Below are 121,896 nucleotides of genomic sequence, written 5' to 3'. Positions count from 1 at the left end.
CTGGAGGAGATTACAGCGATAGGGAGGGGCGAGGCCATGGAGGGATTTGAAAACAAGGATGAGAATTTTGAAATCGAGGCGTTGCTTAACTGGGAGCCAGTGTAGGTCAGTGAGCACAGGGTGAACGGGACTTGGCATGAGTTAGGACACAGGCAGCCGAGTTTTGGATGACCTCACGTTTACGTAGGGTAGAACGTGGGAGGCCAGCCAAGAGTGTGTTGAAATAGTCAAGTCTAGAGGTAACAAAGGCATGGATAAGGGTTTCAGCAGCAGATGAGCTGAGGCAAAGGCAAAGGCAGAGACGGGTGATGTTACGGAGGCGGAAGTAGGTGGTCTTAGTTATGCTGCGGATATGTGGTTGGAAGCTCATTTTGGGGTCAAATATGACACCAAGGTTGTGAACAGTGTGGTTCAGCCTCAGACAGATGTTAGGGAGAGGGACGGAGTCAGTGGCTAGGGAACGGAGTTTGTGGCAGGGACCGAAAACAATGGCTTTGGTCTTCCCAACATTTAATTGGAGAAAAGTTTTGCTCATCCAGAACTGGATGTCGGACAAGCAGTCTGACAATTTAGAGACCGCGGAGGGGTCGAGAGAAGTGGTGGTGAGGTAGAGCTGGGTGTCTCAGTGTACATGTGGAAACTGACACTGTTTTCGGATGATGTCACCAAGGGGCAGCATGTAGATGAGAAATAGGAGGGATTATAATCAGAATTAGAGAATCGCAGATCTGTGCGGCGGTTGTGGGGCTGGAGACATTTCCAGCATTTCCTGTTTTTATTTGTGAATTCTTCCACTGCTTTAAACTGTTCTCCAACAGAACAGCGTGAAGACACGAAAATAACTGATGTGCCTCAATAATTCCGAGACTCGATGTTAGCGAAACAAAACAAGGCTTTTATTAACTTAGAAAGTAACACGTAAGAGAGAGAGGTATCTTTCTTCTGGAGACTGAGGCCAGACTGAGCTAGCTTACAAAAGGGGCCAGGTATGGGTGGAGCCCTACACACACAGCACATTCCAGCACATTCCAATAAACAATACAATGAGGACTGGGGGAAGGGAAATGACACTGAAACCGACCACAGTCACAGGCAGTGATGAATGGAATATTTCATCACATTCACCCCTTCTATAGATTTAGTCTGTTCGGGGGTTTGATAGTCCTCTGCGACCGACGTGGCTGTTGTGGTGCCGCGGGTGTCGGCTGGGTGTCCCCGGTAGTCTCCTGGGTCTCTGCCGGGGGTGCCGCCAGGGTTGTTGAAGGGGTAGTTGGTGGGGGTGCCATTGGTCGATGTTCTTCCGGGGGTGATGAAAGAGTAGTGGGTGGGTAAGAGTTGCTGTGATCGTTGTTGCTGCTATTGCCGTGGTTGTTGTCGATGCCGGCTGGGGCGACGTCTTTTATGGACACGGTGTCCTCCCTTCCGTCGGCGTGCCGGACATATGCGTATTGGGGGTTGGCGTGGAGTAGGTGTACTGGCTCCACGAGAGGGTCCGTCTTGTGGCCCCTCACATGCCTTCGCACGAGTACCAGACCTGGGGTGGAGAGCCATGACGGCATAGATACGCCTGAGGTGGATTTCCGGGGAAAGACAAACATTCGTTCATGAGGCGTGGCATTAGTGGCCGTACACAATAGCGACCGTATCGAATGGAGCACATCCGAGAGGACTTCCTGCCAGCGGGAGATAGGGAGGCCCTTGGTCCTTAGAGCTAGAGTGACTGCTTTCCATACTGTCCCGTTCTCTCGCTCCACTTGGCCGTTACCCCGGGGGTTGTAGCTGGTGGTACGGCTCGTGGCGATCCCCTTGGACAGCATGTACTGGCGTAGCTCTTCACTCATGAAGGACGCCCCCCTATCCGTATGGATGTAGCTCGGCATACCGAACAGGCAGAACAGGCTGTTGAGGCATTTAATGACCGTGGCGCTGGTCATGTCTGGGCAGGGGAAGGCGAATGGGAACCGGGAGTATTCGTCCACAATGTTCAGGAAGTAAACATTGCGGTCGACGGACGGGAGGGGGCCCTTGAAATCTAAGCTGAGCCGCTCAAAGGGCCGTGTAGCTTTGATTAAGTGGGCTCTATCTGGGCGGTAGAACCGAGGCTTGCACTCAGCGCAAGTGTGGCAGTTCCTGGTCAGAGACCGAACTTCCTCAATCGAGTAGGGTAAGTTACGGGACTTTATGAAGTGGAACAGCCGCGTGACCCCTGGGTGGCAGAGGTCGTTGTGGAGGGTCTGTAGCCGATCCCCGGTGGCGCTGGCACACATCCCTCATGAGAGGGCGTCAGGGGATTCGTTAAGGGCCCCTGGCCGGTAAATGATGTCGTACTCGAAGGTGGAGAGCTCGATCCGCCACCTAAGAATCTTATCATTTTTAATCTTCCCCCTCTGTTTATTATTGAACATAAACGCTACCGACCGCTGGTCAGTAAGTAGGGTGAAGCGTTTGCCGGCTAGGTAGTGGCGCCAGTGGCGCACTGCCTCCACGATGGCTTGGGCCTCCTTTTCCACGGAGGAGTGTCTGATCTCGGGCCCTTGGAGGGTCCTCGAGAATAAAGCTACGGGCCGCCCCGCCTGGTTGAGGGTGGCCGCCAAGGCGAAGTCAGACGCATCACTTTCCACTTGAAATGGAGTGTTCTCGTCCACTGCCTGTAGCGTGGCCCGCTCAATATCCTGCTTAATGCTTTTGAAGGCGGCGTGGGCCTCAGCAGAGAGCGGAAAAGAGGATGCTTTCAAGAGGGGGCGGGCTTTGTCGGAGTAGTTGGGGACCCATTGGGAATAATAAGAAAATAACCCCAGGCACCTTTTCAGGGCTTTGGGAGTGTTGGGCAGGGGCAGCTCCCGTAGGGGGCGCAATCGGTCGGGGTCTGGTCGGATTTCCCCATTCTCCACCACGCTGCCTAGTATGCAGAGGCGCGTGGTGTTGAAAACGCACTTGTCCTCGTTGTAGGTGAGGTTGAGTTTTTGTGCGGTTTCCAGGAACCTCTCGAGGTTCGAGTCATGATCCTGCTGATTGTGGCCGCAGATGGTGACGTTGTCGAGGTAGGGGAAGGTTGCCTGCAAGTGGTGGTCATCGACCATGCGGTCCATCTCCCTCTGAAAAACCGAGACCCCATTCGTCACCCCAAAGGGGACTCTGAGGAATTGGTAGAGGCGTCCGTTCGCCTCGAAGGCGGTGTACGGGCGGTCCTCTGGTCTGATAGGGAGCTGGTGGTACGCTGACTTGAGGTCGATGGTGGAGAACACCAGGTATTGGGTGATTTGGTTCACCATTTCTGATATGCGGGGTAGCGGGTAGGCGTCTAGTTGGGTGTACCTGTTGATCGTTTGACTATAGTCGATCACCATCCGTTTCTTCTCGCTACCCCTTACCACTACCACTTGGGCGCGCCACGGGCTGTTGCTGCGTTCAATAATGCGCTCTTTCAGGAGCCTGTCTACCTCGGTCGCGATAAACCGCCTGTCCTCCCAGCTGTACCTCCTGCTTTTGGTCGCTATTGGCCGGCAGTTAGGGGTAAGGTTCGCGAATAGCGGAGGCGGCTTTACCTTCAGGGTAGCCAGACCGCACACTGTGAGGGGCGGCTGGGACCCACCGTACTTGAGCGTGATGCTTTGGTGGTTGCACTGGAAATCCAGGCCCAAGATCACGCTCGCACATAGGTTCTTCATGATTAATACTTTAAAATTATCGTATACAGTTCCGTTAACGCCCAATTGTACCGTGCAGTAACCCAGGATGGTCGATGTCTGGGTTTTATCAGCCATAGAGATGGTACGCTCAGCAGGGACCACCTTTAGGGAGAGTTGCTGTGCCAGTTCAGGGTGGATAAAACTCTCCGTGCTTCCACTGTCAATTAAACATTTAACCCGGCACCCGTTTACCTCAATGTCCACCATTGATTTGGATAGCGGGTGCGGCCTGGTCTGGTCCACTGTGACCGATGCCACTGTAGGGCCCTGATCGATACAAGATGGCGTCCACGCTGTCTGCTCATAAGATGGCGGACCCCACGAGGTCGGGCAAGATGGCGTCCAAGATGGCCGCTCCCACGGCGCACACGCGGCGGTGGCGGGTTTTCCGGCGGTTGGTTTTCCGGCGGGGTTCCCTCTGCACACCTTCCCGAAGTGCCCCTTCTTACCGCACTTAAAGCAGGTGGTGCCTTTCGCCGGGCACAGGTTCCTGGTGTGTTTTGGCTGCCCGCAGAAGTAGCAGTTGGGTCCCTGATGCGTCGCGGCTGTCGTAGGGCTTCTGCGGGGAGAGCGGGGCCCCGCCGGTGTCGGGCTGCCGGGCGGGGAAGATGCCTTCCAAGATGGCGGCGCCCTCGGTGCACACGTGGCGGCGTGGATGGCGCGGGCTGAAGAGTAGGCGTCCGAGTTTCTCTGGGCCACATCCAGGGATCGCGCGGTGTCCGCGGCCTGTTTCAGGTCCAACCCCATTTTTTCTAGCAGTCTTTGCCGGATGTAAGTGGAGCTGAGGCCTGTGATAAAGGCATCGCGAACAAGCTCGTCAGTGTACACTGCGGCTTTTACATCTCGGCACTTGCAGCCTTTGCCAAGCATTTTCAGGGTGCTTAGGAACTCCTCCACCGATTCCCCAGGTCGCTGTGCGCGAGTAGCGAGCAGATGCCTAGCATACACCTCATTCGTAGGCTGCTGGTAATGCGCCTTTAAGATGTCGCAGGCGGCCAGGTACGTATCGGCGTCTTGGATGAGGGGGTAAACCCGGTGGCTTACCCAATTCCGCAGAATTCCGAGTCTCATCCTCGCAGCGTCCGTAGCGTCTTTGACGGCTGCGGAATTGTCCAGGAAGAATTCCATACACTCAAACCAGTGTCCGAAGCGTGCTGATGCGTCCGGAGCATGTTGATCCAAATCCAAACGTTCGGGTTTCAGGAGTTGATCCATAGTGTTGAAAAATAAGTTAATAAAATTGATGTGCCTCAATAATTCCGAGACTCGATGTTAGCGAAACAAAACAAGGCTTTTATTAACTTAGAAAGTAACACGTAAGAGAGAGAGGTATCTTCCTTCTGGAGACTGAGGCCAGACTGAGCTAGCTTACAAAAGGGGCCAGGTATGGGCGGAGCCCTACACACACAGCACATTCCAGCACATTCCAATAAACAATACAATGAGGACTGGGGGAAGGGAAATGACACTGAAACCGACCACAGTCACAGGCAGTGATGAATGGAATATTTCATCACAATAACAACGCCAGAAAAGTCTAACACACGCAAAAATGGATGGAAATCTGCCATAACCGACCCCTGATGCTTTTTCTGCCATTGCCCACCGCTAGAAAACCAAAGCGGAAAAAAATTGTCTCTCATATCTTTCTAACACGGAAATGATTTCCGTCAGCCCTTGCCCTACAGCGACTCGCTGGGTAGCACAGTATTACCAATAGCAAAGCTGAGCAGACTTCCGATACGGACTTCATCCCGTCACCAAAAATAAACGGAATGAACCAGTCCTGCCGCTTTATTACCGGGCACTCTAGAATTAATGAAATAATTTGAAAGCAAGACAGGTATCGGAGAAATAAAATATCATACATAACCCGCTCTTGGCAATTGGCTAAATCTTGCTGTTTATTTTCATTAACAATGGGAAGAAAACACATTCGAAAATATCTCAATTGAAACAGAAGCAGTGCTTAAAATAATTCATAAATGTGCGAGGAATTCAGAATGTTTTTTTTCAGTACCAATGAAAATAAACCGGTAAATGAAATTACCGAACGTAATGCTAACAATTAGCCTGAAGTAACAGTTGTGCAATTAAAATACCGTTCCACAGCAACCTACATTGCTGCATCCACCTAACGTGCCGTGCAGTGCGCATCACGGCCTCTCAGAGCCTTGGAATGCAATGTTGTGCCAATTCGAGGCAACTTTTAAAAAAAATCTCCCAATGATCTTCCTCCTCGGCTTTCTCTCACCTGTGTACAGATCGCTCCCATCCTTCCCACCACATTATTCCGACCGAAAATTAAACACCATACATTGCAACCAAAAATAAATAAAACACAGCTCCCCCAGCCTGTCTGACGTCAGGGAACTGAACCAAGCCACTTCCTATTTCTCTTCTGGTAAGTACAGTAATCTGCTTTTTTCTCCCACACCCCTATATTTTTTTCCGTACATTTACGCAAAAATATTTTTCCTCCTCTCTTTTGTTACTTAGTGAGACATAACACTTTAAAATGTTCCCCGTTCTCCGCCAATTCGGTAAAATACAATAGCGTTCAATTACAAGGAAATAGAATGGAGGTATATTGTTAGAGATGTGCTTATGTAACAGGATATGGACAGCGGTGAAGTCAGATACCTACGGGAGTCGTACAAAGCAGACTTTTACCATATTAGCATAATAACATGCCTAGTGACTTTTTCATTGTTATCAAGAGGGTTTTATCTTTTTTAAAGTTTTGTGCAATTCTTTTTAAATGACTTATAATTAAAAATCTTTTGCCTCTTAAGCGTAGGTCTGGAATGTGAAAGGTGTCACACCTGAAAGTGTCACAACTCAAAAACATTACTCTTCAAAAGTGGATAACAACACTACAGCAAAAAAATAGAATTGATCAAGGAAAACCCAAAGATGTTTTATAAATGCATTAAGAGCAAGAGGATAACTAAAGAAAGAGTAGGGCCTATTGGAGACCATAAAGGTAATCTGTGTGTGGAGGTGGAAGATGTGGGTATGGTTCCTAATGAATACTTTGCGTCTGTTTTCACAAAAGAGAGGGGCAATGCAAACATTGTAATCAGGGAGGAGAGTGTGAAATATTAGTTGAAATAAACATAGTGGGAGAGGAAGTATTAAAGGGCTTAGCAGTTTTGAAAGTGGATAAATCCCCAGACCTGGATGAAATGTATCCCAGGCTGTTAAGAGAAGCAAAAGAGGAAATAGCAGAGGCCCTGACCATCATTTTCCAATCCTCTCATGGAACTGAACACTGTGCAATCACAGTGAACATCCTCGCTTCTGACATTATGATGGAGGGAAGGTCATTGATGAAGCAGCTGAAGATGGTTGGGTCTAGGACACTGCCCTGAGGAACTCCTGCAGCGATGTCCTGGGGCTGAGATGAATGACCTCCAACAACCACAACCATCTTCCTTTGTGTTAGATATGACTCCAGCCAGTAGAGAGTCTTCCCCCTGATTCCCATCGACTTCAATTTTACTAGAGCTCCTTGATGCCACACTCAGTCAATTGCTGCCTTGATGTCAAGGGCAGTCACGCTCACCTCACCTCTGGAATTCAGTTCCTTTGTCCATGTTTAGATCAAGGCTGTAATGAGGTCTGGAGCTGAGTGGTCCTGGTGGAACCCAAAATGAGTTTTGGTGAGCAGGTTATTGATGAGTAAGTGCCGCTTGATAGTACTGTCGATGTCACCTTCCAAACAATCAAATTGCTTAAATGTTTTATACCATTCATAAACTAACAATACCACAAAATAATCAGCATAGAAACCACCAAGCAAATGGGCAAGGGAGAGCTGTTGGCTTTTTGCCACCCCTTTTGATAAGGGTTTAATTTCATCTTTTTGCAACCACCTAACACTCGGTCAGTGAACAGGTAGCCACATATTACCCTCTGCTGCAAGGTTATTCTTCCTTTGCTATTGTGTAAATACATGTTCCTTTTTCTTTGTGTAGGGATCACCCAAGATGAGTAAACTGGCACCAGGGAGGAAGAGTCACATCTCATGAACACCCATCCAGCATTCCAGGCTCCACAAGCACCAATCCAGAAACATCCACTTTGGGGGAATTAGAAAGAGGGAATCAGGAGAGAGCACTGGATGAAGCACCAAGCAGCAGCGAGGAGCAGCTAGTGGAGGTGGCAGCAGGCAACCAGCAACAGAAGGAAGGGAAAACTCAAGCCAGGCACTAGTGACAGGGCCATCTCATGACCTGGCAGAAACAGGGTATTCGCCACAAGTGAGCCAAGGGGTTCCCAATGAGGAACAGCAGTATGCTGCCACACTTTTACCTCCCACTAAGGTGGCATTTAGCAGCAGCATGATATTAGGAAGTAGGTGATACACATCCTATGCTATCACCAAGGGCAAGCATCAGGGCAGCAAACACTGATGCAGAGGCCCATGTAGAGCAGAACAATAAAGTGTTTGCATCATCTTTGGAGTGTTTGGTGATGCTTTGTTGGCCAGAAGGAACATACAATTGTTGTTGATGGGGGGCAAACATGTGAAGGCAGGGGTTTTGATCCAGTATGTTAATGAGGGGAGTACAAAGAGACCCATAGAACTGTTCTTGTTGGGGTTCCAGGGCTGCTTTTAACTAAAAGTCTGGTTAATCAGTCTTTGCCTCACCAGCCTTCCTAAACACGCATCAGCTGGATCCACTTCTCCTTCTTCCTGTTCCATGTCCCCCTCTTCTTCCTTGTCCATGCAAATAAGAGTGCAGGCTCGCTGCCTGAGTTACTCTCTTCTAATGGCAAAGTTATGTGGAACACAGCAAATGCAAATTACCTGGGTTCCTTTCTCAGAACAGTAAAGTTGGATCTCCATTGATATGTCCAGAGATTGGAAGCATTGTCTCAACATTTCAATTGTATGTTCCATCAGAATTCATGTGGAAGCATGAGGCTCGTTTTATTTTCTTTTGGCCTCAGTGCGGGGATTCGAGACTGGTACTATTAGCCAGGCCCAGTAAGAAGCCCCTTATAACCCAGCAGTTCCGCATAGTGCGAATTTCCAGTGTCAGCCATGCTATCATGTGGAGGAGGCATCATGGGAGCACCATGACCGCAACAGTTCAAGCAGAAGGCTCACCACCACCTTCTCAGGGCAACTAGGAGTGGACAATAAATGCGGCCTTGCCCGCACCACCCACATCCTGAGGACAAATAAATAAAAGCATAGATTTCAGGATTTCTTTTACCATTTTCCACAGTAAAGATTTGGTTAAAAAAAAGGGTTACCTTTAAATGTTGGGTTTTTACAGTGAAGTTTATTTACACAAGTTTTAAAAAGGCACTGAGACAACAGGTGGTTAAATTACTAATGAGCTAAGCCTTGGTGTTAGTTCCTGACATCAGTAGTAGGCAAAATGCTAGAATCTATTATTAGGGACGTGATAACAGGCACTTAGAAAACCGTAATATGATTAGGCAGAGTCAACATGGTTTTATGAAAGGGAAATCGTGTTTGACAAATCTGTTAGAGTTTTTTGAAGATGTAATGAGTAGGATGGATAAGCGGAAACCAGTGGATGTTGTATATTTTGATTTTCAAAAAGCATTCAATAAGGTGCCACACGAGGTTATTGCACAAAATTAGGACTCATGGGATTGTGGGTAATATATTAGCATGGATTGAGGATTGGTTAATGGACAGAAAATGGAGTAGGAATAAATGGGACTTTTTCGGGTTGGCAGGCTGTAACTAGTGGGGTACCGCAAGGATCAGTGCTTGGGCCTCAGCTATTTACAATCTATATTAATGACTTAAATGAAGGGACTGAGTGTAACGTATCCAAGTTTGCTGATGATACAAAGTTAGGTGGGAAAGTAATCTGTGAGGAGGATGCAAAGCGGCTGCAGAGAGATATAACAGGTTGACTGAGTGGGCAAGAACATGGCAAATGGAATACAATGTGGGGAAGTGTGAAGTTATGCACTTTGGTAGGAAAAACAAAAAAGCAGATTATTTTTTGAATGGTGAGAGACTGGGAAATGTTTGCATTCAGAGGGACCTGAGTGTCCTTGTACATGAATCACAGAAAGTTAACATGCAGGTACAACAAGCAATTAGGAAAGCAAATGGTATGTTAGCTTTTATTACAAAGGATTAGAGTATAAGAGTAAAGAAGTCTTACTGCAGTTATACAGGGCATTGGTGAGGCCACACCTGGAGTATTGTGTACAGTTCTGGTCTCCTTACCTAAGGAAAGACATACTTGCCTTAGAGGGAGTGCAACGAAGGTTCACTAGACTGGTTCCTGGGATGAGGGGATTGCGCTATGAGGAGAGATTGAGTAGACTAGGCCTATATTCCCTAGAGTTTAGAAGAATGAGGTGATCTAATTGAAACATATAAAATTCTTAAGTGGCTTGACAGGGTTAATGTTGAGAAAATGTTTCCCCTGGCTGGAGAATCTAGAGCACGGGGTCACAGACTCAGAATAAGGGGTTGGCCATTTAGGACTGAGAGGAGGAGAAATTTCTTCACTCAAAGGTTTGTGAATCTTTAGAATTCTCTACCCCAGAGAGCTGTGAAGGCTCAGTCGTTGAGTATATTCATTACAGAGGTCGATAAATTTTTGGGAACTAAGGGAATTAAGGGATATGGGGATAGTGCGGGAAGGTAGAAGATCAGCCATGATCTTATTGAATGGCGGAGCAGGCTCGAAGGGCCAAATGGCCTACTCCTGCTCCTATTTCTTATGTTCTTATGTTCCCATGGGCTGTAGATAAGAAATTCATTAGCCGGACTTGGCAATCAATAAACATTTCAATCCATTGTATTGGAAAGTCTCTGATCTCAGGTATTCTGGCAGGCCTTCTTTTCTGGCTGCGAATAGAGAAGATTAAAGTAGAGACAAAGATACAGGCAGTCAGGTTTTTAAAAGCAGAAAACTTCAAGAGCAAGCTTTGGTCAGTCTCAGAAAGAGAATGTAGGAGAATAGTTAAAGTTGCTTTGTTTAACTGAAGTAAGACGGACCACTAATATATGGGGAAGCGTAGCATATTCATTATTTTGTAACTTAATGTGAAGGCAAGCTATTTTGATTGAACTGAGTGGAGTTGATCATAACTGTTGCTCTGTATGTTCAGTCACTGTGAAGTAAAGCAGCTTAATGATTCATACCTGGTCTCATCTTACCAAGTGTTTTCTTGGTACAACTTCAAAGTGTGTAATCCAGGGGTATAATAATAATAGCCCCTTGTGATCTGAACCAAATACTTGTGTAACATTTGCATACTGAATTATCATTGGCCCGCAGGCAATAGGTAAGGAATACCTATTATATTCACATGTGATCACATGCTGAGTTGTCATTGGCCTGCAGGCATCTGTAAGGGGTCTTAACTCCATCTTGTCCCCACTGTGCTGCTACAAGTAAGATCAGACCTGATGCTTCATAAAAGAGTTTAAACTGTAATACTCTGTTGTCCTGCAATTTATTATTTTTGTACAAAGTGTGCAAAACAAGACAACTTGTGTCTTGGAAAAGACACTAATACTTGGTTGAGATCACAATGGGATACTATTGTTACACCCCTAGATTACACTATTGTAGTTAGATATTGGGCAATATGTTAACACCGTTCAGACCACTTACGCAAGTGACTAGCATCACTGTACCCAGAGAATATCAAAGGCAAATCCTAAAATTGAAACAATTTGTGGAAGATACATGGGGTTCTGAATTACACTGGTGACGAAGGTGATTCAAAACATGGAACATTTAAAAGTGAATGGAACAGAAACAGTAATACCTAAAAATGTTCAAATCAATAAGAAGTCAAACTTGAGTTAGCAAGGCTAGCGGCAGAGGGAAAGTGAAGGAGGGGGGTTTCTTTTGAAAGAACATGTTTCAAGTAGAGCTTGAGCAATATAGAAAGGAAAAAGAGCAATGCATTAAGGAGAGAGGGAACAACTCAAATTTGAGGCCAACAAGAGGGAGAAACAGGGCCGACGACCATGCCATTAAATTGGTAGAGAAAACAAACAGCGAGAGTGGCAAGTGGGGCCACGGAACTCGGGCCATCACTTTATCAAATCTTATTCTAAATTTTAAAGCGTGGGATGATATTGATGGTTTTATTTGGGCACTTGAATTATTCGCTGGTCACAAATAGGGCAAAAATAAGTGAGCCAGCCGACGGCAATGTCACTAAGCAGAAAAGCATGCAGTGTTTTATTGTTTCAATCCGTCATTATCACTATTTTGAACAATTTTTGGATGACTGTACAATGAATGCACTTCAGACTGGTACAATTCAGATTCCCACCTGCGACTGAAAGTTCCTGATCATGGCTCGTTCATTGGGGCTGGGTAGGGCAGTTGCAGGGCTCTTAAAGCAGGTAAAGTGCTTGTCACGGGGAGGGAGAGTAAACCTTAGGTCATGCTCATCTACCTATTAGAAGGCACTTACAGAGCATTTCTGCCAGAGCTCTGGGTAGCTGGGGAGTGTTACCTGAGATATGAGGAATTTAAAGAGGGGGAGAAAAATAACTACAAAATGAGAGCAAAGTTCTGTATTTTCTTTAAAAGTGTTTTTGTTTTAGTAATTTTGTTCCCAAACAACACTTACTAAGCCAGAATTTTGCAATCCCAGCAAAATCTGTGTGAGGAATGGCTGTCTCCTTTGCCCAAACTGGCTCACATCACAGCATGCTGAGATGATCATGCCCAATTTATAGCAACAACAACTTGCATTTATATAGCACCTTTAACGTAGCAAAATGTCCCAAGGCGCTTCACAGGAATGTTATCAAACAAAATCTGACACCAAGTCACATAAGGAGATATTAGGACAGAGGTACGTTTTAAGGAGTGTCTTAAAGGAGGAAAGAGAGATGGAGAGGCGGAGAGGTTTGGGGAGGGAATTCCAGAGTTTACGGCCTACGCAGCAGAAGGCATGGCCGTCAATAATGGAGCGATTAAAATCGGGGATGCGCAAGAGGCCGGAATTGGAGGAGCGCAGAGATCTCGGAGGGTTGTCGGGCTGGAGGAGGTTACAGAGATAAGGAAGGGGCGAGGCCATGGAGGGATTTGAAAACAAAGTTGAGAATTTTAAAATTGAGTGGTTGCCAGACTGCGAGCCAGTGTAGGTCAGTGAGCACAGGGGTGATGGGAGAACGGGACTTGGTGCGAGTTAGGATACGGGCAGCAGAGTTTTGGATGAGCTCAGGTTTATGGAGGGTGGAAGATGGGCCAGGAGAGCATTGGAATAATCAAGTTTAGAAATAACAAAGGCATGGATGAGGGTTTCAGCATCAGATGAGTTGAGGCAGGAGTGGAGTCGAGCGATGTTGCGGAGGTGGAAGTAAGCAGTCTTGGTGATGGGAGAGGATATATGTTCGGTAGCTCATCTTGGGGTCAAATATGACACCAAGGTTGCAAACAGTCTGGTTCAGCCTCAGACAGTTGCCAGGGAGAGGGCTGGAGTTGGTGGCTAGGGAACGGAGTTTGTGGGGGGGCGGGGTGGAGAACCAAAGACAATGGCTTCGGTCTTCCCAATATTTAATCTATTTAATCTAATGGGACAAGTGCAAAATATGGTTAATAGCTCATATTTAAAGGCCTGTGTCATTTAAATGCAAATGGAGTAGAAATTCATGCTGTGCCGGCAGTGCGCGCCTAGTCACGTAGGTGCAATTAGCAGATGAAATTGGTCAGGGGCCCTCATTACCATCAAATAGATGGGCTGCCAGCACTAGCCCCGCTGTTGATTGGTAGCTCACCTAATCGAGGGCTTGAATCAAGGCGTCCTGATTATATTTAAAGGCAGCTTGCACCTCTTAAAGGGGAGGTGTACTTTGGCTGCCGGCAACAGGAAGACAATTCAGGAGATGGCAGGCCAAGGCAATTCAAGGGCCCCTTGTTTCTCGGATGCAGCACTGGAGGTCCTTGTGGAAGAAGTTGCCAAAAGGTAGGGTTGCCAACCCTCCTGGATTTCCAGGGAGTCTTTCAGAATGGGGAATAGATTTCCCAGGTGCTGCCTCTGGCCACTAGGGAAATCTTCACACTTTAAATTTCCTGCCACAGCAGGAGTCGGTAAGTGCAGGGGGCTCGGGAATAGAGGGGGAGAGAGAGGGACTGGGGAATAGGGGATGGGATGAGGGGGAGACTGGTGAATGGATGTTGGGGCGATAGGGGATGGGGAGAGAAGGGGAATGGGGGTTGGGAAGAGAGGCTGGGGAATGGGGTTGGGGAGAGAAGGAGACTGGGGAACAGGGGATGCAGAGAGAGTGGAAATGGATGTTGGGGGTAGAGAGGGAGTCTGGGGAATGGGGGTCAGGGAGTCTAGGGAATGGAGGTTGGGGGAGAGGGTCCAGGGAATGGGGATTGGGAGCGAGGGAGACTGGAGAATAGGGGATAGTAGAGAGAGGGAGACTGGGGAATGGGGTTCAGAGAGAGAAGGAGACTGTGACTCCTTGCCTATAAGGAGCTGGCAGCTAGGCTCAGTGGTCTGTACAGTACAGTATATGAATGGAATCCATTATGTCCCTTCAGTAACTGCAGGAAATGTTCTGTGACAGTTTATTTGATGCCTTCTTTTCACAGGGAAAGTGGTAACACGTTCCCCTTGAAAACAAGGACTCTTTCACTTACTTGATGCATCTGTGGGCAACTGACTAATTTGATGTATGTCACTGGTAGGGGACTGGAAGAATCTGATGGCATGACTGCTGACGTAAGAAAACCACTAGGCACTTGGTCTAAGCATTAAACAAAGCTTTAATCAACTGTTTTACAACATGGAGGTCGAGTTGTGTCCTTCACTAGTTCCTGTTAAGAATGTCCTGCGCAAGCTGGGCCCATGCCCGAGTATTTATACTCTCCCTGGACAGCGCCACCCGTTGGCCACTCAGTATTATTTCATAAGTCTTTCTTTCATGAATGACTGATTCATGTCAACAACTTAATGCATGTCCATGGGAAGAGCCATCCCTGTGGTACAAGTTGTCTGCATGTCGACCTCCAAGAGATTACATAACTATTGTGGCGGCCACCTTTGGGAAACGGAGGCACTGAAGACAGGCGTAGTCTAACAAGCCACGGAAGGACTGTCCTGGCCATAAGTGAGGTCCTGGGGTAAGGACAGGTGTGTCCATAATTTGCGACGCACAGGCAACTTGCTTTTCTCATTTTCTCTAAATCTAGGAGTGCCATTAGAACACCTAAAGGAATTTCCATCCCAGCCACTTTGGTTGCTTCAGCTGAAGCAAGATAGCTGTAAGAAATGGATTTGGAAGTAACAGCCTTGCAATGGAGAAATCAGATTTAAACACAGTAGCAATAGAAATGCAGATAAAGCAATATGCTAAGCTAAACCCTAATTTGCCAACCAAATAATTAAACACACGTAAGAAGCCTACTCCCACAGCTGAGACCATCCACAAAGTGGTGTACTTATTTCAAGTGGGTTTGCAATGCAGCCAGAGAGGAGAAAGCCACAGGATCCAGCAAAGTTCCTATTTAAAAAATTTTTTTAGAGCCTTAATTAACTTGCACAGGCCATCAATGCGACCACCAAAATGCTCGGATTTTTTTTCTGCCTCTACGAATCAGGAGCTTGATTCTGCGACTTGCATTTTCTAGGGAAGATGGCTACGGCCAGGATACTGCACTCATTTAAGAGCAGCTAGATCTATATTATGGAAAGGAAGTCGGGTTGGAATTCTGGAAGGGTGACAGCTAATGGACTGAAGGGCCTTCTTAATCAGAACCTTGTGATTTTGTGAACAAAATATAGGATTTAAAAAAAAAATCAACTTTAGGAATTAACATATGTTCAATGTTAATAGGCTATCACAGAAAACATAATTTAATTCTGTACTGTGTGAGGTTGGATGATGAAATGGTTAAGTCTGGTTCATTTGCTCTGTTTCTGCACTGAAGCAGAACATTAGCTATTACCAACGTTTGTCAATGTCAGCATGTACTTCCTGTCTGTACTTCTGAAACAAGCAAATCATAGAAGATAAGTAGCTCCGAGCTGAAAATAACAGCTCTTTGGAAAGGTTCAATCAATTTAGCACAGGAAAAGAAGGCCGTGGAGTATGTGAAGACACATGAATATGTGTGTATGGTTACCTATAGGTTGAACTAAATGCATCATCAAACATGACAACTCACACCCTAATTTAAAGTGGCAGAAACATTTTCTGTTTTTCGTGGATGTGTTGGTCAGGCCCTGAGAGTCTCAAAATATTTAGGCCCTGAGAGAAAAACGTAACTCTAAGTCGGGGCACTGTGGTACTGCTGCAGTATCCTATTTCAGCCACTTGATGCTGCTCTTCACCTGTGTAGGCAATCTAGCGGCTTCTAGTGGCAAAAGTGGGCCACTGCAGTATTTTGATACAATATCTGGGTTGTAAAAATAAATTGGTGGCATCAGTGATTAACCATCGGATCACAATTGTCCTTCGCTTTTAATGCTTATTTTAACAAACCGAAACATACTAGACAAATGAGGCTGGAATCTCATTCAGTGAGAGAAACATAAGCTGAATGTGGAGAGTCAGCATGGTTTTGTGAAAGGTTGGTCATGTTTAACTAATCTAATAGTTTCTTTGACAGAGTCACTGAGGTAATGAATAGAGGAGAATCAACAGATGTCACATCCACGGACTTTCACAAGGCATTTAATAAGATTCAGCACAAGACTCTAATGGCTAAAATTGAGGTACATGGAATTGGAGACAAATTGATCAATAAGCAGAGAATTGGGATAAAAGAGACATTTGTGAATTGGCAGGCAGTGACAGAGTGTCCCCCAGGGGTGGGTGCTGAGGTCCTAGCTTTTTGCTCTATATATAAATTACTAGGATTTGGTAAAAGAGGGGAGTATGTCCAAATTTGTATGTGATCGCAAGCTCGGAGGTATAGTGAAATTGTAAAAGGAGGCCCGGAATTTGCGGTCAGGCTGACGGCGAACTGGCAGCGTTCACCATCATTCCGCCTTTGAAACTGACCGCAACTTCGGGATTTGGCGCATATGTAGAAATCCTGAAGTTGCGGTCTGTTATTGACAGCTCCGACACAGGCTGCGTTGTTCCCCCCGCCCCCACCGCCCCCACTCCCCACTGCACAGAGCCGGCAATCTGTGTAATCAGCCAAATCAGGGAAACTGACAAAAACTTTGGCTCTTCCGCAGTAATTACGCTGTTAAATTCCCCATTAAAAGTTAGACCCAAAGGGATTAGATGTAACAGAGGTTTTGACAGCATTATTACTGCTAAACAAATATTAAGGGCCTGGAAAACTAATTTTAATTTTGTGCGGAGTGAAATTTGTCCATTTTAATAAAAATTTTAATTTTTAAGAAAGATTTTTTAATTTTTTTAAAGTTTGTGCATCTTTATTTCAGGTTTGTCTTTTCTGTATGTGAGAACCCCAACCTTTGTTTTGCTCTAACATTTAAAAAAAAGTTGTAGAATTTTAAGAGCTTACTCGCTTCCTTGTTCGCTGTCTGTGAGAATTTTGCGTTTTGATTGGCTGCTTAGACAGCTTGTTGACATCACAGCAGCTCGCACAAGGGGATCCCCACTATACTCCGTTGATTTGAATTGAATGTTGGAAAACCCGAAGGTCTTGACACAGGGACCGTGAGATACTTGTGCGAAGCGTACTTCGGGGCCAGCAACAAACACCTTCGCTGCTGACTGCAAATTCCGGTCCATGTAGATTGAATTGAGTGGGTGGAACAATGACAGATGGAGCTTACAGTAATAAGTGTCAGGCAGTACACTTTGGATGTAAAAATATAGATGGGACTGCAGTCTAAAGGGGGCTATAAGGAGGGCAGGGGTAGTTGAACAAAGGGATTTAGGGGCTCTGTTACATACACATGACTGCTGTAGATCCCTTCTCGGGTTCAGTGGCGTCATTTACTCCCATAGCAGTCTGATCATCTAACCATTTGTATGAGTTGACTCAGATGGCCCAAATCTACTTGCATGATATAATAGCTTGCAGGTGTAACAATAATACCCCCTGTGATCTGTGTAATGATCAATAACATGTCATTCTATAGTGGACACTAGGTGGAGCTGTGTAGAGCTGTATATAGCTGTATGTATAAGACTACACTACCCAGCTGTATGATATTAAGACTACATTACCCATGAGGCACTAAGCTACCCACAAGGCAGCAGTCAAGATGGCAGCCTGCACACAGGAGCACAATGCTGCATCTCTACAGATACTGTACCAAGTCCACATGGCTCAATAAAGTAACTAGCAAAAGCTAGCAGTGTTCATAATAAGAATGTCTAGTTATTAATGAACATAACAATCTGAAGCGAATATTTGTGTATTTCACATACATAGTGCTTCAATCACTCCGAAGGCAGATTGAGCAAACATTTGGTGAGCTAAGGCCTGATAAAAATCGATAAGCTGCTATATTTCATAGTAAGGTGAACATGCAGAAGGGCAGTTAGGAATGGCTCACTTAATCCAAACAGTACTTCTTGTAATGATACAAAATAATGAAGATGCCATGCTTCCCTGCATCAATGGGTTGCCTTACTTGATTTAAACAAGATGTCTTCTAACTGTTCCTCCAACATTTCTAACATCAGTCTCAGGAAAGCCCTTGCAGTTTTCTCTTTAAAAACCTGACTGCCTGCACAAAATCCTGTTTCAAAAAGCCCCTCTGTCTGCCTGTGTTCTAGTCTCTATCTTGTAAGAACTTTGGGGGAAAAATTCGTTTGCTTTGCGCCCCCTGTTAGCGCCCTAAGAGGGCGCTAACGAGGTGCAAAGCAACTAGCACCCGGGCGCGGTGCCACCAATGCCTCCCATGAAATTCAGCGGGAGGTTAGCAACAGCGGTAACCAGTAGCGCCCCATGGTGCTGCGCTGCCACGGATGACGTCATCACTGTGCGCAGTGCCCCGGCCGCGATCTTCGGGAGCGCCCCCTGTCTTACCGCCAGACGCTATGTCCGACGGGGTCAGGGGGGCCTAACTGCAGCCAGGGAGGCGCAATTTAAAGGCAAGGTGTGGGGTGGCCATTTTTGTTGCTGGCCACCTGCCTCCGCTTCCGTCCCCGGCCTCCTTACCCGCCCCCCCCCCCCGCGGAGTACTGGCTGCGCTCCATGAGCCCGGCACTTCCCTTGAGTGCCGGGCTCTTTTGCCAGCACTCCCGATCCCGGGGGTCCAGCTGGGCCCCGGGTCGCGCTGCGCAAGGCCCCTCTCTTTTAAGAAGGGGAGGAAGGCCTGCAACACCACGGCGTGACATGCCGCAGCGCCGTAAGGCCGCGATATTCCCTCGCAGCGCCCCAAGAGGGAGGCGGGGCGCTTCCAGTAGCGCCCCACTGCCCTCTTTGGGCGCTACCATTCAATTTCTGTCGCGGGGCGCTAATTTTTAGTTAGCGCCCCAAAGAGGGCGCTACTCAATTTTTAGCCCCTTGTGTTTCAGTATCCTGGCAAATATATGCCTTGCTTAACTCCTCAATAAGGAACTGTCTGATGTTTAACGTACAGTTTTAGGTTTAAGAGCGAACAGTGCTTAAGTGGCTCACCGAACCATCTCATATTGACTAGTTTTGGTCGAATTTGAATTGATTTTGCCAACCCTTGATTAGGTTACCCACAAGCTACCGAGTGAATGAAGTAACCCTTTCTTGCTGAATTAAGGAAGAAGTCAGACAAGAAGTTATGCACCAACAACTATTTATTGGCTACAAAACCACAACTTAAAGTTAAACACCGAGTATTATGACCAATAAATAGATATAAATAGATGTAGTCTGCTAGAGTTACCTAGCAGTTTGAATAGCAACAAGTAATGGACAGAGTTACTTAACAAAATAAGTAGCAGAGGTTGTAAAGGTAAGTCAGTAGTTTCATCATAGTTCATCATTAATGGAACCAATTACTATTAAGTTATAGCTGAGACCAGTGCCTGAAACTTTTGCAAATTTGTGAGATTACTTTAAGAGTAACTCCTTAGATAGTTGACAAGTTAACAGCCTTGGAGAATCAGTCTACTGGATGGATTAACATCTCAATGCTGGTAGTTAGCAATGTTACAGAGCTTATATGACCACATTTCAGGCAGTTTGCAGGGCATTTCCCCACAAATCTGGCAATGGATGGGGTACTTTTCCAACAATCTTTTGTGTCTCTGATCACAGCCAAAAAAGGGATAAAAGACTTTCCAATACAGCGGGTGTGAGGTTTTATTTAATTGCCAAGACAAGTTAAAGAATTGTTTATTTACAGTCTATGGAGAAACATCAAAGCTAGCTCATTAGCATCTTAACTAAACATTGTCCCACCCTTTTTCTTTACTTTGTCTGAATATACTCTGCTTTTTTCCCCAACATCCTTTCTGTGGAAAATGGTCAAAAAATTCCAGAAACATGACAGGCCCTTAAATTATTAAAAGCTATCTCACAGGCGCAAAAAGTCATGAAATAGATTAACAGGATGCTGGGCTTCATCATAAGAGGTACAGAATACAAAAGCTAGGAAGAACCATTACAGTTATACAACGTTCTGATCAGAGTTATACTCTCCTGGCTGACCTCACATCTTTCACCTTCCATAAACTTGAGCTCATTGAAAACTCTGCCGCCTGTATCCTAACTCGCACCAAGTCCCGTTCACCTATCACCCCGTGTGCTTGCTGACCTACATTGGCTCCCGATGCAGCAACACCGCCAATGAAAAATTCCCATCCTTTTGTTCAAATCCCTCCACTGCCTTGCCCCTCCCAATCTCTGTAACCTCCTCCAGCCCTATAACTCTGTGTTCCTCCACTCTGGCCCCTTGTGCATCCCCGATTTCCTTCGCTCCACCATTGGCAGCCGTGCCTTCAGATGTCTAGGTCCTAAGCTCTGGAATTCCCTCCCTAAACCTTTCCACCTCTCCTGCTTTAAGATGCTCCTTGAAACCTACCTCTTTGACTAAGCTTTCGGTTACCTGTCCTAATATCTCCTTATGTGGCTCAGTGTCAAATTTTGTCTGATAATGCTCTTACTACGTTAAAGGCACTATATAAATGCAAGTTGTTGTTGTTATTGTTGACTTCATTTGGGTAATTTCAGAAGCCCACCCTAGGCAGAATATATTGGCCTTGGATAAAATCCAAAAATGATTCACTAGAATGGTACCTGGGATGAAGGGACTGATGAGATGAGTGAACTTGGGTTATATTCGCAATGAATGACATAGCTATGGAACTGAATAAAGACTTTGAAGAAACTAATTCTGAAAAATGGTCAACCTTGGAAAAAAAAGACAACTTCATGTCAGACAACATAACAGCTACACATCAATAACTACTGTTAAGAACCTGGAGCTGTTGTGCAGTCTACTCCCCCTAAGTTGTATACTCCTGTTAAATACATTGGGCGGCAGTTTCCACTAGGTTGTGTGGTTGTTTCAGCACAGTTCACCCAAAATCAGCCAAACCAGTGCAAAAGATCGAGGAATTTCAAGCGCAAATTACTTCCAGCGCAAATCGAGTTTCCGCGATCTTTTGCGCTGGTTTAAAGAACATCGTGCTAGAAGCCGGCCCCACCCACCAAACTGGCCAGGCCCCCAAATCGAATTAATCACCATTGCGAGTTTCCACTAATTGCGCCCGTTTCCGGGCCTCCGAGCAGGTTTTTAAAATTAAGCAGGGTTTTTTTAGGTGCAAGGACACTTAGGGCCTAGGCAGCTGAAGGCACTGTCACCAATTGGTGGAGCAACAGAAATCGGGGGGATGGACAAGAGGCCAGAATTGGAGAAATACAGAGACCTCGGCGGTTTGTAGGTCTGGAAGCGGTCACAGAGATAGGGAGGGGCAAGGGAGGGATTTGAAAACAAGGATTAGAATTTTAAAATTGAGGTGTTATTATTATCTTGTCAGCTCTTTTCAGTCATTAAAACTGACACAAACAATGGGAAGGCAGTGGACATATGTTTAAATGTACCATGCCTAGAGCCCTGTAGTTTTAATATAGGCTTTCACTAGACTTTAGATGGTGGGATGGACATGCCTCCATAGTGCTCTTTTACTTTTTCTTATTGGAGAGTGAGAGAAATGCCAGGAATTTACAGGAGTAAAGATGTCTTACTGCAATTATATAGGGCCCTGGTGAGACCACACCTGGAGTATTGTGTACAGTTTTGGTCTCCTTACCTAAGGAAGGATAGACTTGCCATAGAGGGAGTGCAATGAAGGTTCACAAGATTTATTCCTGTGATGGGGGGATTGTCCTATGAGGAAAAATTGAGTAGACTAGGCCTGTATTCTCTAGAGTTTAGAAGAATGAGTGGTGATCTCATTGAAACATACAAAATTCTTATAGGGCTTGACAGGGTAGAAGCAGGGAGGGTGTTTCCTCTGGCTGGGGAGTCCAGAACCAGGGATCACAGTCTCAGAATAAGTGGTCGACCATTTAGGACTTAGATGAGGAGAAATTCCTTCACTCAGAGGGTGGTGAATCTTTGGAATTCTCTACCCCAGAGGGCTGTGGAGGCTCACTTGTTGAGTATATTCAAGACAGAGAGCGATAGATTTTTGAATATTAAGGGAATTAAGGGATATGGGGATCCTGCAGGAAAGTGGAGATGAGGTAGAAGATCAGCCATGATCTTATTGAATGGCGGAGCAGGCTCGAAGGGCCAAATGGCCGACTCCTGCTCCTATTTCTTATGTGCTCGCACAGTCCATCGTATGAGTTTATAAAAGAAGGCAGGATGGGGGAAGACTGTGATCTCACATGTTAGACTGTACTATCTCTGCTCAGATATGAGTAGGCTCTCCTTTCCTCAAAAGCCGCTTTTGTATTGGTTGTGTTATAACGTATAAGCTACATCGCAGGAGTCTGGCATCAAGAACTGACTCTTGGGGGTTGATTTTCAGTGTGCCGTGAGGCGAGCTTTTAGGCGTGCAGGGGGCTAAAATCCCGAATTCGGGGGTCCCGACACCATCCCGCTCAAAACCCGCCTCCATGTAAGTTTCAAAGGAGGCGGGTACCCGCCCCGCACTGGGACCCGCCGACCCGAGGCGGGAAGGGATTAGTGCCAATTAACTGCCTGTTAACAGGTAGTTAACAGGCAGTTTTTAGCCTAATCCCTATTTTGAAGGGTGTCGTGTGGGATTCCCGATGGCTCCAAACCACGCCAGGTTAGAGTCGTCGGGCCGTCGGGTTGAAGGACTTGGAGGGGTCGAGATGTCGGTGTTCAGGTGAGTGATGGGTGCGTGAGTGCAAAGGTAAGTGTGTTTGGTGTGTCTAAAGTGTGTAAAGAAGTTTAAATTACCTGTACTTACCTTTACAGCCTTCCTTCCTCTAGGCTTCGGGAGTCCATCATTCAGCCGGCACAGAAAGCAGAATGGCCGCGAGCTGTCAAAAGTGACAGCCTGCAGCTTTCAGTGCCGGTGAGATTTCTAACTGAGTCTGCGTAGAAGGACTCAGGTTAGAAGTAAGACTGCCAGTGTCTGACAGCTTCAAACAGCTGTGAAACACCGATATTTCATCTGTCAACACATCTTGACAGATGAAATTTCAGTCTGTGACGTCACCTGTTGCCGGGTGGCCCTTAATTGGCCTGCTGAGCCCGCTGGGCGGGCTCAACAAGGTCAATCAAGGGAAAATCGCGTGGATTGGCCGCATCTCGATGGAGGCGGGACTACAACCCGAAAGTTGTAATCCCGCCTCCTTCCCGACTTCTGAATGAAAATCCAGCCCTTGGAGTTTATGATATTAAATCTGGTTTCCATAGACCGTGGTAGACTTGTAGACCCTACCAAACGCACATTTTAGCAGATGCACCATATTGATTTAGGGTGACTCTTGCTTTGATTTCCACTTTGTGGCTCCCCTTGGCAACATGGGAACTTGTGGTATGGGGAATTACAGGTATTACTCCACCTGTCATACAGCCACAAAAGGGAAATATCAGGTGGATTTTTTTCCTGATTTTAACCACTTTTCCACAGAAAACATACTGTACCTGTACATACTTCGGCCACAATAAATAGAACTTGATGAGGCAACAAAGTTCATTAAAAAATTAGAACAAATCTGATTTTTAATGCGTGAAAGTAGTAAAACTGGACATACAAAGTCACAGGAAATGAGGTAGCAGTAATATCGGTTAGTCAGAACTTTACTTTTCCATTGTTTCACTGGTTGGTGCTGTCAGGCTGGACAGGTCTGTGAAATACTGTCTCAAGATGCACATTACCCCTATTTATTTATTATACTATTACCCCTTTCACATTCATTTCTTTGTTGCCTCTTGATCTCATGGAAGCTCAGCAAAGTCTGGGAGTTAGAATATTCCATGCCTTCCTTCATAAAAGCTAAGCAGAGACATGCATTCCGAGGCAAGGTATGGAACTCTCCTTGATAATCTCTCCTCGTTATAAGATGAACTGTCCCACCATCATGAGGCACCTCATCTGAAAGTGATGCAGCGCAACGAAGGTTCACTAGATTGATTCCTGGGATGAGAGAGCTGTCCTATGATGATTGTGTAGAATGGGCCTTTACTCTCTGGAGTTTAGAAGAATGAGAGGTGATCTCATTGAAACATACAAGATTCTGAGGGGGATTGACAGGGTAGATGCTGAGAGGTTGTTTCCCCTGGCTGGAGTGTCTAGAACTAGGGGGCATAGTCTCAGGATAAGGGGTCGGCCATTTAAGACTGAGATGAGGAAGAATTTCTTCACTCAGAGGGTTGTGAATCTTTGGAATTCTCTGCCCCAGAGGGCTGTGAATGCTGAGTCATTGAGTATATTCAAGGCTGAGATCGATAGATTTTTGGACTCTAGGGGAATCAAGGGATACGGACATGGGGCGGGAAAGTGGAGTTAAGCTCGATGATCAGCCATGATTTTATTGAATGGCGGAGCAGGCTCGAGGGGCCGTATGGCCTACTCCTGCTCTTATTTCTTATATTCTTATGAAAGGCTCAGCCTAGAAGAGTGGAATTCTCTTAATGGGCAAAGTCAGTGTGTGGACTCTAGCAAAGCCTAATATTAAAACTTGGGTCTACAGCACAAGAGGTCCAGCACTTCACCTTTGATACTACTGGGCCACTTATTGTAATGGCTGGTGACCTACACTGTATCCAATCTATTAGGCACTGTCCCACATGGTTGCCATCCTTTTAATCTATCATCTGCTCTATAATAAATCACATGCATCATAATCTAGGACCAGGAGGCTACCAAAAGCGATACATACAAGCTGAGAACAGTTAATATTAGCTGAGTATCCATCTGTCCCCAACACTAGTGGAGCAGCTTCGAGTGTGAGGAAAGACCCAAAGTAATGGCCTTCAAAAGGTCCATAAAATGATAATGAAATGACAGATAAGAGATTTTACAAGATTTTCTAATACTAGATAAACTGTGGGATTCCAATCTGCTGAAAGTAACTCCTTCTCCCCAAACCAAAGCTAAAAATGATTCACTTGTAGTTTTTTTTTCATTCCCGATTTAGCAGTTTCTGCTCTCAGCCAGTTGTGGAGAAATAGGGGTAAATTTGGAGGGTAAATTACACCAAATCATTTAGTTGTCTGTTTCTCAATGTGCGCTGTGATGTTCAGGGCGAGGATTTTCTGAATATCATTTTAGCAAAAGCTATTATATTTACATTTCTTGCTGCAAGTCACCAAAAGGTCAATGTCATTCCATAAAATCCAATCTATTTGGGGACAGAAGTCTGAGATCCCAAAGTACTCACGATTTTATAAATGTGCAATGGAAAATATCTAAATAAAGCTCAATAAGAAACAGGGAGTCCATCAGCAATAAAGGTCTCCTAACTCACAAGTGACAAAGCTCCCAATGGAATAAAGTCCGTATCTCAGTGGTACTTCAGGGTCCATCCTGTTTATAAGCAAAAACGAAAACGCATAAACGAGGATTCAATTTATTATAAAGTTACTTTAAGTTATGCTTTTTTCAATCAGTAGTGCTGTGTCAATCAAAGTAATACACAGAAATTTTTGTTGTAGCAGGTGAATGTACACAATGAGCAGCAGTAGGGTGTGCTGTTTCATCCACCAGTGAGTTAGTCACCAGCAAGATAAATTAATGTCTCATTTCTCCGCATTGTCTATTTTGCTTATACATGGGCAAAAAAAATCAACGTAATCTAGTACTGTATTGTATTATCACAAATATTATTTCAAAGCTTTTCTTGTCTTCAGTGTTGTTGAAGTGTGAGTGCTTGGGTCCATTATTTTGAACCATGAAAAATATATCTCATGGTTTCAAAGATGACACTCTGTAGTATAGAACTAAATCAAGTTGAGATATATTAAATACTGTGTAATTAGACAACATGTGGGGGGACCTGTAGTATCTTGTTCATTGGGTCTTTTTTCTGATGTTATTCTTCCAGCTGCCTAATATATTGGATATTAGACCAAACCCAATTGCACCACACGTGGAGATGTTTCATTGACAGCCGCATGACTTTGCCACCATATTCCGGTACTTTTTTAATATCACGTTGTATTTCTCATCAAAGTAGAGTACTGAGGTGGCACTGAGTTTGGTTGGTGCACAGCATGGTTTTGGAACTGCCTCTGGCTTCAACAGATGAGCCTGTCAAGAGAATAAAATATTTTAAAGCTGTTTTTTTCTAGTTTTTTTCCTCCAATGCGCAGTACCCAATTCTCTCCTCCAGTTAGTTTTCAACATCGAAACTATCCTCCAGGTTCAGAATAGTAGGATTTTCATCAGTGCTGTTCTTTGGTCAGTACATCAGGAAACTTCCTTCATCAGTGCCCCAGGAAATTTCCTATTATGTAATCCTACCATTTCCTGCCTGAAAATGCCAACATTTAATGCAGAGAAAAACTTAAATACAGGAATGCCTGGACTCTATCGACAAAAAGCCACAATATCTGGGTGGGAATCAGAGGAGTTTGGGGTGGACCTGGTTCCACAGAGTCTCTGCCCCTTTTAATGGTAGTTTCTGAAATCAGGCAAGGGGCGCGGCTGCTTCTTGTGTCTGCCAGGTTCACCCAATGCTCACCTCAGACTAGCAGGCAGGACTGGCAGGATGATGTCACCTGCCAGAAACCCTCCCAGTTCCACCTCCTTTGTCTTCAATGGAAAGTATGCCTGAATGATGCAGGGACACACTGCTTGCCAGGATGGCAGAGGTGGGGCCCACACTGCCAATTTTTGAATTACAATTGATTGCAGGAGGATTGTCATGTCAATTACCTTAAAATAATCTGAATCTTTGGGCAAGGGCGGGCAGCCAACCCGCTGCCAGGAGGCGGGGCGTCAATTTAAATATTACTATGAGTCTGGAAGCCTCTTTTTTAACGGCCATTTTGTCACCCCCTCCTGTCTCCCCCATGGAGCAGTAAGGAGTCCATCCCAACCTGGGATTTGGGACAGGGCCAGCGCAAGGGCAGACTGGCAGGCAGAAGTCGTTTCCAGGCTTCTCATCTGTCTGCTTGGTTCAGTTGGTAGTGGACTCAAGCCCCATTCCAGGATCTGAGCATGTAATCTAGGCTGATTCCTCAGTGCAGTACTGAGAGAGTAATGCATGATCAGCGGTGCTGTCCTTTGGGTTAAATGCCCTGACTGTTATTCACCTTATTGCTATTTTGGGATCTTTCTGTGTGCAAAATGCCTGCAGCCACTGCTGTTCAAAGTAATTCACTGTATGTGAAGAACTTTGAGGAATTTCTGAAGAGACACAATGGGGGAATTTTAACATAAAAAGACGGGTGGGTTTGGAGTGAAATTGTTAAAAATCGGATTCCCGACCTGAACTCGCCTCCAACCCGCCCGCTTCCGGTTTTAACAGAGGCAGGACAGGGGCAGACAGCCAACCCGCTGCCAGGAGACAGGACATCAATTTAAATATTACTATGAGGCTGGAAGCCTCTTTTTTAACCTCCATTTTGTTTTTAACTGCAGCTGGACGGGTTTCACACTGATGCATCCAGGAGGTAAGTGTTACCTCCTGGATCCAGTGTCCCTGCCTAACCCACCCCCGTGATCGGAGACCCTCCCCACGAAGCCTCCGATCGCCTTCCCGGCCCCGCCGGTGATCTTGAGGCCAGCCCGATCCTGAGGTGGCCGGCCCCAATCTCCCCCCCCACCCAACAGCACCAGGCCGGGCATGATCCTCTGGTGGCCGGCCCCAATGTGATCTTCCCTCCCCCCCCACCCCTCCACTGAAGATCTTGAGGCTGGCCACGATCCTCTGGTAGCAGGCCTTGATCTCCCCCCGCTTTTTTGACAGATGAATTGTCATCGTTTGACCGCTCTGTGAAGCTGTCAAACACTGACATTCTCTGTTGTTTGACGAGTCCTTGTATTCAAGACTCATCAAAGCTCTTTTGTGAGCAGAAATTAGATGGTTGTTGCATCAGAGAATGCAGCAGCCATCTGTCATCTCTGCCGGTGAGATGCCGGAGTCTCCGGTTCCCCAACTGTTGAAGCCTGCAGGAAGAAACAAAGGTAAGTAAACATTTTCTATCACTTTCCACTCACCTCACATACTTACCTCTCCACACTTGCACCCATCATTTACCTCCACAGCGCAATTTTGCACCCCTCCGACCCCCACAGACCCACTGCTCGCCTACAGGCAGTTAAGCGGCTGAAATCCCTTTCCCGCCTCCAGGAGACGGGACTCGGCGCGGGTCGGCTATCCGCCTCCTGGGAAGATGGCACGGAGGCAGGCTGGTGGCTTGATGGGTACCCGCCCCCAGATTCTGCCATTTTCCCGGCAGTCCCGCCTCCAAACCCGCCTCCCTAGGGCTGGCAAGATCGCGCCCTAATATTCTACTCATGAGGATCATGCTACCATCTTCTCTCTGATTTAAAGCCCCTTTCTGCCACAAAACTGCAGGAACTGAATCCACAAACAGGATGTATTTCTTTACTATGCCAGCAAAGTATCGGAAGCAAATTGTTTCATACTTGGTGCATGTTTCACTTATGAGTATATAGTGTACCGCAAACTGACATATAGGACAACATGCATGGAAAAGCTGTGTAGTATGCAGGAATAGGCTGATCCTGGTCCGCAAGACCTGCACACTTACCAACGTCTGAACAATCGCGTGGTTGGTTGCATTCATGTGGGAGTCGAGTGGAAATGAACATTCTCCATCACAGTAAAATGCTGCATAGCCCTCGGGTGCGATTATCCAGTCCTACATTGGTAGACAGAAAGAATTCATTCATACAGGCCACCACAATTTCCCAATTCCTCAAATGTGGCCAGTTTGTCTTCAATGAGTAACATTTCTCACAAAATCTTTATTCATTCCACGGTGCCTATCCAATTAAAAATTAGCCACTTGGAAATGAGAGTGACATTTTTGTACAATTACTTAAACCTTTACAGCGTAAGTACAATTGATTTTGTTGATAGGGAGCTAACCCTGATATCCTTCTCGACTCTCTTTACATGTTTGACCATCTGCTTCAGACTGTCGGCAGGTCCAAGAAAATGACTGATTGCCTTGGGCTGGCTAGTTTTGCAAGTTTTCAACTCACACACTGACACTGAAACAAACACTAGTCACATGTCAGGAGTAGCTATATTATAGTAATACTAACTCTAAACTACAAAAAGTATATTTAATAAACTATTAAGATGAAAAAACAAATTTTTAAACACTTTAATTATGTTCACCCCTCATTTGCACTCCTCCAATGCCCTCGTCTTCCTTATATTCTCTCTGTCCTTTGTTTTCCTTTCTATTTTAATTTTATGTTTTTTAAAACTTAGTTTGATCATCAGCTCCTATCTTATTTCTTTAAAAGTCACATTAAGGAGATACAGATGCATTTAAGAGCTACTTTCACATAGACACTCCACACTCCTACTAGTGAATGAGTATAGTCATTTGTACTTCATTGGCTGTAAAGCGCTTTGAGCCATCCAGTGGTCGTGAAAGGCGCTGTACAAATGCAAGTCTTTCTTTTATTGGCTGTGCACAGAAGAAGAATACAATTGAACAATGATACTACTCCATGGCATGCTAAGGGTTAATTTTATTCCCTAAGTACTCTCAATGAAGCAATTTTCTGCAGCTTTGCACATTTATCTAATTCTGTTTTATTATATATAGTCATTTGTCACAGAGAATCATTTTTCAGATGGTACCTGAAAGAAAATAAATATGCGCTTTGAAAGCTGGAAAGGTTTTGGGAGTCCCCGAAGGATTGTTCTGTCTGTTCTGGTGAAAAAGGCTGGTGTACATTAGAATCATAGAAAGTTACAGCACGGAAGGAGGCCATTTCGGCCCATCGTGTCCGCGCGGCCAACATAGAGCTATCCAGCCTAATCCCACTTCCCAGCTCTTGGTCTGTAGCCCTGCAGGTTAGCGCATCCCAAGTGCACATCCAATGTGGTTAGGGTTCCTGCCTCTACCACCCTTTCAGGCAGTGAGTTCCAGACCCCCACAACCCTCTGGGTGAAGAAATTTCCCCTCAAATCCCCTCTAAACCTTCCACAATTACTTTAAATCTGTGCCTCCTGGTTTTTGACCCCTCTGTTAAGGGAAATAGGTCCTTTCTATCCACTTTATCTATGCCCCTCATAATTGTATACACCTCACTAAGGTCTCCCCTCAGCCTCCTCTGTTCCAAGGAAAACAGACCCAGCCTATCCAGTCTTTCCTCACAGCTAAGATTTACCTGGAAGATTTATAACTATAGACAGATGAGCATACAAATAATATAGTGTTATTTTGATAATGATTCCTTTGATTTCACTTTGAAAGTTTTAATGAAATGATTAAACATGTTTATATAGCTGTCTTATGGGGATGATGCTAAGTGTTAATCTGATATACTAATCCATGATAATGTGGATTTAGGCCAGAAGGGAAGTGTGGGGGATGGTTGTACTGAATGCTTCCTATACACTGGTCTTATTTATTTCAACAAGGTGTTTACACTTTGTCCCGAATCAAAAAGGGATAGGGCCACTGGTGAAGATATGGGATAAGAAAAATAGTCAGATTAGATCCTGAAATACAGCTTGGGTGACAGAATGAGCTGGCTGGCTTTTTCTCACTCCTTTACATATTATCGAACGTTTCCTTGCAGATGCTTTACCATGTTTGTAGACAGAAATGGGACACAAAAAATGTAATCATATTCTTGATGACATCGAGTCCAACAAACATTTGAACTTGAATTAAGAACTAAAAGCGTGTTGCTGCACTAATTACCACCAGTGCCCAACATGGTGAGTTTTCAGCAGACATTTCAGAGTGAGCCATTTGGTTAGACTGCTCAGCAACTTCCCAATAGGGCAATATTGGTCCCTTAAATAGTGAACTAATACTGGCATATTTCTGTCAGCAAAATTTGGGTATGTTTTCTCATATTTGCTAATGTTAGCAGGTCTGGCAGTTTGAGAGCAGACTTGTGGTAATTGGCAGATACAAGATGGTTTAAATTCATGTCAATGACTGCAGTGTCATGACACATAGTGGATTCTAGGATAATCTGATGGTTCCAGCTGTTAGATAGCCTGATGACTCCATGGGTTAACCTCTGTATTGAATTGTAGCAAAGATGTAATGAGGCCCATGACAGAACAAATTTTTGGGGGATGCTCAGACAACAGTTGTGATGCTTGGATTGAAATAGTCAGGTTCAACTACATTTTCTTTGCAATAAAACCGTAGAATGCAATTAATAAAACTACAGAATGCAGCTTTTAATGAAACAATGTACTTTACTGATCTTTTCTCTGTATGGCTATGTCTATATACAAGTGGGCCCTAAGTTCATACATACCTCCTTTGGAGTGTGATTACCACCAGTTGTTAGTTGGTGAGAGGATAGAAGTTGTGGATTGCTGGGGTTCCTGTGACTGTGGGTTCCCAATGACTGGAGCAGTGACTAGCCCTGATGCCACTTCATCAGTGCTAGGAGGCTCCTGTCTTTGAGTCCCTTGGGTGTTTCCGCTTTCATAGGTGGTACTAATATCTATTTGGCATGGTCTTGTACATGCTGTTGAGAAGGACTATGAGATCTTGATCAGAAAACTGGGATTTGCGGATGTTCTGAGAAGCCATCGCCCGTGCATTCCAATCTCCTCAGCGCACAGTTGCATTTCTGCCCATTTCATAAGTAATAGTGATTCAAAAGCTTATTAACTGCTTGCAAAGTGTGAAAACGAATGTCGGTGTCGGTACACACACATTGGCCAGTTGCTGCCAGGCATAAATCTGACAGAAGAACACCCTGATACACGTGATGGACTGGTGCTACTCACAAACAGAAATCGCTGAACATTAATGCTCATTTCTAAAACAGGAAATATACCTGATTGGTATCAGTGGAAGTAATGGCCATTTAGTTAAAAATGACTGGCGACGTCAAGAATTTACGATCAACAATATTTAATAAAAAGCAAATCACCAAAGCAAATAAAAATAGCACCTTTTAGAAGTGAAAGGTCTGCAGTGACCAATTCTCTCAAGTGTACACTCTAAAACCACCTGTGCCACCTTACCTGCCAGCCAAGGTCTTGGAAGCTAACGTACAGGTCGTGTCTCTTGCAGACTCGCCTCTGATCTCCAGAACCATGGGCTGCTCACACACATAATAAAAAAAAACAAAAGATAAAATCATATTGTGGAAGCCAACCTTTCTGTCTTTTAGTTTAAATTAGCAATGTGGAAATTAGTGCCAGACCTTGGTAAAGCCTCACGGGAGATTCTTTTGCCTGGGTGGAGATGGAGCACACACCGTGTCTTCCCATAAGATCTCTCGCAATACGTGACTATTTAAAGCTAGCATTTTAAGATTTTTATTTTTTGTTTATAATTTAGCCCTTCTCTGGGGTTGCCTAATCCATCCTTGCTCTCCCAGCATGCTATGAAATCTTTAACCGCTCCACAGTGCCTATCCACTTACCAGCAATTCGAACTAAACCGTAGCCCTTTGAGGACTGTGACAACACCAGTATCAAAAATAAACGACATTACTGTACAACTTTTAACATTTATTCTAAATCAGCTTTGATTCAAGTTAGTAGACAAGTAGCACGTATCTTTCATGACATAAGAGGGAACTAAGATTATAAATTGGACTTGTGGTTTAGCTCAAATTTAGTCTGGACATAATGTTTACTGTATACGCATGTTCATTGTGTTACCTGACGTGCTAGGCAGTCTTTCACAGGATTCCTGTAATTGGCTGTATTTCTTACGACCTCTGCGTGGTTTTGTAGCCCGTGTTGTACGAATAGGTGCCTGACTTGCTCTGAAAAAGGTCACCATGAATGGCTGCTTTGAGCGGGCCCCTCGTCGTCCGACCAGCCCAATAGAGTCAGGGTCCAGACTGTGTCCTGGAGCTTAAGAGAAAGAAAGGAACAATCAGTAAATGAACCAGTTTAACATGACTGCTACATTAAATATCATTTGGATAGATTTTTTTTTAAAGTAGTATTTCTTTATTATCTTAATTTTTTCTTTCTCTCTCTTCGTCACTCCGAGCCACTCTCCATACCCGGGTCATAGAACGGGCAGGCAGATTGCTGCTAGACAGCTGCCACTGCCTCTCTGAAACCATCCACAAGGAGGCGCACTGCAGTGGTCCTGCAAAATGGTTCCTTGAGTTTCCCTCCCTCCCCAAACTGGATTTGTCCTCCACAATCTTCAATATCACTATAATGGATGCTCGTGACCGCACCAGCATAAAATTCGTTTCTGCGGAGTTAATTTCTCATTTGTCAGAATCTCCTGCTAACGCATGGCCACAAAAATATATATAATTGGGCAGCACAACACACGGGACCATCTGCAAACTGTGCCATGGAGTAGTAGGCCACAAGATCTCACTTCTAATTTACCGCACGGTAAGTTCCTGGTCTCGGCTGTACTGCCATGGGGACTGACATGAATCAGTCATTCATGGGATTAGATTAGACAGGGCCTGATGGCCGGCGTGGACGCGATGGGCCGAAGGGCCTCTTTCTGTGCTGTATAACTCTATGGCCTAGAAATTCGGTGGAGCCCCAAACGGGGCGCCAAGCTCGCCTGGGCGCCGGGATTACCGCTGCGAACGGAGCAGTTGCGCCCGCTGGAAATTCAGTTTCAGCGCCCCAAGAGGGACGCGGGGCGCTGCTCAAGGCGCCCCGCGTCCCTCTTGGGGCGCTCAAACTGAATATCGCAGCGCAACGTGCCGCAGTGCCACACGCTGCGTCGCGGCGCGCTGCGGTACTGCAGGCCTTCCTCCCCTTCTTAAGGGGGAGGGGCCTGCACCAGCGCGATGACCGATCGCGAGTGCCGGCAAAAGAGCCCGGCACCGAGGAGAAGTGCTGGGCTCTCGGGACACAGCCGGCACTGCCCGGGGAAGGGGGGATCAGGAGGCCGGGGACGGAAGTGCTGGCAGGCGGCCACCGAAAAAAATGGCCGCCCCGCACCTCCACCTTAATTTGCGCCACTACCGCCACAGGTAGGCCCCGTGAACCGGGCGCGATTTGCGACCGGCGTTACAGAGGCGGGCACGACCAAATATCGCAATCGGGGCGGTAGTGGGGCGCTGCGCACACCAATGACGTCATCGGTGGCGGCGCAGCGCTACAGGCTAACGCTGCCATTAGTGCCCCGCTAAATATCGCGGGAGGTGCGGCCAGTGGCGCTAGCGCCACTGAGTGCCCTCTTTAGGCGCTAACTGGTGGCGTAGCCCACTGAATTTCTAGGCCTATGACTCTATGAAAGAAAGACTTATGAAATAACACTGAGCGGCCTGCGGGTGGCGCTGTCCAGGGAGAGTATAAATACTCGGGCACGGGCCCAGCTTGCGCAGGACATTCTTAACAGGAACCAGTGAAGGACACGACTAGATCTCCATGGTGTAAAACAGTTGATTAAAGCTTTGTTTAACGCTTAGACCAAGTGCCTAGTAGTTTTCTTACGTCAGGGACCATAGTCACTTCCACACAATCTGGGAGCAAAGCTTAGAGGAAGCACTTTGCAGGACCACTGCAGTGTGCCTCCTCGTGGATGGTTTCAGAGTGGCATTGGCAGCGACCTAGCAGCTGTCTGCCTGTCTGTTCTATGAGCCAGGTATGGGTGTGTGGCTTGGAGTGATGTAGAGAGAGAAAGAAAAAAGTTAAGGAATACCTTTTTAACATACCACAGTAACATAGTGAATATGGAGCACTTGCATAAATTCAGCATAACATTTTGGTGGTCTTTGCTTACTTCAAATGAACTGAATGTAAAGGGGGCAAAATTTGGTTGCTCTGCACCTCCCGTTAGCGTACCTGGGGAGCGCTAACGGGGCGCAAAGCTCCGAACGCCCGGGCGCGCCGCCGCTAACGCCTCCTGCAAAATTCAGCGGGAGGTTAGCCGACTGCCAGCACCTGCCCCGTTCCCCTTTTTTCCTCGGGGTGCCGGCCGCAATCGCTCAGCCCGGCACTCCTCTTGCACGCCGGGCTGTTTTCCCGGCACCCTGCTTCCCCGGTAGTCCAGCAGGGCCCCGGTGCGCGCTGCGCTAGGCCCCTCCCCTTTAATCGGGGGAGGGAGGCCTCTAATACCGTGGCGCTATGTGCTGACGCGTGTGGCGCTGTTGCACATAGTGCCGCGATATTGAACGGTAGCGCCCCAAGAAGGAGGGGGAGCACTTCCGGTAGCGCCCCGCCTCCTGCTTGGAGCACTACCACTGAATTTACGGCGCAGGGGCGCTAACTTTTTTGGGGCACTGCCGATGTTAGCGCCCCAAAGGGGGCAACACTGAATTTCTCCCTGAAAGTCTTTATCAGTATAACAATGGCAGACTCCCAATATTAAGAATGTAGTAGTGTACAAACAGGGCCACGGTTAGACAGCCTTTGATCCACCCTCCAGCAATGGCCAAAACAATAGGTTCGTCTCTAGGGATGAATGGTTAAACCACAAAGAAAAATCCTGTTTCGTGGTTTCGCTACTCGTATCTAGAAATTAGCCGTCTGTTTTAGTGATTTTAAAAATGGGGCGAAAGAAAGCTTAAACCTTTTTTTTAATTCCAAGGATATATGTGGTTGACACATCTGCTGATTTTATTTGGTGTGCTTTTAAAATGTACTTAGAAGCAGCCCAATTGCAGGTAATAACAGTTAAAATTAACAAGGAAGAGGAGGCGCCTCGGGCAGCACTGGCGGGCACTGTTGCTGCCATGTTTCCAACCTTCCGTTATTGAAACTGCAATGTGAGTAGGACAGGTTTCGGAGTTAGTGCTCCCAGATGTTCAGTGCTATATTGCTAATGAGGCAAGAGAGATAATCTGGTGTAATTACATCTGCTAATCCTGTAATGAACCAGTTGTATAGCTGGTTAAGGACTACGAGCATTCTAAAATCTCCTTATAAACCAGGAAGCTTTCATGTTGGAATGAATGAGGATTGAATGGCCTACTGCTGCTCCTATTTCTTATGTTCTTATGAATCAATGCCAGATTAAAACATTCACTTTAAATTAACATTTACATTATAGGTATACTCTAAGATAAGGCCCTACAATGGCTTGAACCGTAGGAATTTGGAGGGGGAGTGGCGGGAGATGCTGTCAGGGGAAAATTTTACTACAAATTCTCAAGAATAACAATGTAATTGTAGGGCCGTATGGAGTGTGCTATGAATAGGTCACTTCGGTTCTGCAACATACCGTGTGTGGCAGTTAAATACAATACCTTCCTGAGTCTCCACACAAAGGCGCAGGCCCAGATTATAATGCGGATTCATCAGCCATTCATTACTGGTTGCTGTGATGTCAAACTCCAGCCACCCTTCTTCTGTGGGCCACACTTCTTGATTGTCCAATAGGAGGAGCTCTGGTTCTCTGTAAATGGGGGGAGAAAAAATCAATTTGAGCCAGATGTGTAGGGACTTCAGTAATATCCTGACCTGTGACCTCATAAAAGGGAACGTTTTAATTTGTGAATGCCCTATTCCTTGCTGGCCCAATTTACAAGATTTACAAAACTAGAGGGTCTCCCGTGGCATTGCTCGGGGTGAGTCAGAGGTTATGCTGTCGGAAGAGGTTTGGTAGTTATAGAGGAGTGCGCATCACTACGAACAAAATGGGAAAGAAGTTTGTAAGAGATCTCCTCAGAGAAAGTGCAGTTTTTTTTTATTGTTTCCTGGAAAATAAATAAATAGAGATAGATAGATAGACAGACAGACAGACAGACAGACAAAGGGTAAATTAGATAGATAGAGTTCAACAGTTTCAGATCATAAGCTCGGCCCCTATCATAGATATATTTTTTCCACACTTCTTTTTTGTTTGTATTTTCTTTTCTTCTCTCCCACATGGCGGCTGTCTTCCATTCTGCCAGCGCAATTTACACTTCATCTAGAGCCATCTTTTGTTTCTTAACCTGTCCCATTACCATCTCCTTTTGCCTTGAATATCTCTTAATGTCTCTTAACCTCTCCTGCCTTCTATCCTATCACAGACCTTCCCTTTTGTTCTTTCATCCCCTCCCTCCTTTCCCAGCCCCTACACTTGCTTAAAAATCTGTTCCATTTCCTGCTTTTTTCCAGTTCTGACGAAAGGTCATCGACCTGAAACGTTAGCTCTGTTTCTCTCTTCACAGATGCTGCCTGACCTGCTGAGCGTCTCCAGCATTTTCTGTTTTTATTTTAAAGTGTAAATTATGTCTGTTGCTGGTGGGGCCTCACAGCAGCCAAGAACATTTGAATGCATTGGCTGCATTCAAAGCCCCACCATTAGGGTGGGGCCTTGTAAAATCTACCCTGTAATATTATTCTTCCCCCTAAATCTTTGCATGTCTCACAAGGGTGCCACACCTCTTCACCTTTGCTGCCCATCTGTTTAGAGTATGGGTGAAGGCCCAAAAATATTATGCAACCTAAATCCCAGCAGGATAAATTAACTTGCATTTTTCCTTCTTTACTAAATATCTCTGTAATCGTGCATAATGTTACTAAAAGGTTCTGCTTAAATAACTATACTTAAATTGGTGTATTCTAAACTTCAATAATGGTACAGGCTTTCTAGAATTTCCACTATTTATAGCAATTATTTGGTTTCAATTCTGAGATAAACATAAATAAAAGTACAGATGGTGTAAGCATTTAAAATATAAGATTAAACGATGTGAAATTTCAATGAGGAAATTTTCATTGTCACATGTGAACATGCTTTATTTGCTAAATAAACAGTACACTGAATAGGACAACTCACTTTGTGTTTTCAGGAAAGCTACCCCAGAAAAATGGAAGAGATCAAGCTTTATCTTATTTTGATGTTTTATACCAAAAAAACACAAATTCTGTTACTTTCACTGCTCCCAAGCGGGGTTTAATCCTCTGTACTTTTGCATATATATAGAAATTGTAATGTGCTTGGCGGTTTCGGGAATTCACTGCTTAAGCACGACAGCATCATTCTGTATTGTATTTGAGCACTGGATTGGTCTGGAAATCAGGGAAACAATAGCAATTTGCATATTTTAGCACTTCCCACATGTAGGACAACATCTCAACACACTTTACAATTAAGAGAACAATAAATAGGGGATGCTAAACAAGAGGTGGGAAAGGAAGAACGGAGAGGGTTAGGGCGGCAGACCAAGGGCATGACCAAACAGTAAAGTTTTAAGGAGGTTTCTGAAAATAGCAAATATAGAAAGATGGAGGGAAGTACAGAGGGAGTACCAGAGAGGGCACTAGAGGGGGAGTACTAGATAGGGGAACTAGAGGGGGAGTACGAGATAGGGAGCACTAGAGGGAACTAGAGAGGGAGCATAAGAAATAGGAGCAGGAGTCGGCCATTCAGCCCCTCGAGCCTGCTCCGCCATTCAATGAGATCATGGCTGATCTTCTGCCTCAACTCCATTCACCGGCCCTATCACCATATCCCCTGATGCCCTTACTAGTCAGAAATCTATCGACTTCTGTTTTGAATATACCCAATGACTGAGCCTCCACAGCCCTCTGGGGTAGAGAATTCCAAAGATTCACCACCCTCTGTGTGAAGAAATGTCTTCTCATCTCAGTCCTGAATGGCCTACCCTTTATCCTGAGGCTGTGGCCCCTGGTCCTAGGCTCCCCAGCTAAGGGAAACATTCTACCAGCATCCATCCTATCAAGCCCTGTAATAATTTTGTATGCTTCAATGAGATCCCCTCTCATTCTTCTGAATTCAAGAGAATACAGGCCTAGTTTACTCAATCTCATCTCATACGACAGTCCTGCCATTCCAGGAATCAATCTCGTGAACCTTCGTTGCACTCCCTCTATGGCAAGGAGCACCAGAGGGAATACCAGAAAAACTAGAGACAAAGTACTAGAGGGAACTAGAGGGGTAGTACCAGAGAGGGCACTAGAGGGGTAGTACCAGAGGGAGTACCAGAGAGGGCACTAGAGGGGTAGTACCAGAGGGAGTACCAGAGGGCACTAGAGGGGTAGTACCAGAGGGAGTACCAGAGGGCACTAGAGGGGTAGTACCAGAGGGAGTACCAGAGGGCACTAGAGGGGTAGTACCAGAGGGCACTAGAGGGGTAGTACCAGAGGGAGTACCAGAGGGCACTAGAGGGGTAGTACCAGAGGGAGTACCAGAGGGCACTAGAGGGGTAGTACCAGAGGGAGTACCAGAGAGGGCACTAGAGGGGTAGTACCAGAGGGAGTACTAGAGAGGGCACTAGAGGGGTAGTACCAGAAGGAATACCAGAGAGGGCACTAGAGGGGTAGTACCAGAGGGAGTACCAGAGGGCATTAGAGGGGTAGTACCAGAGGGAGTACCAGAGAGGGCACTAGAGGGGTAGTACCAGAGGGAGTACCAGAGGGCACTAGAGGGGTAGTACCAGAGGGAGTACCAGAGGGCACTAGAGGGGTAGTACCAGAGGGAGTACCAGAGGGCACTAGAGGGGTAGTACCAGAGGGAGTACCAGAGGGCACTAGAGGGGTAGTACCAGAGGGAGTACCAGAGGGCACTAGAGGGGTAGTACCAGAGGGAGTACCAGAGGGCACTAGAGGGGTAGTACCAGAGGGAGTACCAGAGAGGGCACTAGAGGGGTAGTACCAGAGGGAGTACTAGAGAGGGCACTAGAGGGGTAGTACCAGAAGGAGTACCAGAGAGGGCACTAGAGGGGTAGTACCAGAGGGAGTACCAGAGGGCACTAGAGGGGTAGTACCAGAGGGAGTACCAGAGAGGGCACTAGAGGGGTAGTACCAGAGGGAGTACCAGAGAGGGCACTAGAGGGGTAGTACCAGAGGGAGTACCAGAGAGGGCACTAGAGGGGTAGTACCAGAGGGAGTACCAGAGGGCACTAGACGGGTAGTATCAGAGGGAGTACCAGAGAGGGCACTAGAGGGGTAGTACCAGAGGGAGTACCAGAGAGGGCACTAGAGGGGTAGTACCAGAGGGAGTACCAGAGGGCACTAGAGGGGTAGTACCAGAGGGAGTACCAGAGGGCACTAGAGGGGTAGTACCAGAGGGAGTACCAGAGAGGGCACTAGAGGGGTAGTACCAGAGGGAGTACCAGAGGGCAGGAGCATAGTGGCTGAACAAGGTAGGATAAGGAAAGGTAATGGGTAAATTTGAAAGGGCAAGAATTTTGAAGTCAACTCGCTGGGACACAGCGAGCCAGGATACCTTGGAGCTTCCAACAACAAGTACGAGGAGCTGATGGACTTCTTTGTCACTAAGATTGAGACCATCCGTTCAGGTGCCTCTGGTGCTTCCTTCCCTTCCCTGGGCTACCCCACCAAGCCAAACTTCCCCTAAGGTTCCCCCCAGCCCTAGCCCTGAACTCACAATCTTACTCTAGTTTCTCTCCTATCTCCCTTCAAGCCCTCTCCAAGCTCAGCTTGTCCATGAGACCCACCTCCTGTACCCTCGACCCTATTCCCACCAAACTGCTGACCACCCAACTTCCCGTTGGGCACTCATGTAAGCTGATATTGTTAACGGTTCCCTCTCCTCGGGTACTGTTCCCCTCCCCTTCAAATCTGCCGTCATGACCCGCCTCAAAAAAAAACTATCCTTGACCCCACTGTCCTTGCAAACCACCGCCCCCTATCCAACCTCCCTTTCATCTTCAAAGTCCTTGAACATGTGGTCGCCTCCCAAATCCGTGCCCACCTTTCCCGCAAGTCCATGTTTGAACCCCTCCAATCAGGTTTCTGCCCCGCCACAGCACCGAAACTGACCTTATCAAAGTCACAAATGACATCCTGTGTGACTGTGACCATGGTAAACTATCCCTCCTCATCTTTCTCGACCTGTCTGCAACCTTTGACACAGTTGATGACACCATCCTCCTCCAACGCCTCTCCTCTGTCGTCCAGCTGGGTGGGACTGCCCTCCACTGGTTCCATTCTTATCTACCCAGTCATAGCCAGAGGATCACTTGCAACATCTTCTCTTCCTGCTCCTGCAGCACTACCTCTGGAGTCCCCCAAGGATCTATCCTTGGCCCCCTCCTATTTCTTATATGCTGCCCCTCGACGACATCATCTGAAATCAAAGCATCAGGTTCCACATGTACGCTGACGACACCCAGCTCTACCTCACCACCACCTCTCTCAACCCCTCCACTGCCTCTGTTTTGTCACTCTGCTTATCCGATGAGCAGAAATTTTCTCCAGCTAAATATCAGGAAGACCGAAGCGATTGTCTTCGGTCCCCGCCACAAACTCCGTCCCCCAGCCGCCAACTTCATCTCTCTCCCTGGTCACTGCCTGAGGCTGAACCAGATCGTTCACAACTTTGACATCCTATTTGAAACTGAGATGAGCTTCCAACCACCTAACTGCTCCTTCACCAAGACCGTCTACTTCCATATCGCCTGTCTCCACCCTGCCTCAGCTGCTGAAACCCTCATCCATGCCTTTGTTACCTCTAGACTTGACTATTCCAATGGTCTCCTGGCCGGCCTCCCATTTTCCACCGTCTGTAAACTTGAATGGATCCAAAACTCTGCTGCCCGTATCCTAACTCGCACCAAGTCTCGGTCACCCATCACCCCTGTGCTCGCTCCCAGTCCGGCAATGCCTCGATTTTAAAATTCTCATCCTTGTTTTCAAATCCCTCCATGGTCTCGCCCCTCCCCGTCTCCGTAATCTCCTCCCGCCCTACAACCCTCCAAGATCTCTGCGTTCCTCCAACTCTTGTCATCTTGCACATGATATACCTATCAATTCGTCCAATAAAAAGCGACGAGTTAGGAACGTAACTAAAGGTTTTTATTGACTAAATAACAGAGCCCACCCTCGTGGGTGATCGGGTCCAACAAGGAGGAATACCAGCCAGTCGACTACCTTTATACCTGGGCAGGTAGGTGGAGCCATGGGCGGAGTCGGAGGTGGTCAGCCCAGGTATAACAGCGCGACAAGAGGCGACCTCGTATCGTGATACAACAGTGATAACGGTGATAACAATACAACAGTGATAACTATAGTGTAACGATAAAAGTGGTTTACCACATTCACCCCTTGTTTAGATTTGAGTCCGGCGGGGTGAAGTGTACTACCATTTCTGGTATGTCAGTCTGTCCGGAGGCCTCGTAAGCCTCTCCGATCGTCGCAGCGGCGGTGCTGCATTATCCGGTGTTAGTGCTGGTGTCTGCGTGGTCGGCGAAGGCTCGTGGGGTTCCGGCATGCCGTCTACCTGGGCTGGAATTGGGGGGGTGGTGGGGGGGGTAAAGGTGGTGTCTCCGGAGTGCCCGAGGGTGCGAGGTCTCGTAAGGAGACAGTGTCCTCCCGCCCGTCTGGGTAAGCCACGTAGGCGTACTGGGGGTTGGCGTGCAGGAGGTTCACCCTCTCGACCAGGGGGTCTGTTTTATGGGCCCTCACGTGCTTTCGCAGCAAGACGGGCCCCGGAGAGGTCAGCCAGGTTGGTAGAGTGGTTCCCGTAGTCGACTTCCTGGGGAAAACAAACATTCGTTCATGGGGGGTGGCGTTAACGGCAGTGCAAAGTAGTGACCGGATGGAGTGCAGCGCTGTCGGGAGGACTTCCTGCCAGCGGGAGGTTGGGAGGCCCTTAGACTTTAAGGCTAAGAGGACGGCCTTCCATACCGTCGCGTTCTCTCTTTCCACCTGGCCGTTCCCTCGGGGGTTGTAGCTGGTGGTCCTACTTGCTGCAATACCTCTCGCTAGTAGGAACTGACGGAGTTCCTCGCTCATGAAAGAGGAGCCCCGGTCACTATGTATATAGTTTGGGAACCCGAACAAGGCGAAGAGGTCGTTCAGGCATTTAATGACCGTGGTACTGGTCATGTCTGGGCAGGGGAAGGCAAAGGGGAAACGGGAGTACTCATCAACAATGTTGAGGAAGTACACGTTACGGTCAGAGGACGGGAGGGGCCCCTTAAAGTCGATGCTCAGGCGCTCGAAGGGGCGGGTGGCCTTGATCAGGCTTGCTCTGTCCGGCCTAAAGAAGTGCGGTTTGCACTCGGCACAGGTCTGGCAGTTCCTGGTTATGGTCCTGACCTCCTCGATGGAGTAGGGCAGGTTGCGGGCCTTAATGAAGTGGTAAAGTCTGGTGACCCCGGGGTGGCAGAGGTCGTTGTGGAGGGTCTGAAGTCTATCACTTTGCGCGCTGGCGCATGTAATTCGTGACAGAGCATCGGGGGGTTCGTTCAGCTTACCTGGCCGGTACAAGATATCATAATCGTAGGTGGAGAGCTCGATTCTCCACCTCAAGATCTTGTCATTCTTGATTTTGCCCCTCAGCTTGTTATTAAACATAAAAGCGACCGAACGTTGGTCGGTAAGGAGGGTAAATCGTTTGCCTGCCAGGTAGTGCCTCCAGCGTCGTACCGCCTCCACAATCGCCTGGGCCTCCTTCTCGACCGACGAGTGTCGGATCTCAGGGCCCTGTAGGGTCCTTGAGAAGAAGGCCACCGGTCTCCCCTCCTGGTTAAGGGTGGCGGCTAGGGCGAAGTCGGATGCATCGCTCTCGACTTGGAAGGGGATGGACTCATCCACTGCGTGCATAGTGGCCTTGGCAATGTCTCCCTTAATGAGGGAGAAGGCTGCGCACGCTTCCTCCGTAAGGGGGAAGGATGTGGACTTCATGAGGGGTCTGGCTTTGTCCGCATAATTGGGCACCCATTGGGCATAGTAGGCGAAGAGCCCCAGGGTTCTCTTAAGTGCCTTAGGGCAGTGGGGGAGGGGTAGCTCCATGAGGGGGCGCATTCTTTCGGGGTCGGGGCCGATGAGTCCGTTCTCTACTACACAGCCAAGGATGGCAAGGCGCGAGGTGTTAAACACACATTTCTCCTTATTGTAGGTGAGGTTCAGCCGTTGGGCTGTACGGAGGAATTTCTCCAGATTCATGTCGTGGTCCTGCCGGTCGCGGCCGCAGATGGTGACGTTATCTAGGTAGGGGAATGTGGCCTGCAGTCCGTTCTGGTCAACCATCCGGTCCATCTCCCTTTGGAAGACCGAGACCCCGTTGGTGACACCGAAGGGGACCCTAAGGAAGTGGTATAGGCGCCCATTCGCCTCGAAGGCGGTGTACTGGCGGTCCTCGGGGTGGATAGGGAGTTGGTGGTAGGCCGACTTAAGGTCGATGGTCGAGAATACGCGGTATTGTGCAATCTGATTGACCATGTCAGATATGCGGGGAAGGGGGTATGCGTCCAGCTGGGTGTATCTGTTTATGGTCTGGCTGTAGTCGATGACCAGGCGATTTTTATCGCCGGTCTTAATGACCACGACCTGGGCACGCCAGGGGCTGTTGCTCCCCTCGATGATGCCCTCCTTCAGGAGACGCTGCACCTCAGAGCTAATGAAAGCTCTGTCCCCAGCGCTGTACCGCCTGCTCTTGGTAGCGACGGGTTTGCAGTCGGGGGTGAGGTTAGCGAACAGGGAAGGTGGCGGCACCTTGAGGGTGGATAGGCTGCAGGTGTTACGCGGTGGGCGGTTTAACCTTCGCTGGTTGTCGACTGTGAGTGGGGGGAGGGGTCCACCGTATGCTAGGGTTACACTTTGGAGGTGGGATTGGAAGTCCAGCCCTAGTAGGACGGCAGCGCAGAGCTGGGGGAGGACGAGGAGTTTAAAGTTTTTATACTCTGTACCCTTAACCGACAAGGTCACAGCACAGTAGCCGCTAATGTCCGTGGCGTGGGACCTCGATGCCATCGAGATTCGGTTGCGCGTTGGCAGGACAGGGAGGGAGTAGTGGCTCACCGTGTCTGGGTGGATGAAGCTCTCCGTGCTTCCGCTGTCGAACAGGCAGGTCGTGGCGTGGCCGTTTACTTTGATGTCCATCATCGACTTGGACAGGTGGTGTGGGCGGGCTTGATCCAGAGTGACGGAGGCTAGCGTGTAGGTAAGCGAGTCGTTGTCGTCTGCGGGCGAGGCGGTCGTCGGGTCCGGGGGCCCGGTGGCAGTCGGGCGTGGTGGGTAAAATGGCGTCTCCCACGAGGTAGGACAAAATGGCGGAGAAGATGGCTGCCCCCATAACTCACATGAGGCACTATTGGGGTCGGTTGCCTTGATCAAAGATGGCCGTCCCCATGACTCACGTGTGGGGATGCTGGCCTCAGTTGCCGTGAAAGAAGATGGCCGCCCCCACAGTTCGCATGAGGCACTGCTGGCCTCTGAAGATCCGCTCCTGCAGGCCTTAGAGAAGTGGCCTTTCTTCCTGCAGGTTGCGCAGGTAGAGTTCCTGGCTGGGCAGCGCGACCTCGGGTGCTTCTCCTGGCCGCAAAAGAAGCAGCCGGCGGCCCGATCGCGGGTGCCCGATGTCGGAGCCGGTACCGGGGGTGGCGGGCCCGGTCGGGTCCGGGACGCCGACGCTGAGGTAGGTCCCGGGGGCGGCGCTGCGAAGGGTATTGCGGTAGGGGTCGGGCCCGAGTCCCAGGGTCGCGAGCAGTACCTGGAAAACGCCTCCTGGTCCTGATGGGCCACCTCCAGGGAGAGAGCGAGGGCTTCAGCTTTGTCCAGGTCGAGGTCTTTAGCTTCAAGCAGTCTTTGCCGTGAGTAGTCGGACCGTAGGCCTTTCACAAAGGCATCGCGGATATTATCTTCCGTATTTTCAACAGCCGTCACCGCTTTAAAGTCACAGTTCCTGCCGAGTGCTCTTAGCGCCCGTAAAAATTCAGCTACAGACTCTCCTGGCTGTTGCGGGCGGGATCTTAGGAGGTGCCTGGTGTACATGTAATTTACCGGGCTGCGGTACTGCTGTTTCAGTAGGTTGATAGCGGCCTCGTACGTAGTCGTGTCCTGGATGAGTGCGTATACTCTCGGGCTCGCTTGGGCGTTCAGAAGTCTTAGTTTGGATCTCTGCGGGGCGCCGGATTCTTCCAGGTAGGATTCGAAGCAGTCCAGCCAGTGTTTGAAGTTGAGGGCTGCGTTTGCTGCCTGTGGGTTTAGATCCAGGTACGGTGGTTTGAGGGCTTGCAGCCAAGCCGGCTGGTGTGGCTGTGCTTCTGGGAGGGCTTCTGGCTGGCCAGTAGTAGACATCTTTAAAATTTAGTCAATAAAATTGATATACCTATCAATTCGTCCAATAAAAAGCGACGAGTTAGGAACGTAACTAAAGGTTTTTATTGACTAAATAACAGAGCCCACCCTCGTGGGTGATCGGGTCCAACAAGGAGGAATACCAGCCAGTCGACTACCTTTATACCTGGGCAGGTAGGTGGAGCCATGGGCGGAGTCGGAGGTGGTCAGCCCAGGTATAACAGCGCGACAAGAGGCGACCTCGTATCGTGATACAACAGTGATAACGGTGATAACAATACAACAGTGATAACTATAGTGTAACGATAAAAGTGGTTTACCACAGCACATCCCCGATTTTAATCATTCCAGCATTGGCGGCCTTACTTTCAGCTGTGAAGGCCCTAAGCTCTGGAATTCTCTCCCTAAGCCTCTCTACCTTACTTTCCTCCTTTAAGACGCTCCTTAAAACCTACCTCTTTGACCAAACTTTTGGTTATCTGCCCTAATATCTCCTTGTAGTGTATGTACTTTGCAGAAGGAACTATATTCTGCAGCCCCTGTATACTGCAGTACCAGTAGTGACCACCCCTGTATATAAGCCTGTGTAGTAACTTTTGCATAGTAGTTCCAGTTTGTCTCCACTCAGTAAAGACCTGTTGTAACCAACTCCTGCAGTCCGTGTCTCAATTACACACGGACTGGCGACGAGCAGATCCGAACTGACCTACAGTTCTGCACCACCTCATGGGGATCCATCCCTGAAGCGAAGTTGTTAGAGGTCGAGGCCAGAAGGAAGAAAGAAAAAAAAACAAACAGAAGAAATGGGCGTCGACTGTGGGCAACCGTCTCTGATTCATCGGAGTTGAAGATTTGCAGGAAAGGCTGTCGAGAGCGGGGCTTGGTTATCCTGTCTATGGTGTTCCAGCTAATCGGGCTGGTGGCAGGTAGTACACTAATCCTTCCTGGGCTGCGGCGGGCTAGAGCTCGATCGGGTGGCTTTTCAACGGGGCCGAGCAGCGTTGTCGGGAAGAGGAGAGAGAGAGAGAGGGTGGAGCACACAGGCCGGTGTTACGAAGCCGGGCAGCGTACAGACCCGAGAAGAGGGAGGAAAGTGTCCCGTAGGGTTGCTCTGACGACGGGAAAATAAAAGAAATTAGAAGCGCAGAAAGCCGCGAGGAGCTGCAGTTTGCCACGGGAACCGCGGAGAGCGGCGTTAGCAGCAGCGCGGGGGGGAAGTGCGCGAAGACCATAGGGCGTCGCCATCAAGGCATAAAACGCCAGCAACAGCGCTAGCAGCAGCGGAGAAGACGGAAAGCGCGGGAGGCGCCATCTTAATCCAGCGGGGAAGAAGGCAAAGCGCGGGAGGCGCCATTTTGTTAAATCGGGGAAGAAGGCAAAGCGCGGGAGGCGCCATCTTAGATTTCCAAGATGCCGAAGACTGGCAATATCACTGCCTTCGATAATGCAATAGAAGACTGGACCACGTATGTGGAAAGAGTCGAAGTATATTGCAAGGCAAACGAAGTAGCCGATGAGAAAAAGGCATCGGTACTACTAAACATAATGGGCGCAAGAACGTACGGCCTATTGCGGAACCTGATCACTCCGGCCAAACCGATGGCAAAGAGTTTTAACGAAATTGTTGATATCCTACAGGAACACCTAAATCCTACACCGCTGCTGATAGCAGAAAGATTTAAATTCCACAGGAGAAATCAGCATAAAGATGAGAGCAATGCTGATTACCTTACGGAACTATGCAAGCTATCAAAGCACTGCCAGTTCGGAGCAGGACTGACAGATACTCTACGGGACAAATTTGTCTGTGGACTCCTGAGTGAAGGAACCCAGAAGAGGTTACTCTCAGAGAAAGAGCTGACGCTAGATAAGGCTTTCAGCGTGGCAGTATCGTACGAAGCAGCAGCAAGGGGAGCTGCGGAAATACAGCAAAAGCCACAGGAATACGGCACCCACGAAATGACACGGGGATTTGAAAAATGTTATCGCTGCGGCAGAACAACCCATGACCAGAAGGACTGCTGGTCCAAGGACAAAATATGCAGGCATTGCGGAAAGATGGGACACATTGCACGAGTTTGCAGGTCTGGGAAGAAGACTAACGACAACAAAAAGGCTACTAAGGAACAGTACAGGAAAGTACAAAAGATGACGGACAGTAGTTCCGAAGACCAGAAGAGCGATAGTGAATCCGGGAACAAGAGACTAAGCTGTCTCAAACTTCACAACGTAATCGCAAAAGAGGATCACTGAACCATGTGGGTCACCCTCACGATAGCAGGGTCCCAAGTCAAAATGGAATTGGATACAGGATCAGCCCTGACCATCATGAATCGACGCGACTACGAGCGGCTAATCTCACACATACCCTTGAAAGAGACATCCATTGTCTTGAAGACGTATACGGTGCAGAAAGTATACCCCAGAGGGAAAATAAGGGTGCCTGTCGAATACAACGGCAAGGAAATACAGAAATTGTATCTGTACATACTGCAAGATGATGGACCACCATTATTGGGACGTGAATGGATCAGAAAGATAAGTTTAGACTGGCACTCCATTCAGGCACTGACGGTGGCTGGTAAAAAGGATGACGACGTCACACCTGGACGATTGTCAAAAATCTTAGCTAACGCCAAAGAGGTATTTCAACAAGAACTGGGAACTCTTAAAGGCGTAACCGCCTCGATAAAAATAGAAGAGAATGCAATTCCCAAGTTTTTCAAAGCAAGACCGGTACCGTATGCAATTCGCCCAGCCGTCGAGGCAGAGCTGGAGAATCTGGAGAATGCAGGCGTGTTATCTAAGGTAGACTGGAGCGAGTGGGCGACACCCATCGTTCCTGTCATGAAGAAAACGTTAAACAATAAGTCTGAGGAGCCAAGGAAGGTTCGCATCTGTGGGGACTTCAAGGTGACGGTGAACCCAGTCCTTCACACAGTACAATATCCTCTCCCGAGGATAGAAGACATTTTCGCCTCACTATCTGGAGGGAAGCGTGATGCAGTATCAACAACACCAAAGACTACGAGTTGAACTTATACGAAGTAGGCTTTTATTGACTAAGAACTGGAGCATGCCTCTGCTAGTGGATCCATCCTAAGAACTCCTGGGGGAAGGGTGGTGAGTCAACTTTATACCCGGGCTTAGGGGTGGAGCCAGGGGCGGAGACATGCCCGGACTTGTACAGAGTTAACAGTGGTTTACCACATTCACCCCTCGTTTAAAAAAGAGTCCGGCGGGGTGAAGTGTTTCAAAAGTCTCTCCGGGGGTCTTGTCTGCCGTAATGATCTTCGTGGTGCCGGTTGCGGCGGTTCTTTGCCCGCGGCCGCTTCTCGCGTGGGACGGCGCACTGGCGTGTCGTCCTCTCGGGGTAGGAATGGCACCGGCATGTCGTCAGTTCGTGGTAGACACCCCGGTGGTGCGTCGTGGGTAGTGGTGGTGGGTGGAGGTAGTGGATGGTGATCGATGGTGTTTCGGGTGGTACCTGAGGGTGCGAGGTCTCGAATTGAGACTGTGTCCTCCCGCCCGTCAGGATACGCCACGTAGGCATACTGTGGGTTGGCGTGGAGGAGGTGAACCTTTTTGACCAGGGGGTCCATCTTATGGCTCCTCACGTGTTTCCTGAGCAGGACGGGTCCCGGAGACGTCAGCCATGGCGGTAGTGATGTCCCCGAGGTGGATTTCCTGGGGAAGACGAACATCTTCTCGTGAGGGGTGGCATTTGTGGCAGTACAGAGCAGTGATCGTATGGAGTGGAGCGCATCGGGGAGGACATCTTGCCAGCGGGAGATTGGGAGGCCCTTGGATTTTAGGGCGAGCGTGGCGGTCTTCCACACCGTTGCGTTCTCCCTCTCTACCTGTCCGTTACCCCGGGGGTTGTAGCTGGTAGTCCTGCTCGTGGCTATGCCCTTCTCGAGCAGGTACTGGCGCAGCTCGTCGCTCATGAACGACGAGCCCCTGTCGCTGTGGATGTAATTGGGGAAGCCAAATATGGCGAACAGGTCATTGAGGTACCTGATGACTGTGGCGCTGGTCATGTCCGGGCAGGGGATGGCGAAGGGGAAACGGGAGTACTCGTCAATAATATTGAGGAAGTACGTGTTGCGGTCAGAGGAGGGAAGGGGCCCCTTGAAATCGACGCTGAGACGTTCGAAGGGGCGGGTGGCTTTAATCAGGTGTGCCCTGTCTGGCCTATAAAAATGCGGTTTGCATTCGGCGCAGACCTGGCAGTTCCTGACCATGGTCCTGACCTCCTCGATGGAGTAAGGCAGGTTGCGAGCTTTAATAAAGTGGAAGAACCTGGTGACCCCCGGGTGGCAGAGATCATTGTGGAGGGTCCGTAGCCTATCGACTTGTGCGTTGGCACATGTCCCACGGGATAGGGCGTCTGGGGGCTCATTGAGTTTCCCGGGCCGGTATAAGATATCGTAGTTGTAGGTGGATAACTCGATCCTCCACCGCAATATCTTATCATTTTTGATTTTCCCCCTTTGTCTGTTGTTAAACATAAATGCTACTGACCGTTGGTCAGTGAGCAGGGTGAAACGTTTACCGGCCAGGTAATGCCTCCAGTGCCGTACAGCCTCCACTATCGCCTGGGCCTCCTTCTCGACTGAGGAGTGTCGAATTTCGGGGCCCTGGAGGGTCCGTGAAAAGAAGGCCACGGGTCTCCCCGCCTGGTTATGGGTTGCGGCTAGGGCGAAGTCGGATGCATCGCTCTCCACTTGGAAAGGGATGGACTCATCCACTGCATGCATTGTGGCCTTCGCAATGTCCTCTTTTATGAGGGTGAAGGCCGCATGGGCGTCTGCCATCAGGGGGAAGGAGGTTGACTTGATGAGGGGCCGGGCTTTGTCCGCATAGTTGGGCACCCACTGGGCGTAGTAAGAGAAGAACCCTAGGCATCTCTTCAGGGCTTTTAGGCAGTGGGGGAGGGGTAGTTCCAGGAGGGGGCGCATTCGGTCGGGGTCGGGGCCGATGACTCCGTTTTCCACCACGCAGCCAAGAATAGCGAGGCGCGCGGTGCGGAACATACATTTTTCTCTGTTGTATGTCAGATTCAGCCGTTGGGCCATATGGAGGAATTTTTCTAGGTTGGCGTCGTGGTCCTGCCGGTCATGGCCGCAGATGGTGACGTTGTCTAGATAGGGGAAGGTGGCCTGCAGCGCGTTCTGGTCAACCATCTGGTCCATCTCCCTTTGGAAGACCGAGACCCCGTTGGTGACGCCGAAGGGGACTCGGAGGAAGTGGTAGAGGCGACCGTCAGCCTCAAAGGCCGTGTACTGGCGGTCCTCAGGCCTGATGGGGAGCTGGTGGTATGCCGACTTCAGGTCAATCGTCAAGAATACCCGGTATTGTGCTATCTGGTTGACCATGTCAGATATGCGGGGAAGTAGGTATGCGTCTAATTGCGTGTATCGATTGATCGTCTGGCTGTAATCAATAACCAGGCGCTGTTTTTCGCCGGTCTTTACTACCACCACTTGGGCTCGCCATGGGCTGGTGCTGCCCTCGATAATCCCTTCCCTCAGGAGTCTTTCTACTTCTGATTTAATAAAGCTCCTATCCCCGGCACTGTACCGCCTGCTTTTAGTAGCAATTGGCTTGCAGTCTTTGGCGAGGTTAGCGAACAACGGGGGGGGGGGGGGTTTGACCTTCAGGGTGGACAGGCTGCATACTTTGCGCGGCGCCGTGTTTAAATTCTGCAGACTGTAAGTGGGGGCAGGGGCCCACCATATGCCATCATGACGCTCTCCAGATGGCACTGGAGGTCTAATCCTAGCAGTACGGGAGCGCAGAGCTGTGGCAGGACGAGGAATTTAAAATCTCTGTACTCCACGCCGTTCACTGTCAGAGTCGCTACACAGTAGCCGCCGACGTCCGCCGTATGGGACTTTGAGGCCATAAAGACCTGGTGGCGTGTGTGCATAACCGATAGGGAGTAGCGTCGCACCGTGTCGGGGTGGATGAAGCTCTCCGTGCTTCCGCAGTCGAAAAGGCAATTTGTGGCATGACCATTTACCTTTACGTTCATCATGGACCTGGCTAGTTGATGGGGCCTAGATTGGTCCAGGGTGATGGAGGCCATCGTCGAGGTCGGTGGGTCGCTGTAGTATTCGCCCGCGCCGGGGGCCTGGTCCCGAAATGGTGTCCAAGATGGCGGCTCCCCCGTGGCTGGTGGTGCCCAAAATGGCGGCCCGCACGGCTCACACGTGGTTGGTGGGGTCCAAAATGGCGGCCTGTACGGTTCACACGCGGCGCTGCTGGAATTGGGGGTCGATTTCGCCCTGCACACTCTCGCGTAGTGGCCTTTCTTGCCGCATTTGGAGCAGGTCACGTCCTTTGCTGGGCATTGCTGTCTGGGGTGCTTGGCCTGGCCGCAGAAGTAGCATTTCTGGCCTCTGGTCATTGCAGCTGTAGTTGGGCTGCTGGCGGCTTGTGGCTTTACCGGGTCCCAAGATGGCTGCTCCCGTGACATCCACGTGGCCATCCGGTCAGGGGGGTAGGCGTCCATGTTCTGGAGGGCCACGTCTAACGAGTTAGCGAGGGCCACCGTCTTCTGCAGGTCGAGCCCCCTCTGTTCCAGCAGCCTCTGCCGAGTATAGTTGGACCTGATGCCGGCTACGTAGGCGTCTCGGATCAGGTCTTCCGTGCATTCCTTGGCCGTCACCGCTTTGTAATTACAGTCCCGGCCGAGGACTCTCAGTGCCAGTAAATATTCGGCGCCCGATTCCCCGGGGCGCTGTTTTCGGGTAGCCAGGAGGTGTCTGGCGTAGACCTCGTTAACAGGCCTCACGTATTGTTCATTTAGCGTCGCGATGGCGGCCGCGTAAGTTGTGGCGTCTCGGATGATCGAGTAGACTCGGTGGCTCACCCGTGAGTTCAAGACAAGCCGTTTCGCGTCATCTGTAGTGACGGTAGTGCTGGAGGCCTCCAGGAAGGCTTCGAAACAGCTCAGCCAGTGTTCAAAGTTATTGGCTGCATCTGCTGCTTGAGGATCCAGGTCTAAACGTTCCGGCTTCAAGATTTGCTCCATGTCAAAAATTAGTCAATAAAATTGATGCAGTATCAACAACACCAAAGACTACGAGTTGAACTTATATGAAGTAGGCTTTTATTGACTAAGAACTGGAGCATGCCTCTGCTAGTGGATCCATCCTAAGAACTCCCGGGGGAAGGGTGGTGAGTCACCTTTATACCCGGGCTTAGGGGTGGAGCCAGGGGCGGAGACATGCCCGGACTTGTACAGAGTTAACAGTGGTTTACCACAAAGCGTTTTACAAAAATTGACCTAGCACAAGCATATTTGCAGATGGAGGTTGAAGAATCCTCTAGGAAGTATCTCACGATAAACACTCACAAAGGTCTTTACCAGTATAATCGACTGGTATTCGGAGTAGCATCAGCTCCGGCGATATGGCAAAGAGCGATGGAACAAGTCCTGCAAGGGATTCCGGGGACTCAGTGTTACTTGGACGACATCCTAGTGACAGGTGAAGATGACAGTGAACACCTTGCCAACCTAGAGCAGGTGCTCACTAGACTAAGAGAACATGGGCTACGAGCCAATCGCCCCAAGTGCGAGTTTTTTAAGAAACAGATATCGTATTGTGGCCACGTGATTGATGAAGAGGGGTTACATAAGTCCCCTGACAAAATTGAAGCGGTAGTTAAGGCTCCAGCGCCTGAAAATGTGTCGCAACTGAGGTAATTCCTCGGATTGGTGAATTACTACCATAAGTTTTTGCCGAATTTGTCCACAATTCTGCACCCACTGAACGCCCTACTACAAACTGGAGTAGCATGGAAATGGAGCGATGAATGTAAGCGGGCCTTTCAGAAGAGTAAAGACCTAATCACTTCAAGAGAAGTATTGGCTCACTACAACCCATCACTACCGATAAGACTGGTGTGTGATGCGTCTCCCTACGGCATTGGAGCGGTACTGTCACATAAATTCCTTGATGGTTCAGAGAGGCCGATAGCTTTTGCGGCACGCTCGTTAACTTCAGCCGAGCGTAACTACGCCCAGATTGACAGAGGCCCTCAGCCTGGTGTGGGGGGTGAAGAAGTTCAATCACTACCTGCACGGTCAGAAATTTACTCTACTAACTGATCATCAACCTCTTGTCTCCATTTTCAACCCTCAGAAGGGCGTCCCGATAATGACAGCACAACGGCTACAGAGGTGGTCCCTTTTCCTAGGGGCACACCAATATGACATCGAGTACAAAGGAACTAAACAGCATGGGAATGCTGATGGATTGTCGCGCCTACCGTTGCCGATGGTGGAAGAAGCACCTGCAGTGGATCCTGTGGAGATATTCCACTCGACCATAGTCGAATGTCTACCTGTGACGAATGCAAACATAGAAAAGGAAACACGAAATGACCCGACACTCTCCTGGGTCTATGATTTAACGGTGAAGGGATGGCCAGCACATGGCGAACCACTGTTGCCAGCATTCTCGCCGAGAAGAGAACAGCTGTCAGTGTGCAGAGGAACCTTGATGTGTGGATCCAGAGTAGTAATTCCACCCAAATTGAAGGATAGAGTGCTCAATGAGCTTCATGAGGGTCATCTGGGAGGGGTAAAAATGAAGAACTAAGCCTGAGCGTTTGTGTGGTGGCCGGGAATCGATAGAGAAATCGAAGAGATGACCAAAAGCTGTACAGGATGCCAGAAGGTCCAAAACGCCCCACCACAAGCCCCTCTACATCCATGGGAGTGGCCCTCATCTCCATGGCAAAGGGTGCACATTGATTTTGCTGGTCCATTTATGGACTCGATGTTTTTAATTGCGGTGGATGCACATTCAAAGTGGCCAGAGGTAATAAAAATGTCCTCAACCACCACAGAAAAAACTATCACAGTCTTACGAACCATATTCGCCAGAAATGGGCTGCCTGAACAGATTTGCTCCGACAATGGACCACAGTTTGTGTTTGAAGAGTTCCTGAGGTTCTTAAAGAACAATGGTGTTAAGCATTACACATCCGCCCCATATCATCCAGCCACCAATGGATTGGCTGAGAGGTTCGTTCAAACATTCAAGAAAGCTATCAAGGCAATGTGTAATGAAGACATACCCCTACAACACAAGGTGGATAACTTCTTGTTTGCCTACCGGAATGCGACACATGCGGTTACCAACCAAACTCCAGCCATGATGTTCTTCAATCGAAGACTACGATGCCACTTGGATTTGGTTAAGCCAAACATCAGAAGAGATGTGGAGAACAGGCAGTTTCAGAATATGAATGAAAGGCCGACCAGGAGTTTTAAGATAGGTCAACCAGTTTTGGCCCGGGACTACCGCACAGAGAAATGGCAGCCAGGAACGATCTGCACATGGCAAGGACCCCTAATGTATACCGTGGATGTTGGAGAGAGCATTGTAAGACGCCATGCTGACCAGATTCTAGAGTCACTGGAAAACGTCAATTCCACACCACGATCCGATACACCTGGTGATGAAACCGAAGTACCAATTGCATCTACCTCAGAATCGGTGATATTGGAAGCAGACGAACCAAACAACGACGTTGATCCCGAATCAACTTTGCCAGAAGAACCTGATACCCCAAAGAGGCGTTATCCAGACAGAATCAGGAAGCCTCCTCAAAGACTGAACTTATAATTGCTTAACTTCAGCTAATGTATCTAGCAACTGTAATTGTAAATATGTTATTTAATTATTAATCGAATGTTATGTACTGTTTAGCTAAAAGGGGAGGAATTGTAGTGTATGTACTTTGCAGAAGGAACTATATTCTGCAGCCCCTGTATACTGCAGTACCAGTAGTGACCACCCCTGTATATAAGCCTGCGTAGTAACTTTTGCATAGTAGTTCCAGTTTGTCTCCACTCAGTAAAGACCTGTTGTAACCAACTCCTGCAGTCCGTGTCTCAATTACACACGGACATAATACTCCTTATGTGCTCAGTGTCAAATTTTGTTTTATAACGCTCCTGTGAAGCGCCTTGGGACGTTTTATTTCATTAAAGGCGCTATATAAATACAAGTTGTTGAGGATGGGAGTGAGGAGCATTTTGAGCAAGTGGAAGCTTGACAACAGGAAGTAAATGTTAGCACCAATCAGGAATGCACGTGGCAGCTATTGGGAACAAAAGTATAATTTAAAAGGCAGGCTAGTGGACATTTATATATTAAAGAAATGTATGGGGATTAGAGTCACAAATATGCTTTTGTGAGAGTTTTCTTCATTATCCCATATTCAGTCCTGAACATTATTTTATCAAATCCTTTTGAGAAGGACTTCTGAACAACTGTGCATGTGGGTAGAACAAACTGATGGATTCTGATTGATGTTATGCAGAGTTCCAAGTTCAAGTACTGAGATGACGAGGTAACAGAATGTGCTGAGTGTGGCACCTCAGACCTTGGGTGGAGGAACACTGCAGAGATTGGCAGATCAATGGAATCTCTCAGACAGTTAACACGAGCTGTCAACCGAGGACTGAGACAGATCCAGCAGTACTTCAGAGACACTTTCCGTCGCTATCTCAAGCTGAGGCTTTACTGACCTGCAGTACGTGCAGTTATGCAGATTCAGGACTATCCTGTTAATATTGAAGGATGTGTTTCATTAACCATACTTACCAGCCACCAGAGCATTGGGGGCGGGGTGGGGGAGACTTTAGCTCGACTTTAGATATTATCATTCAGGGTTGTGAGCTAAAAATGTTATTTTGTTGAAAAAAAGGCAAGAACTGCCTCCCCCAGAACAGCTGCCCAGACTCCAACTGTCAGAATCGCGCCCACTTTCTCCCCGCTAGCAATTTCAACCCCTAGCCCTCCCGAGTCTCTCCTTCATTTCCATTCCGCCTGAGCTCCATTCTCAAAACTCCATCAAATCCCAGCCCAGTAATTGACCATTCCTGGCATTATTGCCAGCTATTTCCTCCCAACTATTTTTAAACTCACCACATTTTTACATACAACACAGTCCATTGTAACAAACTTCCAGCTTATAGTTTTCAGTTGTCCTTTCTTGATTAACCCCTTGGGGACCACTGCAGCATCTCCACGTGAAATAAAAATACAACAAGGTTGCATTTTCCTTTTACTTTATTGGGTCAATTAAAGGAGCAGTGCACCATAATTAAAATCCCCCAAATGTCACTGATTTAATGCTCGAACCCTATTGGAACAAGTGGACATATTTGCTCTCACCTGAACATTTTCGTTTTAAAACCAGGACTCCAAACGTCTAGGGTATCTCATCATATATTCATTACAGTACCACAGGAACATACTTTATTTTTAAAAGAATCATTATTTATTAAATGCTGCAAAAAAGAGTTCTGCTGCTGGAAACTACTCCAAAGATTGATCATCCCAGCACACAGGGCTGATTTTCCACTTTGCGTTCTTAGTGCGAAGCTTCATTCCTCTGGGAGCGTGTATCAGGAAATTAGACGCAGGCTGCCCGGATTTTCTGTTGATGGCAAACCAGAGCCGGTATGCGATTTCCCAATATCCACTCCCAGTGGGCAAGGCTTTGCACTTGGAATGCAAAAGTGTAAACTTTACCCTATTGCTCCAAGTACCATGGCTGCAGAATGTTGCTTCATGACTTAAACGCCAGAGTTTGAATCCCAGTTTTACTTATTATTAGGACTCCGAGTTTCCCAGATAGCAAGTTTGACCAGGTTGCTGTTGGGGTGGGGAGAAGGACCAAGCATTTGCTGACACAGAATCTCTCACCACACCATTCAAATTCTGGCATGGGAGCGAATTGGCTATAGAACAGCTGATATCATCCATTGTCATGGCCTGTGGGCAGTCATACTGGATGTGGGAGTCCAGCTTGAAAATGTAAATCAAATAAGGAAAACCAAATAAGAAAGGTTGATTTTTTAATATTTTACTAATGTTTAAATTTGAGTTCACTTCATCCATAAGCTTTCCGCCACCACAAATCCTCCTCTGTGCAGCTGGCATGACCCCAATCAATGTTATTGGAGTAAGTTTATCCCTCCCCTTTTGAGGAGGACAACTCCATGCTGCACGGTGAACGGGGCTGAAAAACAGCCTGAAAACTCATCCAGAGGTCAGCGAGCCCTGGGACCTGAACTTTCGACTGTCTGCCTGCCAGACGAGCTCTCAGCACGAATGACTAGACTGCCTCACTTAAAGTCCTTTGATCCCATAATTTTATCTCTGCTGCTTACTCTACCCAGGAAGTGCTATTTTCAATAAACGTTTTGTTGGGTCTGATGAGGGGAGGTGCCAGCTTACTGAATAACAGTTATAAAAAGAAACAGAAATGCAAATAACAGCTCTGATGAAGAGTCCCACCCAAAATGTTAATCAAGCTTTTTCTTTCATTTCTAGCATTTATTTTTGAAAAATGAGCTATGTCTACATCACTTCAAAGTCAACATGCTGCTGAACGACTTTTCCTCCCAGTTGTTTTGCTAAATATATTTCATTTTGATTATTTGCATAGGCTTCTCGGTCAGTGACCTCTGGAACCAACTGCTCCAACACGCACAATTCTGGACTGGGCTGACATCCTTCAGTTTGACTCCCTGCCTATGAGTAAGCACCTCTTTCTCTGCTTACCATCTCCTCCCAAGTGACCCATGTCCTGCCACTCCATAGCTCAGTGTTCTGGTGCACCGATGTGGACAATAGGCCATCTAAGTGAGCAACAGTTATTTTAAAATATTGTCTTGGGAACGCTAGAGCTACATCAGTGGTAAGAGCAGCATGTTATTTTGTAAAACATACTCACTGAAGGATGTTCTGAAATGGGTCAACCTAATGGTTCAGCTGGTACAAGGAATGAGTTTCTGAGCCTTCTGCACCAGAAAGGGTCCCAGGTTCCCGGAGTCAGCTGGCCCCAGCCAGGCCAGAAATCAGGGCTCCCAGTCAGCCTCTCTAACTCTGGGTTGGGGAGGGAAAAATTGGCCTCAGTTCCTGTTCCTGATTGGCTTCCAGTGAGCCCTGCTGGTGTGTGTGTGTGTGGATGTCAGGTAAAGGACAAGATCAGGCTCAACTGTGATGCTCCTGGAGGTTGAAGAGCCTGCTCTCACTGGGGGTAATTTTTGATTCTGTGCGATAGTGTAACTCGGCTGATAGCGAACCGGCAGCCCGTTTTACATCTCTCCAGATTTTTATTTCCATTTCCAGGAGCGATGTAAAACAGGCTGGCAAGTCGTTTCACACTATGGGACAAAGTCAAAATTACCCCCGCTTACTGCACATGAACAGTGGCAGCACCTGTAGAATGTACCTCAGCCAATGCCTTCAGGAGAGATAGGGGGGAAAACTACCTGGGAAAGAATCTTTTGAAAATGTTATCAGGTAATGCAGCATTCTTTAGTAGGGGGAGGAGGACACATTCCCACTGTTGTAAACCACAGGTTATATGGCTACATGAGCACTAATATTAATATGCACTAACCTGTCCTGGAGCTCTTGCAGCACTTGGTAAATAGTGATGTGAAGGGTCATGTTTCCATGGAAATGGTCATTTGCTCCTTTGTAGATCCTAAACTCTGCTGCAGTTACCATTTCCCCTTGAGGAATCTGTGTTAAATCAAACTTAAATTCTTTCCACTGTGCCTTATGGTGAAAAATATCTTCATTGTGCTCCACTGTCAAAACAACAACAAAAAGAGGCAACAATTAAACATGCACAGTTCCCAATTCCCTACCGATGGTGCTCTATAATTGGGCACTAGATGAAATGGGAGAGCCTCTAGTTGGAGCCTACTCCTGACTGAAATCCGAAACTCTGCACGTGGAGAATTGTGGACACGAGTCTGTATCCTACACTAGTACAGTATGCTGCTGGACCTCCATTTTATGATTAATTGTATATTCCTACAAGAAATAGAGAGAATCCTAATCTTGCCAGAGTTCTGATTTTGGGGCAGAAATGCTTTTGCAGTCCACACAGTGTTAACTCTTACCTTGTGGAATAAATCTGAACTCCAAACAAGTAATACAACAAATAGACGAACCAGTGTTTCAAGTATAATAGCAAAATACTGCAGATGTTGGAAATCTGAAATAACAACAGAAAATGCTGGAAATACTCAGCAGGCTAGGCAGCATCTGTGGAGAGAGAAACAGAGTTAACGTTTCAGGTCTGGGACCCTTCATCAGAACTGGAAAAAGCTGGAGATGTAACAGATATTAAGCAGGTGTAGAGACAGTGGGGGAGGGGAGGAAGGAATTGAAAGAATACCCTGTACTTTTGTAAGAGGCAGGAAAGATAAAATGTTGCAAATGGGAATGGCAAAAATCATACTGCATGAAAAATAGGGGCAGGGATAATTATCTGAAATTGTTGAACTCAATGTTGAGTTCGGCAGGCTGCAAAGTGCCCACTCGAAAGATGAGTTGCTGTTCCTCGAGCTTACGTTGAGCTTCATTGGAACAATGCAATAACCCGAGGACAGAGAGATCAGAGTGGGAGTGAAGCGGTGAATTAAAGTGACAGGCGACCAGAAGCTCAGGGTCACCCTTACGGACTGAACGGAGGTGTTCTGCAAAGCGGTCGCCCAATCTGCGTTTGGTCTCCCCAATGTAGAGGAGACTGCATCGTGAGCAGCGAATACAGTATATTAAATTGCAAGAAGTACAAGTAAATCGCTGTTTCACCTGGAAGGGGTGTTTGGGGCCCTGGACAGTGGGAAGGGAGGAAGTAAAAGGGCATGTGTTGCATCTCCTGCGGTGCACGGGAAGGTGCCAGGTGAAGGAGAAGGGCTGTTGGGGGTGATTGAGGAGTGGACCAGGGTGTCGCGGAGGGAGCGGTCCCTTCGGAATGCTGAAAGGGGAGGTGAGGGGAAGATGTGTTTGGTGGTGGGATCACGTTGGAGGTGGCGGAAATGGTGGAGGATAATCCGTTGAATGTGGAGGCTGGTGGGGTGAAAGCTGAGGACAAGGGGAACCCTATCATGGTTCTGGGAGGGAGGGGAAGGAGGTGAGAGCAGAAGTGCGGGAAATAGAACGGACACGGTCAAGGGCCGTGTCAACCACGGTAGAGGGGAATCCTCGGTTGAGGAAAAAGGAAGACATGTCGGAAGCACTAGTATGGAAGGTGGCATCGTCAGAACAGACGCGGCGGAAACGGAGAAACTGGGAGAATGGAATAGAGTCCTTACAGGAAGCGGGGTGGGAGGAAGTGTAGTCCAGGTAGCTGTGGGAGTCGACTTTCGATTGGGCACTTTGCAGCCTGCCAGACTCAACATTGAGTTCAACAATTTCAGATAATTATCCCTGCCCCTATTTTTCATGCAGTATGATTTTTGCCATTCCCATTTGCAACATTTTATCTTTCCTGCCTCTTACAAAAGTACAGGGTATTCTTTCAATTCCTTCCTCCCCTCCTAACCACCCCCCCCGCCTGTCTCTGCACCTGTTTAATATCTGTTACATCTCCAGCTTTTTCCAGTTCTGATGAAGGGTCCCAGACCTGAAACGTTAACTCTGTTTCTCTCTCCACGGATGCTGCCTGGCCTGCTGAGTATTTCCAGCATTTTCTGTTGTTATTTCAGTGTTTCAAGTGTTACTCAAACAGTAGGTTTTAAAGGGAATATGCCCCTTCCTTGGCAAAACTTTTCCCTTTAAATAAATTCTCCCATTAAGGGGCTTTTAATAGAGAAATACAGGTTTGCCGAATGTTAGTCCATCAGTGACTTATTGCAGTGCCACTCCTGACATATAAATCAAGTTTTCAATAGCTTTTTGCCTCTCCTGCCCCACGACATGTACCAAGAGCACTGTAGCTTGGCTGGAGAAGTGAGAAGCTTGCCAATAGAAGGATAAAACTCTTTAATAGTTATACTTTGCTGTACTTTGACAGCCAGGGTACACAATGCTGACTAACAGTAACCTCACCTTGCACTGAATTTATTTTCTTCATATAAAGCAAAGGGAGGGTAGTGGTTTCACAAACCAGAATGAAACCCAGAGACATAATTATAGGAATGTTCGGCTTTTAAAAATAAACTCCTAAAGAGAAGGAATTAATTAAAGGGCAAAAAAACAGGGCGTGTTTCAGAAATAAAAAAGTTACTGAAGATTTTATGTTTTCGGAAACCACGTGCCCCATTCTGAAACTGTTGGACATTTTAAACTTTGGTCTCACTCCAAAGCCATGATGATGTGACAGGCAGAAGCAGGAATCTTCCATCCATAAAGATATTTTGAACTTTCTTTGATCTGGCTGTTCTTGGTTCCACCACCTAGATATAGATATGGGGTAGAGTTTCCGCTAAAATTGGCCAAACCAGTGGGAAAAAAAAAAATCGAGGAATATCAAGCACAAGTTATGTCCGGCGCAAATCGAGTTTCCGCGATTTTTTTTTGCGATGGTTTAAAAAACGTGGCCCTGGAATCCGGCCCCACCCACAGAACTGACCATGCGCCCAGATCAAATTAATCAGCATGGCGAGTTTCTGCTCATTGCGCCCGTTTGCGGCCTGTCGAGAAGGCTCTTCAAGTTAAGCTGGGGTTGTTTAGGCGTTAGGGCACTAGTAGGCATGTTTAAAAAAAATGTTAGTATTAAAAAAATATTTAATTTACTGAGAAACTGACTAGTGCACACCAATGAATCTAGCAAATGGTTCTGTACAGTTTTTTTAAAAGTCATTTTCAGTTATTTAAAATCAGGTTACTCACAGGTGGTGGACTCGACACTCATAATAAAAATGTTTATTTTTAGTGATAAACCCTTTTTCAGCTGTATTAATAAACTGCACCAGGTTACCACACTTAAATACATCAAAGAATATTTTTTATTGCGAGAAAAAAAAAAATCAATTCCGTTCCAGAACGCTGCCCGATTGCGCTGGTTCATGGCAGATTTTGCATTTGTGATTATGCAAATGAGTTTGAGTTGTGAAGTCCAATCATGTCCAATTCTGGGAAGCACAGCACAGCAGGGAAGTGGAGTGCATTGGGAAGGGGCTGGGAGTGGAGTTGACAAGTGGCAGGTAACATTTGTGCAATACAAGTGCCAGGTAACGACCATCTTAAGCAAGAATAAGCCCAGCCATCTCCCCTTGATCTTTAATGGCATTACTATCACCAAGCCACCATTGGCCAGAAGCTTAACTGGACCAGCCATATCAACACCATGGCTACAGGAGCAGGGTAGAGGCTGGTTACTCTATGAGTGTGGCTCACCTCCTGACTCAAGTCTCAAATCGTGAGCGTGATGGAATACTCACCGCTCGCGTGGATGAGTGCAACACTCAAGAAGCTCAACACCATCCAGGACAGAGCAGTTTGCTTGATCTCTGCCGCTGGACTCAATATCCACCCCTTTATAACAGGCACACTATGGTTGCAGTATGCACAGCAGCAACTCACCAAGGTTACTTTGATAGCACCATCTTCCCCTGTGATCTCTACCACCAAGTAAGACAAAAACAACAATGTTGTGGGAACACCATCACCTCCAAGTCACACACCAATTTGAGTTGGATATATATTACTGTTCCTCCAACGTTGCTGGGTCAATATCTTGCAATTCTCTATTTAACACCATTGTGGGGGCACCATCACCACAAGGACTACAGTGGGTCAAGGAGAAGGTTCGCCACCACCTTCTCGGGGGAAACCAAGAATTGGCAGTAAATGCGACCTTGCCAGCATCACCCACATCCCTAGAACAAATTTTAAAAAGTGGGAAGGAGCCTGCACATTGAGCACGGTGGGAAGGGGTTTGGGTGTGTCGCACGGTGGTGGAAGGAGGAAGTAATGGAGTACAGCGGGGGGGGAGGGAAGTGTTGGTGAGCAGAATGCAGTGGAAGGTGAGAAGCAAGATTCCGAATTTTAAAACGTAAACACAAAATCTTGAGACAAGTAGGGCCTCATCTGTTGAATAACGCCAGGAATGTAGGGAACTGAAATGGAAGCTGCTCTGTTAGAATTTTTTAAAATCCTGAATCTGATTTCCAATCGGAAGGTGTATGCAGGAGATTTCAACATCATCTGCAAAATACCTTTACAACATCTAATAAAATTCTAACACTTATATCTCTGCACAGTTATTTAAACCACAATACAATATGAGTATTAACATTAGTTTGAGGAGATCAGTATGTTACTCATGTTTTTATTTTTTTTTAAACATCAGCAAGTTTGCTATAAAGTGGGGGGAAGCCACTGTTTTTTACATTAAGCATTTTAGAATGTGTGAGTGCAGACGGAGTGGACTGGAGACGGAAATGGAAGTGAATGATTCTCAGCCGCACACACACACACATGGTGAAAGGCTGAATCAGAAAATGGTGGCTTGGCAGATACTGTAAGAGTCTATACATTGCTCCTCATGGATTGATTTTATCCAAACAGTATTATATTTTCACAAACTGGTGAGAAGGTGAGAATAACTAGCAAGTTCAGACCGAGGGAGGCAGGAATGCAGGTTTCCTGCAGTTCGGTCAGAATTCACAGCCTCACAGCTCAGGGAGAGGAAAAGAAATAAACATTCCTAGCACTGAAGTATTTCCTGATTATTGAAATATTCTTAGAAAAAATACGTTTTGACTCCCCAAAGGCCTAGTGAGTAAAATCACAAGATACTTAGGGATGAGGAAGGCCATTTGGCTCATCTTAATTAATCTATCCAGAATTACATAGACTTCACTGCACAGAAACAGGCCATTCGGCCCAACTGGACTGTGTTCTACATGAGCCTCCTCCCACTCTATTTACCTCTCCCCACCCTGCTCTATTGGCTGGAGGAAGTAATCATTCAGAATCCTGTGCTCCTCTCCTTTTGCATCTTAAAACATTCTACTCACCTCTTCCTTGACAGCCTTCTTGCTATTTTAGTGCTGGATTTTGTTTTATTTTTATTTCTTGCCTCTACAGCTGTGTTTTTTTCTTGGGCTCTCTTATCTCTTCTGATCACCTGTCTGACGGAGTGGGCCTTTGGCGTAGCGGTAGCATCCCCGCCACTGGGCCAGAAAGCGTAGGGTTTCAAACCCCGCTCCAGACAATCCTGGCAAGTGGAGTCGGAGCTCCGGCTCTAAATTCTGGGTTGACATCCAGCGGGATACTTGCGTCCGTGGGTGCCCCCCCCCCCCCCCCCCGGAGCCCGTAAAACCCTCCCGCCATAGGACTAACCACCCTAATGGCTGGTACGAAGATGGTTATGGTCACAGAAGGAGCATTAATCGCGGCCAGAAATCCTTCCACCACTTCATACAGTTCCCCAAAGGGAACAGTGTGAAGACACGTACGACGACGACCTGTCTGACTTGTTTCTCCGTAATCCTATATTCATCCCGGTGATCCCCTTCTCCTTTCTCCCTGCAGGATTTGTAGAGGTCGTTTTCCCTCCTTATTTCACTTTTAACCGCTAGCTAATCCATTTGGGGTTGCACTTGTTAATTCGGAGTTTGCTAATTTTAGGTGTGTACTTGTTCTGCATGTTCAGCATTACTTTTTTTTTTATTTAAAAAGTTGCTCCATTTGTTTTCTGCTGTAATGTTGATAAACATCCTTCTCTAATCCATTTGTTTTAACTCGAATTAGACCTTTTAAAGTTAGAAACCCGACTCTTGGGGCTCGAGTTTAATAACGGATGCGGGTTGAGGCCGGGCCCGCTGCTCGGCAGCTTTCGGACCAGCACCCGGCTGCCGCCTTCCAGCACTTCCGATTTTGGCTTCATTGGCCTTATTACGGCCGACGTGCAGCTCCCTCCAGGCAATTGCTTGGAGACTGTCAGTTTCTTGCCTCTGATGACACGTTGTTTGTTGAAAATTTAAAGGGGTTATGTCCCCTTTGCATACAAATGTCATTGGGATGGCTTGGTGCTTTATTACCTTGAAAGGGGAGTTGACAGCGTCTGTTCTGAGCAAAATTTAATGAATGATATTGCTGGTCATATTATTCCAGAAAGAGATTCATGATTTTTTGATATATGACTTTATTATCTGACTATGAAATGAAAAAGATGCCAGATGTGTTCCAATCATTGGCTTAGTAATATTAATGCTTTTTCTCTTAAAGGTGCTGGGAGCTGCAGGAATGGCAGCCCCAAAAACTAAGGCTGCACCCAGGTTCAATGAGGGCTCTCTCCATGCTCTTGTTGAGGGAGTTAGAGAACGTCAGGAGCTCCTCTTCCCTGGAAATGGAAGGAGGAGGCCTCCTCAGCAAACCAAGGCAGCTTGTCTGCAAATTGCTGAGGAGGTGAGCTCGAGGTCTGTGTGCAGATGCACATGGGTTCAGTGTGGAGAAAGGTTTAATGATCTGCTGAGATCACCTAAAGTGCGGCCTCTGTGTTCTGGGAAATGGAAGTTCCAGAGTGAGGGCTCAGGGCGATTTCCATGTAGAATGTTGGTGGTGAGACGGAGCGCAAACCACTGTTTATTGGACAGATGATGCCTGGGGTTTGAGAATGTCGGACTTATATTCATCTCCATGTGCCAGCCACCTGTGGTTGAAGCGTAAGCTTACGTGAATCTGGCATGTCTGAGTGCATCTCTTGCCTGATGGCCACAATGTGGTCGCCTGCTGCTGGATTGGCCACATCATGCCCGCAAGGCGTCACTCTCCGTCCTTCTACTCATCCTCCTCCTCGTCCTCTTCCTCTTCCTCCAAGGAGGCTGTGTGCTGAGCCACTTGTTCATCCGGCAGCACTGAGCCGCGCTGCTCTTCCTCCGAATCTGACGACCAGGATGAGAGGATGTAAATGGTTCCTGTTGTGTCTGTCAGTAGTAAGACACAAGACTGCAGGTGAACGGTACAACAGGTGTTTACTCAACGTGGCTCACTCTGGAACTGAACTGTACAGATTACTACTCAGTGCTATATACAGGTGTGGTCACTGCCGGTACTACAGTATACATGAGCTGTAAAAAGTAGTTCCCCCCTTAAAGGTACATACATTACAGTTCCTATCCCGTTGTTACAGATTTCAGTTGAGGCAAGAAGCTTGCAAGCGCACACTCAAAGTGGCCTGAAATTATTGCCAATCGGTTCAAACAGCAGATGTGTGTCAGCTTGACCAGTCACAAGGTCAGTAGATTTGCAAAATCTTATCCCAAACCTCCAACAACAAATTTGTTGCATTTGAATGTCAGCCATGTTACAGGAGCTGTTTTGAAGTTCTGCACCAATGACTACAGATCATGTCCTCCACCAACTCGTCTCCTTGCAGCTGGACTGTTTCTGACAAGATGGGAAACAGGAGCCAGAGACACGAAAATGGGAAAACTCTATCAAAATAGGATTAGCAAGGCAGTTAACAGGCTCTCAGCTGCCTTAACTACCTGTCCCACCGGTTCCAGTCGGGTCTGTAAAGTCTGTGGGTTGTATAGCGAAGTAATACACAGACTACAAGAGTAACTTAAACAGGACTTTACTATTCGAAGGTCAGGGCGAATCTGCCCAATAAATTCTGCCACAGCACTTATATACCGGTGTGGTCACCGTCGGTATTACAGTATGCAGCAGCCAGGATAAAGTAGTGCCACACCTAAAATAGTTCTCTTAAAGGTGGACGGTTACATACAATAGTTCTCTTAAAGGTAGAACAGTTACATACACTACAACCCTCCCTTTTTAGCTTACAACATACTTATTCCCCATTAACATAACATCATAACATATCCAACTTCATGTTACAACAGTTCACAGAGGTAGTCTCTGCGGAAACAGTTCACAGATTCAGTCTCTGCGGGAAACAGTTCACAGATTCAGTCTCCGATCTTCTTGACTCGGTCCGGACCACGCCTCCGTGGTGTAGTCGGATCACCTTGCTAGAGGGACTCATCCCATAGTCCTTCCCTAGACTTAACAGCTTTACTTCCATCACTTCTGAACCAGCATTGCTGACTTTTTAAAACAAACAAAAAACAGTTGGATTGCCTTGGGAAATTTTCCTACCTTCCAACTGATTTGGCTCCGTTCGGGGGACCACGTGTGTGATCGGGTAGAGGTAATAATGGTTCAGATGGTTATCATCTTCTGCTTCGTCTTTTCCTTTTTTGCTTCTTGGAGACTCTCGGAGCTCCATTGTCAGCTGCCAGCTGTAACGCCACCATCTCCCTATGTTCCTTAGACTTTAAGTGATTCATCCTGATTTCGGCACTTTGGGAGTTCTCGGCACAAGCTGGGCAGACCAGGTCCTCGTAATATTCAGTGTCACTCAACAGATCATGGTAATATTCGGTGTCGTCCTGAGCTAGGCCAGCGAGAGGGTCTTCTATTTCCTCCTTACCCAGCTGGACGTTAGCCGACTTTTGTTCCAAATCCCGACATCTGTCCTGAAGAGACTTCATCATGCGTTCAGATTCATCCCGCTTTTTCTGGGCTTCCTGCAAGTCTTTTACTAATGACCTCATTTGTGATTTCAATACTTCAACTTCATTCGGAGATTGATTGATCAGACTATTCAATCCCTCTACTGAAGTAACTGTTTCAGTATTCTGTTGTTCTACATTGCCGTGCGTCAGCGTACTTTTGGCATCCAAGGGCTGTTCTGCTGCAGACTTCTCAGTCTGGGTTGCCACCTCAGCTCTTCCAATGACTTTTGAGAGCTCCCTTCCCTTTGAAGATTGAGGCTCGTATTTAAGTTTTTCCCATTTTAGAGTTTTATCCCTCAGCATATGAATGAGTTGGCTGACTGTTAACTCTTCTGCCATCATCCCTTTTCCATTAACTACAGGGCTGTTTATAACCTTGCCCTGGAGGAGTTGGCTGACTGTTAACTCTTCTGCCATCATCCATTTCCCATTAGCTGCAGGGCTGTTTAGAACCTTGCACTGGGGTCCCTTTGCTGCTTCTACTTCGCCATCATCCGCAGCCTCCACCATTCGAATTTCCACAAATGAATCGTCCGGTGATGCTGCACCCGACTTCAGTAGGAGCTCGGAATTCATGGCGACCAAATCAGCCTTTTCTGCCTGCAACCTGCTAACAAGCGCCTTCAGTTGCTGAACATCTTGCTCCACCAAATTAGAGCACGCACCTTCAGAGACCGAATCAGCTTTGATTCGTTTGGCCTCCTCGCGCAGACGGTTTGTGTGCTCCTGCTCCATTTTCTCCCCCAGCTGCTTCTGTTGTCTTTCCAGATTCTCCCACTCTGTGTCCAAGAACTTTTTCATTGCTGTTGTCTCTTGCTCAAGACGGCAACTCAATTGTTCTAATTGCTGTTGTAATTTGAAATAAAGTTGAGTTTGAGCTCGGTGTTCCTCAGTAATGTATATGTCTGTAAACTGGACAGACTCAGAATTCTCTGTCAAACTATGTTGTTGTTGTTCAGTGGAATTCTGTTCTGAAACTTTGTTCTCCTCTGGAGCATAAGCCTTTATGCACGCCTTCGTTTTTCCAACCTCAGTCAGCAAGTTCATTTTAGACTTGTCTTTCATACTTGGGCTGGTCTCATCGTCATCCGTTTCAGAGTCTGAGCTGATTGTCTGCACCGAGTCCTCACTCGTTATTGCTTTTAGGTAGTGCCATTCCATGTCTATTTTCTTGATCCACTCCCGTCCTAGAAGTGGTGGTCCTCTCTCAGGTAGTACATATAAGTCCATTCCTGGGTGTTCTTTGCCCCTGTCTCTCACCTTGACTCTTATCTTCCCCATGGGGTATACTTTATGCCCCATGTATGTCTGCAATACGAACTTGGTACCTCTCAAGGGTATATGTGAGAATAGCCGGTTGTAATCCCTTCGATTTATGACTGATAGGGCTGATCCAGTGTCCAACTCCATTTTCACTTGGACTCCGGCTATTTTTAGCATGACCCAGATAGTTTGTAGGTCAGCTTTCTTACTCACATTGTGAATTCTCAGACTACCCAGTTCCTGGCCGTTTGGGTCTGAATCCGAATTCTGTTCGTCTGAACTCTTCTCAGCCACCTTGTGTACTTTGTTGTACTTTCCCTGTGATGGCTTTTTTTGGTTGTTGGTCTTCTTTCCTGACCGGCATACTTTAGCTATGTGACCCAGTTTGCCACATTTTCTACATTCCTGGTTTTTAAACCAGCATTGGTTCTGGTCGTGTGTTGTCTTCCCACAACGATAACATTTCGTTGTACCCGAAGTAATTTGATCCACATTGAGTACCGCTGCCTTTAGCTGCATTTCCGCAGTTCCTTTCGCTGTGGCTTCGTGCGATGCTGCAATAAGGACAGCCCTCTCAAGTCTAAGGTCGTTCTCTTCGAGTAGTCGCTTTTGCGTTCCTTCCTTCGACAGCCCACACACGAACTTGTCTCGCAATGCCTCTGTCAGATTTCCTCCAAACTGGCAGTATTTCGCTAGTCTACGCAGTTCGACCAAGTATTCCGCGTTGCTTTCCTCTTTCCGTTGCGTTCTCGCATAAAATTTGAATCGTTCCGCCAACATCAGCGGTGTGGGGTTCAAGTGATCCTTCAGAACAGCAACAATATTATCGAAAGTCTGATCCGTCGGTTTAGCTGGTGATAGAAGATGCTTCAATAACCCGTATGTCTTCGCGCCCATCGAGTTTAGCAAGGTTATAGCTTTATCATCATCTTCTATTTTATTGGCCTCACAATATATCTCGATACGTTCTACGTACGTGGCCCAATCTTCCACCTCGGCATCGAAGTTGTTGATGTTACCATGCTTAGGCATCTTCACTATCTCTCACTATCTTTCTGCGAAACAACAGGATTTCTCTTTAACTTTTTAACTTTTTCTTTTGAAAAAATGGCGGTTTCCCGCGCTTGTCTTCTTCCCCGCCTACTGGCAAAATGGCGGTTTCCCGCGCTTGTCTTCTTCCCCCCTACTGGCAAAATGGCGGTTTCCCGCTCCTGACTTCTTCCTCTGGTGGGAGGGGTAAGCTTTGCCCTCGGGCGACGACCGCTGGTTTACGGGGTTTGTAGCCTGTGCGCCGGCTTCAGTTTATTCTGAAGCGCGCGCTAGAAAAGCCGATCGCGTTCCTTGTTCCCCCCCCCTTCTTCTTTTCGGCAGGGGCAACCGGCGCTGGGGACAACCAGTTGGCGTCGGACAGATCCAGCTCCTGGTCCTTCACGGCAGCTGCTGCAAGCCGCTGGCCGGAACCTCGCTCGGTCTCTCTCTCGGGCTCTGTCTCTCCCGCTCGCGCGGCTCTCGCTCGCTCTCTCTCGGGCTCTGTCTCTCCCGCTCGCGCGGCTCTCCCTCAGCGGCTTTAAACGCCTCTCCCAGACCTCCCGCAGTCCGGTCCTTTCCTCCCCGGCTGCGGCTGATTCTTCGCGGGTTATTTAGTTATTTATTTATTTATTGCCTCCGCGCCTTATGATCCCGGTCGCAGCGCCTTGCGGCCTCGGTAGGTGCCCGGCCTTTTTCGCTCCAATCGCGCCTCCCAGCCCTCTCGCAGTCCGGTGCTTTCCTCCCCGGCTGCGGCTGAGTTCTCCGTGGCTTATTTATTTTTATATCTTCCCACGCCTTACGATCCCGGTCGCAGCGCCTCGTGGTCGCGGTAGTTGTCCGGCCTTTTTCGCCGTCGCGGTCTAGCCGTCTCACAACGCTCCCCAGCCCGCTTGTACCACGGCTTCCGTGCTCCACGCTGCCCCGTCTCAGCGCCTCTGGGCCCGACTTCTGTCCGGCTCCTTTCCCCCTCGACCGTGGTCGAGTTCACCGCCCTTATCCTCCGTTTATTTGTTTCTATTTTCCCTTTACTCACAGTCACCGTGGCCGACTTGCTTCTCGTGTTGATCGGCTCACTCACCACCGTGGCAGAAGGGACAATCCGTGCCTGTTGCTGATGGAAGACTTCGTGTTTGAAATCTTCCTCCTTTCTTGGTCTGCAGACTCGAGTTTTCTCTCAGCAAAACGACGAGGGCGGGTGCCTCTTCTCGACGCTCGTTTACTTCTTCAGAAGTATTGTTGCCGCAGGGTAAGATCGAACTCGTCGCCACTGTAAAGTCTGTGGGTTGTATAGCGAAGTAATACACAGACTACAAGAGTAACTTAAACAGGACTTTACTATTCGAAGGTCAGGGCGAATCTGCCTAATAAATTCTGCCACAGCACTTATATACCGGTGTGGTCACCGTCGGTATTACAGTATACAGCAGCCAGGATAAAGTAGTGCCACACCTAAAATAGTTCTCTTAAAGGTGGACGGTTACATACAATAGTTCTCTTAAAGGTAGAACAGTTACATACACTACAGGGTCAGTTTGGGAGCGGCTGACCCGACACTCACGAAAATCGCGTGGGGATGGGATGGAGGCGGGTTGGGTATCTGAAGCCATTTTTCCCGATTTTCACAGCTGACTCGCCTCCAAACCCGCCTCCTCAGGGCTATTAAAATCGAGCCCTTGTCTTTGGTATATTTGGGTCCCATATCGTGTTAAACTTGATCATTCTGTGGTCACGGAACCCCGTAAGTGCTATGACTTCCATTTCCTGTATGTTGTCTGGATCATTAACATGTACCAACTTATAAAGAAAGAAAGACTTACATTTATATAGTGCCTTTCATGACCATTGGACGTCCCAAAGCACTTTACAGCCAACATAGTACTTTGTGACGTGTCGTCACTGTTGCAATGTAGGAATTACAATGAGCATTGTCTCTCATGGCTTCCCTTTCACATTGAAGTCAACGGAGAGGAGAATCAGGCAGGACGTATAACAGGTGACTGTTCCGCTACTGCCTGCTTTACGCCCGGCAGCACGGTGGCATAGTGGTTAGCACTGTTGCCTCACAGCGCCAGGGACCCGGGTTCGAATCCGGCCTCGGGTGACTGTCTGTGTGGAGTTTGCACATTCTCCCCGTGTTTGCGTGGGTTTCCTCCGGGTGCTCCGGTTTCCTCCCACAGTCCAAAGATGTGCAGGTTAGGTTGATTGGCTATGATAAATTGACCCTTAGTGTTAGGGGGATTAAATACGTGGGGTTACGGGGATAGGGTGGGATGTGTGTTGGTGTAGGGGTTACGGGGATCGGGTGGGATATGTGTCGGTGCAGGCTCGATGGGCTGAAATGGCCTCTATCTGCATTGTGGGGTTTCTGTGATTTCTGTGATAAGGTTGAAAGTTTCCCCCAGGGTTATACTGCTGGCAGCACTTCAAGCCCACATTGGGAGCACAGAGCACATCAGATGTGTGTTAGCCTGAAGCCTGCGGGCCTGATAGTATGGGCCACCCGCCATCACATCATCAACACCTTATTGTCCAGGCTCACACAGAGGTGATTGGGTGAGGTACAGTACCAGAGTGTTTGGCACCAGTGGAACTGGAACCTCGAAGAAATCAGTGTCTTCAGGAGTGGAGCAGGAAAAATACAAAAGAAAACTGAGAACAGAGACATTTTATCGAGGAGAGAAAGAGAAAGCGATAATGTTGAAATTTACAACAGCTCTAAAGTTTCATACAACATCTAGCGAAAGCACAAAAATATCAGTTGAAGAAGCATAAAAGCACAACGAGGGCAGGATTCCTGCAGGTTTACACTGAGCGCGCTCCAGGAAAGTGGAGAATCCCAGGCCCAGTCCATCCACAACTGCGGAAAGGCACAGCTCTCGGGCGGATGGAACAAGCTATTTGCCATCTGCGTGACAGCCTCTCATCTCCAGGGACCCATGGTGAAGTGCTCGCCACATGAAAAGAAGTGAACTTACAATTACATTGCTTTTCATCCTTATTTACTTAAAGTATCTTCTGAGATCATCTAATCTGAAGTGTATGACGATCACGCACAGGGATGGGTTCCTGCCCCAGTGGAGCAGCCCTCCTGACAAACCCTGGCGAAAACAGCTCGAGTGAAGTGCTTCCTCTGCTCGCACTAGATTTCTTTTATACTTAAGACTTTAATTATAATCGACAGCAGGAAAAAACACAGACCAAATATAAATATGCAAGAGTAGTTATCTGTAAATCTTAGCAATTGATTTGAAGGAGCTATTTTCCATTGGATAGTGCTGTTGCCATCCAGGCAGTTTTGGAGCAGACAGTCCGGTTTTTTGTTGTTGTTGCATGATGTGGTTGGAAATGACTAAAATTAAAAACCAGACACCATGAGGCAGATTTCAGGCGGCCGACCAGTGGAGCGTGCCAGCTGGCCACCCGATCCTGCCAGTGGGAGGCCTGGTCCACGCTGAGGGCTGGGCCTCATTACTGTATCGGCAGCGAACTGCAGGCGCCAAACGGGCACCCCGATGCAGCTCGCCAGCTTCGAGCTAGCCCGATATCAGGCTATCCGGAGGCCGACCTGGCTGGCAGGAAGATATGGCTGGTTGGCGAGGTGGGTGGGGGGCGGAGGGAAGGTGAGCCTGAGGTGGAAAGGGCCTGTATTATTCTTGTGGATCCTGGATAAGCAGTCCTACTCCTCCCGGCCCCACGAAAATAATTTTTTGAAACTTACTTTTTTTTTTGATGCCTCTTCTGCTGTTCCACCTGGTAAATCCAAGCAGGAGTGTCAGCTGTGGCTCAGTGGGTAGCACACTTGCCTCTGAGGTCAGAAGGTTGTGGGTTCAAGTCCCACTCCAGGGACTCGAGCACATAAAGCTAGGCTGACACTCCAGTGCAGTGCTGAGGGAGTGCTGCACTGCCGGAGGTGCCGTCTTTCGGATAAGACATTAAACCGAGGCCCTGCCTGCTCTCTCAGGTGGACGTGAAAGATCCCATGGCTGTATTTCAAAGAAGAGCAGGGGAGTTATCCCTGTTGTCCTGGCCAATATTTATCCCTCAACCAACACAACAAAAACAGATTATCTGGTCATTATCACATTGCTGTTTGGGACCTTGCTGTGCGCAAATTGGCTGCTGCATTTCCCACATTAAAACAGTGACTCTACTTCAAAAAAAGTACTTCATTGGCTGTAAAACGCTTTGAGACGTCCAGTGGTTGTGAAAGGCGCTATATAAATGCAAATCTTTCTTTCAGAGTGTCCATGACACGTGCTCTGCCCAATTCTCCATCAAAGTTGCAGTGTAGATCATAAGACCTTGATTTGCATATTAAAGGGACCATACCACCTGAAGTAGGCCAGTGATGCGGCCGCCCAACAGAAAGCCCCCTCGAGGGTTGCGGCAGCCTCGCAACCCAAGTTAAAATCTACCCCAAACATCTGATTTTCAAAACAGGATTTTATCATTTTCCCCATTTACTTCTGTGTCTTATGATGTTGAGCTGCTAGTTTTTAAAATTAATTTTCATCGACCACAAAACAAACTTCTGAACTCAAACCTGGATGAGTGCAGCTCCAACAACACTCAAGAAGCTCGACACCATCCAGGACAAAGCAGCCCGCTTGACTGGCACCCCATCCACCATCTTAAACATTCACTCCCTCCACCACTGGCGTACTGTGGCTGCAGTGTGTACCATCTACAAGATGCACTGCAGCAACTCGGCAAGGCTTCTTCGGCAGCACCTCCCAAACCCATGACCTCTTCCACCTAGAAGGATAAGGGCAGCAGGTGCATGGGAATACCACCACCTCCAAGTTCCCCTCCAAGTCACACACCATTCTGACTTGGAAGTATATCGCTGATCCTTCATCGTCGCTGGGTCAAAATCCTAGAAGCCCCTACCTAACAGCACTGTGGGAGTACCTTCACCACACGGACTGCAGCGGTTCAAGAAGGCAGCTCACCGCCACCACCTTCTCAAGGACAATTAAGGATGGGCAATAAATGCTGGCCTTGTCAGCGACACCCACATCCCATAAACGAATTTTTAAAAACCACAAGCCGGGCAAGTGATTAATTACAGAAAAAGAACCAGTGCGAATGGCTTGTGTCGTCTCTCAGGCTCAGGCCCCACACTTTCCTCCCGTGCTCTCCATGTTGGGCGGTCTCATCTATTCAGCTACGGAAGCTGCGCACTGACTGTGGTGGCACTGCCATTTCTCAGGGCTTTTTAAAGCAGAATCGTTCAATGGCCAACAAGTTACGCTGTGCGCAGCGTGTAGAGAACTTCAGGATTTGTGGAAGGATGTGGCACCACGACCAATCACTCACCTCAGCCATGATTCTACCCCTGTCCTGCCCAGGTCTGGTTTTGGAATTGGGAAACAGTTGCCAGAATTACTAACAAAGCGATTCGAATGCTGGTGAGGTGCAGGGCTAAACTACATTAAAAAAATACAGTAACACAAAAAGCATATTTTTGTAAGTTACTTTCTATTTTTCTTTCTCCCCAGTATTCCTGTTCCACATGTCTTCCAGCCGCTGACTTCTGTCCATACTGCTGTAAAGCCAGCTGATAGGAGGTACATGAGAGCATTCTAGTTAGTTGTGCTCCCCACCTTGAGGGCGTATGCCTTTGACTCAGTGGGGTCGATCTCGACTCTGTGCAATAGTGTAATACGGGTGCTAGCGAATCAGCAGCCCATTTTACGTCTCTTCCCATTGTTATTTCCATTGACTTTGTGTGTTTTTTCAAGTAATGGAGAGAATCGTGAGTAAATTGCATGTCCACCATTTTGGTTAAGGTCTGCCTTGGGAACTGCGAGAGTGCAGCTCATGAGCCCGTTTCTCTGCTAGCACCTTATCCGTAGATACCGGCAACAGCTTATTTCTGCTTCTGCCACTATACTTCATTCTAGAAAAGTATAGATGTGTAAACCAGCACATACTAAAGAGGAATTCAACTGCTCAATGTCAGGGCAGATTGTATAACTGTAATACAAGACACACATTTTCTTCTGCATTTCTCCATATAGTGAGCCCCTGAGTCCCTGCCAGGCCATGTGAGGAGATATCAAAAGGAGGAAAGATGCCTCCCCAGGAGGAGTGAGGGAAATTCTGGGGGTGAATTACTCAACATACTCCTTAATGGCCTAGGATTGGCAGCTTTACCAAGTCAAAGGTTGTTGGGGAGTTCAACATAAAACATAAGAAATAGGAGGAGGAGTAGGCCATTCGGCCCTTCGAGCCTGCTCCGCCATTCAACTCCACCTTCCCGCATTATACCCATATCCCTTGAATCCTGTAGTATCCAAAAATCTATGGATCCCAGTCCTGAATATACTCAATGACTGAGCATCCACAGCCCTTTGGGGTAGAGAATTCCAAAGCCTTTGTGTGAAGACATTTCTCCTCATCTCAGTCCTAAATGGCCGACCCCTTATTCTGAGATTGTGACCCCTGGTTCTAGACTCTCCAGCCGGGGGAAACATCCTCCCAGCATCTACCCTGTCGAGCCCTGAAAGAATTTGATATGTTTCAAATGAGATCACCTCTCATTCTTCTAAACGCTAGGGAATATAGGCCTCATCTACGCAATCTCTCAGGTACAGGGCAGGAAGTGGGATCATAACTGGAGTTCTGCTCGTGATGAAAACCTTAATAATGTTAATAAGTAATGCCTACACAACACAAGGCATGAATTAAATCCAAAAATGGACCTGTATTCTGAAAATCAGACGTGTGGTGTCTGGCTTTCATTTAAAAGAAAAATCAGCTACTCAAAAAACTGTCTGGCGGCAGCCTACAAGGACTTGGCTAAAGAGCTTGCTGTTCGCAATTTCTATTGGTTAGGGAGTGGTGCATAGCATAGGGAGGGAAAAATTACTCAGAAAATAGGTAGGAGGGAAGAATTGAATTTCATGGGTTTTATCCTACCTTTTATGTTGCAGGAGAAAGTAAGTGCATGGGGGAGTAGTTTAAGCCTAAATTAATTCACTCATGTGGTAAAGGACAAAATGTAATTTCTTAAATCTGCCACCTTGTAAAATAAACCTTCCCATCAGACCATGGAGACCCACTCACTCACCTGGGCCTCACATTCACTGAGGAACTGCTCAGTTCATGACAGCCATGAACATTGGCTGGCCAGAACTGAATCTCCGTGTCTTTGACACCTCTCAATCAGCATTGAATCCTTCTTTAGAAACAGGATTGCTGGTCACTGGACTCTCTGAAGCTGACCGCTGACAGAGCTCCTGACTGATGCCAAGTAAGCAAAAACCCTTTGGCCTAAAATGGCACGTCTCGATCAGGCTACAGAGAGAACATTAAAACTAATAATGTATTTTTCCTTAAGTAGGATTTACTACAGCATATAGCATCTAATAAAACCTCATTGTATAGACAAAAATCAAGCACTGATCCTGTTGTTTTTTTTTGCAAGGTCCAAGATTTATTGATTTCAGGTCAGGTTAGATCTGCATTGTCTGCTAATGCTAAGTGGCAAATACATCAGAAAGCACTTTGTTAACTGTATTATCCACCAAGTATCTAAGACTGTGAATATACTGAAGCACAATGTGATCTTTCTTTAAAGTGCATAATAATAACAGCTAATTTCATGCCTCCCCTAGTGGGTGTTGTGGGATCCTAAGCTTCCATCTTTTATTCCTCATTCCCTCATAAAATGATTATTCACTCGGTCTATTTTAAACCGGTTGCTATGATGAGTCACTGATGATGTCACCATATCATGATGGTTTAAAAACTGCCAAGGGGAGCTGAATATATAATGTGCTGTTTTAATTCTGTGGATTTGTTTTAACTGCTTCCCCTTTGACACTGAACTGATATTTCCTGCGATTTATTTTTTTGTCCTAATGTTGGTAAGGACTAATGATTTCTCCGGCTGGCCTGTGACTATCCGATAAGTTGGTGAATGAATCACAGGAGCAGCTTTGGTGTCTGGTGTAAAGGTGTGGCTAGTGCTCGAGTGCTAGTCCTATAGAACATTCACTATAAATGAGTCGATTCCTGTCTTTGTGAATGGGAGGAAGCCACATGTGAGGCTGGTCATTTGGCAGCCTTGTCATGTTAGTGCAGGAACCACACGAGATGTGCCATACAGCCTGGTAAACCACAGAGTAAACTTGAATCAGGTTCACAGAAGACCAAGCCCGTCCGAATGCTCGCCTGCCTCCAAAGTATAACTCGCTGTACTTTCACCCTTGCAAGATACAACGGGGGTAGAATTTGTTGTGAATGGCGGGGCAAATTGGGCAGTATTGCATTGACCGCTCGTTATACTCCCCGCCTGATATGCGGTTCCATTGACCTCAGGTAGAGCAGGAAATCAGGCAGGGTAAATAACAGGCGACCAAAGCGATACCATTTGTTTTGCGCTTCCGCCCAAGATGAATTTCTACCCCAACATCTTTTTATTGCCCATTTTCTTCTCCCCTCGCAGACTACTCGTGATCAAATGCCTTCCTGCAGCCACGCGGGTTGGACACATCCTCCATGTGCACGATTAGGTAGCTTGGTTGAAGACTGAGGAAGTTCACACGCCTGAGGTAGCCCTGGAAATGGCACTTGTTGCTTTATTTATTAGGAGTGTATTTATGCACTCCTGACAGTGAGAGGTGCCAGAGCCGGAGAATGGAATATTCATTTATGTGCCCAATAACCATCAAGGACTCCTAGGTCAGCGTTGCAGAGTAAATCTTCCTTTACTGTCTCAATATGCCTTAGCCCACACCAGAAGAGGTCCTTTCTATCAGCCCACACCCAACAACATCTTTAAGGCCTCTTTGAATAAGAATTCTATTTTAGTGTTAATTTGTGCTGATTTAATGGCACGTTTGTGCTATGGATTTATATTTGCAAGGAGCCAGATTGAAACTGCCAAAATTTTCACAGGACTCATGACCAGCACAGAGAGGGAGAGAGAGAGACTTTCACTTCAGTAGTCTGGTCTAGGGTTTGAACCCAAGACTCAAAGGTTAGCCTCCCAACTCACCCAAATCCTCTCCTTGAACTTGAACTTGTGATCTTCAGATTTGAAGCCACGTTGTTCAATTGTTATTCGATTATCCTAGTTGGGAAATCATTAATATTAACCAATGGCACAAACATTTGTTCACATTCGCAGAAAACTCCTAAAATGGACATAACCCATTACCTTATTTCTGTGCTGTCAATAAACTGTTTTTAATCTGTCTGAGATTAAGACGTGAAGTATGACTTCAGATGGAGGCAAAGGATGCAAATCATAGAATGATACAGAACAGAAGGAGGCCATTCGGTCTATCGTGCCTATACCGGCTCTTTGAAAGTGCTATCCAGTTAATCCCACTCCCCTGCTCTTTCCCCATAGCCCTGTAAATATTTTCCCTTCAAATATTTATCCAATTCCCTTTTGAAAGTTACTATTGAATTTGCTTCCACCGCCCTTTCAGTCAGTGCATTCCAGATCACAACAACTCGGGTGCTCCACTTCCTCTCGGGGTGGTGTCGGGGGCGCAAAGCGCGATGATGGCCACAGACCACGCCAAGGGCCACCACGGAAGGCCAACCTGGAGGTTGGCCAAAAAAAATTAAATGGTGGTGCGGGCCGGGGCTGCACCTCCCTTTAATTAGCACCCACAAGCGGAGGTCGGCCCGGCTCGCGACCCGCAGGGCTGGCGCTGACACCGCCCGCAGCAGCCTCGCGGGGCGCAGCTGTATTTCTGCCGTGGAGTGGTAAGGGGTCGTGGCGGGGCGCTAAGGGGTCATGGCGCATGGCGATGATGTCAACGCCGGCGGCACAGCGTCCTGGGGCACTACCGGCGGGGTCTCGGCGCTTTCGCCTTCGTAATGCCCTGCCGAATTTCTCAGGAGGTGTTATTTGCACCTCCATCCAGGCGATCAGCCCTTTGCACCCCGTTAGCACCTCCAGGGGGACGCTAACAGCAGGCGCAAAGAAGCTGAATTTTGCGGCCTATATGTCCTCCTGAAGTCTGTTACTGTTTACCACATTTCCCAGTTTTGTGTTATCTGCAAACTTTGAAATTATGCCCTCTATACCCAAGTCCAGGTCATTAATATATATCAAAAAGAGCAGTGGTCCCAATACCAACCCCAGAGGAACACCACTGTATACTTCCCTCCAGTCTGAAAAATCAGCTGTTCACCACTACCCGTTTTCTGTCCCTTAGCCAGTTTTGTATCCACACTGCCACCATCCTTTTAATCCCATGGGCTTTAATTTTGCTTACAAGTCTAAATGCACAGTCATGTTTCCCAGACAAAAAACAAAATAACAAAGTTTAATTAATTTCAAGGGAGAGGAGTTTACGAGCTAAATTTAATGCTAACTTGCAAAATACTTTCCTGGACAGGATGGGATTAAAGGTTATTTTTGATAGATTTCTAATGGAATGCATCGTGTTGTAGAGAAACTTTCACCTCAGTAGTTACTCACACACACACACACAGATGATCAAATGCAATTATATAAAAACCTGCTGTAATAAAAGTAAACTCCTGCCAAATAAAACAGAAAATAGAAATGCGCACAGATCATTTGGCATCTGAAAGAGTGAAGTTAATATTGCAGACATGAGCCTTCTGCAACAAATCGAAAAAAAAACTCAGTCCTGAAATTCCACAGAGTTTCTCCCAGTTTTTTGCCCTAACTTTGGCAGAAACCAATGGAGCCACCTCCCCCACCCCACCCCGGGAAACAATATAAACAGTTGAAAACGGCTGTTTACGCTGTTTCTCTGGAGGATTCTGCTGGTCCCCTCCACTGAAGTTACAGCAAGAAGCCGGGAGAACTCCTGTAGAATGTCAGGGCCTGTGTCTTTATTTCATACATTTCCTACATTACAACGGTGGCTCCACTTCAAAAGTACTTCATTGGCTGTAAAGCGCTTTGAGACGTCCGGTGGTCGTGAAAGGCGCTATATAAATGCAAGTCTTTCAATCTTTTTTTCATACAGCTAGAGTTAAAATGGAAACTCTCCTCCCTCACCGCGATTCAAAATGGAGGACCACAGGCAGTATGTCAGTGGGAAAAGTGCAAATACTAGTTTATTAAATATTGTGCTGATTCATTTTGGCTCTTTACATTATTGAAGCTAAAAGTAAACTTGATGATAGTTTTAGTCCGTGTGCATTGGTCTTGCAATGTGGTATTTTCTGCCGTCGGAAATGACAGGAGAATTTGGTGGGCATCCTATAGTGAGTGATCTACTGCATCAAGGAATTAATTGTTAAATAAGATGCAAATTTCAGTCCATAAAGGAGTTCAGTCTGCTTATTTTATAAACGACGGAAATCGGGTGGCCCAGAGGCCGCCTGTCGTCATCAGGAGAAGGTTGCTGGCAACAAGGTAAGTCCGAGAGGGCGGATGTTGCAAGTGTCTCACAGCTGGAGGGGGTGGTGGGGGTGGTGGGGGGAAGAGCCTGGGGTAGCAGAGTCTTGGACTTTCCTTGTGGGTCCCAGAGGAGCAGCCTTCTCCTCCTGGACCCACGAAGGAAAGTTCTTTTTTTTTAAACTTACTTTAGAGGTCCTGACTTATCTGAGGAAGGATGTTCTTGCCATGGAGGGAGTGCAGCGAAGATTCACCAGACTGATTCCTGGGATGGCAGGAATGACGTATGAGGAGAGATTGGGTCGATTGGGCTTATATTCACTGGAGTTTAGAAGAATGAGAGGGGGTCTCATTGAAACTTATAAAATTCTAACAGGACTGGACAGACTAGATGCAGGAAGGATGTTCCTGATGGCAGGGGAGTCCAGAACCAGGGGTCACAGTCTAAAGATAAGGGGTAAGCCATTTAGGACTGAGATGAGGAGGAATTTCTTCACCCAGAGAGTGGTGAACCTGTAGAATTCTCTACCACAGAAGGCAGTTGATGCCAATTCATTAAATATATTCAAGAAGGAGTTAGATATATTTCTTAAGGCTAAAGGGATCAAGGGATATGGGGAGAAAGCAGGGACAGGGTACTGAATTTGAATGATCTCATTAAATGGTGGAACAGGCTCGAGGGGCTGAATGGCCTACTCCTGCTCCTGGCTTCTATGTTTCTATGACTGGCTTCCCGGCAGCTTCACCTGATGGGGCGGCCGCAGTAGTCACCTCATTCAGGAGCAGGTTAACATTCCATTGGGGTCTCATGTACATCATGGCACCTCGATTTGCATTTATTAACGAGGCTCCCGCCAGAGTTCAGCGGGAACCTCATCTGCCACCAAAACCAGCAGCATTAAAGTTGCAGATCAGCGGGAATGGAGCTGCTCTATTTTAACTCGCCCACTTTTTTCCTGCCAATCAGGGAGAGTTAAAATCGCCACTTACGTGTCAGGATTCCAAAAGCAATAGCAGTATTCCTTTGTCCTGTTCTTTTATTTAAAGCTGGGTTAACAAACTACCTGACAACAGGGTGGGCTATTGATTAATAAATAATTAGACGATAAAAAGATTCTTAAAGGGGTATTTAGATTTACGAGGATGTTGCCAGGACTGGAGAATTTTAGTTATGGGGAAAGATTGGAAAGGCTGGGGTTGTCTTCTTTGGAACAGAGGAGGCTGAGGGGAGGCTTAATTGAGGTGTGTAAAATTATGAGGGGCCTAGATAGGGTGAATAGGAAGGACCTATTTCCCTTAGCAGAGGGGTCAATAACCCAGGGGCATAGATTTAACGTAATTGGTAGAAGGATTAGAGGGGAGTTGAGGAGAACTTTTCTCACCCAGAGGGTGGTGGGGGTCTGGAACTCACTGCCTGAAAGGGTGGTAGAGGCAGAAACACATCGCATTTAAAAGTACTTGGATATACACTTGAAGTGCCCTAACCTACAGGGCTACAGACCAAGAGCTGGAAAGTGGGATTAGGCTGGATAGCTCTTTTTCGGCCGGCATGGACACGACGGGCCGAACGGTCTCATTCTATGCCGTAAATTTCTATGAATCTATGATTGTCACCTGTGAAGTGACCCACAAGTCATCAGTGATGTGATCACAGCACAAATACACCTAAAAAATGTTCAAACTGTCATTCCAGAGTAAAAAAACAGCATTGGAAAAGTTTGTGGTGGAACAGATATAACATCAGCTCCGGTACATACTTCAACTCACAGTTAATGTACAGTACTTGGCTTCAGCTGAGTTTTCAGAGCAGGCTAAGTAAAAACTCCCCGAAACACCACCCCAATACACCGTAAACAATTATTATTGTTACAAAGTTTCTGTTGGTTTCAGACAGAGAGAGCAAATAACTTTTGAACACACTGCCAAACAACACCAAAGTAACAACACAACCTTAGCAACTGGCTACTGAAGGCTTTTGTTGCTCCTCACCCTTTGTAGATATTTTTTAAAGAAACTTTAGTCTGACAGGAGAAAATCCTCAGTCAATGAGTACAAATTATATATTAATATCAAACTTTAAAATTATATTTGCTGAGAAGATTTAGTCAACAGAAACAAAATCTGATGGAACAAAACTAACGTGAAGATCAGCTAAACATTTAGAACGACAATTTGAACAATGGAAGGAGCTGGTTGGCAGGCGGTGCGGTTGTGAATCGTTTGATGGGACATGGTTTGGCATCAGCGACCCTCCACTCACGAAGTCATCAATCTCAGCTTTGGCACTGGAGGAGGCTCTCAGTGGAGACCAAATGATTCCTCAAAGCAAGGATCGAGAACGAGAGAGAGAGGGAGAGAGGGAGAGAGAGAAGCGGCCCAGATCCTGCTTCCTAGCAACTGATTTCATAACTAGAAAAGTCAGGCCACTCACTGGCATTGTTTTGCCAGGGGAGGCGTGGAGAACCAATTAGGGGAGAAAAACACTTAACAAAGAAGGCATGTTAGCTCATTTTAAAATTTCTATAGACAAATCTCCCCTCTTTAGGCCCCTCTGCATCACTCCCTGCCTGAGAGGGTAGGAAAGTGACCGTCTTCAAGGCTTCTGCTTGTGCTGCTTTGTGGGGAACAACCTCACGTCTGCTCATCACCTTCTCCTAAATTCATATCCATAATCGTTAGGTCCTATGTAGGGAATCAGTGGCACTGACACTCCGAGATGCAGCATGTGGGTGGACCACACGCTGTATTATATCTACTGGCTGTCTACTGTGAAACTAAGAAACACAAAACATAAAAGGTTTGGCAACAAATCTTAGACAGAAAGTAATTGGCTCATTCATCTTTCTTGTACAGCATCTTGATCCCATTTAAAATGGCAGACTGCAGAAAGACCATTTATTATTGACAATTTATAATATGTACAAAAATATTCGATTCAACCTGTGCTTTCTGAAAATTATGTTGTTACTTAAATGTTTTTTTTTACAATTGCACCTCTAGTTAATGGGTTGGTGGCCTAGCGGCAATGGCACTGGTCTAACAACCCAGACCACTTGAGTTCAAATCTTTATACAAAGTTGTGAAACTGAATTCAAAAATATTAGCTGGGCTAGCACCAGAAAATGACCAGGCACCAACCAATGGTTCAATAAGGTCCTTCAGGAAAGGGAACTTGCCACCCCTACCCAGTCTGACCTTCATGTGACTCCAGACCCACACTATGTGGTTAATTCTTAATGTCCTGAGGGAAACTAGTGATGGGCAATAAATAATGTCTTGCCCGTGTGGCCCACACTTCAAGAACAAATATTTAAAAATGTCATCATCAACAGAGATCACATCTGACTTCAGCTGATTGGGCGCACACCACAAACAAAGACACCAAGTAGCAATAGGTGTCACGGGTGAACTGCGGAGGCGGGAATCTTATTGGTTTGTTCTTGAACTTCGGCAAAAACCCCATTTAGGCGTCTATATGATTGTGGTGGTTGAAGGTCAATCATCACAGCCCCAGGACATCGCTGCAGGTGTTCCTCAGGGCAGTGTCCTAGGCCCAACCATCTTCAGCTGCTTCATCAATGACCTTCCCTCCAACATAAGGTCAGAAATGGGGATATTTGCTGATGACCGCACAGTGTTCAGTGCCATTCGCAACTCCACAGATAATGAAGCAGTCCATGCCCACATGTAACAAGACCTGGACAACGTTCAGGCTTGGGCTGATAAGTGCCAGGTAACATTCGCACCACAGAAGTGCCAGGCAATGACTATCTCCAACAAGCGAGAGTCTAACCACCTCCCCATGACATTCAATGGCATTACCATCGCCGAATCCCCCACCATCAACATCCTGGGTGTCACCATTGACCAGAAACTTAACTGGACCAGCTACATAAATACTGTGGCAAAAACAGCAGGTTAGAGGCTGGGTATTCTGCGGCAAGTGTTTCACCTCCTGACTCCCCAAAACCTTTCCACCATCTACAAGGCACAAGTAAGGAGTGTGATAGAATACTCTGCACTTGCCTGGCTGAGTGCAGCTCCAACAACACTCAAGAAGCTCGACACGATCCAGGACAAAGCAGCCCGCTTGATTGGCACCCCAGCCACCACCTTAAACCTTCACTCCTTCCACCACCGGCGTACCGTGGCTGCAGTGTGTACCATCTACAAGATGCACTGCAGCAACCCGCCAAGGCTTCTTCGGCAGCACCTCCCAAACCCGCGACCTCTTCCACCGAGAAGGACAAGGGCAGCAGGTGCATGGGAACACCACCACCTCCAAGTTCCCCTCCAAGTCACACACCATCCTGACTTAGAAGTATATCGCCAATCCTTCATCGTCGCTGGGTCAAAATCCTGGAACTCCCTCCCTAACAACACTGTGGGAGTACCTTCACCACACGGACTGCAGCGGTTCAAGAAGGCGGCTCGCCACCAGCTTCTCAAGGGCAACTAGGGATGGGCAATAAATGCTGGCATTGCCAGCGATGCCCTGATCCCATAAACGAATAAAAACATTTTTTTTTAAATGGCGTTTCCGCTGAAGCTAAAGTAGAACCCTGAGGAAATTCAAGGTGAAGGACACAAATGGTCTTCTCTTAATTCAGGTTTCTTTGGTGTTTTAAAAAAAAATCACATGCAGCTCAGTTAAGATCCCCTCCCAATTTCATGCTAATACATGTGTGATACACTTTGTTTGTATCTAAAGGTGAGGGTGGCACGTTGCTGCACGGTATTACCCTGGCACTTGGCGTTAGTAGGACATGGTTTGCATTTCAATCACTGCGAGTCACCAGCATCATTTTTAGGCTATAATGAACCTCTAACAAACACTTTTATGACAAAGCTCTTCTGTTGATTTCACCCCAGAAATTGATCCAGAGGTGTTTTATACAGAACATCAGGCTTAACAGAAAATGCAAAATAACTGTTATTTAAAAGTAAGAAGGGGTGAAATTCGATAAGCTGGAAAATTGGCGCGGGCACTGTGATGCGAGATATGTCTGCGCCCATTCAAAAAGCACAGGTAGCACATCAATTTCATGCTGCCTGCTAACTACCATGATTGTATCGCACAGCCGAGCGTGGATCGCACTGCTAACAGGCTGTGCACTCAGCAGGGGGCTGAGGTTCGCGTCGCTGGAGCGTGGCTAGCTTTACTTAAAGCTAACCTGCGCCTCTTCAAGGCAGTCTGCAGCGCTTCTGCAGATAAAAAAAATTAAAATTGCTTCAGCCATAGGCAGTCTGCACCTCTTAAAGGTGAGCTGCCTTCTGCTGATCAAAAATGCCACCACAAATGGCTCAACAGGCCAGAGAATTGGCACCCAGGGTCTCAGATGTAGCACTCGAGCTTTGTGCAGGGGGTCAACACTGGAGGAGAGGTCCTCTACTCACAGGAGGCCCTCCAGAAAGAAGGATGTGGGACCAGATCACCAAGGCGGTCACTGGCAGCAGTGTCTCCCCCAGGACCTGGCTCCAGTACCCAAAGAAGTTTCATGACCTCAGACAAGTGGTCAAGGTCAGTGAATGCATCTTCAAAAGTTGTCTCCTACCAACTGCACCACTTGCCTCACACACTGCTCAATGCACGGCCCACCATCCCCCCACATCACTCGCCTACCAACAATCTCTACCAAACACGAGGCACACCTCACATTCCTACCTTCACTTCACCCCCTTGGAGAAGACGGTGTTGGCAATTCATGGCAGGGGCATGGCTGAGCCCTTGGCCAGCGGCAGGGCTGAAAGAATACAAGGTGCCAGTATCCTCATATGTTATCCTCCTTCTAACATCCCACTTCCCCTCATCCCACAATTTCTTCTGGTTTACAAACTGCACATAATGTATGCATGCAGCTCTTGCTTTATCTCCCTCCCCTCACCACAACTCCACCCTTGTGCCTTCCTCATTTCAGACACCCAAGAAATCCAGCCTGCCTAGCCAATGGTTGACCAAGAAGAGGGAGAGGAGAGTGAAGAAGGAGAAGAAGAAATACCATCACTCGATTTCATACTCTCAGCCACCAGCTCCTCGAGGTCGTCCTGCAGTGTCCCCCACTGAAAGTCAGCAGCCTTCCACCAGCCATGCTTTGGCCACAATGCTGAAATAAAAGCCATCACAAGGCAAACTTTCCAATCCAATTTTATCCATAGATGTATCCAATATTACATCAAAAAATCAACTAATCACCCTTGTGCATTCCCCTAGTCACTGTCTTGCGTGTGCCTTTGCCTTTCCTAGTGCTGTTATGCAGTGCTACCCCAGTGAGTAGCTTGTCCTCTTTGCTGCCTCTGCTCCATCTCCATGTGATGCTGCAGCCCAAGGGGTCTGTAACTAGAGCCCCCAGGACTGGGAGCAAGTGGTGTTCTCGGAGATCTTCCTTTAAGAGCCAAAGCCTTGCAAACATCCAGCAGTACCCCCTGCACTCCCTGCACACTTTAACAATTTTTAAATGTATTGCACCAAGCCAGTACTCATATAAAGTGTAAAGAAATCAGTCCAAAAGCAAAAATCTACATTTACCTGTAAGTTGTGTGTGTCCCTTTAAGAAGCGCTGGCCGTGTCTCCGTTGTACTGCTGCACGCACGTGCGTCAATTCAGGCGTTGCACGCTGATTGGTGTCACGATCTAGATCATTTAAATATTAGAAGCGAGCGCAGGCAAGAGCAGCGCTGCCGACCTGCCAAAATGGCGGCTGCCGCATTCCGTGTCGTAAGTGAGTCGGCTGCCATTTTTTCTTCCAAACCGGCCTTAACAGCCGGCGCTAAAGGCTCCAATTTCATGGCCAATGTATTTTACCATTCGATTCTTGCCCATCAATCTGCTGTGCAGCTGCCATTCAATGAGAGGGGAGAGGTTCAGTGTTTGGAACACAGGGGCTGATTTTTGTCTCGACCCTGCTCCATTTATTGGGAGGAACAGGTGACTTTGGACCTATAGCTCCAAAACTCTCCATCATTGGGGTTTTCCTCGTGACATGTCTGGGTCTGTTGTAGAATAAATGATAGAGATTGATTGCTATGATTAGTCAACAATACCAGTATTGCTTTATCATATGACTACCGGAGTGGTAGAAAGAAAGACTTGCATTTATATAGCGCCTTTCACGACCACCGGACATCTCAAAGCACTTTACAGCCAATGAAATACTTTTGAAGTGTAGTCACTGTTGTAATGTGCGAACGCAGCAGCCAATTTGTGCACAGCAAGCTCCCACAAACAGCAATGTGATAATGACCAGATAATCTGTTTTGTTACAAAAAGAAAATACTGCAGATGCTGGAAATCTGAAACAAAAACAGAAAATGCTGGAGATACTCAGCAGGTCAGGCAGCATCCGTGAAGAGAGAAACAGAGTCAACGTTTCAGGTCGATGACCTTTCGTCAGAACTGGAAAAAAGCAGGAAATGGAACAGATTTTTAAGCAAGTGCAGTGGCTGGGAAATGGGGGAGGGGATGAAAGAACAAAAGGGAAGGTCAGTGATAGGATAGAAGGCAGGAGAGGTTAAGAGACATTAAGAGATATTCAAGGCAAAAGGAGACGGTAATGAGGCAGGTTCAGAAACAAAGGATGGCTCTAGATGAAGTGTAAACTGTGCTGGCAGAATGAAAGACAGCTGCCTTGTGGGAGAGAAGAACAGAAGGCACAAACAAAAAGTGTGGATAAAAAATATATATATTTGAGTGGGACTTGAATCCACAACCTTCTGACTCAGAGGCAAGCACTGAGCCACAGCTGACACTGTCAAACTAGATGGACCTGGGTCTTTTTTTGTCAAGCAATTCCTATGTTCCTATTTAACTCTACAAACGGGGTGGTAGTGGAATGAAACTTGTAGAAAATAGACCCGAGGACTTACCACTGGAGGCCCACCCATTCCAATTGTCTGGCGGAGCTTGATTTAGATGGCCAGCATTCCCGCCAGAAACAGGAAGCGCCCTAATTATAATACTGAAATTATGCAGTAATGCGATTTTCATGTCAATTTGCGCTGCTACCATTTCTTCCTTAATCTATCCACAAATCATGGGCAGTACAGGGCAAGGGGCGGCCACTTTCTCATCTAACAGCAGCGCAATAAACTGAATATCAAATGTCTCACAATGAAGACATTTTTTCATGGGGGATGGGTCACTCCGTGTTGCTCTGTATATTGACACTATGTCTGCTTGTAAAGTTCTTACCAGATTGTAGGATTGTTATCAGGTTTGGTGCTGTGTAGGTTTTGTAAAAAGAATTAGCCCCTCAATAACTTGAGACATTTTTGCATTTGAAACAGTAGCACTTGTTCAATTCAAGCTACTCAGCTGTACGTAGATTAGAACCCTCGAAACAATAACTGCATGGCAGGTGACATGACGGCTCTCATTGAGAATCGTCTTTTCTGTGCCTTAATGAATTGCTTTTGTTCTACCCAATTCTGCCCAGGCCTCCAGCTGCAATTCATGAAACAGGAGGGAAGAGGGGTTCAGGCCTGCCCTGAGAAATGAACATTTGTGTAGCTGCAGAGAAGCAGAAAGCGGGGTTGTGCCCTTGTTCAGCCCACAGCAAGCTCCCAGTCTCAGCTTTCAGGGAACGTGCTGTGCAAACGAATGACACATCCCCAGAGGAAGAGAAGGAAAGTCTCCTGCACTTCCCAAAAAAAGGTTTAATACAGAGATTTGGGAACAGGCCTGACTCCTTTGTGTCACAAATTTTCACGGCCTAGGGAAATCAAAAAAGAGTGGAACATACTTTTAAAATTCCAAGGGGGAACATGTAAAAACAATCTTATGAAAATTGTTGGAAAATTCTCTCCAAATGTGGAACGAGTTACAGGGCTGGATTTTCCTCCGTTTGGTCACCTGTTTTTTTTGGCCATACCCGAGGCAGCCAACAGAGGTGAATCGGGCAGGAAGGTGTCACAGGGGGCAGACAGCTTGGGCCCTGCTCCATGCAAATAGTGGTTCCGCTGGTGTAGTGTTGCTAACTCTGGTCGGATGTATTCCTGGAGGTCCCATCACATTACCTCCTGACCAGTCAAACAGCTTTTTTCTCCCCCATCTGCAATATTTTTATACTTAATAATAAACGTAAGTGCTCAAAGAAAATGAAAAAAATATATATACACAATATTTTTTTAATGGCCCTATGATTTTTCTCCAGGGTTGTTTGCAGCAGCCTCCGGGAGATTAACCTTGAATTTCTAGAGAATCCAGGATGATCCGGAGGGTTGGCATCAATGTTTCCGTTAAGCTGCGCAGGCGGCCTGGAGGACCCGTGCAGACCGCTTGACGGCTTTACAATGGAAAAACAGCACATACGCGGAGATTCGAATGGACCGCGCAGCATGTTAAAGGGCCATGCACCCAAAAAAAATAGATGGAACATTGGTTGGCATCTTTACGCCGGTGTTATGGGACAAAGCATTGGGGCTACTTGTGGTGGGGCAGTGGTGCTCCTAACCTGAAGGCCACAGGGACGTGGAAAGCAGAATTTAAAAAAAATAGCATTATTTAAAGTTGGTTTTAATTATAATTTTTGATGAGATTTTCAAAGTTTTTTTTGCAAACTTTAAGTTTCTTTATATATTTTTAAAGTATCTGTAAATTTTTTTAAGTATTAACACATTTTTAAGTTTTGAGGTCCACCATGGGAACTATTGGTGTTTCCTTTGGGCCTCCCTTGTTCCTCTGCTTTGACAAGGAAGAGGAGGATCAGAAGGGAATCCAGGCTGAATCCAGGCTGCTTCCTCTATCAAACAACAGCTGAGTTGTGCCAGCTGCCAGACAGCTGCAGGCACAGCTCACAACAGAGACCTTAGGCTGACAAAGATCCAAGGCCACTTCTAAATTAATTCTCCTACAATGGTCCCTTTTTGGCAACAAATTCAACTCAGTTGTTGGCTCATACGAGGCTACCCTCCACAACCTCCACGGTTGCCATTTGGAGATCATTCTGCTACTCCCTCATACAGGCATTCTCCACCTTGCCCCAAATCATTCTGCACGTATCCCATCAGTGACAAAAATATCTCACTGACAACAAATCCGACACCCTACCTACTTGGTGCCTACTCTTGTGCCTGGTTCTCAGATAGCCGGCTGATGATTTGCAGCAGGAGTTTTGGAAGATTGAGGTGCTAATTCCTGGTGTTGGGTTTGTAATGATCAATAACATGTCATTCTATAGTGGACACTAGATGGAGCCGTAGAGCTGTGTAGAGCTGTATATAGATGTATGTATATAAGACTACACTACCCAGCTGTATGTATATTAAGACTACATTACCCATGAGGCACTAGGCTACCCACAAGGCAGCAGTCAAGATGGATGCCTCTACAGATACTGTACCTAGTCCACATGTGCTCAATAAAAGTGTCTAGCAAAAGCTAGCTGTGTTCATAATAAGAATGTCTATTTATTAATGAACATAAGAGGGTTGTGGCCCATTTCCCCTTTAAGAAGAAAGTTGCGCGTATGAGGGCACGCTGTGTGTCATTATGTGGATTGCAACCCGGTTTCAGAAAGCACTCTGCTAAGACCACCTCCTTCCATGGGCCCGTGTAGGCTTCCTTCCAACCCAACCAAAGACTCTTTAAAGTTATGGGCTAGGTGCCGTGAAGAAGCACCAGCCTCAGTCATTGCATTGAGCCACATTGTTATGGACACAACATGCCTGCCTTGACCATTTCAGCTGCTATGGCATCATTGGATTTTCCTCTGCGTAAAGGTAGCCTGCCTATAGAGGGCACTAATAGCACTTAGAGCCCAGCACGAATAGGTAAAGGAGGTGCACTGAGGAAAATTAGGCTGGTTCTTGTCAGTATAATACTGACGGGTTTAAAAGAAAGAAAGACTTGCATTTATATAGCAGCTTTCATGACCTCAGGCATCCCAAAGCGCTTTACAGCCAATGAAGTACTTTTGAAGTGTAGTCACTGTTGTAATGTAGGAAACGCAGAAGCCAATTTTGCAGACAGCAAGATCCCACAAACAGCAACGTGATAATGATCAGATAATCTGTTTTAGTGATGTTGGTTGAGGGATAAAAATTGTCCAAGACACTGGGGAGAACTCCCCTGTTCTTCTTTGAAATAGTGCCGTAGGATCCTTTACGTCCACTTGGGAAGGGCAAACGGGGTCTCAGTTTAACGTCTCATCTGAAAGACGGCACCTCTGACAGTGACTCCCTCAGCACTGCAATGGAGTGTCAGCCTAGATTTTGTGCTTAAACCTCTGGAGTGGGACTTGAATCCACAATGAACAATTCTAGTGGACTTTTGGCGGTAAATCTGTCGATGAGGAAAGTCCAGCCCATCTCGTGTCAGCACAAAACAGATACAAATGGGGAGAACATTTGGCCCATCACATCTCATCCACCCTGAAAAAAAAACCCACAGTCTGCCCTCTCATGTGATTATTAATGAAGCTAAGGGTTTCATTTCCACCCACCTACCAGGAGGCTGATTCAGTGTTGATCACTCTTTGTATGAAGAAGTTTTCCTTGATATCTGTCCTAAATACTATTTTTACAAGTTTAAGTCTATGCTCCTTTGTCCTAATGTCTTGGCTTACCTGGTCTTCTCCACGCTCATTCTAAACTTGGGTTATCCAGATAGAGAATGTCACAATATAACTAACAAATATTATTGTGATTATTGACATATCACAACCTTGTTATGATCATTAAAAGATAAATAACCATCAAATTAGCAATTTTTCACCCTGCTATTTTACAATAAAGATGTTTTGAAACCTCAGTTCTTTATCTTTAATGTTTCCATCTAGTTTACAAGAAGGACATTTAAAATAGGATAAGAGGAAAATGAATACTGTAAGAAAATGTTCAAATTATTCAATTGAAGGTAATTAATTTGAGCTACATTTCCTTTCTGTGAGGACATTTAGATATTGGTAATATTTTAAAATAATATTTCCTAACTAGGCTTTCCATTAGTATTGAAAAGGCACATTTTCCCATTTAAAATTGCCTGCTACAAGTTTAAAGGCATTATATAAGTTCAAGTTGTTGGCCCTGAATTTGCTGTCGATATAACAGTGAGGCTAATGGTGCTCACGGGCATTTTTTACAGAGGCTGGTGTCGAGAGCGGCGGTACAAGGCTTACCAATCTCACAGACCGGTAGCAGCGTTCCGGAGCCATGTCACGATTCAAAAGGTGACGCGGGCAAGAGGAATCAGCTGTTTGGGTGAGTACGGCCAGGTGAGTATTTATACTACTCTATAGTTTGACAGTTAAGATTAATAGTTTATAAAATTTAGAAGATCTTAATTTTTGTGGTTATAGTTTCTAAGGTCTCTGTTGTGTATCGGGGAGTGCTAGTAACCAAGGGCCCTTGAGTATATCATTTAATTGTAGTGTAATTAGTGGTATTGATTTGATTTAAATTAATTTAAATTAATTAAAGAGTAAGTCATGGCAGGACAGCTCGGCCCCGTGGCATGCTCCTCCTGCGCTATGTGGGAAATCAGGGATACTTCCTGTGTCCCTGATGACCATGTGTGCAGGAAGTGTATCCAGCTGCAGCTACTGACAGACCACATTGCGGCGCTGGAGCTGCGAATGGATACATACTGGAGCATTTGCGATGCTGAAGACATCGTGGATAGCATGTTTAGGGAGCTGGTCACACCGCAGGTAAAGGCTGCACAGGCAGGAAGGGAATGGGTGACCACCAGGCAGAGTAGTAGATGCAGGCAGGTAGTGCAGGGGTCCCCTGTGGCCATCCCCCTCTCAAACAGATATGCCACTTTGGATATTGTTGAGGGAGATGACTTATCGGGGGAAGGCAGCAGCAGCCAACTTCCTGGCACCATGGGTGGTTCTGCTGCACAGGACGGGAGGAAAAAGACTGGGAGAGCTGTAGTGATAGGGGATTCTATTGTAAGGAGAATAGATAGGCGTTTCTGCGGCCGCAAACAAGACTCCAGGATGGTATGTTGCCTCCCTGGTGCAAGGGTCAAGGATGTCTCAGGGTGGTTGCAGGGCATTCTGGAGGGGGAGGGTGAACAACCAGTTGTCGTGGTGCATATAGGTACCAACGATATAGGTAAAAAATGGGATGAGGTCCTAATAGCTGAATATAGGGAGTTAGGAGGTAAATTAAAAAATAGGACCTCAAAGGTAGTAATCTCAGGATTGCTACCAGTGCCACGTGCTAGTCAGAGTAGAAATAGAAGGATATTTCAGATGAATACGTGGCTAGAGGAATGGTACAAGGGGGAGGGATTCAAATTCCTGGGACATTGGAACCGGTTCTGGGGGAGGTGGGACCAGTACAAACTGGACGGTTTGCACCTGGGCGGGACCAGGACTGATGTCCTAGGGGGAGTGTTTGCTAGTGCTGTTGGGGAGGGTTTAAACTAAAATGGCAGGGGGTTGGGAACCTGAGCAGGAAGACAGAGGAAAGGGAAGCAAGGATAGAAACAAAAGACAGGAAGGAGTAAAGCAAAAGTGGAAGGCAGAGAAATCAAGGGTGTAAATAAAACAGGGCCACAGTAAATAATAATTCTAAAAGAACTGAGTGTTAAAAAAACAAGCCTGAAGGCTTTGTGTCTTAACGCAAGGAGCATTCATAATAAGGTGGATGAATTAGCTGCGCAAATAGATGTAAAGGGATATGATGTAATTGGAATTACGGAGCCATGGCTCCAGGGTGACCAAGGCTGGGAATTCAACATCCAGGGGTATTCCATATTCAGGAAGGACAGGCAAAAGGGAAAAGGAGGTGGGGAAGCATTGCTCGTTAAAGAGGAGATTAAAACAATAGTAAGGAAGGATATTAGCTCTGATTATGTGCAATCTGTATGGGTAGAGCTGAGAAATACCAAGGGGCAGAAAACGTTAGTGGGAGTTGTATACAGACCCCCAAACAATAATGCTGAGGTTGGGGATGACATTAAACGGGAAATTAGAGATGCATGCAATAAGGACACAGCAGTTATCATGGGTGACTTTAATCTACATATAGATTGGGCTAAGCAAATTAGTAACAATGCTGTGGAGGAGGAATTCCTAGAGTGTATATGGGATGGTTTCCTGGACCAATATGTCGAGGAACCAACTAAAGATCAGGCCATCTTAGACTGGGTATTATGTAATGAGAAAGGATTAATTAGCAATGTTGTTGTGCGAGGCCCCTTGGGGAGGAGCGATCATAATATGATAGAATTCTTCATTAAGATGGAGAGTGAAGTAGTTGACTCAGAGACTAGGGTCCTGAATTTAAATAAAGGAACCTACGATGGTATGAGGCTAGGATGGATTGGGGAATGTTACTTAAAGGGTTGACGGTGGTATAGGCAATGGCAAACATTCAAAGATCGCATGGATGAACTACAGAATTTGTTCATCCCTGTTTGGCATAAAAATAAAACAAAAAATGTGACTCAACGGTGGCTAACAAGGTAAATTAGGGATAGCATAAGATCCAAGGAGAGGACATATAAATTGGCCAGAAAAAGCAGCAAAACTGAGGATTGGGAGCAGTTTAGGATTCAGCAAAGGAGGACAAAGGGATTAATTAAGAGGGGGGAAATAGAATATGAGAGTAAGCTTTCAGGGGACATAAAAACTGACTGTAAAAGCTTCTATAGATATGTGAAGAGAAAAAGATTGGTGAAGTCAAGCATAGGTCCCTTGCAGTCAGAATCAGGGGAATTTATAATGGGGAACAAAGAAATGGCAGACCAATTAAATACATACTTTGGTTCTGTCTTCACAAAGGAGGAAACAACTAACGTTCCAGAGATGTCGGGGAACATAGGGTCTAATGAGAGGGAGGAATTGAATGAAATCAGTATTTGTAGGGAAATGGTGTTAGGGAAATTGATGGGATTGAAGGCCGATAAATCCCCAGGGCCTGATAATCTACATCCTAGGGTACTTAAGGAAGTGGCCCTAGAAATAGTAGCTGCATTGCTGGTCATCCTCCAAAATTCTATAGACTCTGGAACAGTTCCCATGGATTGGAGGGTAGTTAATGTAACCCCACTATTTAAAAAAGGTGGTAGAGTGAAAACGGGAAATTATAGACCGGTAAGCCTGACATCGGTAGTGGGGAAAATGCTAGAGTCCATTATAAAAGATGTAATAGCAGAGCACTTGGAAAACAGTGACAGGATCGGACAAAGTCAACATGGATTTACAAAAGGTAAATCATGCTTGACTAATCTTCTGGAATTTTTTGAGAATATAACTGGTAGAATAGATAAGGGAGAACCAGTGGATGTGGTGCATTTGGACTTTCAGAAGGCTTTCGATAAAGTCCCGCATAAGAGATTGGCGTGCAAAGTTAAAACACATGGGATTGGGGGTAAGGTACTGACTTGGATAGAGGACTGGTTGGCAGACAGGAAGCAAAGAGTTGGAATAAACGGGTCTTTTTCCGAGTGGCAGGCAGTGACTAGTGGGGTACCGCAGGGATCGGTGCTAGGACCCCAGCTATTCACAATATATATTAATGATCTAGACGAGGGAACTAGATGTAATATCTCCAAGTTTGCAGATGACACAAAGCTGGGTGGGTGTGTGTGCTGTGAGGTGGATGCAGAGAAACTCCAGTATGATTTGGACAGGTTGGGTGATTGGGCAGATGCATGGCAGATGCAGTATAATGTGGATAAATGTGAGGTTATCCATTTTGGTGGCAAAAACAGGAAGGCAGATTATTATCTGAACGGCAATAGATTGGGAAAAGGGGAAGTGCAACGAGACCTGGGTGTCCTTGTGCACCAATCACTGAAGGTAAGCATGCAGGTGCAGCAGGTGGTTAAGAAGGCAAATGGTATGTTGGCCTTCATAGCGAGAGAATTTGAGTACAGGAGCAAGGATGTCTTGCTGCAGTTGTACAGGGCTTTGGTGAGACCACACCTTGAGTATTGTGTGCAGTTTTGGTCACCTTATCTGAGGAAGGATGTTCTTGCCATTGAGGGAGTGCAGTGAAGATTCACCAGACTGATACCTGGGATGGCAGGAATGACGTATGAAGAGAGATTGGGTCGATTAGGCTTATACAGGTAGACTATCCTTTATCCGAACTTCCGAAAACCGAAAACCTCTAAAAACCGAAAGTTTTTTCGTTCAGCGTAAGTCGTGCGCACGACGCCGACCCCCGACCCCCCGCTGACCCCCCCGCCGACGCCGACCCCCCCGACCCCCCGCCGACCCCCCCGCCGACGCCCACCCCCGATCCCCCGCCGACCCACGCCGACCCCCACCCCCGACGCCGACCCCCACCGCCGACCCCCCGCTGACCCACCGCCCCCGACAAATTTCCCAGTCTTATAAAATATCTTCTGAAATCCGAAATTTTCCGAAAACCGAAACACGGCTGGTCCCGAGGTTTTCGGATAAAGGATAGTCTACCTGTATTCGCTAGAGTTTAGAAGAATCAGAGGGGATCTCATTGAAACTTACAAAATTCTAACAGGACTAGACAGACTAGATGCTGGAAGGATGTTCCCGATGGTGGGGGAGTCCAGAACCAGGGGTCACAGTCTAAGGATAAGGGGTAAGCCATTTAGGACAGAGGAGAGGAGGAATTTCTTCACCCAGAGTGGTGAACCTGTGGAATTCTCTACCACAGAAGGCCGTTGAGGCCAACTTATTAAATATATTCAAGAAGGAGTTAGATATATTTCTTAAGGCTAAAGGGAATCAAGGGATATGGGGAGAAGGCAGGGACAGGGTACTGAATTTGGATGATCAGCCATGATCTCATTAAATGGTGGAACAGGCTCAAGGGGCCGAATGGCCTACTCCTGCTCCTATCTTCTATGTTTCTATGTTTCACTATTATTGATGCGCAAATGATACAGCAACTGCACGCAAGGGGCAGATGTGCAGTTAAACTAAAAAATCCAATAGTTATTGTCCAAGCTGCGACGCTCTGACATCAGCTGCATCTCGCTGTCTGCCTCAACACTGAAATGCATTGAATGGCGTGAAGTTGCTGTATTTGCGCAGTAGATATGAACTGAACTCGCCACAGAATGTTAAGTCAAGTCATTTCATGTCTAAGTACCCCTTTAACAACGTGATAAATGTTAATTACCGCCAGTCAACCTCTCTGGCACTGAAAATTAACAATTACAAGTATGGAGTCTGATTCCTTCAGGTTTTAATTGTTGGGAGATTTTTTTAAATGTAAAATTTATAATGCAATTGTTTCTCCTTTCTGTCTCTTTTCTCTCTCTCTCTTAATTCAATCTTTCTGTCCCTCTCTTTATTTCTCTTTGTGTACCTGATTTGACATTGAATTCACCCGCTCTAATTTACACTCCTTCGCAGTCTCTCGCGGTTTATTTCGCAATCCTTCAATCTGATTGGTTAAGGAGATGCACAGTTACTTGCCCTGTTCACTCAGATCCCAGATGCCCCGTTTCCCTCGCTGTGACGTTATCAGCTCGCTCTTTCAGCAACTTCCCATGTAAAAAAATGTTAGAAACCTAAACGTGCAAGGGCAAGTCTAACTAATGGCAGACACCATTCGATGCCCTGCCACAGCTAATGGTGGCCCATTCATTGCAGATTATACTTGACTTTGTTATATAGATGGAAAAGTGCAATAATTAAAAGCTTTCTTTAGGATGGCACATACTTTGGGGCCAAGGCACTTTATGCTATAGAACTTCAGTACTTTCTGAGACTTTTTTAAATGATATAGCAATACTCAAAATAATACTCAGGCTGCTGAATGTGCATTTGTTCCAGTGATTTTGGTGGATTTATGATATTTTATTTCTCTACATGTTCTTACACAAAGAATTACATAGAAACTACAGCACAGAAACAGGCCATTTGCCATGCACTCATCCTTCACGGTTTGCAAAGTGTTCAGGTAGTGCCTGGATTTTGGCTTGTGTTGATAAAACCAGCTCAACATTCAGGTCCCCAGCCCCAAGTGAACTATCCTGTAACTCCTGCAAAGGTTTCTTAAATTGGTGGTGAGCTGCACTGGGCACTGGAGCAAATCGCAAATATCAATCTTATAACAAACCTACAATTAAAAACTGATTTTACATCTCCATTTTTATTATATTAGTAACCATTGGGAAGAACCATAGGTATTCCCACAGGATACATTTATGTCACCTGGCGGTTTATTGTATAAGGGATGTGTGGAATGCCTGAGATAGAAACTGCAATAATAATATTTTGTTCATCGAATAATGTTGGAATCACAAACTCGAATAAACCCATTTTAAAACAAGAAATAAAAATCCTGCTGCCAGTTACAGTTAGTCATTGCACTTACAGAGAAACACATTGTTAAAGGAAATTAATGTAGTTGCATGCAGGACTAATGTTGACCTTTATTTTAAAATCTTTTATCATATAGCAAACCCATATATGAGAATCCACCTCAGGTCACCATTAAGTTAACTGTTACAGCTGGGCTTTCCGATGTCATTGGGGAGATGGAAGCAGCGGATATACAGTGGCAGCTGTACATCAGTGCCTACCCACCCTGCACATCAGACATTTTTTTTTTGACCCTGCATTGACTGGATTCAGCCAGAGCTCAGCAGGACAATACATCTGTGCAATATTTCACTTTTGTTAAGTTTGCAGTTATACTGTAGCTGCTGTGAAACCAAAGCGCTGTGAGATTACCTCCACCAGCTGGTCTCACATTGTTTTCTAAAATGCAAAGCACCATCGACAAACTGACTTCATGCCCAGGTTATGCTACAAATTGCACACCAACGAGAAGCCAAACTCTGTAGTGTAACTGGTCTATAAGAAGTGTTGGCATGAGGACCATGTCTGCATTCAAGCCATTAAAAGTATATAGACTCTACAAGTGTAATGCACAATTATTTTTTCTTTTCAAACTTACCTACATTAACAAAGCTCATAATGGTATCTGCTTGACTGAGAAAGGTCTCTTCCAGGGTTCTCTGAGTGCTCTGGAACACATGAAAAGGCAATGAGGCCCCCGGCCACCTGTCTGACTCTTCATTGGCCACAGTGCGATAAAGATCCAGCATGAAGACTGGTGCAGACGATGAGCGTTTGACAGAGAGCAGAGGTTTAGGACGCCGAGGCAAGCCCAGAATAGACAAGATCTCTTTCTGCATCTCTCGCCTCTCCCTGCTGTTCAACCTCCGATGGATGAAGCTTGAACGAGGCTGCTGCTTCACCAAGCTCCCGTTAACTAAATCCACAAACAGTCCCAATAAGCAGATCAGAAGAAAAACTGTCTTGTCACATCTCCGCATTCCAGCCATAACCAATAATCTCCGCTCTTTCGATTGATTTTATCTTGGTATTGATAGAAAAACTCAGTACTTGGAAAAATATCAAAAGTTCCTCCAAAATTCTTCACAAGCATGTAATTAGGTATTAAGTTTCTGAAGATGAAAAATATCGGCTGCAATTAAAATACAAACCTTCATAAGAGAAAAAGAATTGCAAGAGACTTAAAAAAATTGCTGCAAGTTTAGTGCAGCTCGTTGATAACCATGGCTACCAGTCAAAGCTTAAACAGATCCATGAGCTTTAATTCCCTTCAGAAAATATGACAGTTGAATCCAGTCGCAGACTTACACTTTCAGCCCCTGAGCCTCCAGAGTCTGTATTTATCGAGTCTCAGGCTGTTGAAATGACTCCGGCTGATTCCCCAGGGTTTGTTACTATCTGACTGGTTTGGCTGTTGGTGGATGATAGGTACAACCCCAGGCCATTCAAACACCACAGTATCCGCATACTCCAGACTTGAGCCATACCATCTATATATAGACTAATCACAGCATATTCACAGAATCTTGAGGTTATACAGTGCCCATATTCATGCTCCCATGCAGCCTGTCATTTAAAATAAGCTTAACCCTTTCATTTATTTTAATTTGTTTGTGCTCATTTTTCATTTTAACGTAGTTACTCTCTGAGTGTTTTTAAGCTGTGTTTGAATCTTGGGCTTGTTTGTAATTTGACTGTTTATTTTGTTTTATGAGTTCTATAAAATTCAAACTGAACTTCATCTGTTTCACAGCAGCTCCAGGTCAGAGAACCTGCAGATGAAGACGTTAATCAGCTGTGCAAAATTACAAGGTACTGGAAGAACTGTAAACACCAGTTGCTGTTGCTCCAGAAACAGATTCTTTAGACCTACATAGCTATTTGTAACAGTAAATAAGTTGGAACTTTTATATTTGTCCGCCGCAATCTTACTGGATATTTTTCCATATACGTGTGTAGCTGTCCTTCTAGAAGACAAATGGTTAACAGTGTACAAGTGTTTGGGAAATGGAGAATATTAAACAAGATAAGAAGGGTAACTCACTAATGGGACAAGTGTAAGACTAGGGGGAGACCAAGCAAGTCCGACGCAGGTTGGAAATGAGTGTCTGAATCTTTTCCTTGCTGTGATTAACAACAGCAAAACAAAAACCCTACATGCCACTGAAAACATAAACTCCCAGACGCTGGAGAGATTGGGGCTGAGATTGCTGATCAGACAGGATGGGTGAGGCAGGCATCAGAAATCCACTGGGTAGTTGTTGCCTGTCTCAGCTGCCAGCTCTGATACAGATCTTCAATCGTTCGTCTCGTGTCAGCTCCATCTACTTCAGGATCAAAATAAAGAAAACAATGAAAGAACTTTGTGAACTAATGAGTTGATACAGTAGCTGCTCAGAAAAAGACAAGACACTAATAACTAATCTCTCAGGGGAGGTAATCTGCAGAGAAAGACATAAATATGTTATTGGCACTGTGTTTTTGCTAATAATGATTGCAGAGAGAGTGGTTGTTTTTAATAACTCTACAGATTATTTGCACCTGCGCCTCACTACCTCTCTCTCCTCCTTTAAGACACTCCTTAAAACCTACCTCTTTAACCCAGCTTTTGGTCAACTGTCCTAATATCTCCTTATGTGGCTTGGTGTCAAATTTTGTCTGATAACTGTCCTGTGAAGCGCCTTGGGGCGTTTTACTATGTTAAAGGCGCTATATAAATGTAAGTTATTGTTGCTATTGATTACCAAGAGGTGAAGGTTCTCTGCAATGCATTTTGTTAGTTATTTAAACAGAGGTTTTCTCTTATGTTCAGCTTCACCCACCCTCCACTCCCTCCACTCCCCCCCACACCCCACAACCCCCGGCTCCCTCCACTCCCGCCACTCCCCCCCAGGCCCCACAACCCCCGGCTCCCTCCACTCCCTCCACTCCCCTCCACACCCTACAACCCCCGGCTCCCTCCACTCCCTCCACTCCCCCCCCAGGCTCCACAGCCCCCGGCTCCCTCCACTCCCTCCACTCCCCTCCACACCCTACAACACCCGGCTCCCTCCACTCCCTCCACTCCCCTCCACACCCTACAACCCCCGGCTCCCTCCACTCCCTCCACTCCCCCCCACACCCCACAACCCCCGGCTCCCTCCACTCCCTCCACTCCCCTCCACACCCTACAACCCCCGGCTCCCTCCACTCCCTCCACTCCCCCCCAGGCCCCACAACCCCCGGCTCCCTCCACTCCCTCCACTCCCCTCCACACCCTACAACCCCCGGATCCCTCCACTCCCTCCACTCCCCCCCACATCCCACAACCCCCGGCTCCCTCCACTCCCTCCACTCCCCCCCACACCCCACAGCCCCCGGCTCCCTCCACTCCCTCCACTCCCCCACAGGCCCCACAACCCCCGGCTCCCTCCACTCCCTCCACTCCCCTCCACACCCTACAACCCCCGGCTCCCTCCACTCCCTCCACTCCCCCCCACACCCCACAACCCCCGGCTCCCTCCACTCCCGCCACTCCCCCCCAGGCCCCACAACCCCCGGCTCCCTCCACTCCCTCCACTCCCCCCTCGCCCCACAACCCTCGGCTCCCTCCACTCCCTCCACTCCCCCCCACAACCCCCAGCTCCCTCCACTCCCCCCTCCCCCCACAACCCCCGGCTCCCTCCACTCCCTCCACTCCCCCCTCGCCCCACAACCCTCCACTCCCTCCACTCCCTCCCACAACCCCCGGCTCCCTCCACTCCCTCCACTCCCCCCTCCCCCCACAACCCCCGGCTCCCTCCACTCCCTCCACTCCCTCCACTCCCTCCACTCCCTCCCATAACCCCCGGCTCCCTCCACTCCCTCCACTCCCCCCTCGCCCCACAACCCTCCACTCCCTCCACTCCCCCCCACAACCCCCGGCTCCCTCCACTCCCTCCACTCCCCCCTCGCCCCACAACCCTCCACTCCCTCCACTCCCCCCTCGCCCCACAACCCTCCACTCCCTCCACTCCCCCCTCGCCCCACAACCCTCCACTCCCTCCACTCCCCCCCACAACCCCCGGCTCCCTCCACTCCCTCCACTCCCCCCTCCCCCCACAACCCCCGGCTCCCTCCACTCCCTCCACTCCCCCCACAACCCTCGGCTCCCTCCACTCCCTCCACTCCCCCCTCGCCCCACAACCCCCGGCTCCCTCCACTCCCCCCCACAACCCCCAGCTCCCTCCACTCCCTCCACTCCCTCCACTCCCCCCTCGCCCCACAACCCTCGGCTCCCTCCACTCCCCCCTCGCCCCACAACCCTCCACTCCCTCCCACAACCCCCGGCTCCCTCCACTCCCTCCACTCCCCCCTCGCCCCACAACCCTCCACTCCCTCCACTCCCCCCTCGCCCCACAACCCCCGGCTCCCTCCACTCCCTCCACTCCCCCCTCGCCCCACAACCCCCGGCTCCCTCCACTCCCTCCACTCCCCCCTCCCCCTACAACCCCCGGCTCCCTCCACTCCCTCCACTCCCCCCACAACCCCCGGCTCCCTCCACTCCCCCCTCGCCCCACAACCCTCGGCTCCCTCCGCTCCCTCCACTCCCCCCTCGCCCCACAACCCTCCACTCCCCCCTCGCCCCACAACCCCCGGCTCCCACTCCCTCTTGCCACCCAGTTTCTATCATCAACAAGGACAGCGGAATGCTACAGCTTAAAGTTCACTGTAGCACCAGACCAAAGTCCACTTTGAGCTTGTCAATAATGCTATTGCTAAAGAATTTAAAGAACAGGACCTTTGAACGGAGGCTTCAATATGTAGAACTCGCTATTCAAAGTCTATGAAACCGGACTATTCCAGCAGACCCACAGCTCGTTACCATCACAGTTGCTGCCAAGTGGGTGGCTTGTTTACATCAGTGATTTCTGTTGTTCCACTTAATCTCTTCCCTGCCGTATTTGTACACACTTAAAAGCTCAGAATACTAGGAAACATTGACTTTGATGAAGCTACCATAAAATGTATTTTTAAGACTTTGTAGGTCATACCAATGTTTAAGTCAGCATAAAACCTCCATTAAGGTGTGAACTGCACACCATACTTTACAGTACAATTAAAGTTCACTATTGTTCATGAACTAACTGAATTTTTCTTTGGTTCCTGTTATATACATTTGTAATGCTGCATCCTATCTTCCCTCCCTCCCATCCCATTTAGACTGCATAGAGAGAAGTGAGAGGTTGGCGTTTACTACACTACTCTTAGTACTGCTGTACAAAATAGGAGTGGAGATGGATCTAGGAACCAATTTTAAAAATATCTATATTATATAAAAGGTTTTGGGGGAGAAATTGAGTCGCGCCCCCCCCTTGGGGTGCTAACTTCGCCGGGGTGCTACTTTTAGCGCCCCCACGGCTGAAATTCATCGGTAGCGCCCCAAGAGGCAAGCAGGGTGTTACTGGAAGCGCCCTGCCTCCCTCTTGGGGCGCTGCGAGGGAATATCGTGGCGCTACGTGCCGCAGCTCCATCACGCCGCGGTATTGCAGGTCTTCCTCCCGTTCTTAAAGGGGAGGGGCCTTGCGCAGCACAACCCAGGGTCCAGCTGGGCCACTGGGGATCGGAGTGCCGGTAAAAGAGCCTGGCACTCAAGAGAAGTGCCGGGCTCATGGAGCGCAGCCGGCACTCCGCGGGGTAGGGGTGCTCAGGAGGCCAAGGACGGCAGCGGAGGCAGGTGCTGGCAGATGGCCAGCAACAAAAATGGCCGCCCGGCACCTCGCCTTTCAATAGCGCCGCCCCGGCCGCAGGTAGGCCCCCCTGACCCCGTCAGACATAGTGTCTGGCAGTAAGTCAGGGGGTGCTCCCAAAGATCGCGGCTGGGGCGCGAGCGGGGCACTGCGCATGGCGATTACATCATCGCTGGCGGCGCAGCATCGTGGGGCACTACCGGTTAGCGCTGCCGCCAACCACTCGCTGAATTTCACGGGAGGTGTTGGCGGCACTGTGCCCGGTCGCTAGTTGCTTTGCGTCCCGTTAGCGCCTTCAGGGCACTAATGGGAGGCACAAAGCAACCGAATTTTTCCCCCTTTGTGTCTGTCGTGAGGGTCCATCAATTTTCTTCTACTTCACTAGTCAAGTCCAAAGGGGGGGAGAAATTGGGAATGGGCACAAAGGTCCAGTTTTGCGGGGCTATGTCCTGCGCCCAAGGGGTGTCTGAAACACGCCCAATGCCATATTGGCTTTGGACAATATTCAGGCATCCCAGGTGGTTGCCTAAGACAGGCGTTAGGCCACTTGAATAAGTTAATGAGGGGCCTAACCCCAGGTTTAAAGACCTTTCCTTGAAATTGGTTGACACCGAGTGTCGCAGGCTCAGTTTTTTGGTTCCTAATGCGGCCTAAAGGTAAGTCAATTTTTAAAAACTTAGCTTTATGTGGAGCAAGAGTGCACCTGCCGGCTCCACTGCACTGCTGAAGGTCGCTGCAGACCAACGATCGCCCTCCTCCTGTTCGCCCCCGCCCACCCCCAGATCTACCTGACAGCCGCTGCCGACGAGCCAGTCAGCCCAACTTCATCCTCGTCAAACCACCAAAAAAATACAGATTGAAACAGATCATGATCTGCAAGAAAAAGTGTGGGCAAAAGAATGAAACAGGAAGGAGAACAGCTTTCCTCTCACTGTTACAGCCTTTCAGCATTAGTTTCCCTCCTTTTTTCATTGCAATTATTTAATTAACGAGCATTAAGTTGGAGGACTGAACGGCATGGACTGAGATGTTGGACTATAGTTTGGAGATGTAGGATGGGGTGAGGCAATGCAGAGATCCATTAAAAAGCTAGGATTTTAAATACAATGCATTGGGAGCCAAAGTGGTTGGTGAGGACAGGGGTGATAGGCGAGCAAGATTTAGTGAGGGCTAGAATGTGAATAACTGAACTTTGGATGAGTTGAATTTTGTGTGTAGTGTGGACCTCGGGAGTCTGCAAAGAGACTGTCTTGGAAGTTGAGTCTCAAAGTAACAAAGTAAGGGTTTCGGAAGTGGTTGGGGTGAGGTAAAGGTTGAAATAAGCAGAGTTGGTTTTTGGAGTTGTTCTATGAAAAAGAGCGGGACTTGTTTGGGTCTAATAGCCTAAATAGTTCTGTTCCTAAAGATTCGTTATTCCTTTTTATAATTCATAATATATAATTAGATATAATCAAACTCAGGATTTACTGATCTTGCGGTTAAAATTTTGTAAAATGTTTTGTATTTTTTGACCATTTTAAAATGATTTCTCCACCTATGCATATGGGTGGGGAGTGGTATACACTTCCCCATCAGCTGAAGTGCTTTTAGATATTAATTTCATAAAAATTGACATCCAAGCTGCTTATTATAGGGTAACCCATGACCACGAAAAGTCATGATATTGACTCCTGATGACATCAAGATTCCTCAACAGATTTAATTCAACTACATTTGTTGCATGTGGTCTTCATTCATATAATCCAACACATGTTGTTGAAAATTGTTCACTGAACATTGAAGCTAATTACAGATTCATGATGTCTCAGAGACTTTGAGTTTTAACCCTCTCCGAAGGTTTACATCACTCAAAGGGCCAAGAGCTTGAAATTCTGGAATCCTTCTTTCTTGCATAATTTCCAGATAACTGAACACAAAACCACAAAAACATTTATAAAATTCAACAAGCAACCAACCTTCTCACTCACAATGAAGACACTAAATTCAAACCAAGACGGGCGTACAGAGCCAGGCTATGCCTTAAAACATTTTCTTGGAATTCTCTGAGGATGTAACAGTATTAGTGGATGAGGGGAGGACTGTTGATTTGATGAGGTCACTCACAGGAGACAGAGGCTTGAATGGAAGCTAATGATATTCAGTTAAGTTGAATTTGCAAATGAGATTATTAATTGTCCAGCTAACCGGAAATGGAGGGTGACTATAGCAACAGGGACTTGCACTTATGTACAACTACAACGCTCCTGCGAAGTGCCTTTAATGTAGTAAAACCTCCCAAGGCGCTTCAAAGGAGCGATTATAAAACAAAATTTGACACCGAGCCACATAACATAACATAAGAACATAAGAATTAGGAGCAGGACCACGCTATTCGGCCCCTCGAGCCTGCTCTGCCATTCAATAAGATCATGGCTGATCATCAACCTCAACTCTACTTTCCCGCCCGATCCCCATATCCCTTGATTCCCCTAGAGTCCAAAAATCTATCGATCTCAGCCTTGAATATACTCAACGATTCAGCATCCACAGCTCTTTGGGGCAGAGAATTCCAAAGATCCACAACCCTCTGAGTGAAGAAATTCCTCCTCATCTCAGTCTTAAATGGTCGACCCCTTAACCCGAGGCTACTCCCCCCTAGTTCTAAACTCTCCAGCCAGGGGAAATAACCTCTCAGCATCGACCCTGTCAATCCCCCTCAGGATCTAAAGCAAAAGCAAAGTACTGCGGGTGCTGGAAATCTGAAATAAAAACAGAAAATGCTGGGAATATTCAGCAGGCCAGGCAACATCTGCAGTGAGAGAAACAGAGTTAACGTTTCAGGTCGAAGACCCTAAGGAGATATTAGGGCAGATGACCAAAAGCTTGGTCAAAGAGGTATGTTTTAAGGGGCGTCTTAACGGAGAAAAGAGAGGTAGAGAGGCGGAGAGGTTTAGGCAGGGAATTCCGGAGCTTGGGGCCTAGGCAACAGAAGGCACGGCCACCAGTGGTTGAGTGATTATAATCAGGGATCCTCAAGAGGGCAGAATTAGAGGAGCGCAGATATCTGGGAGGAATGTATTCAGACAAAATTTGAGACTGAGCCAAAGAAGAAACTATTAGATGGGGTGATTAAAAGCTTGGTCAGAGGTAAGTTTTAAGGAGAATCTTAAAGGAGAAAGAGGTGGAGAGGCATCTTCATCGATAGTTGCAAGTCATTTCGTACAGATCAAAGTATCAGGCCCAGCCTAGGTCATAGTTTTGGTTGACAAAGAAAATTGTCAATTTTTTGTTGTCACAGTGCTGTCTTGGAGTATCCATGGTTCTTAGCAATAACGCATTTTATTTTCCCAGAGTTCAGCAGGATTGTTGCAAATATAATTTTTATGTCACTTTTACTACAGTCCATACCAAAAACCAACGTGGTTACTGCTTCTCTCTCCTTTTGAAGATAAAGCATTTTTACCTTTCTGTTCATTTGCTCTCTGCTTCTTCGTGTATTTATTTTAATTTATCCGCTACTTTTGTAATAGTTTTTGGTTCATAAGAAACATCACAAATAGGAGCAGGAGCAAGATCATGGCTGAACTCTTACATCAACTCCACTTTCCCGCACTATCCCCATAGCCCTTTGTAAGGATTTCGGGGGTTTCTTTTAAACTGATTTAAGGTAATCTACCTGGCCAGCAGTCTTTTTGCTGCTGCACTCTAAACCAATTTACAAACAGCGGTTACGAATCGCTACCCCTCCTTTAGTTCTGAGTGGAGGAACTTATAATTAATGATATTAAAACAGAACACGTGGTTTGGATGAGAGAAAAAAATCAAGCTTTATTAACTAAAAGAAACTACAATCAAAATATCAAACTATCCCACATGCACACAGTAATTACAGTAAAATTGCTTAACAGGGGTTGCAGATGGCGAAAACGAGGGGTAAGTGACTACAATGTTGGTTAAACAATCTTAGTAATATCCCCTTAAATTACCATCCCTCAAACTCCTGCTAGGCTGCCTTGTTGAGGAGACAGAAACTCTGCTCACCTTTGGTCCAGCGAAGTGAGAGAGAGAGAGAGAGAGAGAGAGGCTCACCCTGTGGTCCCAGGAAGTCAAGAGCCAAGAGCCAAGAGCCAAGAGAGCGAGCTGGCTGCTCAGCCCTTTTTTTATACCTGGTGAGCCCCTCACATCCTGCCTTGCAAGGGCTGTGTGCAAAATTAACCCCAAAGCTGTGATAGGCTAACTCAAAGTGGTTAGATTGAGTTAATGTGATTTTCAGAGCTCCCTTTGCTGAAACAAAAGAGAGATACATCTGCTCTATTGTCCAGTACTGGGTGATTTAAAATCCTTTCAAATGTTAACGCTTCCCATTTAAGATACAAAAAGTCTCTTCTGCAGTTTAGATGTCCTTTGGATCCACTCAACATACAAACAAATGCTAATAGCATTCAATTGCTTTGTAAACAAAGCATTGTCCTTGTCTTCGGCCATGTGGTGACAGCCATTTTATCCCTGGAAATTTAAAAGCACATCGCTCAGGGATCCTTTAATCAAAAACATGAATCTTCAGAACTGTAAATTATTGCGAATTCTTACACCTTGATTCCCCTAGTGCCAAAACATTTATCGATCTCAGTCTTGAATATACTCAACGATTGAGTAGCCACAGTCCTCTGGGGTAGAGAATTCCAAAGATTCACAACCCTCTCACTGAAGAAATTTCTCCTCATCTCAGCCCTAAATGTCTGACCCCTTATCCTCAGACTATGACCCCAGTTCTAGATTCTCCAGCTAGGGGCAATAGCCTCTCAGCACCTACCTTTTCTTTTTTATTCATTCATGGGATGTGGGCGTTGCTGGCGAGGCCAGCATTTATTGCCCATCCCTAATTGCCCTTGAGAAGGTGGTGATGAACCGCCTTCTTGAACCGCTGCAGTCCGTGTGGTGAAGGTACTCCCACAGTGCTGTTAGGGAGGGAATTCCAGGATTTTGACCCAGCAATGGTGAAGGAACGGCAATATATTTCCAAGTCAGGATGGCGTGTGACTTGGAGGTGTGACTTGGAGGGGAACTTGGAATTGGTGGTGTTTCCATGCACCTGCTGCCCTTGTCCTTCTAGGTGGTAGAGGTCACAGGTTTGGGAGGTGCTGTCAAAGAAACCTTGGCAAATTGCTGCAGTGCATCTTGTAGATAGAATCATAGAATGGTTACAGCACGGAAGAAGGCTATTCGGTCCGTCAAGCCCATACTGGCTCTCTGCAAGAACACTTCAGCTAGTCCCACACCCCCGCCCTTTCCCTGTAGTCCTGCAAATTTCTTTCCTTCAAATACTTATCCAACTCCCTTTTGAAATCTGCCTCCACCCCCCTTTCAGGCAGTGCATTCTAGATCTGAACCACTCGCTGATAAAATGTTTTTCCTCATGTCGCCTCATTTGCCAATCACCTTAAATCTGTGTCCTCTGGTTCTCGACCCTTCTGCCAATGGGAACAGTTTCTCTCCATCTACTCTGTCCAGACCTCTCTATCAAATCTCCTCTCAACCTTTTCTGCTCTAAGGAGAACAACCCCAGCTTCTCCAGTCTATCAACATAACTGAAGTCCCTCATTCCTGGATCATTCTTGTAAATCTTTTCTGCACCCTCTCTAAGGCCTTCTCATCCTTCCTAAAGTGTGGTGCCCAGAATTGGACACAGTACTCCAGTTGGGGCCGAACTAGTGTTTTATAAAGATTCATCATAATTTCCACACTTTTGTACTCTATGCCTCTATTTATGAAGCCCAGGATCCCATAAGTCTTTTTAACTGCTTTCTCAACATGCCCTGCCACCTTCAACGATTTGTGCACACATACCCCCAGGTCTCTCTGTTCGTGCACCCCCTTCAGGATTGTACCATTTAGTTTATATGTCCTCTCCTCATTCTTTCTAACAAAATATATCACTTCACACTTTTCTGCGTTAAATTTCATCTGCCACGTGTCCGCCCATTCCATCAGCCTGTATGTCTTCTTGAAGTCTAGCACTATCCTCCTCACTGTTCACTATATTTCCAAGTTTTGTGTCATCTGCAAATTTTGAAATGGTGCCCTGTATACCCATGTCCAAGTCATTAATATATATCAAGGAAAGCAGTGGTCCTAGAACTGACCCCTGGGGAATACCACTGTATACCTTTGTGGTGATTATTCCTTGTTTAGTAAAAGTATTGTGATTGGTTGTTTGTTAACTGCCTTGGGATATATGTTGTAATCTCATTGGTAGTTGATGATCACATGATGTGTTGTGGCCACCTTAAATTCAGTTCTTTTCCAGCTTTGGTTGGGACTGGATGTGGGAAGATGTGCTGCAGATTTTAAAGTTAATAAAGCCTAGCTTTGGAAGGCAAATCTATTCTTTATCTGAATTTATTAACTTTATGTTAGAATGGAGCGATATCTTCAACCAGAACGATTCAAGGCTGACCCCAATTCTGCTGGAGTGGATGATAAATGGAAACATTGGTATTGTACATTTAAAAACTTTTTGGGCGTGTTGGATCAAGAGTCTCTAAATAAGCTGAATATGCTGATCAACTACATTGCTCTGGATGTATATAAATATATTTTGGACTGTAAAACTTATGAAGTGGCTATTTCTACATTGGAAAAGATTTTTGTTAAACCAAAGAATGAGGTATTTGCACGTCACCTTCTATCTGCCCGTAGGCAGCAGGTGGGAGAATCTTTGGATACTTATTTACAAGCACTTCGGTGCCTTAGTGTTAACTGTAATTATAAGGCCGTGACGGCTGAAGAATATAAGGAAGAATCGGTACGGGATGCTTTTATTAATGGATTACTGTCTAGATCAATTCGTCAGCGGTTGTTAGAAAATAAGACTTTGGATCTTAAAAGTGCTTTTGAGCAAGCTTCTACATTGGATGTGGCTCAGAGAAGTTCGGATTCTTATGCTTTTTTTAATCGGCCTGCGACTATGGTTTCGGCAGTTTCGGATGAAAAGGAATTATGTGGACTTAATGGGAGTGGTTTACTAGATTCTGAAACAGTTTCTACTTCGGCGGCTGTTGCCTCTAGGATTCAGAAGTGTTATTTTTGTGGGAATATCCGGCACCCTCGTCTGAAGTGTCCTGCTCGGGAGGCTGTGTGTAGTAAATGCGGCAAGAGAGGTCATTATGCACGTGTGTGCAAATCATCAGGTTCAATTACCTCCTCCTCTCCTGGTGTGGGAGGGCCCTCCTCCACTACCTCCTCTGTGACTATTCAGCCTTTAGATAGGGCGTTTATTGCATCAATTTCTGCTGCATTTGCTCATGGCCTAAACAAAGCTATAGTTACGGCTCAAGTTAATGGGTTGGAAGTGAAGGCCCTTATAGATACGGGCAGTACTGAGAGTTTTATAAGTCTTCAGTTTGCGAAGGAGAAGCATTTGAAAATTTCGCCTGTTACGTATCAGGTGTGTATGGCTCAGACGACCCTTACTTCACAAATAGCTGGTTGTTGCTTTGTGAAAATGATTCTTCTAGGTAATACGTATACTGATATACGCCTATCTGCTTTGCCTAATCTCTGTGCGGATATTTTGATTGGACATGATGTGCTTCAGTTACACGAGTCTCTTAGTCTTTCATTTGGAGGGACTAAGCCACCTTTATCTATTTGTGGATCAACCTCTTTATCTATTTCTCCATTATCACTTTTTTCCAATTTGATGTCGGATTGTAAGCCAATTGCTACCAAGTCAAGAAGATATAGTAGTCAGGATAGAGAATTTATTAATTCTGAAGTTCAACGTCTCTTATTGGAAGGAATCATTGAACCTAGTTGTTCGCCTTGGCGAGCACAGGTAGTTGTCACGACTAACGAGAGACACAAGAAACGAATGGTGATAGACTATTCCCAAACTATTAATAGGTATACTCAATTAGATGCGTACCCTTTGCCTAAGATTGATGAGCTTATCAACAAAGTATCTCAGTATAAGGTTTTTAGCACTATTGATTTAAAGAGTGCTTATCATCAGATTCCTATTGTTAAGAAGGATCAACCATATATGGCCTTTGAGGCTGGTGGAAAGCTGTATCAGTTTTGCCGAATACCATTTGGTGTTACTAATGGTGTTGCTTGTTTTCAACGGGCAATGGATGCTTTTATAAGTGATAACTCCCTCTCTGACACCTTTTCATACTTAGATGACATCACAGTGTGTGGCAAATCAAGGGTGGAGCATGATTCTAATTTTAAAAGATTCCTTCAAGCTGCGGAAAAAGTTGGTTTAACTTTTAACAAAGAGAAATGTATCTTTTCGACTACTGAGGTAAATCTATTGGGGTATATTATCTCGGGAAACAAGATTAAACCAGATCCAGAACGTTTGCGACCATTGATTGATTTACCTTGTCCTACTAATTCTAAGGCTTTGCAACGAGTTGTTGGACTGTTTTCTTATTATTCTAATTGGATTGCAAATTTTTCACGGAAGATCCGGCCTCTTATTCGGGTTATGACATATCCTCTATCATGGGAGGCCAGGACATGTTTTGAGAATTTTAAAAAGGATATTTTAGGAGCAGTTGTGCATTCTATTGATGAGCAGGTTCCCTTTGTGATCGAGACGGATGCTTCGGATTTTGCAATTGGGGCTACTCTGAACCAAAATGGAAGACCTGTGGCCTTTTTCTCACATACTTTGAATAATAGTGAAAAAAGACATTCTTCAGTAGAGAAAGAGGCATACGCAATAGTAGAAGCATTGCGTAAATGGAGACATTATTTATCGGGGCGACATTTCACGTTGGTAACTGATCAAAAATCTGTGTCCTTTATGTTTGATGTTAAACATTTTGGAAAGATCAAAAATGATAAAATAATGAGATGGAGGATTGAGTTGGCATGTTACCATTTTGACATAGTTTATCGTCCGGGGAAGGATAATGTTGCTGCTGATGCACTGTCGAGGGCTTATTGTTCTGTGATTCACGGAGATACGCTTATTAATCTTCACAATGCCTTATGTCATCCTGGGGTTACGAGGATGATACACTTTGTACGCAGTAAGAACTTGCCTTTTTCAGTTGAAGACGTCAAGCGGATGACTTCATCATGTTCTATCTGTGCTCGGTGTAAACCAAATTTCTTTAAGCCTCAACGAGCTCATCTTATAAAGGCTACTTCTCCTTTTGAACGTTTGAGCGTCGATTTTAAGGGGCCTCTTCCTTCAACTACTCAAAACCGATATATATTTACTGTTGTGGATGAGTTTTCAAGGTTCCCTTTTGCTTTTCCTTGTGCAGATGTATCAGCTGCTACAGTTATTAAATGTCTGACTCAACTTTTTGTCATCTTTGGGATGCCTGCGTATATCCATTCGGATCAGGGAAGTTCTTTTATGTCTTCCCAGTTGAAGGAATACCTTCAGAGTCGGGGAATTTCTACTAGTAGAACTACCCCGTATAATCCCCAGGGTAATGGACAGTGCGAATGATACAATGGGGTGATCTGGAAGGCAGTTATGTTGGCTTTGACATCCCGGAACCTTAAGAATACACAGTGGGAAATGGTACTGCCTGATGCCCTGCATTCCATTAGATCATTGCTTTCAACGGCTACTAATGTGACCCCCCATGAAAGGCTCTTTAACTATCCGCGGAGATCTACTACGGGATATTCGGTACCTTCATGGCTTACTATGCAGGGACCTGTGCTGCTTTGACGCCATGTTAGATTGTCAAAATATGATCCTTTGGTGGAGGAGGTGGAGCTGTTGGAGGCAAATTCCCAATATGCTCATATTCGATTCCAAGATGGGAAAGAAAGTACTGTTTCAATTAAAGACTTGGCTCCTTGTGGGGGCCAGCCCTCTTCTGAGGATATTAACAATAGTCATGATTCAGATAATGTGGATGCTGTTACAGATACTACGAATATTTCCAATCCGATTGCAGATAATTATACTTCTATTAGTCAGCCCTTGATAGATGTTTATGACCGTCCCAGTTTACCTTCTGATGGGATTTCTAATCCGGAAACCGTTGAAAATCGGGATATGGATAGCCTTCCTGCTGAAGATACTTCTGTGCCTTCTGGTGTGGGCGGGCAAGGAATTTCACCAAGGTTAAGAAGGTCGACACGAACAAGATATCCGGTCGACCGATTGAAAATGGACTTTTAAATTGATAGTAATGTTTTAAAATTGTTGAAATATTATAGTATATTGTTTTAGTTGAGAGATACTTAATACTTATGTGCAATGTTACTATTTGTTGTTGTTCACTTAGTATTGTGTCATGTGAACAGTTTTATTCTTGTTGTGCATAGTTTTAGTTGTAAATAATTAATTATAAATTGTAAAGGTTATTTAGGTTGGAGTATATTTTAAAAGGAGGGGTGAATGTGGTGATTATTCCTTGTTTAGTAAAAGTATTGTGATTGGTTGTTTGTTAACTGCCTTGGGATATATGTTGTAATCTCATTGGTAGTTGATGATCACATGATGTGTTGTGGCCACCTTAAATTCAGTTCTTTTCCAGCTTTGGCTGGGACTGGATGTGGGAAGATGTGCTGCAGATTTTAAAGTTAATAAAGCCTAGCTTTGGAAGGCAAATCTATTCTTTATCTCAACCTTCCTCCAGTCAGAAAAACAACCGTTCACCACTACTCTCTGTTTCCTGTCACTTAGCCACTTCTGTATCCATGCTGCCACTGTCCCTTTTATTCCATGGGCTTCAACTTTGCTGGCAAGCCTATTATGTGGCACTTTGTCGAATGCCTTTTGGAAATCCATGTACACCACGTCAACCACATTGCCCTCATCAACCCTCTCTGTTACTTCATCAAAAAACTCGATCAAGTTAGTTAAACATGATTTGCTTTTAACAAATCCGTGCTGGCTTTCCTTAATTAATCCACACTTGTCCAAGTGACTGTTAATTTTGTCCCTGATTACTGTTTCTAAAAGCTTCCCCACTACCGAGGTCAAACTGACTGGCCTGTAGTTGCTGGGTTTATCCTTACACCCATTTTTGAACAATGGTGTAACATTTGCAATTCTCCAGTCCTCTGGCACCACCCCCGTGTCTATGGAGGATTGGAATATTATGGCCAGTACCTCCGCGATTTTCTCCCTCAATTCCCTCAGCATCCTAGGATGCACCCCATCCGCTCCTGGTGATTTATCTACTTTAATACTGCCAGCCTTTCTAATACCTCCTCTTTATCAATTTTTATCCTATGAAGTATCTCCACTACCTCCTCCTTTACTATGTCCATGGCAGCATCCTCTTCCTTGTTGAAGACAGATGCAAAGTACTCATTTAGTACCTCAGCCATACCTTTTGCCTCCATGCATAGATCTCCTTTTCGGACCCTAATCGGCCCCCCTCTCCTCTTACTACCCTTTTACTATTTATGTTCCTATAGAAGACTTTTGGATTAGCTTTTATGTTGACTGCCATTCTATTCTCATATCCTCTCTGGTACACACTGCAGCCACGGTGCGCCGGTGGTGGAGGGAGTGAATGTTTAAGGTGGTAGATGGGGTGCCATTCAAGCGGGCTGCTTTATTCTGGATGGTGTCGAGCTTCTTGAGTGTTGTTGGAGTTGCACTCATCCAGGCAACTGGAGAGTATTCCATCACACTCCTGACTTGTGTCTTGTAGATGGTGGAAAGGCTCTGGGGAGTCAGGAGGTGAGACACTCGCCACAGAATACCCAGCCTCTGATCTGCTGCTGTAGCCACAGTATTTATGTGGCTGGTCCAGTTAAGTTTCTGGTCAATGCTGACTCCCCAGGATATTGATGGTGGGGGATTTGGCGATGGTAATGCCATTGAATGTCAAGGGGCGGTGGTTAGGTGCTTGTTTGTTGGAGATAGTCATTTTTACTCTTCTTAGGCAGTCCCTCGGAACCGAGGATGACTTGCTTCCACATTAAAAATGAGTTCTCAGGCGACTGATGAGTCCAATGCGGGACCTACAGTCTCTGTCACAGGTGGGGCAGACAGTGGTTGAAGGGGCGGGTGGGTGAGGTGCTTGGGTTGACGTGCGCTCCTTGCGTTGTTTGTGCTTGGCTTCCGCTTGCTCCCGGCAAAGAGACTCGAGGTGTTCGGCGCCTTCCCGGATGCTTCTCCTCCACTTTGTGCTGTCTTGGGGGCCAGGGATTCCCAGGTGTCGGTGGGGATGTTGCACTTTTTCAAGGAGGCTTTGAGGGTGTCCTTGAAGCGTTTCCTCTGCCCACCTGGGGCTCTCTTGCCGTGTCGGAGCTCTGAGTAGAGTGCTTGTTTTGGGAGTCTCGTATCGGGCATTGCCTGGCACTTGTGTGGCGCGAATGTTACCTGCCACTTATCAGCCCAAGCCTGAATGTCATCCAGGTCTTGCTGCATACGTGCATGGACTGCTTCATTATCTGAGGAGTTGCGAATAGCACTGAACACTGTGCAGTCATCAGCGAACATCCGCACTTCTGACCTTATGTTGGAGGGAAGGTCATTGATGAAGCAGCTGGAGATGGTTGGGCCTAGGACACTGCCCTGAGGAACTCCTGCAGCGATGTCCTGGGGCTGTGATGATTGACCTCCAACCATCAAAACCATCTTCCTTTGTGCTAGGTATGACTCCAGCCAGTGGAGAGTTTTCCCCCTGAATACCATTGACTTCAATTTTCCTGGGGCTCCTTGATGCCACACTTGGTCAAATGCTGCCTTGATGTCAAGGGCAGTCACTCTCACCTCACCTCTGGAATTCAGCTCTTTTGTCCATGGTTGGACCAAGGCTGTAATGAGGTCTGGAGCTGAGTGGTCATTGATGAAGCAGCTGAAGATGTTTGGGTCTAGGACACTGCCCTGAGGAACTCCTGCAGCGATGACCTGGGGCTGTGATGATTGACCTCCGACCACCACAACCATCTTCCTTTGTGCTAGGTATGACTCCAGCCAGTGGGGAGTTTTCCCCAATTCCCATTGACTTCAATTTTCCTAGGGCTCCTTGATGCCACACTTGGTCAAATGCCGCCTTGATGTCAAGGGCAGTCACTCTCATCTCACCTCTGGAATTCAGCTCCTTTGTCCATGCTTGGACCAAGGCTGTAATGAGGTCTGGAGCTGAGTGTTATGTTCATTAATAACTAGACATTCTTATTATGAACACAGCTAGCTTCTAGCTAGTCATTTATTCAGTACACGTTCTCTAGGTACAGTATCTGTAGAGATGCAGCATGTGTGCTCCTGTGTGTAGGCTGCCATCTTGACTGTTGCCTTGTGGGTACTAGTGCCTCATGGGTAATGTAGTCTTAATATATATACAGCTGGATAGTGTAGTCTTGTACATACAGCTATATCCAGCTCTACAGCTCCACCTAGTGTCCACTATAGAATGACATGTTATTGATCGTTACATCCCCCTTTCTTTGAGGTTTAACAAAATCAATATCAATCAACTTTCAAGAAAGCAATAAAGATAATATCAGTAACACTTTTGTTAGTGCTCTATAAACATAAACATTTTCAAAACAGTCAACACATTTTCAAAGCTTTACATTGTACTCAAAGATTAAGTCTATCAGGCTCTTTTACTTCACGTGTGGATCTTCTCAACACGGGTAAGTCTGATGTGTCTTCATGAGATTGTTCTGGCGGTGAATGACAAGATGCAGTTGCGGCATTGTCATCAATCTGCTCTTGTATAGATCGAGGTCTCCTTGCGATCTTTGCTTGGAGAGGGTTTCAGTGTTTCCTTCACTCTTCATGCCATAACTCTCAATGTAGTCAATGCACTCTCAAAACTGCTGGCAGCTGGATCCCATCATACAGCATAGTCCTCTCAGCAGCCTCGGCTAATGGAACACCAAAGATTGGCCGGAGGGAAGAAGGAGTATCCACCGGAACTGCTTCCTGCTCTGGTGCAGGCTTCTTCTTTTTCTTTTTCTCTTTCCACTGCTTAACAACATCTGCTGCGGTTATATCTTTGGACTTTTTCTCCTTGTGCTTTTCTTCCTTTGGCTTCTCTTTGACCTTAAAGTCTTTTTCTTTCTTCTTGGAGAAACTAGGCTTTTTGAAGACATGGATACCCTTTGGCCTTTTCATCCTTGGTGGGCTCTCTGCTTCATCACCTGAGTCATCTGGTCTGCTTATGGCACAGTTTATATGGTAGACTCTCTTGACCAGTTCTAAGTCTTCACAAGCTTTGTCACCTAGTATCAAATGAAGTCTTTCAGCCACAACAGAAAACATGAGATGATGCACTTTGTCTTTGACTGTCACTTTAAGTCTGCATACACCTAAGCTATCTATTTTCTGTCCATTATAGCTCTTCAGTAGTGCTGACTTTTTCTGTATTTTGGGCTTTTCTTTCATATTTTTTATGCCACTCATACTGATTAAGTTTGCTTTTGCCCCAGTGTCTAGTTTCAAGGTAACTAATGCTCCATTTACCGGCAGTGGGATCATCCATTTGTCCACTTTTACTGCATTGACTTTATGTTCAGCATTGTCCATTTCTGAGGGCTGCACATTTTCTGTATCCTTTTTTGATATCGTCACATGACACCATTCCTACAAAAAATGTCTCACTTAAATCAGTGTCCTCAATCACATTAACTTGTTGCCCTTTCGTTGTTTTTACTTTTGAAAAGCATTGTTTGGCAAAGTGATTCTTTCCATTACACTTTGTGCACATTTTTCCAAATGCTGGGCATTGTCTTAACTGGTGTTTGCAACCACAGCGTTTACAATTAAAAATTTCATCCTCCGATTGCTTTGCATTTCTGTCCTGCCCATGTTTCTTCCCTTTGTAGGACACAGCACCGACAGCAGCACTTACTACAATCGCATCATTATTGATTTCACTGAAAGTCTTCGCATGCTTTTGAGCTAGCTCGCTGGCTTGGCATATTTTCACTGCATTTTCCAAATTTAGTTCGGTTTCTCTCAACAGACGTTCCCTGACTTTTTTATCATGAATACCAAACACAATCTGGTCACGAATCATGGATGATTTCAGCTCAGAGAAATTATATGTCTGTGCTTTCAGTTTCAGATCAGTTATAAAGCTAACAAAAGTCTCATTTTGTTGCTGTGTCCAAGAACGGAAGATATATCTTTCATATGTCTCATTCTTTTTGGGAGAGCAATGTGCATCAAATTTTTTTAGCACATCTTCTAATTTTTCTCTGTTCTCCGCTGGATTAAATACAAATGTATTAAATACCTCTATCACCTGTGGGCCTGCAACCATAAGCAGCAACGCTATCTTCCTTGCGTCTGGCTTCGTACCGAATCCGATGGCTGCAATGTAGAGTTCGAATTGTTGTTTAAAAATCCGCCAATTGTAGTCGACATTTCCCTCGAGATTCAAATGCTCTGGCGGCTTCAAATTCTCCATGTCGCTTTTCACAATTTTCAGCAGATCTTCACCACCCTGGTACCATGTTATGTTTATTAATAACTAGACATTCTTATTATGAACACAGCTAGCTTCTAGCTAGTCATTTATTCAGTACACGTACTCTAGGTACAGTATCTGTAGAGATGCAGCATGTGTGCTCCTGTGTGTAGGCTGCCATCTTGACTGTTGCCTTGTGGGTACTAGTGCCTCATGGGTAATGTAGTCTTGTACATACAGCTATATCCAGCTCTACAGCTCCACCTAGTGTCCACTATAGAATGACATGTTATTGATCGTTACACTGAGTGGTCTTGGCAGAATGCAAACTGGGCATCAGTGAGCAGGTTATTGGTAAGTGCCGCTTGATAGCACTGTCGACGACACCTTCCATCACTTTGCTGATGATTGAGAGTAGACTGATGGGGTGATAATTGGCCAGATTGGATTTGTCCCGTTTTTGTGGACAGGACATACCTGGGCAGTTTTCCACATTGTTGGATAGATGCCAGTGTTTTAGCTGTACTGGAACAGCTTGGCTAGAGGCGCGGT

General features: G+C 46.6%; 1 protein-coding gene across 1 annotated transcript; it reads right to left on the bottom strand.

Moving 5' to 3' along the window:
• Positions 1-23,714: 23,714 nt before the first annotated feature.
• On the bottom strand, positions 23,715-101,757 carry LOC147103163 (bone morphogenetic protein 7-like). Its single transcript, XM_085962530.1, has 7 exons — positions 100,891-101,757; positions 59,537-59,729; positions 36,346-36,494; positions 32,828-33,025; positions 32,183-32,259; positions 28,746-28,856; positions 23,715-26,274 (listed from the first exon to the last, which is right to left on the bottom strand). The coding sequence occupies exons 1-7, from the start codon at positions 101,279-101,281 to the stop codon at positions 26,125-26,127; spliced, it is 1,269 nt and encodes a 422-aa protein (XP_085818656.1). The 5' UTR covers positions 101,282-101,757; the 3' UTR covers positions 23,715-26,124.
• Between the last annotated feature and the right edge of the window lie 20,139 nt (positions 101,758-121,896).

This window comes from Somniosus microcephalus, chromosome 20 (genome assembly GCF_052327205.1).
Source record: "Somniosus microcephalus isolate GS21.2 chromosome 20, FLI_Smic_1.0, whole genome shotgun sequence".
NCBI lineage: Eukaryota > Metazoa > Chordata > Chondrichthyes > Squaliformes > Somniosidae > Somniosus > Somniosus microcephalus.
This window is presented reverse-complemented; position numbering and strand designations above follow the sequence as displayed.

Bases quoted from the DNA above. Each gene is read 5' to 3' on its own strand.
- LOC147103163 (XM_085962530.1), bottom strand. From the start codon at position 101,281: ATGGCTGGAATGCGGAGATGTGACAAGACAGTTTTTCTTCTGATCTGC. The intron at 33,026-36,345 runs GTATTGTATTTA...CTTTCTCTTAAG, and splicing joins TTGTGTGGAGACTCAGGAAG to CTCCAGGACACAGTCTGGAC. The intron at 32,260-32,827 runs GTAACACAATGA...GTGTGTGAGCAG, and splicing joins AAGACTGCCTAGCACGTCAG to CCCATGGTTCTGGAGATCAG.